Here is a 140,503-nt window from a genome sequence, read left to right as displayed (position 1 = left end):
TGTTTTGGCAAAAGCAGACAGACATCCAACTGAAAGCACAGATTACCCTACATAACCAAATACTCAAATATCAACATGAAACTCTAGAAAACAATTTTACCCTGGTGTTCTTGCAAATTCATATGAAAATCTTTACTGGGAAGAAAAAATTACTATTTTAACCTAGTCAGAATGGGCAGCCTCATTTTCTTACAACTGGGCCCTTATTGTTTCTTCTTCCCTTCTACCAGAACCAGAATTTATTCCACAATATGGTGAAATGAATCAGGAAACAGATTTAGCTAAGAGTTAACCATATGATCTGTCAGGTTTATTTTCAGCTGAATCAGTTCACTGCTCATATACACCAAGCTGTCAGTTCTGCTAGCACAAGAGGAGGGAACATCAAGTAGTACAGCAGATTCATGCTGATCTGTGGAGTTAAGATTTTTAAATTTTGCAAACAGACAAGACACACTGCTGGTCCTGAGTAGCATATTACAAGGAGATTGAGGAATTTCCCCTTTGTCTGTAATGAGCTCATTGCTATTCTACTCCATTAAAAACAAACAAAAAAATTTTGAGAAAGAGTTTAGGAAAAAAATTTGTATTTCCTTCTGTTGATAGAGACAGTGAAAGACCGAAAAGATGAACAAATAATCCAAGCAAATAAAAAAAAGAGAGGATGAGTGCTATTTGGTCTGCAACCTGTGAGAACTATTATTATTATAATGAGAAAGAAAAGGACTGAAGGCTTCAGGTGCTCATAAAGCTTTTAGTGAAAAAGGTCCCACAACACCAGTAAATCTTCAGACTGCCTAAAGATAACCATACTGCCATATACCACTGAACCAGCTCCTCCCATCATTTCATCATTACGACTAAAAAGCTTTTTTTTTAAAAAAATCTGATTTTAAAATCTATTTTCAGATGTATTTCAAAAAATTATTGTAGGGACAGGTGTGGCAAAGGCAGCAGCGACTGCCACACAGCCTTTCCCAGCTGCCAATTAAACTGCCAGACTGTCCTTCAGCCAGGAATCTGAAGTGTTCCTGAACTGCATTAGTTGCAACCAGGAACAATTAACTGATAGTTCTCCATTTACAATAAACAAAGACACACACCTCCAAGAAACAACAGCTGAAAGGACTGGCAAAATTTTTCATTGACCCTAAAACGCTAATCTTCACAAAAACTAGCTTCAATTTAAGACACACTTAGAACATGGGATTTCAGGAGTCATTCATGCTTAACTAATCACTATTGTTGATTTGAGATTAGACCTGTTAAACACTTCCAGTCAGATAAAAGAAAAGCAATTTAATCACAGACATACTCAGCTAATCCAGCCCCTCACAAATGTCTGATCAACTCAAAGGGCAACACTTGGATTTGCTTGGGGAGAAACCTTAAGCAGAAAATTCCTCTGGGCTCCTAAATGGAAAAGCACATCACTCCATCCTACACACTCACTTAACCATCATCAACAGAACAAACCAGGCCTACAGATTCTCTCCCCCAAGCTACTTCAGGTGAATCAGAGCTTCGAAGGTTATTTTAACTTCCAGCAATTCCTAATGCCATTAGGTGTGAGTGCTGGAGTGCAGGGAGAGATCAGTCATGGCTGGACTTCCCAACACCACAGAACTCCATGTACATCCCTAGGAAGGAGAGGTGGAACAGAGGGACATCAGAGGAGAACAAATTGTGCGGCACTACTTGAGGAAACAGTCACATCTTTCTATTCTCAGAAAATCCTCTCACAGTAAGCACAGTCAGCTTTACAGCTTCTGTTACTCACAGAGGCTGACAAGGGACTATAGGACACTTGGATAAGAACAAGTATTTCTGACCAACTATGGTTAATATTGAAATAATGTCCTTTGGAAAGACATCAAACCTTAAACACTGTGTAACTTAAAACATGGCCTTAGAACAAAGACTGCATTTTGAAACAGATTTGCTGCTACCTTTCTTAATTTCCTTGTCTTTCAGCCTATTGTTCTACAGGAATGTTTTTCTACAACTAATAAAAACAAAACAAAACCTTAAAAGACTACTTTGTAAACAAAGGTATAGGAAAGGATTGAGATATATTTTATATAAATAAAAGTGTGTGTGTATACACACCGTCAACATATACCAGTAAATTTGTGCAACATAGCTGCCAGCTAACCTTCTAATATGGTAGAAATTAAGATTTCTATACTATTAATAATCCTGAGCAAAATCATCAATTCCTTGTTCTTTCACAGATCTATCACTGAATGGGGAAAAGGTTTAGAACCTTTGAAAGATGCCTGCATGAGTAACTGGTTTTCTTTTCCTTTAAATAAATACTGGTTTCCATGGGAAGCCATGTCTGTTGGGCAGCAGACGGTAACAACACAATAGACAGCTTATGGACTCCATCATCACCTCTCCAAGGATAACACCTATAACTGGACAAATCAGGCAGAGAATGTCTTGCTCTTCCCCTCCCTAAGTGGGTTTCCACAGACAAAAGCAGCAACAAGTATGACAAGCACAGGCACATTCACATGCCAGCTCCGGGCTCGCCAACATGACTAACAGCACCAGCAGGAGCGTGACAACACAAGCCCTCTGCACAGCCACGAAGTCCACCATTTCACCAGCACAGCTGCACAGCCTGTGGTCTTGAGTGAATCTCTCCTCCTCTCTTATCCTGTAGAGAAAGGCTGAGGAGAAGGAGGTTGTGCTATGGGTAAAGCAGTTAAACCAAAATCAAACCAAGTGAAAAACAACCTGCCACCAAAAAAACCACCCCAGTAATTAATCTGTTGAGCAGCCTCACAGTTACACTAGAATTCAAATGCCAGATCAGAAATGTGTGTCAACACTGTTGCTGACGCCAGCACACACTGCATGTTTTCTCTTAAGTCCCATTGTCTGAATTATGGATAACAATAAAATTAAATAGCACTAATGAGGCTTAGTTTGTAACCTGTAAAAACTCCAAGGTATCTTTTATTGTCTTAAGAATTAATTGATGAAATTCAATGAGCGAAATAATAAAACAGATGAGAAGTTAAGACATTTTATCTGTTCTCAGCATTTATCTGATTCTTACAAAATACTGCATCTGGGTTTAACAGTGAAATCATAGTAATCAGTCCATTCACAGGCATTTATCTACTCTCAGATAATAAAGTACCTCTTAAATTTCTCTACTGTTCAGACCCCCCTCAAAACAAACAAACAAACAAACAAAAACAATTAAGAGGGACTAAGATTGGCAAATCTGGTAGGCTACGGTACTTCTTCAGAGTAATGTCTTAATCAACACATACATTCTTAGTTGAATATCTTCCCATACCCTATCTGCATGTAGTTTTGGGTATTATATATATATATATATACATACACACATTAATTATAAACCATGCATATTAAATTATATAACAATATATATTCACATACATTACATATTTATTTCCATATTTTATCTGCATAAGGAACATTTTACTTCTTTATAACAAAGCCATCACAAGTAGTGATAGATTTTAATTCCTAGAGCTCCTAACCACCTCCCTCTGCCAATTTTAGCTTAAAATCCTATTATAATTAAAGTTATTCACAGAAAAAGTGCCATAGGCATGTGTGTATACATAAAAATTTAAATATTTTGAAGTTGAAGAGGGAACAGGTGCAGATCCATTATTAGTTACAAAGAACCAGCAAAAAATGAACCTGCAGATATTCAAGACAAGGGTGGAACCTGTAAATATCTCAATCTTGAACACACACACACACTCACACACTCTCACTCCTGCTTCTCAGCTACTTTGGCACAGAACTAAACTCTGATGCTACCCTGCAGTTCTATTCAAGACTCAAATATCAGGACAGTAGATACCTGATAATATTTACTGTAACTGTGTGATACATATTGAAGAGAAAATTACTTTAACAACAGAACAATTTGATTTTATCGGATTTTACATTGTCTACAAGCTTTTTTACTCAGTAGGTAGTAAAAACTAGATCTGAGTTTTGTTGTCCTTAAATGGGACCTGACCTCTGTTACACCCTGTATGGGATATCTCCCTTATCTGACAAGACCAAGACTCATTGCCATTTTTAGTGAGAACCTGGAGAACTTCAATATAAAAGAGCAAAAACAGCAAGCAAAAACTCATGTGGCTTTGTTTTCATCAAGTTAGCCATAAGGCGAGCTGCCTGAAAATTCATATGACTATCAAAACTCCAAAATCAGCATTCAAATCCACCCATTCTCAGATTTGTAAGGAAAGAATTACCTTCACTTTCAAACCATCTCTGACCTGTGGCAGATGTGAGCAATGTCAGTTGTACATTATGCTGAAAATGGAAACCACTGAACTCATTTCCTCTATTCTTAGCTTTTCTTTCACTTTGGTAACACAACATAAAGCAGCTTAGGAAACAGCATAAATAAGCACAAAAAAAAGCACTAACACCACATGTCCCAAAGATTAGCTCTTTGACACAGGCAATTAAAAAAACTTACGCCAATTACTTGCTAAGAGTCCTCTGCACTGATGAAAGGAAACAAAAAGAAATTTCTCACGACAGTTTCTCTGTAACTGAATATCCTACATATCCTACACTTCAAATGGATTCCCACTTACCTTCCTTTCTATGTACCTATACCTTTTAACCACCTTGTATCTTTTAAAAAAATCCTCAAACCACTGCATACAGCTGCCTATTCTTCAGTCTGTTCACATCTCTAAGGAGCATGGCACATCAAAAAAGTCAGAGGAATTAAGGGGGGAGGGAAGCCACCACAAATTATGTACCTCTTTCCTATGATTTGAAAGAAACATGAGTGGCTGAACCTTCCCTAGCTAGAAGGATGGACATCCTGAAGTGGAGACAGAAATTAGTTCAAGAAATCAACAGGTTTTGATAACCCAAAGTGTTCAAACTCTGTTCTGCATTTATTAGAGTTCAGCAAACTAACCTTTCACCAAAAATTTAATCTCCTCTGTTGAACAGTGCAGGACAAGTGACTACTCAATGAATAACTAATCCACCTCAATGAACTAACCTGAATTAGAACATAGAGGACTACTGCAATTTCTCACTGCTAAACACTTGTAACCTCTCCATTTTAAGAACTGCTTTGAAAAACCCAATCTGCAGAGAGATTACAAAAGCCACTAATAGGAATATGGAAAAATAACCATTTATGGGCTGCAGCCTACTTTTAGCACTGTGCCTTTCTTTTCAGCACACAGCCTGCTTATCAGTACACAAACAATTTTTTTTATTTTTGCCACACCCATTTAAAGGAATAACTACGTCAGAATTCTGCCAGCAACAAACTATATCATTATGGCATTTGAACCATTTTCCCAACATTTAAAGGGTCAACATCTACAGCTAAGTGGCAACTGCTATGTAAATTTGACAGCCCTTCTCACTCTATCGTAGAAGTCATTTTAGCATTTCTTCTGTGCAAGTTAGAATTTGATACACAGATTTTTCTCCTGTAAATAAGATTAAACTTATACTATAAGCCAGCTAGAACAAAAATAACAACAAAATGCAGGTTCTTAACTTGCCAGTTCATAAACTAAAAAGCAGTAACAAGACCTCAAGTATACCACACATAATCTTTGCTAACTCTACCTCCACTGAAGAAGTCACTACTTATTTTCAGGCTAAACAAAATTAAAGCAATGCAGAAACACACTAGTTTTACACACAGTGTTGGGTGTGTTAAAGAGTTGGCCACAAGTTTATTTACCACAGGTAAGTTTCCAGGCATAATGACTGCCTGCAATGAAGCCCCAGTGGGACCCCAGTTAGAGGACACCACACCATTCCTTCAGTTTTGGGAGGGACCATTTGGACAAAGGAAGGTAAACACACCACTCTATTAGAATCCTAGATTTCTGTCCCTTCCCCAAGGCCAGAGGACCACAAGCTTGAAAGCTGAACTCTCCTCTTGAACATTGGCACTTGATCATATCAATGATACTGGACCTGAAGCTACAAAAAGCACACAATGCAAACCCAGAAATACAACTCCAAAATGAGCTGCAAAGAAAGCAAGAAACCTCCACTGCCAGAACCAACCTGTCCATTTTAGGAAACTCCTTTTCCAATTACTTTGCAGCTCATTCATAGCAGGGCAAATCATCTCATTACGTAAAAGGCGAGGGGAAGGGGGAAGGGAGGAAAAGAAACACCCTGGAAAAAAAAAAGAATCGGATTCTTCTTGCCAACTAGGCTAGAATAAAGCTGTGCAGGAATGTAAAAACGTTCTTGCTAAGACCAGCTGCCAGATGACACCTTCCTAGGTGAGAGATCAACTGCAAGAACATCTTGCTCCTCTCATAACTCTCTGTATGTCTTTAATGGATTTACATCAGTAGAAATGCAATCTATTTCATTCAATGTTTTACATTTAGGCTCATTACAACACTCATGGTCACTTCAAGCTGTACAGTGTTTTTATTATTCTGCATTCAGCTCCCAACACAGAAGCCTCCATTGAAACACAACTTGCCATCTAGCAAAGCATAGGCACCCTCTGATCCTCCCCCAGTCAACATTATTCAAATATTCAGAACATATAACAGTACCCAGTTGAGAGGAAAGTCTGCAAAAGATTGGGGAGCAGGGGGAAACAGAAAAAACCCCCCATTCTTCAGGACTGAACACATGGTTCTTGACTTCTGGTTCATGAAAACAGTGAAGCCACTCTGGGCTCTCAGACTCCCCCTTCCACAGCTCAAGTGTAAAACCTGCAGATTTCTGAACATTTCTCATTCCTCATTCTCCTTCATCAATGCACACAAAATTCACGCAGAATCCCAGCAGATCCTTTCACAAAGCTTTTCAAGAAACACTGCCTCAATCAATACCATTCAAATCCAGATTTTAGCATCACAAACTTGGCTACTTCCAAGAATCAACCATGCAGTTCTTCAAAGTTTTCCTCATAAAGAAGGAATTTAGTTGAAGTCATGCTCTTTCCCAAGCTATGGACCCAGTCAATATAGCCCATCTCTAAAAAAGCACATGCATAAGATATGAAGGAAAATGAGGTCTGCAAGCTACTGCTACCTTGTCAGTTCCCCTATTAATAGTTTCTCTGATTGAGTTTCTTTTGCCAAATTTATTTGGCTAGCAATAGTCTGGCAGAAGAGATGTCAGTGAATATCACTAGGTGGGCATCCTTCCCATGAGATTTGAGCCTCTCCTTCAGAGCTAAGGAGTGTGCTCAATGACCCTCATCTATCAGCAGAACAGACTTGTTCCAGAAGAACTGCTGGAAGTGTAAATTTAAAGAACAAATGACAGTTCTTTAAATAGAGTAAAAACTGATGAGGCAGTATTAGAAAGGAATTTGATTTTCAATTATTGTAAGAAAGAAACAGCAGGATTTGGAACAGTGACTCCTGACATGATAAGATACCTCACCAACTCTTTATTTTAAAAAGACAATATACATGCACAGCCACTAACCACAATGTGACAAAAAACTACTTCCTGCAGAGGCATTTCAAAACCAGCTTTGTAGTGTTCATCTTCACCTCATCCCCTCAAAATCCATTCCTGAACTCTTCTGTCAATTACTAAATTCAATCCCTAAAAATAAACAAGATAAAACAATAGTCTCTTATCACTTTTAAGAGTTCAAGACTCTTTCTAAATCTGAAGGCAATCACTAAAGAGCAAACAAGTGGTACTTTTACTACCGGGTTTAAAATTCATCCTTTCACTTTTAGAGCTGAAACCCGAGGCTAATACTCTTGTCTACTCTCACTGTGATGTTTCATAGTCCCATAGGACAAGTACTGTTCCAGAGGCACATTCGGTCTTCCTGCTGTTTCTATACCTTTGAAGTTTCTATACACAAGGAAACATTCCTCCCCTCAAAATAAACACCAAAATAAAAATTTTGTTTCATTTTTAACAAAAAAAATGCTATATATTACTGAGCTATTACTTGCTATACATTCTCCTTTTGGAGGAAAAGGAGAACAGCAAAACAAAACTTTCATCAGGACTTGTAAAGCTGAGACACTGGAGTTCAAAAACAGCCCGTGCACATCTTTTTCAATGTTAAAATCAACAGGAAAAAAAAGCACTATAGAATAAAATAACAATTATATCCTTTTAAAAGTCAGAAATCTGGTTTCAGATGTAATGTTTTTACTCTTGGGGGGATATTATTCTCTGCTCAAAACTGGTAGTGTATGATCGTACAGAATGGTAGAAGTTGAAGTGAGAAGAACTGAGTTTGGTTTATGTGCTTTCTCGAGCTTCAGTTGATTTGCCTCTGCATTTCAGGCCAAAGCACTTAATGTGTCTATAGAATTGTAAAATCTGCACAAAAAATACTAGTACAAGACTGCTGTGGACTTTTCCTTCTAAGCCTGATAAAAGCACCTGCTGAATTCTCAGTGATTATGTCTACACAGCTCCCCTGTATCAAACACTTTTCAGATCTCTGTCTATTCTCCTCCTTTGATAACACTAAGGCAGTACAAGGATGGTTGAGCCCTACTTTTCTTTGTCACCAGAGTAACTTATCGTGATGCACAAGATGGAAGAACCAAGTTCAGCTAATAAAGTCTGAGCTGAGTTACCAATCTACTGTTAGATATGATACAGCTTGTATATCCAGCACAACCAGGAACAACTGCAGTGTTGAATTCCACAAATATTTTAATGCATATCTGCTTCAAGCAGCAAACAGGCATGTTCTCTACAAGTCTTAAAGCACTGTCTTCCTGTAGTCTGACTGCACTGTGGCTTGAAGTACCAATCAGGGAACTGAAATTGGACAAAATACCATAGTCCACATCAGTTTAATCATAAGAAATCTGCTTTCTAGGCACTGTGGAAGTCTCCTGGTGTGGTGCAAGTGTTAGACTTTCCAGTTTCCCTTAAGTAAGACATGTCTCTAAATACTAAAAGTTTAAAGCCTTTTCAAATCTAGTGTAGAAGCATACAGCTCAGTTCCTAGGAGAGGAATAAATCAACAGAACTTTGAATGGATCTTTCTCCAAAGGTTTAAGTTCCTCTAACGCCCACTCTCTAAACATTTAAGTATTTGACAGCAACAGACTGGTTGGTCTCAACAGAAGTCCTATTCTTGTAACTACAATGTATAAGGTTTACTGGAAATCTGGCACACTTCCAGACTTGCTTTAGATACCACACACAAACGGTCTATTTCTACATATGAACTAATTTAAGAGAATTTTTTTTTTCTAGGTCTGTGAAAAAGACCACTTACAAAGTTAAATGCTACCTCTCCTTTAATCTTTCTATACCCATCCAACTCTGCATTAACTAATCTGCCCCTGAGCATCCTGCAGGGAGGGACTCTCCAGCTGCCAGGCTCAGGCTGCTCAGTGAGCAGTGCCCTACAGCCACTCTGTTAACTGGCAGCACAGAGAGCAAAGCTCACCTTGACATCCAAGTTTGTATTTAATCAAGCAATCCCTCAATTGTGAATCAGAGTGCACTGGCTGACAGGTCACATGCTTCTGGCTGCTCCACTTTTAGAGGAAGTTAGGTTCTTTATTGCAAGATAGTCTGAATGCCAACAAAAACAGATGGAGATCAGGTCTAAACAACCTTTCTGGCTGTGCTCAAGACTACTGCCATACAGGATCAGGAGATATCAACAAAGCCATGAGAAAGGAAACAGCAAGTGTTTAGATGAGTAGGATAGCAGAGGTAATGAAAAAAAAGCCCCAAATCAGGTTCCAAAAACACACATAAGAACAAGAAACACCAATGAGAACAATCAACAGTTCCATCAGTTAAGAAATTAGCATTTCAAAGACTTAAGATTTTGCACAATAAATTAGCATAGGAAAAGGGAAAGTTTATACATTAAAAACTCTACCACCTAAAAAAGGCACTTATTACTTGAGCGATGCTCCATCAAGTTTCCAGAGCAGTTTAGAAAATTTAAATGCTGATGCATTGAAAAGTATCCTCACTGTCCACCTCAGAAAGGTTAATTGCTACTCACTTGTAAGTGAACAGTTTCCTGCCTCTTTTATTTGTAAAGTAGTTTTGGAGTACTGTGTGAGATGTTGCCAAGAACATAAGTTCATCAGAAACACATCAATCTGAAAAGACTGACATACTTTAAATGTTCTGATCACTTGAAACAAACAACCCTGTGAACTGTGCATCCTGCCTGCTGGGTAAGAGAAAAGCACTTGTGTAGGACTCCTAAAAAGGGATCCAACACCTCCACTCAGCTGTTTTCAGCACTTGGGCTGGCAAAACACACAGGTGGGCTGTAACATCTCTCTCGCAAGCCATATCCAGAAATGTTCTGTATGAGTTCAGCTGGATTCTTTGAACATAGTGCTGGTGAACAAGTTTCTCACTGTGAGATCTCAAAGCATTCCAGACTAAGAACTAGTTTGAATATTTTTATCCCAAGGAACAAAGTTACTGAGTAAAAGCTCCAATCTGACAAAGCTCACTGCAAACTGTGCTCACGCAGCTCTATCATCCCTTCCATTTTCCCTCTCTCTTGGATTCTGTGTAAAATGCCACAATTTGGGGTATCATTCCCAGCTTCAGAGCACTCATTTTATATGTACACTGAGCACTTTGATCTTCCTGAACGGGCTTAGAAGTTTGGCAGCTGGGTATGTTAACACTGTACAACTGATCAAGTGGAGCCTTTCCAAAGGAACAAGGAAAATGAATGTGTTTAGGAAGTTGTTTGCACAGGCAAGAATTGTTAGGTATAAAATTTGGTTTTGTTAGGGACACAGGACAGGTTAAACAGAATGTAACCACTACATAAACAAATTGTTCTGTAACTACTCATAAGGGTAGCAGATAATACTACCTCTGGGTCTGCCATTGCTGCCAGGGTTAGCAGGCAAAGTCAGGCTCCAAGTCTACCAAAATAACTCTATGTGACTTTCTGTAATTTTCCACGTTCAAGTTTTTTTTAAAGGGAATCTGACTCTTCATAAGATGAAAAAATCTTTTAAACAGTCAAAAAAGCTTATGTTACACTTTGGTGATAAACTGTCTTAAGTCTTGTTTTTGGAGTATGGGAATTATATAACACGTTTATTTCCAGATTTTTCTTTATACTTTTTTTTGTATAACAAAATGCAAGAAAAAGCATAAGATTACAATAAAACTGAGAACTTCAAACCTGTGATACATTCTCTCACAAAATCAGTTTCCAACTGTTATATTCAATAAAATGAATATAACAGACTACAAAACAAGGGGTTTGACACTAAAGGCACTTTCCCACAGTGACAGTTTTAACATCACTATTAGATCTTCCATCACAGAAGAACCTATGTATTTATTTTTCAATCAATCACCACACATTTACTTTAACGTTGAGAAGACATTGGATGATCCTCATTGAATAGTTCAGATAGGAAAAAACAAAACAAAACAAAGGAAGCAACTCTTCTCCCTTGGACTACCACACTCTTTCAGAACAGTTCCTGTGATGGTTTTAGGTTTTTTTTAATTAAAACACTCTGTATTATGACTTTTCTAAAAGAAGAGTGAGTAGAATAATTTTGCACCAAATTCTGTTTCTCTGTATTCTAAGACTTTTGGGACTTGTGTAATTGTCTTCATAAAAAAAAAAAAGTCACCAAGGAAAAAAAATGTATTTTAATTTTATGCATCTGTACATATCTAAAGAGTTTAAAAATGTTTTTAACATACAGATATATGTTAAGGGGTCTGGATTACACTAATAACAATACTAGTGGATCTAAGTATACTATTAGATAAAGTTTATTGGTATAACAATGGAAAACAGTTAAATAATTTGAAGGTCCTTTTGTGCTGACAGGACAGCTATGGAAAACAGGACAGCAACACATTAAGTAGATATAAAAATAAGAAACTGACAAAAGTAGAATGTTGTATTTCTCAAATACAAACACACTAACAAGGCCATGGGATGTAAATAAAGAAGCTTAGGCTAAAGCCTCTAAATCTTTTATCACAAAATTTCTTTAGGATGTACCAATACAAGTTACTGTGACACATGGAACAAGGGGACTGAGAAGATGTGGTCTGTGTCCTCATACAGAAACAGAAAGCCAGTGGATGACCAAAATTTAACCAATTTCAGAAAGCCTAGAAATTATTAGAAACGGGAAAGATAAACTTAAGGTTTGGTATTTTAACTGGCCTAAATTAATATGTAAATACTGTTTATACATTAATTCTATAATTTCTAAAAGTCATAAAGATACCACACCAAGTGAAATTTTAACTTTCTGTTCTGAAACCTCCTGAACTCTTTACTGTACCTGTCTCACACACACAGAGATGTATCATAAAGGTTTATATGTTATTTGGACTGAAAAAAACTCCAACTGTTACACAGGCATGACTATCCCAGAAGTTAAGACATAGGTCAAGACTGGGCTGCCAGCATCTGACAAGCAAAAATCAACACTGAAATGAGTTTGGTTCTCAGCTCCTTTACATTTCATAAAGATCTCTCACCAAACTAGTATTAGATTGTCCAGTGGAGTAAGAACGAAGACTCAGAGATATTCCACCTTTCCTATGAGAGTCAGTAACATACAAACGTGTTTGTTTCCTAGGTAGGTAAAACAACCATACAGAAATGGCACCAGGCCTTACTCCCAGGTGAGGAGAAGTGCAGGTTTCTGACAGATTATGCTCCCTTGCACTCCGTTCCCACTAGACCCAGCAGTTACCACCTTTCCATGAATCCCAAGGTCCTCTGGGAAGCTGCGCTACAGGCCCAGCGCCAGGTCGGTGGGGAAGTCCTGCAGCAGGTCCGCCTGCCAGCGCGCCTGGTATGTCATTTACAGCGCACCCACACACCCTGCGATTAACTTCATCTCGCCTTTAATCAGTTTTAGAGGCTCTTACGTGCTCCTGGATGCGGCGCGGCCACCCCTGAACAAAGAGGGCAGGGAGGGAGGGGAAATCCCTTGGCCCCCGCGGCGCTGCAGGTACGCGGCCCCCGGGGCCTCCCGTTACCTCGGAGCACCCCTCGCCTCCCTCGCTCCCTCCCTCCCTCCCCGAGCTGGCCCCGCTCCTCCCCGGGCCGAGCGCGGCCTCCCGCCCCGCTCTCGAGCCCAACCCGCGGGGCCCCCGCGCCCCGGGCGGGCGGCTCCGCCGGTTGGCGGGCCGCGAAGCGCCGCTTCCGGAGGCCGGGCCCGCCGCCTCCATTTTTGGGCCCGGCCGGAGCTCAAAACCTGCCATGCGGCGGCACTTGCACCGCCCACGGGGCGAGTGGGCCATTGGCGGGCGCTGCGGCGGCCGGGCGGGGCGCCGCCCGCTGCTCCCCCGATCTCGCTTCCTTGCTTCTGCGGGCGGCGGGCGCGGCGGCGGGGGCCTGGAGGACAAAGCGGCGGGAGGGCGGGCGGCTTCAGCGCGGGCCGCGCTCTTCCGCTCCTTCCCTCCCGCCCTTGCCCGCCGGGCCCCCCGCCCGCCCGCCGGCTTCCTCACCTCGCGCGCGGGGCTTTGCCGGCTGCGCGAAGGGCGGGCGGGGGGTCGCTAGTGCCGCTGTCCCCCTGCCCGCCGGGCTCCCCGCGGCGGCCCTGCCCCATTGCCCCGCTGCCACGGTCCGGCGGCGGGGGCGCTGCTCGGGGCCCCCCGGAGTGGCGGCTCTCGGCAGCGAGCCGGGGCTGGCTTCAAGCGCCTGTCGGCTCCCGGCCTGCAGGCCGGCGGCTCTGTGCGGCGGCTTGCTTCCGTCTCAGCTCGGCCTCGCGGGGCGGAAGCCGCGGCCGCGCACGGGCCCCGCGTCCCACAGCGCCCCCGCCCCCTCGGGGCGGGCACGCCGGGGCACGGCGCGGCCGAGGAGAGAGGGAGGGAGGGGGAGAGAGGGAGGACGGGCGGTGGAGACCCCTCGGCGTCAGCCCACCCAGGGCCGCGGACTGCGGTGGCCCGCGCAGCCAGTCAGAGTCACAGAGTTTATTATGTTGGAAAAGACCTCTGAGATCATCGACTCCGACCATTGGCCCGACACCACCGTGCCAACTAAACCATGGCACTGAGTGCCACATCCAGCGTTTTCTTAAACATCTCCAGGGACGGTGACTCCGCCACCTCCCCGGGCAGCCCGTGCTTGTGTCTAATCACCCTTTTTGTGAAGAAATTCCTCCTAATGCCCAACCTAAACCTCCCCTGGCACAGGTTAAGAGTGTGTCCCCTTGTCCTATCGCTGGTTGCCTGGGAGAAGAGCCCGACCCCCAGCTGGCTACAGCCTCCTGTCAGGGAGTTGCAGAGAGCCATAAGGTCACCCCTGAGCCTCCTCCAGGCTAAACACCCCCAGCTCCCCCAGCTACTCCTCATAACACTTACTCTCCAGACCCTTCACCAGCTCCATTGCCCTTCTCTGGACCTGCTCCAGCACCTCAATGCCCTTCCTGAATTGAGAGGACCAGAACTGGACACCGGACTCGAGGTGTGGCCTCACCAGTGTCCGGTGCTGGACCCCTCAGGTGCTGTTGTGGGGTCCCACCTACACGGGCACAGTGCTACTCCTTGGCCCCTGTGTCCTCTACACCCCATCACCACCACGACTGTGCCCCTGGCTCCTGCACTCCAGACACACAAAGTGCAAATATCTGAGTGGGTATTTCAGGGGATTTACTTGCTTTTTGTGACGAAAGAGTGATGTCTTCTCGTCTCAGGGATGCTCCAGGTGGCCAGCCATGGCAAAGGTGGCAAGGGCAAGTCCAGTTCCTCTGTGGAGGTTCAGCTCCCAGTTCGGCGTGGTTGGCTCTTTTTTGCCTCCCCAGGAAGGTTTCTGCCCTTGGCGGTCTCTCCCCAGCCTGCCCCGGCCGCTGCAGGGCTCTCCCAACACACACCTCTGTCCCTCACCACCATCTGCTTCTCTGGTGAGGTGGGCTGCCCCCCACACTCTACCAGGGCCTGGGGAGGGGAAAATAACAGTGTTTTTAGGTGACATTCACAAATGAGTCACCTATTCATGTCTGTGATTCATGTTCCTCTACATGAAAGTTTTGCCAGTCATTTAAGCAAAGCTAAAAATGACATCTTTTATGACGCTGGTCTTCCCTGCACCCCTTTGAGCAAGAATATAGAAATCACATTGGTCCATCACAAATATACTCATGAATATACGAAGACTTCCCTCAAACTCACAGGTTTCTAGGTCTAAAAGCCAAGAAAAAGTAAGGTAATCTGGAGATGTTACATTGCTACCAGCACTACCCCGTTCAGAGGGTGGGTCCCTTCAGAAAGGATGTGACAGCAGGCAGTCTCCCTCCCTTAGGACTCAGAGGAATGTTGCACTGTGGCAAGGAACACAAAACACCTCTGTTTAAGGTAAGGTTGTGTTAAAACAGGCTAAAGCCAAGAATGTCAAAGTTAGGCAGTCTTTCCATACTTAACTCACTGCGGTTTGAACCAAAAAACAAATTCACAGTCATGTTTGTTAAGGACAGGCTCATGGCTTATGGTGGAATATTTTTTTTTCCAACTTGCCGGTTTGTTAAGCCAACTACTAAAATATTTACTTTCTTCTGCACCCTTTTTTTAAAAAAAAAACCATGCCTTTGAAAGGCTTCTGTGTGATAGTTATACATCTAAGTTACCTAGGAGCCTAAAAGACCTTCATTTTAATGGAGTGGAATGTTTAAGGTAAGTATTTTCTGAAAGTTTATACCATATACTTAAATTCAAAAATGTTTTTGATTAATAAACCTCTGGGAAGAAAGGGGGATTTCTACTGACAAAAAGCTTTCTTAATTATGTACAGTGGTTCAGTAAATAAATGAATGAATATCCACTCATCACACTTCTGAACCCTGCCTGGTTCATTCTGCTCAAACATATTTAAATCACTTCTTTTACTTTTTAATCTTTAGAACATGATTTCTGGCAAATGAAATAGGATGATTTTTGTTTCACAGTGCTGATGTATTACTGACTCCCTGGTCCTCTTCTGGTTCTGAGGCTCTGCTTTGCTTCTTCTATCCATCCATTACCTTGATTTTTCTCCCCAGATTCCCACTAACTGCTTATCTCAGCCTTGTCTTGATTTTATACTCTCCCTTACAGATTTCCTCTTGAAGGCACCAATTTACTTTGTATCAGAAAGTATTAACTGCCAATCCATTCTTCCTGTTTTGGGGCCATACACTGAGACTTTTGGCCTTGTATGTGTTTCTGACTTGCATGTAGCTTAATATAACATGAAAGGGACTGTAGCAGATTTATTGAAGACAGTTCTCCTTCTGCTCCTGCAGGACAATTGCTATGTGATAAGGTACTCTCCACAGCAATTATATCTGTAGCTATCTCCCACCCATGGTAGGTTGGCCAAGAGAACTGCAGTGACAAAGACACAAAGCAATATGTTCTGTGAAAGACCAATGCTTCCTTGTGCCATACTCACTCAGAAAGTCCCAGGATGATATGGTGAGGGGAGGAAGATCTGCCAGGGAATCTTAAGTAATCAGCTGGTCGTGTAATGACTGAATCATCAAGCCAGGCTGTGAAGGTAGGTAGACTGGCACCATAACATCTAAGAAAAGGGCTGTAATATTGTGTGCCACTCTGTAATTAGCAAATTCTAGTTTGTGCATCAAGAAAGTCAGATGGTCAGTTGCTGATATTGCTGTATGAAAGACCTTCCCTGCTCCCTCCCCGCCTGCCCTGTAAATACCTGTTGCTGCTGTTTTCCAAGGCTTAAAATGTGTCTATAATTCCCTTAGGACAGCTTGCAGGGCCTCACAGTAGTGATGTGACCCAAGTCAGACCTTCTACTGTTTCATATGTTTAACTACTATTTTTGTGTCGCTGGTGTGAAAATACAATTCTTTTTTACATCAGAAGACTGCAGGGAGCTAGTGGTAGAAATGTCTTTCAAACATGAGTGAATAAAATGAAATTACTTACAGTGATAAACAGCAAAATGCTACATCTTACAGCTGTGGATTCCAGGGACTCCTCACAGTGATTTGCCAAGGGAAGGAGGGAGCAGGTGTCTGAACTGGTTCCAGCAGAGCTGCTGCAAACTCACCATTAGGAAAGACCCCTGCAGGCTCCCATATCTGTGTAGGAAATATAATGCCCAGTTTCTACATATCAGGGTGGATCTGAGTATTCTGAACCCTTCAGTGCCTTCACAAAGGTGAGTGGCTGGTGTGGTGCTAACCTGGGCTCTTGGTGACAATCCCATGTCATGCATTTAGAGGCAACTCCACAATTCTCCTGTGTGGCACCTTTCTCTCAATACAAGCAGTACGGATAAAGGGTCATCCCATAAGAGTGGAATACGGTATCCCAAACTGATAATATTCAATGTCTTTCATATTTTTATGTTTGAAACACCTTGCCAAAGATGTTGTGGAAGTCTAAAGTTGACTGGGATTGAGGAAAAAAGAGCTGCATATTTATGTTTTTAATGAGAAGATCAGATATGTAAAAGGAAGAATTCAAATGTTTTTGTAAGAATATAATTTCTCAATTCTTCAACATAAATCAGTCTCTAATTTTGGGCCTTAGGGAAATCACTTTTTCTTAGAGGCAGCTTATTTAGGACCTGCAGAATTTCTAGCGCTGCTGCTAGAAGCTGCTGATACTAACATGGGAGATAGATGTACCTCTCGTCAATCCCTTATTATGACTTTGATATTTCTGTATCTGGTTAATAATTTAAAATTATAAAGCTTTGCAGTTGGACTTGAAACAGTGCCATAGTAAATCCACTTCTGCCAACTACCTTCATTCCCATGGCCTGAATCCCTCTTGTCTTGCCTCATTCTCCAGCTTCTGTAGTATCCAACCTTCCCTGTGGTCTCTGCACACTGGAATGGCTATTTCCAGCCTCCTGCAGCCTGGGTGGACACAGGTGAGTGCCAGGACATAAGGCAGAGGTTCCCCTTGTTGCCAGCATGGTGACAGAAGCCCCATGCCACAGGAGAATTCGCTGGCAAATGCCTTCTTCAGCTCTGGGTTCCCCCAGAAGAGGCAGCTTAGTCATTCTGCCAGACTTTAGGAGCAAGGAGCATCTTCAGTACAAATGGATTATTTAGAGAATTCAACTGCCAGAGTCTGCCAGTGTCAACTAAGTGTTAAAAAAATGGAGATTTTCATGTAATGCAGCAAAGCTGTGCATTTTCTCCAGCAGACAACAATGGCACATCCTTGAAACAAGGATGATGCCTTTACCACATTCCATATCCTCCCTCAAAAGCAAGAGAGCAAAATGATATTTCTTAGCAGGGCAAAATGATACATCTTCCTGCATTCTTCCTCTTAGAAATGGTTGAACTATTTTTTAATTGACACTTCCTGTACTTTTAAGGAAAATAATAAGGCTGAGGTAAATGCCTAGGATGGAAGAGGTAGGTGAGGGATGCTGGTTCACCATCTCCTTCGATGTAAAGACTAAGGATCATTTAATCAAACAAGCAGGTGCCAAGTTCAAAACAAACAAAAACAGACAGTTCTTCACACAGGGTATAGTTAAGCTGGTGAACTATTTGCTACAGGCCAAAAGTGACTGGACAGTTTAATGGAAGGAAAAAAACCCCAACATTGGGAAACACTGTTTATAAAACCAGCACCTCTGGTTGAGGAAGTAGGTGAGCTGCAAATCCCCACAGGCAAGTGCAAGCACTGCCCCTGCTCACTCCATTCTCACTGCTTCCCTGAGCCCCTGCCACTGGCTCCAGCCAGAGGTGAGCTACTGTGGCAGACAGGCTTTGTCCTCATATGATCAGCGTGTTCCCATGTGGAAGTTGCAACCTGAAGGATCAACCTTTGGCCAAAGTACCCAGCTGAGATGAGAGGAACTGCCATGCAGTGATAGGCAGAGCTACTTGCTAACAGGACAAATAGACACTGTGCCCACTGTACTAGATGAGTCTGTAGCACAGTTTCATTTCTTTCCTGGGGGTTCTTCATTGACTTAAACTTTAATTTTCTATAACAGGGAAAAAAAATCAGTAAGTTGTCTTTATGCAGATAAAAAGATAACAGTGCATGTGTATTGTACCAGTGTGGTGAATGGTGAGTCACTATGTTACTGAGGATTATGATAAATTGAATGAACTGTTCACAAGTTCAAGGACAAACCTTTCCACCTTTGTCACAGAAAGATCCTTGTACCAGTGAGCTTTTTACTTCAGTACAGTGTTTGGCTTAAAGAAGATGGTCTCCCATAGGATAGTCCTGTGCTTCCAAGATTGCAACATAAGTGAGATGCAGTTAGCGTTGTGTTTCTGACCTCCTTATTACAAATATACTCTACTTACACTTCCATCTCTAAAATAAAACATACACACACACAGATGCACATATATATGTATATATATATATACTTCTAGGTAATTCTATCCAATTCAGTAGTTTAATATCACAGAACACTGATCTTCTCAAATGATTGTTCTCATACATTCTTCTCCCTGTCTGCAAATGTATTTTGTACTTTTAAATAACTCTTCCCTGCTCTAATTTCCCCCCTTAGCAGGAAACCAGAATTTCAGCAAAGCTTGCGCTCTTGGAATACCAAAAATAGTTTGGTCACAACAGTGGAAGGGGTGAAGGAAGTGAGTGAGAGGCCCTGACAGTGGGCAAACAAAACTCCAGCCCCAACAGCACAGTGTCTTTACATAGCCAGTCCAAGCTTTTTTTTTCCCTATTTTTTTTTAGCAAAATACATACAGTATTTATAGAATTAAAAACATTTCTATATAAGGGAACAGCAACAAGAAGCTGGTTCTGGTGGAATTCCTACACTAGCAAAGCAGCTCCTCCAAAGCAGATTGAGGCTGATAGCTCTGGGCAGGGTACCTGTGGGGGCAGACTGCTCTGCCAGCACCAAGGAAAGGGTGGAGAGAAAGACAGACAAGATGGGTTAAAGGAGAGAGAGGAAAGATAAAAGAAAGAGATCATTTTTAAAACATACCAACAGGAAAACTAGGAAGGAAAGTAGAGGAAAAGGGAAAGGAGAAGGGAAAAAATAAATTCAGAAAGAAGTGATATCTCTTCTTGGTAATTCTCACCTGGATTTACTGTACTAAAGGAAGGGATCTCCTTACCTTTTCTATCACATCTTCAATATTTTTTGGTGCCTGGCTTCTCTTGCTCTCAAGGAGAAGATGGTCTCATCAGCTCAGCCTCCAGCCATGCTGGTCCAGGTCTGCAGCAAGGCAGCAATGATATGATGGAGCCAACTGGGAGGGGAAAAAAGAGAAAAATGAAGTACTGGGAGCATCAGCTGTGACCAGGAGGTTGCTTTTCCCCATCCTTGCCAGGCTTTCAGCACCAAAATAGCCAAGCAAACACATGTATGTGCACACACACACATCCTTGTGCATAGACACATGCACACAGATGCACATCCATCATCAGTCAGTGTTCCCAGAGCCTCAGCCATCCTTCCTGGGAGGCCACAGCCATCAGCTTGCTTTGTGCTGCTCTGCCACTTGCCTCTCAACCCCGTTCCCCTCTGCCCTGGCTGCAGCCTCAACGCCTGCCTGTTGGGCCCTGACAGCACTTGGCTCCTGGGAAGAAGTATTCACACACGATGGCAGCTCGGAAGAAAAGTTGTAAAGAAATCAAAGCCATCTCTGTTGAAATAAACATCTGCTCTGCATTCAGTATCGTGGCAACAGGGCTCACAAAATGTGTGGGCAGCCCTCCAAGGGCTCCTGGCACATCACAGCTATCAGTACCTGCTGAAAACAGGCTGGCAGAGTGGTCACAGCACGGTGGGGAGCACGACAGGGACACTCAGAAGAGAAAACTTTGGTCAAAGCTAGAAATAACTTCCTAGTTTCCTTGGAGGAATACAGCTCAGAAATCCACTGCCCCTGCAGCGACGCTGGCAGCTAGGAAGAAACGGTGGCACCACAGTTTCTTCCATGCAGCTGAGGCATGTGCTCATCACCCCAGCCCACAAAGTTTCTTTCCAGATTGCCCCAATGCAGGCAGAGGAAGAAAGCAGTGGGATGTGGCTGTGCCAAAGCACTTGTCACTGGAACCCGTGTAAGGAGAGGTGTGTGTTTGATGCCTCTTAGTTTACATTCAACCACCTGAAGAGTGGTCAGGATAGGCAGAGACCCGTTGTCTTTCCCTCTACCTATTGCTTCTGCCAGGACAAACTGGGACATTAAATGCAAACCTCTCCCTTTAGCTCTTCATTCCTGTATCCCTGCAGAGACAGAACTGTGACACACTGTTGAGCTGAGTTCGAACGAGGCAGTGGCAGTCACAGCCAGTGGATCCAAGTGCTGCATTTGTCATATATACCCTTTGCTATTAGTCATGGTGCCTTAGCACAGGAAAGACCACAGCTTGGGTCATGGACACCCACCTGAATGTCCAGTTGGAATTTAGTCATGATGGCAATGGGTCTTTTTGATGAGTGAATTGGGTGTGGTTGAGCCAGGAATGAATGTGAAGGGATAGTCTGATAATACCACTGTTACTGAGCTCCTTCTCAAAGCAGAAATGCACACAAACTGCAGGAATATGATACCTTCCTGGGAAAGAGAACAGAGATGTTTTCATCTCCAGTCCAATTTACCCAAATTCCACCCAGAGTGACAAACATGGCCTTCACTAGGAGCTTCAAAAGGAAATTGCTGTTTGCATAAAAGACATACTCAGTTGAGTTGCTTGTTAAAAGGGAACTTGAACAAGAGGAGAGAATGGAACAAATCTCTTGGAAAAATGTCCAAAAGCCACTGGATAGTGGGAAATGAGATTCAACATCTGTATTCCAGTTGGGCTGTCACTCAAGAAGAACAGCAAGCACCCAGCTTTGTGTGCACTGCTGGATGCCACAGATGGTGGCTCTTGTGTGGAGAAAATCAGGAGATGCTCAAGACTTCAGTAAGGACTGCGAGAGGGAAATGGAGGGAAATCTGGGGCTGAGGTGAGGACGGTTTAGAGCTTTGCTAGTTTTACAGCAAGACAGGGTAAAAGGATAACAGAGATAAAAAGGAAACATAGGGCTACCAGAAAATCCTGCAAGGTTTTCATCTCCATTTCAATATGTAAGTAGAGTGATCTGAAAAGTTTCCTGCCTTCACAATTCTTGTCTTCAGGAAATGAATCCTCAAGCAATGCTGCAAACCAACCCAGCTGGCAGCAGAGCTGTGACTAGCCAGGGGGCAAATGGGGTGACAATAAGGTGACAGTTCTTAGTCACGGATCTGCAATCAGACTGGTATAGGCAGAGCCTGGTAGGTAAAATAAAACTCCATGCAAGGGCCAGGGTTTCTCTGGGTGAATGGGTGAGACCAAGACATCAGTGTGGTGAGCTGTGTGGGTCTAAGTGGGTTCAGTGACAGAGGCTGCAGCAAAGAAGGGAAATTTCCACTACAACCCTATGTGAACAGTATCACTTTTCTGCCAACTAGGAGCAACTAAAGAGCATATGACTCGTAAGTACGCATCTCCTGGCTGCTTTGGAAGCTTTTCTCTGTCTGATCCAACTGCTGTATACACTTAACCCATGTGCTGATGAGAAAGTCAGACATAAATATATGAATCAAGGCCAGTAAGGCTACTGGTGAGACTGTAAATGCTATGATGGTGACAGTGTGACCTGTGTGCTAGAAGGTTGCATCTGTAAAACACACAGTGGGTGGTACATCCTTCATGTGTGCTAGTGCTTGACTACCTTTACACCCAGAAAAGTGGGTGTATTTTTCAATGAAACATAAATAGTAGTAAGACCTAGTTAAATACCACCCTCTACTACCCGATGCTGAACAGCAGACTCAGTCCAGGAAACTGTTACTACAAAGGTTAGAGTACAGGGAGGATATGAGTGAGAAAGGGATGAAGAGAAGAGGAAGCATCACAGACCCTCTTACCATTCCCTGCTAACGAGCTACTGAATACATGGGCCATTGGTTCCCCCTTCTTCAGTGTGTGAATGAGGAAGGACAGCAAAATAACCTACAGGAGAGTGTGAAAGGATCCCCAGGAGATGTGTCAAGATTGCACTCCACAGCCTGATCTCCCTGCTATGTTTGAAGAGGCTGCCATGGGGCAAAATGTTTACTAGACTGACTGAGATACTAATGGGAGTCAGGCGATAAATGGGAGAAGAGGGAAACAAAGAAGTCAGCGCAGCAGAGGAGAGCTGAACTTTCATAAGAGGGAAGTGAGGAAAGCTTGTTTATGAGCTGCTTTGCCAGGAAGTCCTGTGACTAATATTATTTCACACACCAATTATATGGACCAAAACTTTATTTGTGGCAGGCAGGACAAAATGCATAACCAAGCTGTGAAAAGGTGGGCTCACCCTTCCTTTGGAAGGTTACAGCACCCTCTGAAAGCTCTCCTGCCATGAGAGCATCCCACCAGAGCAAGGCTTTGCCTTTGCAGCAGAGACTGTTGCCTGGGGGCTTGGGAGCAGATTTTGTAACCCTGGGGAGGAAACAAACCCAGCAAAGCTGTGTGTTCTTGCAAAAAGAACTGTTGTTTTTGCAATTTAAAGAGGCAAAATTTGACATGCTGTAGTTTTTCACTGTGCTGGTCTGACTGCTCCTGTGCAGCATAACAGAGCATCTCTTCTCTTTCCACTCCCCCTCTCCTGCCCCTGCTTTGCACTCAAAGGAAAGCAAGACTATACATTTCTACAGTTTCAATGGCAACTTATGGATCACATGGGAAATGTGTAGGATTGCACAGGAGCCTTCTCTAGCAGAACTTTCCGCTTTCTGCTCATACAACAATGTGGACAGAAGACCAGAGATTATCTGGGAGTTTGTGAAAGCCAAACAGGACTGACATGAAGCACAGCATCACCGTGAAAAGCCTGTGCTCACGGCAGGGAAAGTTAAGGAAGATGCTGACAGACTGAAAAAATCTGGGGAGGAGAAGGAAGGCCCAAGGGCAACAGTGCAAGGCAGAAAGATTGTAACAAATAATGCTTGACTTGGTTAAACATCAACTCCCAGATAACAGGGAAAAGCCAGCCTCCTGAAAGGGTTTGCACAAGCCAAAAGGATTAACTGTTTGGCCTAAGCCATCTAGGCACGTGTAACTGAAACAAATAAACAAGTGAAGTGATTTTTCTGGAGCAGTCTAAATAAGAGAAAAAAATTTGCAGGGGCAGGAGGTAGTAACCTGGGCCGTGGGGTCCTGTGAGTGGAACAAGCTGTGTGTGGCACCTCGGCTGTGTGTCACTGCTGTGTGCACCTGTGCCACTGACATAGGGATGCGGGGCTGGTGTGGGTGCTGCTGGACAGGGTGAGGTGGCATCCTCAAATGTCCTTCCTCCCCCACATCCAGCTACCAAGGAGGGAAAACCTTGCAAAATGCTCTTCCTCCTCTATCAGCTCCTAGGGAAAAACAGGTTTCCAGGAACTTGTCACATCCAGGTTAAGATGGAGCTCCTGCAGCCTTGTTTGTATGGTTGTGTTCACCTCCTGGCTAATTATAGCTGGCGTAGACTGAAGCCTGTCCTGGTGTTTCCCCATCTGGCACAGCAAGTTTTGGTGAGCAGGTAAGGCCCTGGCAGCGTATCCTGCTTCCCACCCGCCTCCCTGTCCCCACCATGGCTCTGCACAGCCCTAATCCTTCTGTGCTGCCACGATGCAGCAGGGGCTGTGCTGAACTTCACCTGCAGCTGCAGCACTTCCCCTGGATTTCCCCAGCGCTCTGCATGGGGGTTTCTGTACGTTCTTTCTGTAGGTGCTTTGCTGTGCTCCAGAGGTGCCTGTAGGAGTGAATCCCATTTAACCCACATGCTTCTGCTATCAGCTCTAGCACCTCAGCTCCCTCCACCTGCCTGTGGTGGTACTCCTGTGGCATGCAAGTGCCTGAATTTTGGAGCAATTCATGTCAGCTGGATATCAGTGCTGTGGTACTATGTCAAAATGAAACAGTAAAGCTCTCACATACGCAAATATTTGCATGCAAGGCCTGCAGCCCCTGCTTTCCATTGCCCCAATTAACACTCTGATGTATCCTGCAGCACGGCTTCCTCAGCCTTTTAGTTTTGTCTCAGTTCCTCCCCTAGCCAGGAATTTTTCCCTGGGAGGGACCTGAAGAGCAGGCCATGGCAGAGAAAGACCATGTGGTTCCCTGGAGTGCAACATAGGTAACTCTTTGCCCTGAACTGGCTTTTGAGACCTGCCTCCATGGGTGGCTGGTGCAGATCTGGGTGAACCTCTCTCTGCTGGGGACAGCGGTGATGCCCAGCTGGCCCTTGGCTCAGTGCATGTCCCTGGCACATGCCAATGGAGAGGGCTACAGCTTCCTTCCCTGCAGGGATCTCTGAAACTCCCTGGGCGTTAAAGACAGGGGGGCCTTGTGAGGAGCTCTGTGCAATCTGCTCCTATTTGCTCACACCAGTAGGATGGTAGGGATGGGAAAGTAACTTGCCCCAGTTGCTGCCAAAGCCAGAGCTCGGCATCTCCCACCTGCCTCCACAGCTTCTACTGTGTCTCCAGCCTGGTGAAGGAAAACACAGTCTGGCAGCATGCCCATCTAGCACTCTGCAGGGTGGAGCAGGATGAGGGTCAGAGTCAGACCTATTGGGTCAGGTAAGGTGAGGATGGGAGTCTCCCCCTCTGGGCCAGCCCCAAACAGGACACTATTCCCATGGACAGCTGCCCTTCTCATTACAAAAGCCATCCTGAGGAATGATGCCATGTCCCTGCAAAGGTCCCATTCCCTGAAAAGCCACTCCACACTGGCCCTTTCCACCCTGAAGTCCCCATTTTCTTCTGCTTTAAGAAACAAGGGAAAAGAGGGAAAGCAAGCAATACCTGATGTCCTTCTGTAGCAGTAAATCTCACCTCAGTTAGTGGGGAGAGGCAGGAAAACTGTGACCAGATCACTCAAAGATGCAGGGAACACCTGGTGAAGCAAAGCCTCTCCCCAGTTATTTGGTAGATATGTATCACATAACACCTGCACCAGCACCACCTTTGAAGCTGATTTGTTTAGGAAACAAAAATGAGAGAAAATAACCAAATCACCTGAGGTGTCTGAGCACAAATAGGAAGATCAAGTCAATTAGCTTCCCTCTGATGCCTGAAGTGGATGGGGATTCGGGGGTGGAGGAGCAGCAATAAAACAGATTAGCTGACTTTCATGCATTTGCCAGTCCAGCTGGTTCTGCAGGATTTCTAGTTGCTGACATCAGAGTGCTCCTCCAGGGATGGCAAGGCAAAGGCAGTGTACTGTAGTTTTCAGGACATGCCAAAGAGATGGCCATTAGTGGCTTACCAATAGAATGTTGGCCTTCCCAATCATCTCAGGCTTTCAAACAGGGCCTGGGCACTCCGCTCTGCCCTCTGCCCTGAGGGACTCCCCAAGTACTTTACTACTTCAGGCTGACCTGGCAGAGCAGCCATGAGTCCTTTCCTATTTATTTGTCCCATTGTACATGTATTTGTCCCTCTTGATCTAGCAGGACCATAAAGCATGCTTGTATCGTGTTGACAAATGTTCCTCCAGGCACCAGCACTGGATGTCTACAATCCCATGGGAAGTCACTGCTGCAGAGTAACCTGCCAACAGTGGAGACACGCATAGCAGCAGAGGTGCTACACAACCACAGCACCCATCTTCTGCTGCTGGGGGCCCTAATGCAGGCTGTAGCACATTGCCAAACATCCAAGAGTGGCTGGTCACAGGCCACAGGCTGCTCAGTCCTGCTTGTTAGAAAACACAGAGTCAGTTAAAGCTAAGAAATCAGATTTTGTTGGAGTATCAGAGACTGGTTGTTCCCAGGCAGTAGCGGTCAAAGGTGACTGCAGAGCCCTCAGTAGGGGTCAAAAGTGACTGTGAGAGCCCTCTTTGTAAAAGGGAACGTGAGACTTGCTGCTGACACGGGGTAACTATTGGGCAATGCAGCCACGGGTGGCTCTCTCCCATTGCACTTGCTTTAAGAAAAAATTGAATTTCAGGATATGGACGTGTAGGCAGCTTCTGGCAGGTTCACACAACGAGGGCCCCAACTGCTCCCTTCTCACCCTTGGACTACATTTCATACCTCAACCAAAGCCCCTTCTGGTCTCTCCAGGTGTTGCTTAGTTCCTGGGTCAAGGGCTGTGGGTGAATGAAGAAGTGGGAAGAGCAGGAGGACTCTCACACAAGAGCAGGAGGTTGGTGGGAGGCTGTAGTTCAGGGCCAGTCCCAGATGGAAGGTTCCTGTGCTCTGAGAAGTTCTTGGAGCTGTTAATCCCTCACGGTCAGGCATCCCCCAGTTTATTCAAACAGCGGGGGGGGATGAGCTCCCTCTGCTCACCCGCCAAGCCAGGCACCCGGCATTGGTCCCTGTGACCTTGGAATATACATGTACGCCCCGGAGCACACCTCCATCCCCTCGGGCAGTCCTGCACGCCCCTGAGCACACCTGCACACCCGGCCCCGGGAACGCGGCTGGGGGGGAGGCTGCCGGGTGCCTGGGCATGCATGGGGAGGGGGGCTAGGTGTGCACGGGGGGGGCAGAGGGGCACGAGGGGGTCCTGGGCAGGCCCAGGGCGGGGGGCACAGCGCAGCCTGTGCCGGAGGTGACGGGCTGGGAAGGGACGCGGTACCGAGGAGCCGTTTGCGGGAGCCTCCTGCCACCCAGTGTCGGCTCCAGGCAGCGCCGCGCTCCGGGGCTCCCCCACGCCCGGGGCTGGCGGGGCTGTGCAGCCAAAATGCTTTCAGAACACCGCTTTAATAAAAGAAAAAACCAAACCCAATACTTCCACCCCATCAAACGAGATCCCAAGACAACCCCTCCTTCCGAAAACTCCCATATAACCAAACAAACCCCCAGCCATGGAAGCATCCCGAAGGAGTGCAGGACAGGACCAAGGTCCCCGTGGATAACACCGGCTCTGTCCCCACGTGCTGGCCGTGCCGTCGGGTCTCAGGGCTGATGCCAGTGGCACCCCCAGGCCTGTCCGGTGGCACTCAGGTCTTTAGTCACCTTTGCACTCAAATGTGACATTTCCCATTGTGGAAACTTGGTTTGATGGCGGTGCAGAGAAGGGGCTGAGCGCTTCCCCTCCACTCCAGAGAAACCTCTGGATCTTCTGTCCACTTTCGGCTGACTTTGTCACAAAGTTCCCAGCAGCGGCCCCATCCGGTACCGCTGCTCCAGGGTCTCCTTCGCCTTCTCGGGGCCCGAGCCGGCCCCCAGCGGCCCCTGGCCGGGCTTCCCCATCCAGACGGCGCTGGGGCCGGGGAACCCGCAGGGAAGGCGCCGGGAGTGGCCGGGTCCGGAGCAGGAGGAGCCGCAGCGGCCGGTCCAGCGCTGGCACAGCCCGTACGGACAGAGCCGGGCGGGGGCGAGACCGCCCAGGGGCGGGGAGGGGGCGGCTCCTCCGGGAAAGGGCCCGGGCCGGCAGGTGGCGAGAGAGACCGGGAACGGGAGAGGGACACCGGGAGAGGGACACTGGGAGAGGGTGTGGAGGAGGACGAGCAAGAGCGGCTCGCTATATATATATAATGATACATAATATTCACAGTTTAGGTGTCTGTGCAACATGATTTTATTCCATGGCGTGCTAAAGTTTTATGTTTTGTCATCCATTACTTCCTCTGTATTTCTTAGTATTCTGAACTTTTCTGATCATTACTCCATGTTAAGCTCATGTTTTTTTGGGGAACTATGCTGAATTATCCACTGACCTGGCACTTGGACCAGGGATTCTTAATTTTTTTTACAGTATTCATGTTTTCTGTGGTCAGTGCAAGGCATCCCTATCCTGTTTCCACAGTAGCAGTATATGCCCTGGAAATTCTTTCCTCATGACCTAATTTCTGAGCTATAAATCAACATTCTTTTTTAATTTGCAAATACTCCGAGATATTCTGAATGTTTGTGATGCTTTTCTAGTGTCCTTTACACATTGGTGAGAAATTCTCCATGCTCACTTCAGTGTCATAACATTTCAAGGTGGGATCACTGGTATTGTTTACAGGAAGTGAATGCAGTTGAAGTAATTTTGGTTTATTTTCAAAGTGTCAAACCTAGAATGATTGCTTGATGACACAGATTAAGGACATGCTAGAGAGTGTTTCATTCCAGTGCCTGTGATATACCTGTTTAAAATGTAAGTAATATATATGTTAAAAAAGGAAGTGGGCAACAAAACCTGTGCTAGAAAGATACTTTTAAGAAGGGATTCCCATCCTGGCTTTGGTGACATGGAGAGAGTAGAACTTGAAATAGATACACGACAGTGTATCCCAAGCAGCCAGTACCTTCTGAGACATCCAACTCTTTGCAGACACTGCGGGTGCCAAAAGCAGCTGAGCAGTGCCTAAGCTGAAGCTCTGAAAGTGTGTAGTGGAGAAGGAGCCTGGATTCTTCTGGTTAAGGCCTGGCTTCTAGTTACTGACTTAGGTTGTCTTTAAAATCACCTTCCAGTTTTTAATCAGATAGACCAGATAACAATGATCGATCGATCTATCTATCTATCTAGGAAACTAGTCTCTGAATTCAATTTTATTGAATAAAAAATAAAAAGCGTTCAAAGCATTCTTAATCAATGTGATTGCTGAATCAGTCTGGACTACATAAATGTACGTTAAATTAGTGGCAGAAATAGTTGTAGTCTGTCTTAGTTTGGTGCAGCTTTGTCACCCTCTAGTGCTCAAGTCCAAGAAGTTGGTGAACCTGCTATTACTCTCTGTAAATTTTTGGTTGTATGGACTGGTTCAAAGTTTTCTAAGGAAGAAGAATTTTTAGAAAAGTTGTCATTTGCCAGCAGTAGCACAAGAAATTTTTAACTGATATGGAACCTATGCCAGGAACTCCTGATTCCTAAGATACAGTTTTAATCACTAAACCAATTGATTTAACTTCTTGAATTGAATTTCTGAAACATGATACGCTACATACTGAAGAAACAGCAAGATCTGTTGTGGTACATCTCTTTGTGGAAAATCCAAGAAAGATGAGATTTCTTTTTCCTTTGATTGTATGCTTTATAGTAGTTTTGATAGTAGTTTTCCTTTGTTTGATTGCATTTAAGATATTCAGTTAATTTATTAGTTATGTCTTTATTAGGATATTAGCTGCAATGAGCTTCAGGTTCCTGCAGAGAGGAAAATTGCAGTCACTGAGAGAATTAATCATAAGAAGGAATAATGTCCATATGTTGCCAGATGGTAAGCTACTAGTCTTCATTTATTTGATGTAGGAAATTATGTAAACTGTTAAGAAAATAACTAATCCTTTTCTGTTGTTGTTTCCCCTCAGTCAGGACGGTGTTTCCCAGCTGTTGGTCAGTTAAACACTGGGATGCAGGTGCAGCAATGATTCTCTAAAACCGACTGTCAGAGAGGGGTCAGTATTGAGACATTTTTTTCCTGCAACCTACTGGTGGTGACACGACTTCAGTTTTATCAGCCTTTGCCCGGTTGTATCTTTGCTTCCAAAAGTAACTGGGAGAGGTGAATGACTTGGACAGTGTATATATATTGCTAGAAAATTATTTGCAGGACAGCCAGTTTTAATGGCAAGTAAGTAAATTAAAACCTGGGCAGGAGATAAAAATAAGCCTTGCAAATTATACAGCAGCATAAGCAGGGCAAAAGTAATGCCACCCCATTCAGGTCACTGTGCTAGCAATAAACCCCAAATTAGCAAATTTCTTGACAACATGCAAGGAAAGAGCTTCACAGATACACCATATGAAATGTTGGAAAAGGAATTGTTTCTGAGAGCTAATTCTTAGAGTAATTTTTTTAAAAAATGTATTTCCCAGCATATGGACACTCATGGAGAAGGGAAAACACCAAGGATGAGAAGGTAACTGTTGAACAAAGACACACTACAAACACAATGTACTTTTTCATGCTTGAGTTGAAGCTGGACATATCTCCCTGGCCCTACAGGTGACAACTGACACCCAGCCCAGGAGCAATTCTGGTGATTTCTGTGACTAATCCCCGGCTGAGCCAGACCAGTGGAAGTAAATGCAGTGATTTGTTAGGATGGGAGCCCTACAAAACCATTGCAAATCCCTTGAGCATTATTGCAGCTTCACTTCTTCTATAGAGAGTGTGCAGTGAATGGTTCAGACCCAAAATGGTTACCAAAGGATATCTCCTTCCCTTCCCGATGCATCTGAAGGAGACAGTAATTACCTTGCCGCTCATTTGTTGTCCAGAGTGAGGAGAAATGTGAGTGCTACTGCCTGAAAAGCCAGTGCATTTATTTGGCTCTGTCCAGGGGGAAAACCAGGCTGCTCCAAAATGCAGGTGGTGATTGCTGACACTGCAGTGATTCCCTTGCTGCTCTCAGAGGTGTTCAGTGCCACCTGCAATTGCTACAAAGGGGGTTCAAGCCTGTGCTGTGTGCTCTGCATCCCCTATATTCTCACTCCTAACTGTTTTGCCTTCACAACTTCTGCAGTCTTGCAGCAGGAATGTTTCTACTGAGCAGTGTTGCTGCAGTCTCAACATTTGGCCTTAGTATACACTGCTGTCAGCAATCAGTACATGTGCCTCAGTTCCTGGGCATGAAAGTACAAGTACCAGGGAGAGTGTTTCATTCTAATGAGGCAGCAAAACAACAACAACAACAAAAAAGTTAGAGCTTTGCTCAGGTTTCTTTTTTGTTATTGACTCTTGCTTGGACAGGTATGTTGCCTGGTCCAAGTCCTGCAGCATGAAGCACATCAAAAGACCCCTAGGCAGTGTCTGTCTTCCTGCAGTTCCTCGCACAAAGTGCCCCAGGCTCCAGCCTGTTTATGTCTGTGGGACAGCCACCATCACTGTTATTACCCACTGAGGTGTGTCCCCGTGTTCTACCCCCTTGGTTTATTTCTGCAAAGTGGAAGGTACTGTAGAATTATGCCTCCTAGCAACTGGTTATTATTTTCTGTTAATACCCAGCCGCATTCAATGTCTGAGTCATCCCAGTCTTTATTTTCAGGAATAACCACACTCCATGCACAGTTTAGGACTCTCTTATTTATACCCCCAGGACACAGCCACTAAATATGCCATCACATTCACCACTTTGGTGGGTTTTTTAAAGCTTACTGAACATACATGACCTCCTAACTGAGTGGATTTTCATCAGTGTGGAAAATAAAAACCACCTCTCACAGAGGCCCATCTACCCACAGGATTTACACCTTCTACACCAAGCCAGTTTAATATTAGCAACACTTGAAAGAAAGAAGTAAGAATTACTTTAATGGTGAACACATATCTCCCTTTCCATCTCTTGAGTCTTAAAAATTAACTCAAAAAGTTATTTTCAAAGGAAAATATTTCAAACTTTTTTTTTTACGTGTTATTGAGCAGAGACAAGACCTAAAGATTTGAACTTGTAAAAGGGAAAGCCATGAATGAAAAAAACCCCAGGCATTTTACACTGAAGAACATGGGCAATCTGCCCCATGGCTGTCACAGTACTGGGAATCAGTGTCCTTGGCATGGGGTACCCACTTTCTAGTGAAAAGTGTGTCTCTGAACCACAGGTCCCTGACAAGACACCAACAGTCTCTCCTTTGACTTCACTGGACCTGGAAAATGCTCGGAGTGGAGGACGAATAGTGGTGAATTTTAACGTGTCTCCTCTAAATGATAACAGTAACATGAGATGACATGGAATTTGCTTTGATGGAAATAGTTTAAAACTCTTTAAGAATGCATTTTGTAAAAATGTATTTTTTTTGTGAAACCCATAGGAACTGATTCAGTTCAGAAGCTTACAAAACCAGCAGGAAGATCACTATTCCATATGCATGTGTGTCTGTGCTCACCTGTGCATACAAATGCTGTGCACAGGCATATAAAAGACGGTGCCTGTAAAATTTTTATGTAGATTGTTCTTTGAGGTGATCAAGGATCATAAAATTCAGCAGATTTCTACATAACATTTGAGAATTGTCCTTATTCCCCCACCTCTTGATCGGATGCCTGGTGATTTGAAGGACTCACTCCATCAAATGTGGCAGCTACTTTTCTCTTGCAGCCAGGCATAGTATTCCTGAATTATCTGCAATTTTATTTTTGTTGTCCAAACCCTCATCTAAAACAGTTTGGTCCTACAAAAATAAACTCTTATTTTAGCATCCTTCAAAACTTGATTTATGATTTCAGTGTTGCGAATGGATTACAAGGTTAACTTAATATAATATGAGTATTTATATAAAGATTGATGCAAGAATCACATTAATTTATTCCAGAAAAGTAAAATAATTTTCATAATATTAAATAATTTATCTTTCCAATGTCTTGCTAATATTCTTATTCTGCGTAGAACTGACAAACACATTATTTGATTTGAAATAATATAGAAGAGAAAAGCCTTCTACAATTCTGATTTCTCATAAAGGCAGGAACACTCACATCAGGAAACCTGTCAGTCTGTTGTCACAGCTCACACTGTTGTGAATTAACTGTGAAATAGAAAAAGCATTTTGATACAGGTACACAAGTGACTCAAGCACCTGGAAGCCAACCTCACAGCAGACTGGAATAGCTTTGAGTGCCCACATTCTAGCACTTGACAAGTGAAAACTGAACCATAATTTGTGTGTGTGTGTGTGTATACACATATATATATATTTATATATTTATATTTATATTTTATTTATTTTTAGCTTGACAGATCCTTACTTACTGCATACATTGAAGAGGGCACCTGCTGTTGCTCTTTTACATAATGGCATGGTACATACATAGCCACTGTCTGTCTTGCATTTAACATTTTCCCCTAAGCCTGTTGATGATTTTGATGTGTGCTGGTGCTGAGCGAGAGGCACAGTGCTTTAAAACCTAATTACTCCACATGATAAACTTGTGCAGTCATAATGAAGTAAAGAGTTTCTGAGTCTCTATACTGATGAAATGTGCACATGTACTCAGAGGGGTGTATAGATTAGGTGTAAAGCCGTGTGTGGCAGAGGGCAGCAAGAGTGTCCTCAAACCCTGGGCCATATGGAGCCTCAGTGGTGCCAACCACAGAGCAGTCAGATGCATGTACTGATCTTACACCGTCGATTCCTACATCACAGCAATTTATACTGACTTGGGGCCACTAGAAATGGAATGTTCTGAGGCAGTGGTGACAACAACAGTGGTGACCTGAGGCTCAGCCTCAGGGTGAAACACCTGCTGGTGCCAGTGTGAGCTGCTTACACTGGAATACAAGTGAACATGATCTGAGCTGCTCTGGCTCTAAAATAATAGGGCACCAGGGCATGCCTGTGGGAAGCAGCTCCCAGGCAGCACTTTGGGGTGCTTTACTCCCTGTGGCTGGAGGTGCTGGTTGGGAGGATACACAAAAATGCAATGAGGTTCACAGGATCTGTGGGACCAGTAGTTATTTTCTTTGAAACGATGCCCTCTCACTGCAGAAATGTAGGTGTGTAAATGTTCCTCTCTTGACAAACACTGAATAGTGGCAAACTGTTTCTTTTTGACTGTATGTGGTCTTGATGTGTTTAATGGCCCTTTGTTTTTTCCTCCTGCTTCTGTCCCTCCAGGTTGTTTTTTCCCTGTCTTGTTCCCTTCAACCACCATCTGTGCTTGCCCATCTCTCTTGCCTGTTTGCCAGACCACTCTCCTGCAGGCTACCAAGTCTTGCAACACAGCTCTTCTGCACCCTGGAGAGGGCACCTCCTCTGCAGCAAGAGACTGAGCTCAGCTGCCTTTTCTGGGTGTTTCATCAGGGCAATGGGAGGGACTGAATGGGCAGCCCTGACTAGAAAATTGTGCCCCTGTCAGTCTGGTCCTGTTAGAGAGCCTCTGCTCAGCAGTGCACTCAGGCATCTCTCAGCCAAAGTAAATAACTGACAGAGCCATCAGCCTCCAAGGGGAACCCTGTGTACACCAGCTGGGGACCAAGGCTTGCTTTCTGACTATTTGTCTGTGCCTCCAAAGTGCAGTTGTATGAATGAATATTATTTCCTTTACACCCTTGGCAATTTACAGACCTGTGCTATGTTCTCACTTGCTCACCTCTGGACTAGAAGAGCCTTGGTGTATCTCCTTGTCCACTGCCTGGAAGCTGATCCAGCCCTCCCACTACATTTGTATCTTCTGTGGCTCTGCTATGTCTTCCTGAGACAGCAGGGCTGAAGCAGACACGATATTTGAGATGGGTTTATAGGGAGGCTCTGCTTTGTTTTCTGTTCCTCTCCTAACAATTCCTAACATTCCAGTTGCTTTTTAACCGAGAATAGACACTCAGAGTAGTAAATGGAAAGGCACATTTCTATTGGTTTCATGCAACAAGCTGGTCTTACAAGCCCACATTTTAGTGAGAGAGAGCTCCTAGGAAGGCTGGCTGCGAGGGGATGTACCCAAGGGTCTGCTTTCCCAGCCAAGATGACGTTCAGTATTTCCTAAGCTGCTCAGGGGATGTCTGGTTTGATGCTAAAAGCCACCTTTAATGAGCTTAACAGATGGAGGAGAAGGCCAGTATTTCCTCTAAATTTCCTAATTTGTCGGTTCTGGCTGATTTTAGTGTCAAATAATCAGTAGGAGAAGTGCATCAGGTTGCTGCACAGAATTTTGGGGGCATGCATATAGCCAGACTAGCACAGGGTGGTGTCCCAAAGTGGTGCCCCAGGAGCAGTATGTATGGAGGAGCCTCAAGAATAAAAGGTGTTGTTTGGGGCAGACTCTTTGGTCAACTCCATCCAGGTACCAAAGCAGAAGCCAAGGCGTCACGCATGGGGGCTGGTACTCTCTCCTGCTGTGCACAGGGGTCCTGGGGCTGGCACTTGTCAGACTGGCTGCAAAACAGACTCAAGCAGGGCAGGAACTCGCTGCCCAGACTTGGAGGTGCAGGGGGAAGTGTCAGTGGAGCCCTCAGGCAGCAGCAAGAGTTGCTGGTTTTTAGGGGTCCTTGGAGGCGTTCAGACAGCCAGAAACCACAGGCAAGTATTTGAACGAAACCTGAGATCCAAACAGCGTTTCAGACTGCAGTTCCCTCCAGAACTGGGATAGACTGAGAGGAGAGATATACAAGGAGAGCCTTTTCCAGGTAGCAAGCCAGTAGAAAAGAGCCACAACAAGCTGAGAAGAGATCAGCAAATCCCCACACTGAAATGCAAAGGGTGGCCCAAACTGGACCCCAGACAGCAATGAGTCTTGCTTCTCCATTTGCAAGATGGTACCCTTCTCCAAACCCACACATGGAAAATTCCCAGTCCTAATATCCTGTTCTCAAATGCACCTTAGCTGCATAAGTTGCCTTACCTATGAGATATGAGGAAGTCTACTGCTGTACATGGATGGACCTAATCTGAATTTTTCATAGCCTTGTGCAACTCCCCCCTCTGCCCATGGATGCTCTGGCAGAGCACCAAGAGCTTCAGTCACCAAGTGTTGCTCCCACTGCCATGTGAGGACCTCACATCCCTGCAGCTTGACACCACAGAGCACAGCTCTGCTGGGGAGCACAACCACATAATGCCACCAGTCGAGACAGCAATATTGAATACCAGCCCCTTCTGTACCACTCTGAGTCAGCCTTGCCAAGGAGTATCTGCAGGAGCTCATGGATTTCACAACTCCTCTGGGCCTGCAGAGAGCATGAATCCTAAATTCAGATTTTCCCCCTTCCCTAGACCTGGCACAATGATTCAACTGTGCATTTGCTTAAAGGATTTCACTGTCGACCAATCCAAGGTTTCTTCGTTGACCACAGTTAATTTTGGTATGCAGAAAATGCCTGGGTAAGGACAGGGATCTGAGCTGCAGTTTCAGTGTCTGTGAGTTGCCTGCTGTATATTAACAACAGACTAAACAGCTCTCACCAGCTGAGTCTCAGTTTCCATCACTACAGTTCTGTAGTTATAACACTTTGTGATATAGAAAATAACTTGTGAAAAACCTCACCTGAGGAAGGACTGAGCTGAAACATCCTTAGAAATCTGGATCTTCTTTGATAACTATGGGTATTTGGGAACCCCTGTGTTTCTTAGCCTGCATGGATTCAAGCTAGGGAAGAAAATACAGTCTGACACGTGACCAGTCTTGGCTGTTGGATACGTGGCATTGCTGAGGGTTTCCTCCCTGTAGGAAAGATTGAGGTCAAATATCTTTATTTGCATATTAGTGGTGATGGAAGTTGCTTGTGTGCAATGAAAAGAGAACACAGTCCAAACAGCTAGAAACTAGAACAAGACTGATTTACTATTTTTTTGCATAAGCCTATAAATTGTCCAGAACTTGCTCTTTTTTATTCTGAGAAGCTGCTGTCATCTGCAAAAAATGTGACTAATTCCACCTCAACACAAGAAAGATGCAAGGGAGGCAGATTCCTCAGGGATCTCAGTTCTTGGAGAAAAAAACACCCCTTTAAGAGTCCACCAGCTCTACAAGAGGGGGAAAAAATATACTTTTATTTCCCTTGATGATAGTGATGAAAAGGGAAACAACCATCAGGAGAGTGCCCTGCTTGGACCTCAGCATCAAAGAGCTGAGGAGAGTTGGGGAAGGTGGAGAGACTGCAAGAGGAAGGGAAAAGGAGACAAAACCCTGTGGGAGCTGCGGAGAATTTTTTTTTTGCTTAAGGCACAAAGCTCGCCTCTGTTGTGTATCTCTGCTCCCCAGTCACCTCCTCCAAGGCTAGGAAGGAAGGAAGCTGGTGAGACAGAGGCATTTTGCATCCCACCACAGCCATGAAACGCTGGAGGGTGCGTCTGAGTGTGAGAAACACCAAAGACACCCTTGTTCCCAGGGTCTCCTCAGGCAGGGGGTCCCCAGCACTGCCCTTGATGCAGCTCATGGCTACAATCCCTGATAAGCAACCCCAGCAGCAAATAAAGGGTTTTGGGTTATGTTTCTGCAGCAATGCAGAAACACACCAAAGGCCCTGGTACAGCTACACCTGGGCTGATTCTGTAGTTGCCCTGGATTTTACAATGGATCTAACATTGTATTTAGAAGCATTTTGATTCATCCTGTTAAATGTGCCTGGTCATGAATCTATGATGCAAATGAACACCACAGCAGTTCTGAAGGGAAAAAGGACTTCTGTGTACTGCATACAAGATGTTCTGGTATTTAGATCAGCTCCAGCAGTCTTCATTAAAATAGACACTAATTGCAGCAGGTTTAAAACAGGGCGATAACAGAATGCAGCCACAAACAGAAAAAAAATGTAGCAATTTCCGCTCATCACCTAGCTTTAATGCAAGGTTTTATCTTCTAATTAGAGCCCCCAGTCACATCTTTCTATATATGGTTGTCTTTGCTTGAAAATAGGCAAGGTGGTACAGTATTTAGAGAAGTACATTTTTATATCCATTTCAAATTACAAGCTAGTTCCCCGCTGAGGTGCTCTCTTATTAGGTCCAGCCAGGAAAAAATACTCCAGATGTCATGAACTGAGGGCTAACTGGTGTACTGGTGCAGTAGGCAGAATTTTGCTAGGCAGCCACGCAGAGCCTAGGTAGGGCCAGGACAGAGTTTTTCCTCTCTGTCCTGCTACAGTCTGTGTTAGAAATGAGCTCTGCACAGACTGTGGTGTGCACACAGTCCACAGTGCAAGTGGCTGCTGGCCACACTTCACCTCCTTTCATGAGCTCCCCACCTTCTCCTTTGCTTCTTATCCATCCTTATGTGTGCTGTGATGACCTTCACCTCTTCAGCTTCTGTGCATCAGCTCCTCTCTCGTGGGCAGAGTGCAGTCCCTGCTCCAGCACAGGATTTGTAGTGCCCTGGCAAAGGCAGAATCAAGTTCAGAGCACAAAGGCCCACAACTTCTGCCCACCCTGGACTTGTCAGGCCCATGTTCCACCAACCTGACCTCTGCCACAGAGGGGAACTGTAGCTGCCAGAGCCCAACTCTATCCTGGATTCATGTGCAGAAAACCCTTACATAAGTCTCCAGGTCAGCACTTGCTCCATCTAACCAGATATCATTTTCTCCTGGTTGCTGATTTATAGCTGGGTAATTTCCTCCTCATCTGGGCTACTGAGGACTTTGGCTACCTTGGGGTCAGGGGCAGATCCTCTGTCATCTCAGCTGTTGGCATCCTGCTCTGCTCAGCCACACACATGCAACTTCCAATTAGCATGGAAAGCTGGAGGGAGACAGAGCTGAGAAAGAGCCTGGAGCTGCTAAAAATCAATTCACAGTCATTCATTATTCCCAAAGAGGTTTCCATCAGAGACAGCTGGCTGGGTGATGGAAGGGTTTTAGGAGGTTATTTTATCCCAGATCTACACCATTCAATAACTTGCAATAAAATGCCAAAAAACCCGGTGGTTTTCCTTGAATGTCTTCAATTTGGTCTCTGGAAAGCAGCTATTATTTACATATAAAATCCTTACAGGTGACAGCTTGAACCGGGACAGGGAATTCTGGATTTCATTCCAATATTAAAGCTGGTCATTTTAGTGGCAAACATTTTCAGCTGTTCAGGTGAACCTTCCCCTTGCTCTTGAGAAGAACCAGTGTTTTCATAAAAATGATGCATTTCATCAAGAAGCTCTCACTGCTGGGAATAAAGGAGGTAAACATTTCTATAGGGGTTATTTATTACATACCGGTGTTCTGACAAGATAGGGGATATTCAGTCTTTTTTCAGATTCTATTGTATACATTAAATCAAGTCCCAGAACCATTTAACAATTTATAGGCTCTTTTCCACATCGTATCAGTCTCTGCAGGTGCCATTATAACAGGTCTCCCTTCCAACAGCTGCTATTGTCTGCACCCATCTGTCCTCTCCTTCCCAATAGCCACTGGGAACTGTAAGCTGTAACTCTGGACATAGTGAAAGAAAATCTTTAAAGGGTTTTCAAAGAATATTCAACAAATTACAGGAGTTAGTGTGACCTGCATGTCAGGGTCACATACAGGGCTGAGAGATGCCCTGCTTGGAGGTGCTGCATCATTTTGCAGCAGCAATGAATTTCATCCTGCCCAAACTTGGATGAACATTTTGAGCAGCACAAAAATGACCAGTGATTCTGCCCACAGTCATGTAAGCCATGTCTTTTCCACAATTCACATCCAAACATGCCCTGCAGAGTGGTGGCTGGCCCTTGGGCCAAGCTGCTGTATTGCCACGCTGCAGTGAGGGGCTCGCCCGGAGCAGGGGAAGGATGGGGGTCACCCCTGAGGGTGGGCTCCAGGGACAAGGAGTGTAACTCATTTGTCATCCCCCACTTCTGTGGATCTGGGTGACACATCACATTTACAGCACTGCAGCCACCTGTCCCTGTGCCTGCTGCTCCTCAGGGTCACTGGGTACCTGATGCTGATGGATGAGGAGCACGTTCAGCTCCTGTCTCTTGGCAGGTTAAGTGACACCTGAGGGGAGGCCCATCCTTCATCCTGCTTGTAGCAGATCTGTGAAGGACTATGTAGCTATGCAGATGAGCAGGTAAAAGGGCACATGCAGAACATATTCTGGCCCAGGCACTTTAATTTTAAACTGTTTTTTGCTCTGCATTCCTTTAGTGCCTGTGAAAGCTGTGATGACTCTCTGCTTTTCTACTAGCAATTGTGGGGTTTTTTAAAGACATTAAAATAGATCTGACCATAAGCCCAGATATACAGACAACAGGAACTTTCCATGTATCAGGGTTTCAGGAATAGATCTAATTTTTGTGTAATTTCAAGCCATATTTAAACAAAAAAGGCTTCTGAATATCAACTGGGCAATGAATTCTCTTTGGTTCAGTCTTGCTGTGTCAGATTAATCATGTTTACTAAGCTATAGAAATGCCTGATAAGTTTTTCTCCCTCTCCTTTTTTTTTTTAACTCAGCATTCCCAGAAATTGCTAGTTGCTTTTTAAAACAACTGACGAAGCAAAAGCCACACAATACAAGAGCACTAAAAGATAGTTCTGTGTGTTATTTTGCTCAATTTGTGTAAATCCTATTAGCACTGTCAATAAATTTCTACTCCCTACCCTAAAAAGTTTCAACATCTCAGCCCTTTGTTTTGTTCACTTGAGGTTTTTTTGCAAGAGGGACTCCACCTCGAAGCAGATTGTGCCCAGTGCTGCCCTTCACTGGACTTTATGCCGCCTTTGCACTGAATGGTTTAACAAGTGTGTGTTAAATGTTATCATAAGAGCTGAATTGTAAAGTGGTGATATCATCTGAAAGTGCTACAGGCCTTAGAGGCACAGCACAGCTCATGTTCATTAGAGCAAACTCAGTCACAAATATCCTCTTGATATTTGCCAAGAAAATCTGCTGTTTTCCAGAAAACATAAAAAGCTGAAAGCAAAGGGTATTTTTCAGCATTAGCTCCTGTCCTTTTTGTTGCATATTCTCTTTCTGCAGTTCTACTTTTATGCAGAGTTCCAAAACTCTACATAAGAATTAAAGAAAATGGGATGAAAAGGGTTTTCAGACTTTTTAAAAAATAAATACCCACTAAGGGCAAAGACCCTCTCAGTTTCTGCAGAGGTCCAGGGCCATGGAGACAGCAGGAGGGGTCTGCTGGGTGCTGCAGGGCTTGAGTGACCAGTTTCTCTCCCAGACTTCCCCTACCACTTTTTTCCCAGAGCCATAGTCTGCAGGCAGCTTTGCTGCTCAGTCTCATCTTCCTCAGAAATGCAATTCACTGTGTGGGAAGGGCAAGTAAAGCCCTGTGTGCGCAGTCAAATAGTTTCTAATTTCTTTTCAAATAATTTTCTATCTTCTGCTGTCACTGTGTGCTGTATTGGCGAATGCAATGCATTCATTCATGTTCTCCTGATAAACATGTCAGCAGATTTGAGAAAGCAAATTTGTTTCTGCTCTGCCAAAGCCAACCAATGCATGCCTGTGTTTTCCTTTCAACACAGAAGTGTGGTTTGCTGGGATTTACCAACAGTTACTGAGCAGGATTTCAGTCCCCATTCAAATTCTGTTTATTTTTGGATCTAGAATTTAACATTGGGTCAGCTTTGAATGTCTATCTGATTTTAGCTAAGACATTTTTTATGCTATCAATTAGAAGCAGACCATTTCTCATGATTACCCCCAAACCAATGTGTGTTTTACAATAGTCATATTGTACACTTTACTGTGTATCAAAGTCTTAAGTTCTACAATGTGTCTCTAACAGTCTACACAAAGCTGCCTTTATATCTGTATCTTGTCTGCTGCAGCTAATCCAGTATAAAACCCGCAGCTCTCTGTATTGCAGTGCTTACAGACTGAGAACCCTTCTCCTGCTCCCCACCCCTGCCAGCACAAACTGCCTCCTGGAGCCAGAATTGTCATCAGTGCCATGAAAGCAAGAGATGGTCTCTCCCCAGACATGTCCTGGAAATGATCATCTGACAGTCCTACTCTTCCTGCCTTGCACCAGCTCAAATCAGATCAGAATTGCACAGTCCCAATATAATACCCAGACAAAGAAATCTTCTGCTTTATTCTGTAGTAAGACGGACCCAAGGGATTAATTATGCATCGTTTTGACACTAATTGCTTGGCAGCCCTGTTTGCCTTCAGATACCTTCTTACAGCAGTTGCTTGCATGTATTTGTTTTGTCTAATCCATGGAAAGCAGTTGGGCAGCAGCCAGGTCTGCCAGGAGGTGTTTCACTGCCCCTGTAGCACCCGGGGCAGAAAATAATGGACAAGCTGCAGGGCTCTGTATTGCCCTGACTCTGATACAAAGCATCACTCCTGACTTACCGAAGGCATTTGGAAGCTACAGCTTATGGCATGGGAACTGCTAGGCAGGGCTTGGTTCCTTGCACAGAAAGGTGACATCTAATTGCTCAGGTGGAGGTGCCCAGGGTCACCCTCAGAGCCCACAGTCTGCAGTCACAGAACAGATAGACATGGAAGAAGGTAACGTGGCATGAACAGTAAAGAAACTCTGCATGAGTGGAGATGTACAGTATTAACTGCATCATTAGTGTCACTGTTTAAAGCCAGTAAGTCTTCCCCTAAACAGGAAGACTGGAAAGGTTGCAATGAGAAGCTCTAACCCTCCTAACTCTGCTGTTAACTCCGTGCAAACTGCACCATGCGAAGTTTTGGTTTCTCAACACACGTGGGTCATTGTGTTTGAGGTTTCTGGGGGCAGAGCCATTTGGGCTTGCTGCTCTGCCTCATGAATAACACAGAGTAAAGCAGGCTCAGAGTAGTGCTCCAGACAGCATGTTCTTGCTTGAGTCCATGACCCAAACAAGCTTAGTAGGGATGGCTTCCCATTAAACCCAAGCACCTAATCACTTGGGATCAGACAGTGGCTTCTGGGCAAGACCAAATAAATTCCACTGCTTTAATTCCAGACCAGTATCTCCTCCAGGAACGCAGTTCCATCTATGTACAGCCGCTTGAAGATTTTGACCGTGTCATGTGTATCTCTATTAAATGTATTGGTTTAGATCCACTTATCATTTTTCTGCTGCTGCAAACTACAGAATAAATTTTAGCTGGCATGTGCTACAGAAGCCAAATAGGAAAGGATGAATTTCCTGTGGCAATTAGTCCTAATCAGAGAATTACGCCAGCATCCTCAAGAATTCTCTGATATAATAGCTTGAGGGACTTTAATGATCAGAGCTGGGTTTCTCAGAATATTTTCCTCAGTGAAATCAGTGTGTCTCACAGCAACAGACCTACCACCAAGAAGTCCCAAGCTTACTGACCTCCTATTTCTCCAAGACCTGCATCTAACATCCAGCAACACTCACAGTTACCTGGTGGAGAAAGGTGCACCAGGTCAGGCCTTGGAAGCAAATTGCTGGAACTGAGTGAGTTTAAGGTTATCAAAAGAATAAATAACCCCCCCCAGAGGGTATATGTTAAACAGAATCAGGGCCATAAACTGAAGCTGGTTTATAATAAACATTATCCATTTCAAAATAAATAATGATTCTTAGTGGATTTGTCCCATTTCTTGGCTAAACAGTGAACACTTGGATCTAGTCCAAATATTGATCCAGAAAATTACTTGGTTCTATTGGATAAACTAAAACATGTTTTGTTGGGAGACCATGACTGAATTATACTGTTACTTTTCTTACAAAACCCTTTTCCCCAGTCTTAGCTGGCATTTGCTCTCAAAAAGGAAGCTAAAGTAATTATTCTAAACAATAGACTTGCTAAACATCATCTTAGCATAGGAGTTTGAGATTCAGATTTTGTTGCTGAACTTTCTTGCCAAGCCAGGCTTATTATTGACAAAACTGTCACTTCCAAGTTTTGTTTGCTTTTTTCTCACTTGTGAATATGAAATTCTTCCATTTGTCTGCACAGGAAAATACAAACTTTCCCTTAGTTGGTAAAAATGTCTTTTCCATGGATAATGGTAATATTCAATTCTGCCACCAGGAAAGATAGAATCACGGAATGGTTTGGGTTGGAAGAGACCATAAAGATCTCCTTGTTCCAAACACCCTGCCATGGGCAGGGACACCTTACCTTAGACCAGTTTGGTCCAAGCTGCATCTAACCTGGCCTAGAACACTCTAGGGACGGGGCAGCCATAGCTTTCTGGGCAACCTGTGCCAGGGCCTCACCACTCTCACAGGGAAGAATTTCTTCCTACTATCTAATCTAAACCTACTCTCAGTTTAAAGCCATTCTCCCTTGTGCTGTCACTCCATGCCCTTGTAAACCCTCCCTCTCCAGCTCTCTTGGAGCTTCTTATGCACTGGAAGGGGCTCTAAAATCTCCCTGAGGGTGCACTGAGTCCCAGCATCCATGTCACGGACAAAGATATTAAACAGTGCTGGAACCAGCACCCAAGACCATCATGAGCTGTAAAGTATTGCTCAGTCCAAGCTTTTGCTGAACAGAGGAGCTCTGATGTGAGATGACGCTTCCCTCTGCGGGTAAGCTGTGTCTCTGAGGCCACCCAGATGGAGCAGCAGGACCTGTGATGTCTGAACTGCCTTTCACAGTGATTCCCAGCCCTCTGTTTGCAGCTCTGAAGGAGTCACCAATCAGCACTGGCATTTCTCCTCGCTTTGCTGCTGACAAACCTGACCCTGTTGTCCTGGATAACAGTGCTACACGTTGCTGTAAGATTGTGTCACCAAATACATGAAAATGCTTCAGTTGGGGATTAAAGCCCTGATTTCCGTGGGGGAAGCCTTGTGCATGTTAGGTCAGGCTTCCTCTCATGGGTGGGAATGCGGTGGCAGGTAGACCATGTTGCATGGGCAGGAGTGGGGTAAGAGCAGAGCTGCAAAGACAAGTGCTCAGCTGGCATCTGGGCTCTCAGAGCAGTTTAACTAGTTAAGATTATACAAACACAGCTTTTCTCTGAAACTAGTTTTAGGTGTTTCAAAGGCCAAGTCAGGTCTCCAGCAGATATTCCTCATGTTTTATTTGTTTAATACATATGAGACTTCTTAGAGAACAGAATAGTCTCATGAAAGAGTTGTTAATGAAACCTTTCAGCCATAACATCCCAAAACTGCAGGAAATGCTGGAATGGTAAACAATACATATTTTCATAAAAGCAGGCTATATTTGGGCTCTCCCTCTGTCATTGTCTGCATCTGGCACACCTCACCTGCAAGGTTTCTTAATAGCCTCTGTGATACTTTGCTGTTTGACAAGTACAGTCAAAGAGTTGCAAAGATAAAAGCTGAGGAGCATGTGCTCAGGCTATCCCAGCCCCAACAGCACAGCCTCACAGGGGCTGGGTGCCTGTGATTGCTTGGATGACACCACTTTCTACAAGAGCATAACAAATAAAATCAAGGAAGGGGATAACCTGATAACAAAGCTATCCACAGACACTGGAAACACACATCTGCTTCTTAGACTGACCAGACCACACAGAGCTGTGCTAGAGCATGTTTCCTGATCCTTTTCAACAAGTTGGGATTTTTTTAGCCCAGATTCAGAATGGATCCCAAGCCATCTCTATGCACATATGGCTTTCCTGCTGCACACAGAGAGAGAACTGCAGCTCTGCTCCACGGCACGCTGCTGCTCTGCCCCACGGCACGCTGCTGCTCTGCCCCAAGGGAGCTACACAAGCACACCTACAGCCACACCACTGACCTGGGAAGGAGCAGAGAACTGGGGGAGGAACTAGAAAAAGAAAGTCATTTGTAACCTGTTCTGCTCTATAATGAGGTGCTGGGGATGCAAACGAGGAGCAAGTTTTATAACTGAGGGCCACAGGTACTATTTTAGTTAACAACCAGCTCTTTGTAGCTGCTCCTGCTTTGTGCCACAGTTGCTTTCAATGAGAAACCAAGTGGGAAGCTCAGCTAAGGACTGTTGTTGAGCTCTGGAGTTTTTCTCCCATTTGGATTCAAAGCTCACTGGGAAGCTGGGAAGGCTGAGAAACTGCTGATGAACAGAGCTGGTGGAAAAACTCTGTCCTACACCTCACATGGAGAGCATGGTGGGTGGGTCAGAAATGCTCCTGCAGATCTCTGTGTTGCCTTGGCTCCGATGCAAAGCACCTTGCCTGGCTTGCAAATGGCATCTGGGAGAGGTTCATCTCTATATAGAAGATAAAAGAACTGCTTTCAAAGAGGAAATGTGCAAATTAGAGCTGTAACTGGATTAGGCTGTGAGTATAACTTGTCTTTGGATTATTTATGTCCCATGTGCTTAGTCTTGATCATACTCATTACAGCAAGTACAGCCCAGGATTGTTTAAACTTGGAGCCAGGACAGCTGAACAACAGCCTCTGAACAGCAGGGTCATATGACTGCTGTGAGCAGGTTGGAGGGAGGTGGCAGTGACCGTGGTTTTGGGCTTGTTTCTGAACCACACATGCTATTTCAGGATGATCACAGAACAAAAAGACACAAAGAAGTCACACTTCTTTGTATTTTTTTTTTGTTATTTTTAACTCATTCTTGCCTGATGTGTTGTCCTGCATCTTAATGTCTCTAACTTTCTCTGAGTGGAAGATCCCCAGAGACCCTCTAAGCATTGCTGCTTTTGCCTGACACTGTCACCCAGAAAAGAGATGGATAATGCTCTCTCTGCTCTGCAGGTGCACAACATGCCCAGCCCAGCCACAGACAGATACTTGCCCCTTCTTCCTCCAGAGCAGCTGCTGGGTGCCCTCATGGGCTTCTCTGCTGACAGGGATGATAGAAGAGCAGCTGATCTGGTTTGAAATGTGTCCTTAGGGCTGCTCTAAGCACCAAGGGGAAATAACCTGTGTGTTTGACCCTTCCTGACTGAGGTGGACTCCTGTTAGGGGAGTCAAAATGCCTGTGAGCACATGTCCTTTATTTATCCAAATCCTAACACCTGGACATGTCTGGAAGCTTCTGGAGGTACTGAAGATCTATCTGTATGTTACAGCAAGTAAATGTGTGTGCTCTCAGCCCTCAGCAAACGCAAGTTAAAACTCATGATGGTGCTTTGTCTGGCTGCTGGTCCTTGCACATACATAGATTGCCACTGCATTCTTTTGTAGCTGCGTTGCCACAATCAGCACTTTGGCTTCTCTTTGTTTAGGAGCCTGTTGTGAGGTCAGTGAGTGCTGCTGTGTGCTCACCACCTCACAGGGTAAACTCCTTACCCACTGCTTTAAATAAAGTGGCATTTAGATAGGAAAGCTCATTTCATTTTGTGGGGAAGCAGTTTGCACAGTAAACAAAGAGGAGAGAGAATAGGTTCAGACTTCATTTATATGAAGACATGGAAACTATAGATTACTGTTCTGCTGTCTCGCTGCTTGAAAAGAGAGACTTTGGGGTTTTTTTTCACACAGCACATTTGAATATTGGCTCCTGAGACTGTATTTGGATATTTGCTCAAGTTCTAAGAGTACTGAATACCCAGAATGTCCCAATGATGTAAGACAGGATGTTTCTGGGGTGAAAAGAGGACCAAGATACTCAGTCTTCTTTTATAAGCAGAATAACTATAGAAGAGACTTCTAACTTTTGGCTTGCTGATTTTTGTAGCTAGAATCTGGAAGCAGCTTCCTTTTCCGAGCTGACCTTGGAAAATGTGCTAGGAGTATTTTCTGCTTTCCATATCAGGAAATGTTATTTGCATCTTAGACTCCTTTTTTACTTTTTAAAAAGAGCAAAAAAGAGCCTTTCCATGTGGCAACAAACTGCAAACTAAGAACTTTATTTCATATTTTAAAACCAAAATATAAGTTATTATATCTTTTTCACAGTGGAGACACTGTGTCCAGTGCCCAGCTAGTTCTGTGTTAACTGTTATGATTTGGTTAGTTTAAGTCTGTGTAATGCAGAACAGTAATACTCTTGTTTGTACCTTTGCCTTTGCGCATATCAAGACTGTAAGTGTTAAAATAATTCTCATTTTTTCAGGAATAGTCCGTCAGTGCTCTGGAAAGGTATCTCAGGGATCAATCCGAGCAGTGGAAACAAACTGGCTTGCAGAGAGGCCAGTGCCATTGGACTGGTGCTTGGAGCCTGAACTGCCACATCAGCATCACCTGCAATGGCAAGTCCTAGAGGAACAGCTGATGCTGTGGAGAAAGAGCAGTGACAGGAGGGTTTTGCTGAGCCTGAGGCTCAGGATGACGGAAATCATATTAGCAAGATCTAAGATAGTCACCAATTGTCCATCTCAGCCAATTAATTCCTGGCCTGTGCTTTGTCTTTGTCAAGACAGAGCAGATCCAGCACAGGATGTCACCACAAACTAGTACGTTTTAGCAGAGATACTTTTCAGAGACTGTGGGTTGGAAAAGCAGAGCTGTATAGCAAAAACACAGTGCAACATTGCTAGAGATGCTGCATCATTTTGCAAAGAGACCTGAATGTTTTTTCTCCTGCTTACACAATTTCAACCCAGAATTGCCATGTCACTGTCACACAGGTTTTGGTCTCCAGGTCCTAGGAACTGTGATTATGAAGAAAAATTCAGCTGACAACCATCTTGGAAACATTGATGGAATAAACACTCTCTCTAGTTTTGTGTATCTTGTTCCAACTGCAGCTTGGGTCCAGAATCACTCCAAAAGTTCTGGAATATTCTGATGAATACAATTTGGTTTTGCTACTTTCAAACTTGGCATGTTTTACCTAGGTACAGTTATTACCTGCACAGACTCACACTACCAGTGTGATGACCTGGCTCCTAAGAAGTCCTTGTTCACAGTATTTAGAGAAAAATCTGTCATCAGTGCTGTGGAATTCAGATCAGCACAGGAGTCCTCCCTTGCTCTTTGAGGCATGTGAAGAAAAGTCTCATTAATGTTAATAGTAATAAATTATGCAAGTCTTACTGCTATTTAAAGCCAAATAGATGGCATCACTCACATCTGGGAATGCTACACATGGATATATTACAAGCAAAAGGAAAGGGTACAGGATGACATCCCTTGGAAGACAGACGTGGGCTGTGTACTATCATTGAGCAGTTCCTGCATCCAGCCTGTCATGGCTGATTATGCTGCAGAATATTTTGTAAAAGGCCAAGAGCCACTCTTTCTGCTGCTATTAATGTGATGAAAAAAAATTACCTTCTTCCTGGATTGTCTTAATGATTACCTAGCTCCATTAATTTCAATTTTGCTATTTTAGGTCAATTTTAAAACTACTTGTTCTTGAAAATACATCCTCAAGTAGTCAGACTCTGTTGGAGCTACCCTCCTTCCTCCTCCTGGATAAATAGTCTACTCAGCTCCATGCTCTCATGCTGAAGATATGTTTCTGGATTGCAAGTAATTTTTGTGGCTCTCCCTTGAACCTCTTCCAAGCATTGAGCATCCTGGAGTATACTGACATCAGAATGGGAGGTGCTGGATTCTGTTTGCCTGTTTCTCCCCTTTCCACTCCCTCAGCTTGTAGAGTCAACTTCTGCTTCATATGCACAAGCACCAGCCCTGTGTGGATCTCAGGTTCAAGTTATCATGAATTATTTCTGTGAGAAAAGCTGCCTGTCAGTTGTATGCCTTGCAGGAAACCATTTTGTTTTCTAAGGAGTTTCCACTGAAAAAGGGGAAAAGCATTTTAAAGCAGGACCTGAGGCTGACAGTGAGGTTTCAAGATGTGCCAGCACAAGGTCTGGGTTTGCAGCAGTCTAGACAGTGGCCACCACATCTTGCGAGGGTGGCTGGGAAGTACCAGTGCCCTCAAACCAGAGCAGTCAACAAGTTGGCTGTTTCATTTTTGTTTGTGGGGCTTTTTTTTGGTCCCATTACCCAAGGAAATATTTTGGAACAGTGACATTTACCCAGGTCTAACAAATCACCTGCCTTGAGCACCGTTTGTCAGCTCCTCTGTCATTTTCCTGCTTTCCTAATAACCTGTTCTCAATTATGCCTGTGATGGAGCTGGTCAGGCAGCCATAAACCACCAGAGATGGGGTGAGCTCAGCTGCTCCAGCCTCAGCCCACCTGATGGCCATGGGCAGGGAGCTGAATGGGGCTGATGACTCAATGTCCTCTGCTATTTCATTCCCAAATTTCAGGAATTAGAAATGCTGACTGAGTAGTTTGTTAGTTTTTTGTACTGCTGCCTGGGAGAGGCAGATGGAGAGGGTAAACTGGAGACAGTTCTGGTTGTTTCCAATAGCCCATGTTTTTGAGGGAAAGTGAAGCTAGTCAAGAGTTTGACAGGTTTTCAGGAAAAGGGCTCCACTGAGATAATAAAAAAATAAATCTTAGCTACTTGACAGCATATTTTAAAGCTTTTCATCTTATTAGAGAGAAGATGACTTCAATGGCATCTACAGGATTAGTTAATACTGATCTTCCATTACTTTTAAATCTCATTTAATTTTACATTTTAGCAAAAATCCATGGAAATTACTTGCAGTGATAGTATGGTACCCTCCCCATAGTCTTTTCACAGTAATCTCCATTTTTGAGGATATCCCATTTTGGTTTCAGGATGAATTCCAGTACAATAACATTTCTTACTTTGCATTCTAGAGGTCATGAAGATGAAACTTCAGGAATTCAGCAGTCCAATTTCTACCCTTGCCAGACTTTTTCATGGAGTGGATGAGGAGATTTTTCTTCAAAGTCTTTTTGGAGGCAGGAAACTGTGAGTGTGCAGTGATGGGCAGAACTGTGAGTGACTGCAAATTCAAAGCTTACACCTACCTTGCTGCAGAACAGAGTTGTACAACAATGAATTTTTTTCCCCTACTTGCAGAAATCAATTGTGAGTTTGAGTGAGTTTGTGAATAAACTTGAATTTGTGAATAAAACTTAATGTCTGCCTGAATTTACATCAGCAGAACAGAATTAGGAAGGTAGGAAAGTCTGGAGTGCAGGCAATGATGAACAATTCCTTGTAGCTTCTTTTCTCTCTGCCCTAAACTTTTTTCCTATGTAAGGAGAAAAGTGCAAAGACTTCTGCAAGGTAACAAACACTGTGATTACAAAAATCTGGTAAGAATAGGAAAAAACTGGACCACTTTCATCATATTAAGCTAAGCCAAGACAGAAAGTTTGAATTGCAAAGAGCACTTCTCATAATGCATCTTCTTTTTTTTTTTTTTTTTCCCAACAGCATGACACAGTTTTTTCTCAGACTATCAGTCACAGAAACATCCTTGATGGTTTCAGCTTGTTTCCAGCGATACAGGTGGACTTAGAAGCCACTGCAGGCTGTATTGTCTTTATCTCCTGAAGCACAGCAATCTCCTTAGTGGGAAATGCTCTTTACAGCAGACCATATTCCAGCAACCAAGTCTTAAGACATATCTGTAAAAGAAGTAGCTGGATGGTGCTGTGATATATACTGGAAATGTTTCCCTGGTGTAAACTGGTGCTGCTTCACTGCTTCACAAAAAGGTTTTATCTTTTACAATAGATGAATACTGAACCACTTGTACTTCTATAATACAAAGAGCTGCCAGACCCGATGACATGGTTAAATTTTTCACTGCAGCACTGAAACTCACCTTAAAAATAAAAGATATCATAGTAGATGGGTGAGCTGCTAGAAAAATGTGACACTTGGAGAAAATCCAGCTGATTTGGTAACAGGTAAGGACTGACTAAACTTGTGGAAGGTCTTAATTCTGCCTGCACAGAACAACTATGAATATTGCACAATGAATCTGGGATTTTCATTCAACACAAATCTCTTCTATAGCACAAATTGTTGATGGATGAGCAATTGGCCTGACCTAGTGATGCAAAATGTTCACTTGAGATGATATGTTTGACTATGTGTCACCTTTTCTTGTCCCACTTGTGCAAACATTCGTGCATGCAGGGCTTTGCCAGCGTTCGTGTTCACAGTGGCTGCTGCTCTGATGAATCAGGGCACTTGTGAGACAGAAGGGACATTGGTTACTAAATGTCTTCCACTCTAAATGGGGTCAGACTGCTCCATGCCTGGCTGCTCCCTTCTCTTCTTGCCCAGAGACAGGTCAGTCAAAAAGCAACTCAAAAACAACTCACCATCTCAAGTATGCACAGGCTTTGTACTGAAAAGTTACCCAAGAGCAAATACTGTAAAAAAGTACCTGTTCATTTGGGGATAATTCACAGACAGAGAAAAGCTGGACTTATGTGGCCTGGTAAATTGTTTGCAATTAATCATTCAACCAGTCAAAGTGCATTTGCTAGTAAAATGGAACGGGAAAGGAGATGTGCTAGCGGCAGCAATGTGTTGTCAAGCCAAGACGAAAATGAAAGCAAGAAGTAGGGCACTTTGCTGCCTTCCCTCTCTCCCTTGCATTAATACCCAAGGAAGTTCAGACCCTTTGAAAGCCTAAGAGCTTTGCACTCTGGCAGGAAACTCCAGAAATAAAAGAGAGGGCACTGTGTCATACCATTCCTTCCTTGGGATTCTGGAGTGTGCACAAACACATCATTTCTGTTATTGCACATTCCCACTGAGATGGTGCCCAAAGGCTCCAGTGGGGCTGGCTGATGCCACGTGAGGGGCTGAACAACATCTCCCCCTGAAGCCAGGGAGGTGAAGGGTGACCAGTGAACACGACAGCTGCCTGCACCAGCAACTGGTGAGACCTGTCCTCTCTGCAGCTGTCAAGCAGCAGGGCTATGCAAACACTAGCTGATTTCAAACATGCCGCAGAGAAATTTAGGAGCAGCTGGTGATTAAGAGGATGGAATTATCACAACAGGTTTCTTACTGCTCTGTGTGACATTATCAGCTGGATGCAGCACACTGCCCACCAGCTGAACCGGCCAAGGCTGTCATTAGCATCAGGGATGCTGCACATTTTTGACCCAATGCTGGTCAAGGTGTTACTTCCATCTGCAAATGAAATATTAGCAAAACTGACTGGCCATCTGCAGGACAGCATGCCTGGCCTGTGAAGAAAGCAGCGTAGAGAGCTGACAGTTTTACAGAAAAGCTTCCAGGTATTTCTTTTCCCTCTTTTCAACTTTCACTTGAGCTGTAATATTTAGGATAATCAGATAATTCAGGGGACATTTTGGGTAAGTCAGAAGGGACATTTCTGTGCGCATGGTACTTCTCAGTCTCAAAAGTTGCAAGGAATAACCTTCGAGTTTTCAACGTGCTACACTGTCACCTCCTCATCACAGCGAGCTTCCTCTGACATGGCTCACAGCGTTGAGGGTGGTGGCAGCCGGGCTGTGGGGAGTGTTAGGAATATGTAACTGAGGAACCCCGCCATGTCATCACACTTTGGACCATATGCATTGAGAAGGAAGATTTTGCTACCCACACCTCTGCAATGGGGAGTATGTGAGGGCAGACCTTGGTGTGGGACAGGAGCCCTCTGTAGCTGATTGTTGGGTGGTTTTCCCTAGCTGAGCCTCAGTATTCTTATCTGTTCTTTGGGCACAAAGGGTATTAACCTCATTGGTAAAGTGTTTGAGATCCACTGGGGAAATCCCCTTGATAAGATGAGAGGTTGTTATTAAAACATTTTAAATTCCTGCATGACTTCTTTCAGTGCCTGCTTTGCAAAATAGTGGAAAAAACCGCTTATTAATACCTTTTTCTTCTCTTGGCTGCTCTGCTGCATCACCGTGTCCTTGCTTTAATTATCTCTCCCTCAAGCTCCAGTCTCCTTCTGTAGCCCACCAACACAGTTCACTGTTACCTGTATACTCCATGGGTCATCTAAACACTTGGATGTCTTACTTTTTCCTAGATGACCCTTGCTCCTGGGGCCACTAGAACAAAATATTGCTTGGGAAAAGACTTCTTCTCCTGCAGTTCTCATCCTGATACCTGGTAACGGCTGGGGCAATTCTGTTCACTTTCCTCAGGGCAGGAACTCCTTTGCTGTGTTCTTACTGGCCCACTCCTCAATGCTGCAGCCCCTCTCTCAGCTGATGGTGCATCTCATCTGGGTGGTAATATTGACTGCTGACTGATTCAGACAGAGGATGCATGTATGTCTGTCCAATATTGAGTGTGCACAACAGGGTGCATTAATTCTTTATTTTATGAGAGCTGGTAGTGTTTGCTGACTTCCTCTTCCGCGGAGATGAGAGTGGAAGCACTGTGCCTCTTGACCAGAGCCAGCCTCTGACCACCACTGCTGTTTGTTATTCACACACCAGAGACCAAAATGAACACTGACTATTACATACATTATTCAAGGGAAGGAGACAGCAATTGCATTAAGCAGTGCGTGGTGAAGCAGTTCAACAAAGGGCAGCTTTCCTCAAAAACATCTTAAACATCTTAGTGCGATGCCGGGATGTCCAAAATGCTTTTGAATTTACCGTATGTTTTTTGTTCTTACGGGAGACAGTGCTTTTCCTAGCAGGGCACAGAGATTGAAAGCACTTGAGAGCAAAAAAAGGAGGCCAATTCACTTGGTGACTGAACAGAGGTTGCGGCTTCGAGATTCGGAAATAACAAACCACTTTTGAAACAGAATCTCAGTCAGAGGCAAGGAAAGGGACATCAACCCTGCATGCTACACAAGGCTGGCAATTTAACTGCCTCCAGAAGACAGGCAACAGGACGTGGTTCATGTCCTGCAAGAGTTAATGTCTCACCAGTCCCATTTTGGGCTATCCCTGACCTTGCCACACAGGGCATGGTACTCAGCCCAGAGGACTCGGTTGCTCATCTCCCTCCACCCATGGCATCCCATTTCCCCAGATGCCTTTTTGCTCTGCTGGTGCTCCTTGCAGACAGATGGGGGTCAAGGTGATCTGTGAGAGTGAGATTTCCAATGTTGTTATGGTGCACTTGCTCTCAGTCAGGATTTATGTCCCTGGCATGTTCCTTGCTTGGCCTCTGCTTTCTCTGGAACCATTAAAATTAAGGGACCTGCAAGGGTGATGACAAAGAAGAGACCATTCAGCATCTAAAGCTAAGGAAGAAAGTTATGGCAGGACAGCTAGTCCTGCAAAATATTGTGTCCCTATTTGCCTTTGAAACAGCCCAAGGAAGGAGACTCTTCCAAGAGCATGAAAACTTTTTGCCCCAAACTGACATTTCAGGAGAAGCTGCTGGCCTGAGCCACTTGCCTAACCTAAGCCTGCAGACGAGGCTGCTATGAAGAGGCTGGTTGGCAGCAGGAATCAGCAGACACAGTGCAGGATCCTGACATCCAGCTCTTCCCCCCACCTGCATGTCCGTGGGGGAGCAGGATGGCACCAGCTCACTCTGGTGTGGGAGTTGCTGTCCCATGGGTGAGCCTGGCACAGCCACGTGCCAGCACTGCCTGCAAGACAAGTACACGCTGTTCCCCTGCTCCCAACACCACCTCTGCTCTGCTATTTCCTTCAATTGACCCCACGGCAATTTTCCAGCTGGAAGCAGCTCCCTCACACCCAGTCCTGACAAGGTTAGCACTAAGTTCAGGACCATTAGCACCTGATTTTTTTCTCTGAACTGTCACAGCTTTGTAGCTGATCAAATCTGAAAAGGGTGCATTTTGCAGAGATGCCCTCCTTCTCCCCACAACCCCAGGAGCTGCCCCAGGGGCCTGCCCCGGGCTGCAGAGAGACAGAGCACTTTGGGGGAGTTGCATGGCACTGCAGGGCTTAGGAGCCCGGGTGGAAAAAATGTTGAGCTGTGGGAAGCAATGATCTTTCAATAAGCACTGTAAAGTGTATAGTCAGACATTTAAGAACAACCCTGGCAGAAAAACAGAGAAACTCTGGGTGAGCTAATCCAAAAACAACAAAAGAAGTTTTCCTTTGCCCCTCCTGCGTTAGAGCTCTGCCTTTCCATAACTTCAGCCTATATTGCTGCCTCTCACACCCACCCATCTACTGCTGCCTGAAAAGTGTTTTGAAAGGAAAACAGCTCTGCTGGACAAACAGTGATTTGCAAGTTTCTCTGTAAATACAAGAAGAGAAAGAGAATGAAAAGAAAGTCATGAGATGGCACACAGTAGGGGTAGGTCAGGAGGAACAGCAGCAGAGCTGTGCTGGTGGCATGTCCCCAGAAGCTCCCTGTGCTGCCTGTGCTCCCTGCACTGCTGGGACTCCCTGTCTCCTTTCCCTCACCTTGAACACCTCTGGCAGCACGAAGGGAAATGACTGTTCAGGGAATGGGGGAAGGAAAGGCACGTGGAGAACTGTTACTCAGTCGAGCCTAGTTTAGTTATTCAGTTGAGCTTAGTTTAGTAACTTGTAATCATAACACACCATGAATGACACAGGGCAGCGCCTCATGAACAGCTTGGCTTGTGATCCCACCCCAGACTGGACAGGGTTTGGTCTCCAAAATATACATATTTGGCAAGAAAGGAAAGCTCAACTCTTGCCATCCTTTCACAGAGGCCAGAAAATGATGATTTACTTATAAGGTATAAAAGGTTTTCAGAGCGAGTCCCAGGAGGGCTGTGATGACTCCATCACTAACCATGGCTCCACAACTGGACCCTGAGCCTGCATTCTTGGGCCAGGCATTGTCACCACGTGCTTCCTATCGCACCCAACGGGCATTTCCAGGCAAACTCTGCCTGACTTGGAAAGTTCCTTCCTGTGTGGAGGTTATTACTTGCAACAGTGCTGGCTGCTGCAGAGCACTGGATGTGGAAGGCAATGTCCCAGGGAGCATCTTTCCAGCAGTCCAGACAGCTACTTTCTGCTCTGATCTACACCCAGACATCGCCACATCTTCACACATTGAGGGAACAACCTACAAGATCCCTGACCATACCTGCATGGAAATGCCCTGTTCCTCCTGCATTTAGGTGTCCTAGGAATCCAGCAGGCAGAGCTGCTCTTAGGCTTACAATGCTCATATAGTGACAGCATCCATGGGGCAGTTCTGACTCCCCCACACGTATGCCTGCATCACTCTGCTTCCACTTTAACAGGTCATCTGCACCTTGCTGCCTGGAGCAGGCAAGATACAGGGACACGATCACCCTCTCAGCTCATCCCTCACTTGTGCAACAAAGAACTAGAAGAATAAAAGTTTTGCTGTTTGAACAGTCAAAATTCACTAGAAATGCAGGATTAGGGAAATTCTGGATTTTTATCAAAATGTTTTGATGTCTGGCCAAATGAACATGGTTGTCTTGGAGCAACTCTGAAGATCTAGAGAAAGGAGACCGTCATTTTTAACATCCTTTGCAATTACATTTCTGATTTTTGAAAATTGCTGACTATTTTAATCGAATTTAAAACAAAGGCAAATAATAATTATGTATGAAAAGATAAGTTTCCTGGAATATTTCAAATCAGAGTGGAAGATAAGTTTCTAGTTTCAAGAGCTTTGGAAGAGACAATTTCCTCTGCTCTTCACTGCAGCAGATGTGACTCATGGCTGGGGAGCTGCAGCCAGAGCAGGATTTGTCCCTCAGGGCAGTCAGTAGCACAACTGAACTCTACAGCCTGGGCTGCAAAGAGCTGCATGGCTTGAGAGCAGATCCACAACCAGCTAATAATTATTTCTGAATTAGTCTATGACGGTTGTTATAATATTTTATTCATACATTTCCACCCTTTTATAGCCAGCAACACTGATACATAAACGCAAACTTCTGTTGTAGAGAGATGGTGGTGTCCAGTGTCTCTGCGTGTTTATCTGCTCCTGCCCCTTCCCCAGCTTCTTTTGTGGTCGTTAGTTCTGCATGTTATCTCCTCGTGCCATTTGTCAGCAGGGAAGGACTGGGTTTCCCTGCTGGGTGGGTCCATGTGGGTGCTCCTGCAAACCCCTTCCCCGAATGCATTGGCTTCTCACGGCAGTTCTCGGGACATGTCTATAACAGAATAGTGCAAAAACAGTCAGCACACAACTCAAATAACACACTGCGCTTTCTTCAGAAGTACTCAAGCCCTGGACTAGTTTAGGAGGAAAAGATCCTCCTGTGAGCCACCTCTCTTCCCAAAAACTGCTCCTTTGAATGATTTCCCGAAAGATCCACACAGCTCCAGGAAATGCTCCAGAATTTGGAACAAGAGAGGCTTCGCTTTGCAGTCAAGACTTCAAACTTTTTCATTTAGCAGCCTTCTGAAATACAGCATTTCAGTGTCTTTTGCTCTTTGCACAATAGCAGTAATGTGAGGAAATCTCACAAGCACAGCTGGTCTAAATAGCAACACGTAGGAAATAAAACAGGCTTCTTGGGCCTGGTACATACATCCTGCTGCTCTGGATGATTTCTAAACACAGATCATAGTGAGCATCAATTGACAACTCATAAACTATTGAAAAGGAATGCTGAGCTATTTCTGTATCCTGAAAGTGTGCACTTTCTGGAGAGAATGGGAAGGAATAGTTTTAGTTTTGAGCTTAGCTGTAGTGAAAGGATTTAGACTGTTAAGTGCATTTAAAAATATCTTGGCAGCTGTATTTTCTTTTCTTTTTCTAGAATACCTGTTAAATAGCAACTTAACCATGTGTTAATGCAAGCATACAGACAGTCCAAGCCCAGAAATGCTCAGTGAATTCTTTTTTAAGAGGTAGAAAAAGGAGACAACCTGTTGCTCTGAATTTGGAGGACGGTTCTTTCTCTGTTCTCTTTTCACCTTCCATGGAACCCCTTCCCTGTGCAATGTCTGTAGATGGTTATAGAGGCAGCAGACCACTGTGTGCCTCAGGTTGTGTGTGCTCCAGGCCTTGGACTTCTGCATGACCCACATGCATAACCCCAAGAAATTAGAGCATTATGCCCAGGGGATCAGCCCTGAGCCATTTCTGACAGGAGCTGATATATGTCACAAGATCTGCTAAAGGACAGAGGGTAACAGACTCATTTGTCAGCCTGTCCAAAGCAGTTGTCTTCTGGATATATTTCAGCATCTCAAATATTTTGCAAGCTGTTATCTCATGCAACTGTACTGAATTTTTGCAGACACCACTGTGGTGGGTTCCCTCAGGGTAAAGAGGCCACATTTTGCTGTCACACTGTAAGCCTGGCACTGCTGCACATGCTGAAATCCTGGGGAGGGACTCTGTACTTTGTCTTGATGATACTGTTGACATCTAAGCCAAAAACTCTATTCAATATGAATAAAAATAATTATCTTGGCTTATATTAAATGCACAAAAGTTCTAAGGATTTTGTCCACATAAGTAAGAGCAACACTAAATATTCATGGACCTACTGAAATCACCAGATCTACTGATACATTGGACTCTCTAGCTGGGAAATTAGCTGTCTTTTTTAGGAATGCAGAATCTATCAAGAAATAAAAGAGGCTGTGGAAGTGTCTGGTAAGGCAGAAATCCTTGTTGTGGTGGTAAAGTCCTGGTAAGAAAATCATCTGCTTCGAGATACCAGGACCAGCAAAAACAAGGAGAAAATTGAAACAGCATTTAATGATACTTTTCTATGTAAGGATTCAAAAAGACAGCACAGAGCAAAAATATGCATTTCCTTGTGATGTGCCAAAAAAGCGCTGTGAATATTCCTGATGTGACTGTGCACTGTGCCAAGCATGTGGTGCAGGTACCTGCCTCCAGAACAGGGAGTCGTGAGGCACAAGCCATGGCACCTTCTGTGATCAAATTGTCAGGAGAAGATTTCTTCATTCAAAGTGAGAGTTCAGTGACTTTTTTTGCAGCTTTTTGCCTCTCACCAGAATATTCCTGGCAGCAAAGTTGTTTATTTGGATATTTGTGGAAGGTGAATCATAACAAAGGAATCACAGACGCAGCTGAAACAGGCTGCTGCTTGGTCCTCATTCTGACAGCTCGTTTTGGAGGAATGCCACTGATCTGCTACCATTGACATCCAAAATCCTACACAGAAATCAGACCTTTGCTTCTCAGATACACGTGTTTGATTTTTCTGGCCATGCTGAGTAACAGTGACATTATTATTTAAATGGAAACAATAAGTACAGTTACAAAAGAAAGATGACGGGAGAAAGCATCATGACTGCTGTGAGATTTTCAGCATCAGCAGCCTGAAAGTCATGTGGTCTTCCTTCAGAGCATCAGGCCAAGCAGTGCTTCTGGACCTCCAGCTTTCTCTGTTGTGCTGTGGGACACCTTTGCAGGGTTAGAGAGGAGAAGGCAGCACTCACCAGCTCTCTCTCTCAGCCCAGAGTGGCCCCTGTTGTGCTGCAGGAACGATGATGGCTGCTGGTGATGCTCTGAGCAGGGACTGTGCAGGTTCTTGGTGCTGTGGCCCAGGTCCAAACAGCATCACAGCATCAGGCTACAATTTCCTTGAACGTGGTGTCTTCACCTACTGTCTGGCGGCATCAGGCGTGCAAAGACTGCAAGGAGCTCATCTGTTTTGGTGCTGGGTGCTGTGCAGGGCACTGCTCACCCGTGTTTCTGGTCCAAAAGCCAACCTATGTTATCAGGAAGCCCACCTTAAACAGCACAGAATGCATCCTTATTTAGCTGCACATGCATGTTGTTTCGGGGATCAGACACCTTATTTACAATAGAAGCCATAGTCACCATATAGTGCCTTCTGTAGAGGGAAGGAGGGACACGGCAGGAAAAGCTTCTCAGACTGCACAGGCGGAAACTGGGTGGCAGTGTTTGGGTTGTGTCCCAGGTTTGTGCGTGTATTGGATTCTGAGGGCCAGTTGTCCAGCAGCACTACAGGAGTGTGGGAGCTCCCCACCACGTGGGAGCCAGCCCATGAGTTGTGCTCCCAGGATCACTGTGTCAGACGGGAGGAAGAGACAGGCACTGCTGCAGGCGATTTCTCCTCTCTGTCACCTCAGTACAACGTGCGGGAATTTGCCCTCCCACTGAATGGTGTTGTTGAAACTCAAAGATAATGGTTCAAAGAACCTCTGGCACTCAGCATACAACAAACTTAAAATCTTATCGGGATCGAAAGGTGTCTGATATAAAAAGCCATTACAAAGGTTTTTTAAGGTTTGACTTTCTTTGCCCTGCAGTGGACACAGTCCAAGGTAAAGTCCAGATTGAGTCTGTCACACTAGCTGAGAGACACTCTTTTTCTGATGCTGACACTGCTTTTCTAAAGCATCTGAAGCTTTCCTGCCAAGGTGGATGCTAACTCCAAAAAATGAGCCACTGTCACTGCTGCCCCTGCAGGGTTGGACATCTTTACAGAGTGCTCCCCACCAGGCACCAGGGTCCTGGGGATACATGGCTGACAGGGGCAATGCCTCTGGGAAGAGAAGCAGAAAATGCCTGTTGTACCAGGATCTGCTGTGCTGGAGCCCTGTACACAGTCGTGCTTGTTCTTCTCATTCATACTCTGGGTAGTCAAGTCATGAATCTAAAACTGCTCTCCAAAGCTCTTAGGAACTGAAGATCCCCCTTAAATTGTTGTTTGCTTCATGCTTTAGCAGTTGGAAAAGTTTTTTTCAGAACAGGGGGCAAGGTACTGTACACTGAGGTCCAAATACAGGGAACCTGCAAAAACACACTACAAAGTCCATAGGCTGGGAGGTGCCCTGGCAGGGAGAAGGGAAGGAAAGGTCATGGATGTCAGTATGTCTCATCCTTGCCCCTCATTTTGCCACTGCCCCGGGCTGAGGTGTCCCTGACTTTGCAAATGATGAGGGGCGAGTCCCAATTGAACACTCAAATGGTGATTTGGCCTCAAAAGGTATGTCTAGCACCATCCTGCCCTAAAAAACATAGAAGCCAAAACCCTCAGGCTCCCCTGCTGGGCACAGCCTTGAGTCCCTCTGGCACCAATAGCCTCTGAGGTGTTTTCTCAGGCTCTGTTTTCTCATCACTGCATCCAGTGCTGGATAGTCCAAAAAGCAAGACAGAGGGGGCTTATCAGGTATGGAGTCTTGCCAGATGCAGGGGTTAATGAACTCTGGCACCCACTGCTATTTGCAGTCGGACGATTATATGTTCATAACAAATATGCAATCAGTTCAGTGCAGTCAGGAACCTGTTTCACCACGTGCACACCAGGGCACAGGTACAGGCTTGAGTTGTCTCATTCTTCTTAAACTCTTTAATGATTTTCTCTTCTGTTGGATAGACCCTGAGCTGCTGCTCATGAGTAGTTCTCACATCTCACCTTCACAAAATGAGTGCACAAAGGCATCTGGGGAGAGCTGAAATTACTCAAGATTTTGACAACAGATACAGCTGAAAAATATGTTTGTTTCAACATCATCTTTTTTGCCTTCGTTACACCTGAGGACCTTTGTAACTATTTGAATTTCTAATGGAAGATTTTTAAATGCATTTTTTCCATTACAAGTAACTGTAAGTATAAGGGGAGTTAAATACAGGGTTAGGAAACACTGCAGTGTTCAGGTTAATGAAATGCTTCTGATTGCTCAAGATTAAATATTTTTTTTCCTCCCTGTCTTGCTAACCCAGACCTCTTTTTGGTTTGTTTTGACTCTGACTCCTGAGCTGATAAACTCTCCTGCCTCTGTGCTTGCTCGAGGGTACAGTAGGTGCACCTTTTGTACATTTCATGTTTTTCCCCCCAACATTCTCATTTGCCTTGAGCTCTTTGAATATGAAACCTTTATCTCTGCTTTCCAGCACATTTTCTCCCCTGCCAGCTGAGGAAAAGCATGTTCAGCACTGTGACCGTAGAGGCAGCCACACTGAGCCCCGAGGGCAAGGGCTGTGGCAGAGCAGGCTCATGGAGCTGCAGAAACCCAAGGTGCCCCTGAGTGCCAGTATCAAGGTTTCACTGAGAAAGGAGGGATGCTTATACTTTCCCTTCATGGATTTTTTTTTGTTTGTGAAAGAACCAATCTGACCTTATCAGGTCCTCTTGCACATCTCACCTTGGGCAGAGCCAAGGCCATGGACCTGCGATACCCTTCATACCTTTCTTGGAAGTACTCTGGTGGCAGATGGGGTCACAATCCCCTTATATCATGAGTTCTATGTCACCTATTCATCTTCTCAGTCAGAGAACATCTGCTATCAGCCTGGCCCCCAGCCCCAACCTCCCACATGGGGGGGCAGCATGGGAGCAGCTCCAGCTCTCACCCCCAGCTGAGGGGGTGGCTGTCCCTTGCCACGCTGCAGATCAGCTGTCACTTCTGAGAGCATCCTTACTTTGCAAGAGGAATTCTGAGGAGTCAGAAGATTGTGAGCTTGGCAAAGCATTTTGGAGATGCATCGTGGCACAGTAAGATTCCTTGCTTTGTGGTTCCTTTGCTTTCTGCACTTTGATGGATTCCTGACACTGCTCAGTTTAGGATGGGTTTTTATCACACACTTAAAGCCTGCCTCCAACTCACTAGGGACAGCCAAAAGTGGCAGTATAAAGATACAGACCAGCAGGCTGATGTGTGGAAGCTTCAAATCTGCATTGATGGCTTGACTAATTCTCCTTTGCAATCCCTCAGCACAGAATATTGCCATCCCTGATCCTTCTGCCAATGCCTGCTTAGGGTAAAGAAATGCCACAGAAGAGAGTCCTCATTGACAAAACCATAAACACAGGCAGCTTTACAGGAAAGCTGGTGTATTATACTTACAGCAGATAACTGCCCTGCCAGGAGAGCGATAGCACAGGCAATGAAATTTAAACAATGAATGTTTGCCTGGCAGCTTGTGGGCTCACAGAAGGCTGCTGGAGCAAGCAGGGAGCAGCCTGGATCAACTAATTCATGGTCGAGGCCAGAGAAGCAGTAAAGGAGAACTTGGGGAGGATCTGCTGACAGCTGGGATCCTGTTGGGTAGGTCTGCATTTATGGTCCCTTAGGCACAACTGCAGCCTTGGGTCTCAACCATCCTGCTAAAACAGGCCATGGACCAACCACACGTGACTTCTCCCACTGCCTGTTTTCTTCCACACTGAGCTCTGTATGAGGAAAAGGGAGGAGAAAGCAGATGCGGTGCAAGCAGGAGTATGAACTGTCCCCAGCTGAATCATGATTTTCATACAGCAAGTGAGGATATACTACACTCTAGCATGAATAAATTATGCTTTTAGTAATAGTAATGAGGCTGAAAATCAGTTTTGCACACATGCGGGTGTGCAAGAGTGCTGAGAGAAAGAGCCCCCCCTGCAACAGGTGATTCCATAAGCCACCCTGACTGCCCACATCACAGGCAGCTGCTGTATCCAGGGCTCAACCTACCCAGCCTGTTGTCTCAACAGTTGTGTCTTCCTAATCCCCCCAGCCATGTGTTAGTGCTCCCTTGGCATGCCCAGCACTGCTGGCAATGGCTGCAGCTCTGCTTGGCCAGAACAGTGGGTGGGGAACGGTGGCCTCCAAGAAGTCTTTATTTTCATGCCGTTAAAGATCAAAGCTTTTCTCTCCAGGGTTTCGTGGCAGTTCCCACCGGGGATGAGGTCTCGCTTGGGAACTGTCCCGGGGTGAGGCGGCGGCTGCACCGATAAGACAGAGCTGCACGTGGCACCAAGGGCAAATCACAAAGGGCACTTTGGGACAGAGGGACTGAGCCCCTGCTGCATCTGTGTCCAGAAGGAAAAGCTGTCATTGAAGGTCATCTGGATCACAGCATATTTGTCACCCAGGGGCTTGCCTGCAGGAAACATGGGTTTACATGGCCATGGCCTTTCACAGCACATCACTCTCCTGTATCCCTTGGTGATGTCACTACTGTGTCTGAGAAATCCCGTGTGTGGACCAGCACCCACTCTGCTAGATGGCACATGGGCATTGGACATCGTTATCCCAAAGCATCTAAATGCTCCGAATAAAGAGGGAAAGGTGGCAGATAGACACACAGCGGTGGATTCGAGGAGGCGGCACTGTTCAAGGAGGGTTCAAAGTTTTAAAAAATAATGCAAAATGTTGCAAGCCTTAACAAAAAAAGTTGGGCCGTGCTGAGAGGAATATCCTGCAGCTGCATGGCATTAGTTAGGGTGGGACTTGATAGCGAAAGCATTAAGAATTCTGTTTTTCTCACTTGGAGATTATTATCATGACAAGGAGAAGATGCCACAGTCTCAAGCTGAGATTTAAACCTGAGGAGCTGTGCATGCACCAGAAATTTGGATGTATGCGGAAAAACCTTCCTCCCAGCTGGAGATGTAAAATCATTACAGGCTTATTTGAATTGCAGGGCAAAGGGTCTATTTACTGTGTTACACACAGCACATCTTCCAGCTCCCAGGTCTGTGAGGCTGGTCCCCAGGGGGGAATTTAGATTCTTTTTCCCAGTTAGCAGAGTGGGAAAATAAGGTTTTGGCTGGGGAAACAGAACAGGAAAAGAACAAAATATAATTGGAGAAAAAATAAATAACTCATTTTGCATTGAGTTGAAATTTTCAATACTTGCAGCCTCATTTAAGTGTTTAACCTCACATTCAAAAAGAAGGGTCAAGCAATCATGCTTTAAAATATTACATTTGAATCTGTAGTTAGAATTTGTATTCCTCAGAATTTGGGATGATTTACTGAGTTTGACCTGACTCCACACTTTGTCATTCACCAGAGCCGACCTTTTGGGAGAAGTTTACTATTCATCATACAGCTTACACCCAGCTTTTATGAGAAGGGCTTGTCTACTGCTATCTGTTGCTGTTTAGAGTCCAGAGGAAAGAGCAGGGCAATGCAAAAGGGTGAGCCAGGACCCGTGGGGCAGCGAAACAGAACCACAATTCTACAGCTGTACTGGGTTTGCATGGCAAGGTTTTTGTAGCAGAGGGACTTACACACTTCTGCAAGAAGCTGCTGGAAGCTTCCTTCATGTCCAAGAGGGCCAATGCCACCTGGCTCCAAGGTGGACTCACTGCTGGCCGAGGCCAAGCCCAACAGCAACAGTGGCAGCACCTCTGGGTTAATGTATTTAAGAAGGAGAAAAGAATGCTGTGGAACAATAGCAGTGAAGAGAGAGAAATGAGAATATGTGAGACAAACAACTCCACAGACACCAAGGTCAGCTCATAAGGAGGGGCAGGAGGTGCTCCAGATGCCGGAGCAGAGATTCCCCTGCAGCCTGTGGTGCAGCCCATGGTAAAGCAGCTGTGCCCCTGCAGCACATGGAGGTCCACACTGGAGCAGAGATCCACTCGCAGCCCATGGAGGACCCCACACTGGAGCGGGTGGATGTCTGAAGGAGGCTGTGACCCCATGGGAGCCCTCTGCTGAAGCGGGCTCCTGGCAGGACCCGTGGCCCTGTGGAACATGTTTGCTGGCAGGACTTGTGACCTGATGAGGGACTCATGCTAGAGCAACGTGTTCCTGAAAGACTGCACTCTGTGGGAGGGACTCATGCTGAGCAGTTTGTGAAGAACTGCAGCCCATAGGCAGGACTCACATTGGACCAGTACGTGGAGAACTGTGTCCTGGGGAAGGGATCCCACACTAAACTGATTTCCAAAGCTGAGTCTGTTTTGCCTGTGACAGTAATTGCTGAGTGGTCTCTCCCTGTCCTTATCTCAACCTGTGAGCCTTTCTTTACACTTCCTGTCCCCTGTCCAGTTGAAGAGGGGAGTGACAGAATAGCTTTGGTGGGCACCTGGCATCCAGCCAGGGTCAATCCCCCACAACATCCCAGCTCAGCTGAGTCAGCATCGCTTTTTAGAGCGAGTTAGTGAGTATGAGCAGGATCTCTGGGCTCGCAGCATCACCCTCAGTGTGGGGGCTGTGTGGTAAAAAAAGGAATCAGGAAGGTGTCCCAGCTGGCAGAATAAGTCCAGATCAGCAGGACAGTGGGAAGCCAGCCTCACCAGGGAGCTCATCAGGACTTCTCACAATGTGTGATTTCCAACTCTTTGTAAGGCAGCTCTTTCAATTAAATCTTTTAAGTAATTGCATTAATAAAGAAATTAAATCCATGCTGAACACAGGTCTTAACAGTCATCTGTAAATAAGGTCAGGTTTTCCAAGCTGCCTTCATGGCTAGCTGGCCTGAAATCTGTCAGATAGTACTGAAGTCATCACCACCACAAACAGTGTTTTTCAAAAGATAAAGCAAGTATATTAGCAGCTATGTGACAGAGAAAGCTACCTCAGATTTTCTTCCAGTACCAATATGATGCACCATAATCATATAATGATTGGAAAAAACCTCTTTTCACAGATCAGGAGGGAATATTTAGTGGATGAAAAATGTTTTTATGTGTTAATGTCTTTGGCAGTGCTTCATTCTCAGATTTCTTATGAGATACATGTGTGAACACAAAAACTAAGTCAATTGTAAAAATATTTGGGGCAAAATCAAAACTAAAACCAAATGTTGCTTGTCCTACTTCTAGAAGAAGTGCCTTTTATTCATGGCTGTCACAGTAGTAGAAGTTGGTCTGGATGGAACATAAAAAATGGGAAAAGTGAGTACAGATAATGCTAAAACAACAACAAAAAAAAGTAGGAAGAGATCAAAACTCTTCACACTGCCAAGTTTAAAAGGAGATGAGATCTCCATGTGTTACTTTGTCCATCAGAGGAGCTCCCTAGTCCATCTGGGGCACTGTGTGCTGATAGCTCTCAACACTCTTTTGCCTCCGTCTGGAGCACCGGCGATGCTGAGGCTGGCAGAGCTGGAACTGCAGACACCGCCCCACGAGGCAGCTCCGGTGTCACACGGCCATCTCTCCTGCAAGTGGGGCCCTTGGAAATGTCTTGGACCATCCACGCCTCGTTAAAAAGCTGGGTCTCTAAAGAAATGCAGATTTGGGCTCTTCTGCTGGAGTGGCTGCTGGGGCAGGGATCCAAAAGAGGTGCAGAGACCCAGTCCTTAAACCTCTCGTGATAAAATACCTGGGGCAGACGGTCTGTAGAATGTCCTTGGCTTAGCATGGCTGAGAGCAGGGGCCCACAGGACTCTTCTGAGAACCAGTTTGCCCTTTCTGTACAGATCAGTGTGGCCAAGGCCTGGTTATCTCAGGTATCCTCCACACATGGGAGTTCAGGGTCTCTCACTGCTCTCATCTGCCACCCTTAAAAGACCTTCAGTGCCTGCTGCAGAAGCAGGAGGATGTAGAATGCCCTTGCTAGAGGACAACACAACCTGTTTTCTAATTCTGCCTGTGCCCAGCCCACTAGAGAATTTTTTTTTTCTATTTCCACAAGAGTATTATTTTCTTCTGTATTTAAGCCATGTTGCAGCTATGAATTCCCTTCTATCTCGCACGTCCCTATCAGCTCTAAAAAAGAGAGTGGGCTTCTGGGAGGAATTCCTGTCTGGAGCTGATGCTGAGAAACATTTTATGAGGGGTTTACTGTCCTTTTCCAGTAAATGACTTTTTTTTATAGACAATGTTGGTCAAAACCTGTGGACTGTTGTGAGGCTGGAATGTGAAATGTCAGGACAGCGTCCAGCTAAAAGTCCTGTGATGAAGTTATGTAAGTGCAGAAGAGATGAGGATTCTGCTCACCCATCTCCGTTGGCACAAATGCTCTCCAATGTCATAAAGGTGAATATCCATGCAAAACACATGTGGTTATGAATTCAGAAAGAATTATCTATCCAAATGAACTTTTAACATTATGCAGCTTCTTCATTACTGAGCTCTCTTCCCTCAGCCAGGATGAGGTACAATCCTGCTCCAGCCAAAAAGGTTTATTTGGGACACAGAAGCTTTCTGCGAATTCCTTTCACAGACTGTCCCAAGGCTGAACGCTCCTTGGAGGCGTTGAAGCACTGTCTGCAGGACTGGGCTTGCTTTCAGAGCTGGTGACTGCTTCTAGAGAAAGGGTTTATATTTTCTACAGTCCTTGTCATCATAGTAGAGCTGTTGGTTTGTCCTCTTCTCCTCCTGCTTAGGAGACATTAAACATGAGCTACAGACTACTGGCTGAAGAGAAGGCATATGGAAAAAACTTTCTGCACTACTGGAAAAAAGTGTGGTGATGATTCCAGAATGCAAACCAGAGGGAGAATGAGCTGAACTCTTGCCACATGACAGCCAATCATTTTACGACATGGAAATCCATTTTTTTGTTCTCTTTGAATAAAATACTCCTTGTTTTCAAAATGAAGCTTGCAGGACTTTTGGTGCTGATTACTCATCAAAATACTACTGGGTATTTAGTGAGTTACCAACCCACAGCCCAATGCAAATGATTTCAGCAGCTGACAGCCACATACTGCAGCGACCCAGCTACCTAATAACCTTGCCTAGAGTCAGGCACCAAGAGAAAAATTAATTTTAACACGTCTAGATCAGCAAAAACTAGAACAGCAAGAGCTAAGCACGGGGAGTACAGTAGTGGGGTCAGGAAGGAGAAAACATTTCTGCCAGCTGGATCCAACACTCCGCATGCTGCTGCCTGGAGGACTAATCCATGCTCCTGTGCCAGGGGGATGGAGCTAAGCACCACTTATGGGGCTGGAAATGAGGTTAACCTCATTGTACCCACATCCTGCAGCTGCTCCCTGCACTGTAGTTGCACCCTGCGTGCTGCTTGGGCTTTTGCACAGATGGGAAAGAAGAGAAATCCCAGCATGACCAGCACTAAGAGGTGTTTTCCTGCAACAAACAGGAACAGCAATAGTAGCAGATAAGGCTACTAAGCCTTTAGTCTACAAGAAAGAGCCTTGGAGAGAATTACTAGTTTGTCTTGTGTCCCACAGCAGGATGACAGGAACCTGAACTACCCTAGATTGATTTTTGTTTACCCTGTCTCTGCAGTTCCTCATGTTCTTCTTGTCCATCACAAAGGAGTTCCTCTGCTCTCTGCCCTGTCCCACACACGATTACCACAAAAGCCACATTATTTTCAGGCAGTTCTGTCTTTCCTGCTGTGTCTGTAGCAATAAAGCTTAGGGAATGCAAAGCACTGATAGGTAAATGTGGGCTGATGCACTCACATGTGCTGGGGAGGCTGGCACACACCAGTGGTTTTGATCAGCAGGATCAGCCCCGCCCCAGCAGTGTGCAGCTACCCGGACACGCAATTCAGGGCAAAGCGGCTTCCTTGGATCTGCTAAGATCAAGGCACCTGGCCTGATCTCTGCTCTGCAGAGCGCAGGAAGAGGCAATAAAGCCTTGCAGTTGCTAGACCTGTTAGAGAAACTGCTCCACTGAGTTCGTCCCAGCCACTGCACTGGGGTTCCCATCTCCTGGAGCTACACGGGGTGTTTGGTTTGGCAGGCGTGGTGCAACCTGGCCTCAGAGCTGGGAGCAGCCACCCCCAGCCACAGCCTGGGCTGCGAGACTGCAAAGCAACTTCTGTACCAGGCAGGGTGCAAGGGAGAGAGTGAGTGTCACAGCTACACCTCCACACATGGTCCTGCTGCCTTTTACACACCGTGCAGCGCCCGCGCAAACACACACAGGGCTGGAGAGAGAGCGCTGCTTCTAAGGATCACCTTTATTTCCCTCTTGGTAAATATCCTTATCCAAAATCAGTTTAAGGGAATTCTGTGGGTCTTATCTTGTTCTGCAATTTTCCCGCTTTACACAGTCACTAACAGTTCCCTATTTATTAGCACTCCACACATCCACGTCATCTCCCAAGCCCTGGGCTTGCAGGAATGTAGACAGCCCTGCTTGGCTTCCACTCACCATGGATTTTGGAGGCTCTGGGATGACGGGGTTTTGTACAAGCTGGAGGAAATTTGTGCCAGCATGAATAAAAGAGAGGAGGAGGCAAAAGGTAGAGGGGCAAAAAAATAACAAAAACAAGGAGAAAGTTCAGAGAAAAGAAGAACAAAATATTCACAAATATATTACAGACTAGAAGGACTAAAAATTTCAAATTAGTTAGAATCATAGAATAATTTAGGTTGGAAAAGGCCTTTAAGATCATCGATCCAACCTTTACCCCAGCACTTCCAGCCTCACCACTAAACCCTGTCTCTCAGTGCCACATCTACAAGTCTTTTAAATCTCTCAGACAACCCTTTTGGTGAAGATACCAGCAAATGGGGAAGTATTAGGAACATTAGAAACAGTGTCCTTGAGCAGTAAGAACACTTCCTCAGTTATCTAGCACAGCCTCTGGCTCTCAGCCTGTTGCAGATGAATGTAACATTAGCTGCCATGCAGTCTCTGTGTACCTCACTTTAACTTGAGTTGAGCCAAAGGAAGGCAGAGTGGAAAGGAAAATGAAAGCAAGGCCATTGCTGGTGAGCCCGACTGGCATGAAGGTCAGCACTGGGCAATGTGGATTCAGTAGCTTCTCAGGGTCTGGTCTTGAGGGGTTGATAAATTAGGAGAAGACACAAAACCACCTTCCCATTGCAGCTTTTTTTTTCCTTTGGTCCACAGTGATGAAGGAGGGAAGTTCACCCTGTTGATATGAACTGCAAATAAAATCACCCACTGTCTTTCATGTTTCAAAGGTCAATGAGTCCTCTGTAAGCTTGACCCATAAAAACCCCTGTAGTTAAGGGTTGTACAAAGACATTACGTGAGTAACTCTGACTTGTCACTCCTGGTTTGGAACTGAAGAGCTCTCCTTATGCTGCACGGATGATCCCTGAAAACCTCCCCTTGGCAGGAAAGAACACAATTTTAAAATAAAATGCATACTGCAGGATAGAGACAGCATGAAACTCTGGGCAACCCCTTCAACAAAGCATGAGGAGATTAAACTGGAGGCACTGGTGGTTTCACAACATGGTCCAGAGCCCCACAAGGTGAGCTGGCAGCCAGGACAGTGAGAGGGAAGGCAGCTGGCAGGCAACCTGCCCACAGCCTGGCAGGCTGATAGCTGCAGTGGGTAATCTGCATGCACATGGGGAGTCTCACAGACCTCTTCAGACTTTGAATACAGATTGCTTGCACTGGACAAACTTGCTGGATAAATTTACTGATATTTCTTTCCCAAAAGTTGTTTTTAAGTAAAGAAGTGCCCAGAATTATTTGAGGAAATGTTTCTAGCAGGAGGTAAATTCAATTTGCTGTAGGTCAAAATACTATGCAGATTCCCATCTGCTTTTGTGCAATGGAAAAAAATAGTTCCAGATTATTAATCTATTCACAGTGCCACTCAGTTGTTCTTTTTGATTGATGACAAGTGTTTTTGACATTAATATCCTGGTTCTTAGATTCTGTTAATGTTGTGGGTAAGTATTTGCAGAAAACAAAACAAAAGTCTAGTTGAGAACAGATGCCCTAATTCTAATGGAAGAATTTCACACCAACTCCTTAAGGCCGTCTTCTGAACCCATATGAACTCTTCCAGTATGTTTTGCAGTTTCTCTGTCTCTTTGGCATACTGTGCATCAGAGACGTAAGTTTTTAATTGCCCTGTTAGGCTTTCTCTCCTTTTTCCCAATTGTCACCACTCCTCACTTACAGTCTGTGATGATCTTGGTCTTAGAGCAGCTATCTTGCCCGCAGAATATCAGCATATATTGTTCAATAACTCAGCCAAGAGCAATTGTGGAACATGGAAAAGCAGTGCAGATGTATCGCTAAGCTGCCAGATAAGAAGCTTATATTTAAACAGACAATAAAATTTCATTTTACTTCTCTAGGCACAGAGTCACACTAACATTAACCTGACAGTGGCAAAGTCTGTTAAGGGCCTGTCCAGCTTCCACTGGAGTCAATGGCAAAGTCATACTGGATGCAGGGCCAGCTCTTCCTCTGCCTGGTGATGTCTGCTATAATAGACTGCATTTATGGGAATCCATTTCCTTACAGTTAAAAATATTCAACACAAAAATCCAGCAAGCAGTCCTTCCATTGTGGATCTATAACCAGGGCATTTTCTAACACCTGCTAAATTCACCATATTCTGCTGAGGAAGAGACTTAATGAAGAACTGTTTAAACTAATCTTCAAAAAGTATGGCCTATTACCTTCCTCCTAAGTTCCTATGTGCTAGTAGTTTGTGAAGTCAGCATCTTCTATTTGCATATTTTCTATATGAATATTTCACTATAACTTAATTTAAAAATCATATTAAATTAAACTGGTCATGTCATAAGTCAGGTTGGAAATACCTGTTGCCTTTCTGACACTAGCCTCTCTGTTCAAGCATGGCACTATGTGGAAAGTCCCTCTGTGCAAACAGTGCTCTTTGTCATTTTCTAAATAGCACTCTTTTTGAAAGGGCTTTAAAAATTTCCCAAACGTGATTTCAGGCATTGGCCAATACTGATATTTCAGATCCACCCTGTGCTTCAGTCTCTGTTTAAAATCTCCATGGGATTTCTATAAAGGCACTGGTCTTCCCCTGCAATCTTTGCCAAAATTTCGCCTTTTCTTTTCCATTATATCACCTGTGGATGCAGTGAAATAAGAATCCAAGTGCCTCCTGTCCTGAAAGAATCTGTCTACTCCTTCCCAAAGCAGTAATTGCTGAGCCTTGTGTTTATTATTACTGAAAAAGGGAAACTAATGTCTGTGTTAGAGTGTTTTTAACCATAAATAATCACCTAAGAACACACAGTTGTGTGTTTTTTCAAAGAAGATGTTTGCTACTTATATGTAAATAAATTTCCACATTTTGACATCTCACTCAGAATACAGTAATTACATTGAGTACATAATAAAAATCTTAAACTGAGCTTGATGATTTTATCAGAGTGCTAAGTGCTGATTGTAGTTGGACAAATGGATGTGTCTACTATAGCTCAACTTTCTTTGTGCATGAAGACATGGGGAAATCCTAATAAAGAGGCAACTGGTAAATGTTCAATATGTTTAATACGTTGCTGCCTCATTTGGAGAACAAAGAGTTGCCTGTTTCATACTACTGGTTTGGACAAAGGCTGGGCATGGAAACGTGTAATCTGCATTTTCTGAATAGTCAAGATGCACAAAGATGATTTCATCTCTCTAACTCTTTTATGTTGGCATCTTAGTAAAATGGGAAAAAAGTAATTTAAAGTTTTGGGGTTTTTTTGCTAAAATCCAGAATCAGAATCAGAAATATTCACAGTTCTGTTGTGTTTGTAATGCAACGTGAAGCATTGGTCTAATCTAGACACAGGACTACCACTCTAGAGTGTAAAATTGAATTAATCTTTTAAATAAGTTTAAAATTACTACTCCTACCTCTGAGAGCTAGTCTAATAAACTGATGAATATGTAAGAGTTTCTGACACCCAATGAGAAATCCAACAGTATAAAAAGAATGAAAGGATCAAGGGAAGAGAGCCTAATTCTTCTCAGGAAGCTGCTCCTGCTAATGTGATGAGGAAACTCCTGCTGTGAACTGTGTCACTTCCATCATGTGGGACCACTTTGTGAGACCTTGTCATTTTGTAGCTTTGGAAAATAACTGAAAAATGAATTTTCCTGGCAGTTTTGACAACAAAATATGTTTTACTTTATGTTATAGTGATCGGTCTGACAGTCTTTCTGTAAATAATTCATATAAAAACTCATAACATATGACTATGCAATTCAGGTCCAGAAATGTGCACCTGTGACAGTGGCAACATAGAGAACTAAGTACTCATTGCAATGGACTTCTCTGGGCAGTTCTAGTTAAATATGCCCTACATTTACTTAATTTTTAAAGAAGAGAAAGAATGATCTAATGTTGGTGTGCACCTTATCTATTAATAGTCTGTTAGGTAACAGACTATTGCCTTTTGCCAAGTTTAATTTTTCTGACAGTGGTGAAAAATAGTTAAACATCCAAAAATGGGACATGTGCTATTATGTTATACAAGAGCTAGCACCTTCCATTAGTGTTCCTGTTTTTTCTCTGAATGTATTACTTTGTGGTGTTCTCACCTCCAGGCGTGGGAATGTCTCATCTTTCTGACCTGAAAAGGGTCCTGTGTGCTTGAATGCATATTTGCTTTTCTCCTTAAACCAGGAGATATTAATACCTGGTCCTGGTGGAGGTGCTAGTGTTGAGCCAAGAGTGTGAGGTTTCTCATCTGGGGAAATGGCTTCCCCCTTTTCTGGCCCAGCTCTGCAGTGCAACTCTGGTCCCTCTCTCCTCCTCGTTTACCTCCTTCTTCCCACAGCAGGTGTTTGCTTTTTCTTTCTCAGTTCGAGGCCTCTTTTGAATTAACTTCTGTTCTCCACCACTTTTACACAAAAGTGTCCCTAAGGCCCTTGATTCTCTGAACCCTCCTAGAGATTTTCAGCGTGAATGTCTGTGTGGCAAATGTAGAAATTAGGGCACTTATGAGGCCACATATCCCAAATCGGACAGCTAGAGGCCGGATGGGGAAAGGCCACTGCAACGCTCCCTGCCCAGGAGCACAGAGTACAGGGTGCAAGGGCCAGGTACCCGCACCCCACATGCTCCTTGTGGGAGCCAGGCTCCGAGCCAGCCCCTGTCTCTGCTGTGTGAGGAGCTCCTTGCCCGATGCCCGCCAGCATCAGCTTCACCTGGGCATCCTCAATCCCACCCCGCGGGAAGACCAGGGGAGTTTGCAAGGGGAGCCCGGAGTTTTTCTGTCTATGTGGCAAGGCTGGGGGAGCCAGAGCTGCTTGTGCATGGGAGACGGGCCAGTCTTGAGCAGGAGGAGGGATGCAAGCACAGGAGGAGGAAGGGATGCCTGTAGGGAGAAGGGATGCTTGCTTGAAGGAAAGTTGTACACAGGGGAAGAATAAGGGATGGTTGCGGGGCAGGAGGGATGCGTGCACCGGAGGTGGGATGCACGTAGGGCAGGAGGAGGGATGCACGCAGGACACGAGGGACGCAGGCAGAGGCAGGCAGGGGAAGGCAGGGCAGAGCAGCCCGGCGGCGGCGGGGACGGGGGCACGCCCTGGCTGGGTCCGCAGCTCCTCCCTCGCCCTGAATGACTCCGCGATTCGCCAGTTTCGCAAGCGCTGGGGACAATCGTTGATATGCAGGCGGGCGGCCCAATCGGCCGGGCGGCGGGGACTTTGGGGCGCGCCGAGCAGCGGGGCAGCAGGCTGGACTGGACGGCGGTGACGGCTCGCGAACGGGCACGGAGCGAGCGGTGAGTCGCTCTCGGGGCTCTTCGCGCGGCACACCTTGAGGGAAAGTTTGCCACCGGCTCTCCGCGCCGCCTGGACGTGGCCGCCCGCCGGCGCGGCAGCATCCCCGGCGGCGGCGGGAGCGGGAGGGAGGAGGCGCCGACGGCCGGGGCTCCGCGGGGCCCGGACCCGCCCTGCTGCCGCCACGCCCCGGTCCCGACCCAGCCGTTGTCCCGCGGGGTCCCAGGCGGCGGGGGCGGAGCGCGGAGCCCGGGATAGTGTGGTGCCCGCCGGGAGCGCGGAGGACGCGTCCGCCGGGCGCGCTCCTGCCGCCGCTTCCAGCCTCCCCGCGGCGATGAAAAGGCACTTGTCTGATTCATCCCCCTGGAAAAGTTCACCCCGGGGCTGAGCCGGGGCGGGCCCAGCGCGGGGGATGCTCTGCCCGGGGCCGGGCCGTGGCTCCGCGCTGGGATGGAGCCCTGGCTCCTGCAAACTTGGGGCTTTGTGCGAGTTGGGGGAAGCAGAGCCCGGCCGAGGGGCGGGGAGGTGCCGCTTCCCGCTGCGGGTTCCCGCAGGGCTGCCCTGAAAAGGGGTTCGGTTTGCGCTTAACTTTTATCTTTTGTTCAGGGTAGTATTCCCGAAGCAGAAAAAGTGAGGAAATGGGGGCGACTTCTCGTCTAATAGAAGAGGGGTGTAATAAATTGGCCTCGTGGGACAGCTGTATGAGTTTATTTTTATGCATCTCTAATTTGGACTGGGAGAGGAAGTGTCACCCTGCTCCCCCTAACAATGGCTTCTTGTTGGGAGCCTGAGGAGGGGAAGAGAAAGGGAAGAGCAGGGAATTTTTCAGGAGGTGAAGCTTCAGACTTTGTTTTCTTAGGAAAGGCTGGGGCACCCTGACGCTGGCTATAAGTATTCTGATGGATAGTATCAAATCCCAGTGCTCACAGAGGTAACAGACTCTGCAGTTATGACTGTGCTACAGTTTTAAGTTTTTATCTAAGTAGGTCTGAGACATGTGCGTGGGAACCGACTTCCTTGGGACAGCCTGCATGTGTCTGCTCTGTAAGAGCATCTGTACCTTCAAGCAGGGCATCCCTTGTACTCATAGATTTCTTTTCAGGAGAGCTGCTGGTATAGCTCCGAGCAAATGCCATCAAATCAGCCTCTGAGGTTGTTATTGCTGTTACACAATTCCAGTGGAATGTGAGAGCTGGGCTTCCTGTTTTCGGTCAATCTGTAGAAGAGACTATAAAAGATAATAGATATGTCAGATAAATTGCTTTTACATGAAAACTGGTGGAGCCGTTGTTCCACCAGTAACACTTGTGACTTCTCCAGTGAGCCTGGTAACCTGAGAAACTCCTTAATGCTGGGAGACTTGCTCAGAGTGACTTTAAAGACAACAGCTGGAACCTGGATATAAAGAGGGAATAGTTATGAAGATCAACATGTGTTGGTGCTGTGCATAATGATGTATAGAAATTCAATCTGTTTTGAAAAGAAGTCTTGTGCAAAGAGGAGCTGCTGGTAGTTTGTAAGTGGAGAACAGTGATTCAGGGGGATTAGTGGACACAGGGCAAGTCCCCTGGGTGCAATATTCTGCAGCTGATTTTTGCCCTGGGGGTGTTTGATCGTCTTATGTGTGGGGTGTGTGCACGTAGAGACTTTAAATTCCAAATCTGCTGTTTTGCATCTCAACAACTTAAAAAAAAAAGCCATAAAATAATTTACTAAGAGAAATATTTTCGAAACACTACTGTTATCACAGCCTGTTAATCTTGCCAAAGGTTTAACAATTTGAGGATGTAGCTTGGTTGTAACCAAGCTCCTTTGAAGGAATTTTCTGCTTGTGAAAGATGAATTACTCATTCTTTGTCTGAGTTAAGAGATTGTAATGTGATTATTAAACTCAGTTACTCAGTGCTAGATATAAAGAATTATGTTCCACTGGGGTCTTTGTTCGCTTATCAAAGTTAATCTGATTAAGTTTCCCCTCCTATAAAATAGGCAAACATCTCCCCAGATTAAAGAATGCCCAAAACTCCAGAAACCTATTTACTAGTTTTTGCTAGATTAGCTTCACAGTGGACAGGGCTCTGGGGACTGATGACTTCATTAGGTATTTGGCTGATGGATGCTTGGAATTGCGATAAATGCAGAGGAACCCCTTCCCCTGGGGCTCCCTTACTGACTTCTCTGTTCCGGGTTTCAATTGTTGTGAGATTAAGGTGGTGAGTGAAGGAGTTGCAGCCTTGTTAAATGGGTTTGCTGCTGAATCCACTCATGCGGGATCTTCTAGTAACTCTTTCCTGTGTTTACTTGGCTTTCTAGTGCAGCAACTTAACTGGCTTAGGAGAAGCAGAAAGACAACAGTTTTGACTTGAAGGAAGCAAAGGAAAATGCTGCTCAGTGATCGATCGGAAAGGATGTTAGGCACCCTGATTCAGTAGTTGTGCTTAAGCAGCTGCTGGTGATTTAAGTGATCTGTGTGCCTTGTGAATAGCTTTATAGGTAAACTGCGTGCCTTTCGTGCAGTAAAACTGCAAATGCTCCACTTGGAGCATCAGTACAGTTTTTGACAGTGTCTATAGTGTAATGCATCAGGAGCCGAGAAATGCTTTTCTTTTAAGTGATTGGCAGTGAGTTTAGGGAGGGTGTGCCCACCACAGATATTGTAATCGATTTCCTTATCCAAGTAGGTGGTGTGATCAGTAGCTCATTCAGCACCTGAGGTTGTCTTGATGGTGATACTTAAGGTGGTGTTAATTTGTTTGGTGACGTGTCCCAACACACAGATAGTGTTCTTGGTAATCTATTTTACATAGTATTAAATAATAGGTGGTGAAACACAAAGGGACTGTGTTTTCAACAGAGTCAAAGGCCAAGTAAGTTCTGCTTTATATAAGAAATTTCAGTGTGGTATTTTTCTTCTTTGTATTTGGGTTTGTTTGTTTGTTTGTTTTTAAGTTACAATGTTTTGCATCTTTTCATGTCATTAAGTGCTGAGAGGCGTGGACTAGAATTCTCTGGGGACGCTTGTCCCTCTTTAGATACAGGCCTGTTAGCTTCATTTTTCTTGCACGTGAACTGCCTGTGGCAGAGGAGATGATGGAAAAGCAGCATCAACCCTGCTTGCATTATTCCAGCACAGGTTTTGTACAGATCCATCGGTGCCCTACAAAGCACAGTCCCAGCTCTCTAATGGTGTTCACAAGGGCAGCTCTTGACCTGCCACGCTGGGAGGCAGGTTAACCCTGTGCAGGGACGCTGGGATGCTTCTGATTGTGAAGAGAGTGGAAAGCAAATGTGAGGACGGAAGGAGGGAGATGCCACTGCTACAGTGTTGCTTTGCAGTTTGACAAGGGTTGGACAGGTGAAATTCTGTGCGGCTACAACTTGGTTTTTATCTGTGCCATGTAGTAGCAATTTGCAGCAAAAGAAACATGATATAAAGGGTGGGTTTGTTCAGGCTTTGACTATTACCTTTGCTCCATGTATATTAAAGCAGTAATTCAGCATAAAAAAGCAAATTCTCGTCTCTTGGGGCCAGCTGTTTAAACATGACTGACAAGCTATCGAGCTGCATGGTGCAATAGCAGATATTAATTTTTAACTTATTAGTTACTACTGAGAAGTTCTTTGGGAATAGCCACAATACGATGTGTTAATATTTATTAACTAGTTGCTGACCTTTGCATACTCAGTACTTTTTGAAATAAGTACTAGTGTGCCTTAATTAATCTGTGTATCTTTTTGGATGTGTAGCTCATGGAGTAATTAAAATTGCTAATTACATCAAAAAAGCCACACATGAATTCAGAAACTCCTACCAACAGATGTGTGAAAAGTAGAATTAAATACTGAATTAAAAAAGTTTACCAAACAACCTTAATGACTATGCAGAGCATAACATTTTTGAATATCTTTTTTCTTTTCAAACACATTGCAAAACCGAGACCAGCTCTTTCAATGAGGGTGACGCAAGGTTGAATTAAATCAGTGTTTGTTGGGTTACTGCAATGAATATCACAACATCACCTATCCCTGGTCCCCAGACCCCTTGATAGGCATCTGTTGACATCTTTGCACGTACATTCCTGTTGGCATTTTGGGAATTGGTTTATTGCACAAGCAGCAGTGGTTGTGTTTGTGGCAGAGCTCTGCCTGGAGCACTGCTGGTAGGGGAGGGCATAAAAAGGACCGTTTCCCCTCTGATCGTCCCAGGGAGTTGCTCAGGCTCTAATGCAGAATCATCTATTCCTGCTTGCACCATTAAAGGCCTTTCCAGCTTGGAGGTACCTGCTACTCTTGTTGCTGGTAGATGAGTAGGTGGGAAGCGTGAGAGGTGAAGGCCATTGGGTGGTGGTCCAGCATCTGGGCTCTGGGTGCTGTGGCTGGGAGAAATGATGCTAACTGTCCATCGTGGAGGTCCTGTGAGCTGCAGCAGCTGACAGTGACTGGGCAGCTGTAATCACTTTCAGCCACGTGACTGCTGGTCATGAATGAACTACTGTTGTGTCCCCTGCTCCATACACAGGGGTTTGGGTGTACTGTCTCTCTTGGATTTACTGAATGGCAGGAAACTAAAAATAGGTATCTCCAACGTGGTCTGTGCTGAGAGTGGGTATGGAGTGAGTGGTGCTTAGACACAGCAGCATTTAGTACAGCTTCAGTCCTAGCAGCTGCCTGCTTTGTGCTCTTCAGTGCTGAAGCTGTAGGTGCTAGGTTGGTCTTGCCTGTCCATCCTTGCTAGTGTCTCCTGCCCTGGATGTTCTTCTGCCTCTAGGTCAGGTTTCTCTGAAGTGGAGACTTGGATAACACCTCTCTGTCACATGCTGTAAGATTCAATTGGAGCACTGCAGCACAGTCTGTGAGAAGTCTCCTGGTTTGTGCAGATATTTCTCAAGTGAAGGGATGGGTTAGATGTAGATTTCCTCAGTTTTACCTGGGTGGTTTTGCCCACACTGTGCCATCAGCATGGACAAAGGGAATTCCAGCTGTCAGAAATCCTTCTGCCTTGTCTCTTTGTGCTGCAGTCCCCAGGCCCACCCCATCTCCTTTGGCACATGGCACCAGTACACCTGGGTGGGTGTGCTGCAGCACTGGGGATGTGCTGTATGGGGAAGGTGATGGAGGCCCACCCTTTTCACTGATGATCAAGGAGATGATTTGATTACAGCCAAAAGATGGGACTCGTGTGTTGGTGGCTGAAGAGCCCAACATGGGCAGCAGGTGCTGTGTTTGAGATTTTGGATATTTGGTTCCTGTGTGATTTGCCAGCCATGGCAAGAGCAACCGGTCTCCTCGTACAAGCTGAGCAAGAAAATGGGGTGAATGAATGGAGCTGGAACACAGAAGTCTCCACCCAATAGGGGTGGAGAGTGGGATGGGAAGAGAGGACATGCCCATCTGCACTCTGCTAGTACCACACTGTTTGATTTGGAGGTGGTGCCACTGGAGGTAATAGAGCTCTTCCCTGTGGTGGGCATGTGGGCATGTGTGATGTCAGTGCTGCTGACCAACAGCTGCCCTGACAGCAGGACTGCCTGTTTGCCCTGGTCCACCCTCTCCCAGCAGCTCTGTTCCCATCAGGGGTGTGGACCTACCTGGACAGGGTGCTCAGCTGTGGTGGCCAGCAAGGCAAGACCACTCAGTCACTGTGGCATCTGCTGGTCTCTTGGGAGTCTATAACCTGTTGGCTTTTTTTGGTAATAGATTAAAAATGCCAAGAATGATAAGCAAGTCCTGTCTGGCCTGCTTGGAGGAATTATGTCACGTGTGCTCCTCTAACAGCTAGGGTTTCACATCTGGGTTTTGTGGGTTAACGCCTGGGCTATTCAAAGCTTGTTTTGTCACTGGGTTGTGAATGGCATGATGATGAAGAGGCAGCTTCCCAGTCTGAAGGAGAGTTGCTATCAGCAGAGGTGGAGCTATCGACAGTTATTCTTTCCCTTTTGTTTGTTTTGCTGGTTGATTCCTCTTAGTTTATCTCCACCTTTCAGCATCTGTGAGCCATGTGGCTGACCACTGCCCATGGAAATGGAGCATCCTTGGCAGGTGGGCTTGCCTTAGGTCCCCTTCCTTGTGTCCCCCTGTGCTGGCCAGTCCATACTGACACCCTGTGTTGTGGTGCAATGTGCACATTCCTGGGGGTGAATTGGCTCTTCCTGCAACATCCAGACATCACAGCCCCAAGGGCTGTGGTGGCCTGTGTACTACTAACATTTGGGAGTCAGTATGGAAGAAATAAAATAATTATTGATTTGACATGCTTCTGAGGATGTGGGGAGCTGGACAACTGTCTGAAATGGGAAGCTCTGGTTAGGACTGCTGCCGATTGCTCATGTCAATCCATATGGGCCATATGCTTCTAACCAGTCTCCTTGTCTCATTTCCTTCTCTGAAATGCTTACAGCTGTTTTTCCTGCCTCTTCAGTAGGTTTTTTGTTCCTGTAAAAAGAGTGACGGCTCACAGATGCTGCTGGAAGTCCCCACTGCATAGCTGGGAAGAGAGACTATTACTGTGATCTTCAAGGGAAGATAAAGTGTAGTGTCTCTGCAGGAGGCCCAATTACTGCTGTTTTGAAGTAAGCTTTTTTGTTTTTTCTTTTTAAAGCTGAAAATAGATTTCACTGTCTCATTCACTGTTTCCTCATCACACACTGCCCTTAGTGATGGAAGTGAGAGAACAGGGAGTTGATGAGGTCACTTATAGGTAGAACAAGGAAAGATGAAGTGATATTGGCAGTGATCATGTGTGTTGAGGTGTTCGATAGTCAGTCTTGCTGCTATGCATCTAAAACCTGGGTCAAACTTTGGTGTTGCTTAGATGTTGACTTTTTCTCTAAAGAAGTCTGTGGCTGAAATGCTAGCGGTGCTTGAGGTTCATCGTTGCTGGTCTTCCAGTTATGTACCATCTCTTGTGTTCTCCCCTTTTTGCATTCTGCCAAGAGAAGTAATTGCAGACCTCTGTAGTTGGGTTAATGATCCAGCCCTGGTCAGGTGAAGAAGGAGCTCTGTAGATGCTGATGCCTATGCAAGTGTTTCACGGTTTATGGATGGATGGGAAAGGGCCATCTGAAGACAATGAGAGAAGCTCTCTGTACTCACTTTTAGACAAATGACCTGTGTACTGCAAGGAAGGTAGGGTTAATGTGGCAAAGTAAATGGCTGTGTTGACTTGAATGAATGCAAGCAAATGAAACCTAGTTGTGTGTTTAGGTCTGAAGTCTATGTGATCTTGGGTTTGTTTAGATGCTGAGAGTACAAAAAAATCTCTGCTTTTAATGAGTTGGTTTCCTGCTGGCCATAAACCTAAATAAACAAAACTTCTCTTATTTTCCAGTCCTCTGATTTGACTTTTTTGCAGTCCCAACTGCACAAAACAACAAGGTGTCCCAACAGTTGTTTTATTGGTATTGGAGATAGGAAACCTGGTATAGGATCCCTGTGGTATGTCCATGGCTGGTGACTGTTTTCTTGCCTCATCCTCCCAAGGCTCTCATTGTTGTGCAAGGAGCCATGGATTGGCTTTTCCTTCTGCACAAAATATACCGGGGTTGTACTCTCCTCAACCTATGTTGTAAATTATACTTTATAATCTACTGTAGGAAATGGAAAAGAAAGTAAATCTGATTTGTGTTCTTTTAGAGCCCTGTTCTTTAGACCAAAATACACAGGATAAGTCTGGCCCTTCCCTCTATTCACTTTTCATAGCCTCCTTTGTTTTTAATTTATATATCTTCTTATTCTAAATTCCTCCCATCCCCAAAATAGAACAGACATCAGCCTGCAAGCAAAGATTGCCAGGCATTGGTCTTGTGGATTATAGTGGCTTTTTGGCCTGGTTGGAGACTGAGCCCCACCCTACGTAGGCTTGGATTAAAAATAGTCTTCCTTTCATCAAGTTGAAAACTCTGCACAACACATCTATGTCTTGGTTTCTGGGGTATTGGCAGCCATGGAAACCCTTCAGCTATAAAATACCTCGGAAAATCTGTTTGCTGCTAATTCTTCCAAAAGTGCAAAGGTGACTGGTGTTGGGAAGGTGTAGAGCCAGATGTCTGACTGCCAGGCACATTGTTATCGTAGATGTTACTGTAGTTTTAGCCATGCTTCTTGACGGACCTGAAAGAGTTGAAAACTGTAGACCACAGCCTATACATTAGGCTGCCACTTTAGGAATGTCTCTAATTAAGCACTGGGGGGAAGTCCAATGGCCAGGAGACTGCTCCTGCCCCACAGCCTCTAGCTCAGTCCTGTCTGTTCAGACCTGAGCTGCACACTCCTTCCTCCTCTTATAAAACAGAAAAAACCATCAAGGGCAAGAGGTTGGCTGGTATCTGGTGTGGTGATCTCATTCCCCCACTGCCTATTGGAAAAGCTAAGCCTCAAACCCAAACTTCTCAGGCAAGTCTGAGTGGTTGGCTGTGGGATAGCAGAGGTAAGATCCAAGTGTCTCCTTGCCCTGGGCATCTGTTCTCTACCTCATGAACCTCAACTGTTGACTTCTTGTGTGGTTTAATTTGTTTTCCACTGTCTTTGGCCACGCTTGGTGAGGCAGTGAGTTGTTTTACAGGGTGGTAGCAAATGCCAGCCTCTTGCAGGCTCCTGCCTGCTCCGTGGGGGAAGGCAGGATGCGGCTGATCTGGGATGTGGAAGCAGGCGGTGCTGCCTAGCAATTCCTCCAGCTTAACCATAAGCCTTATGGTTGTTTAGGGCAGGGGTGGGAGTAAATGAGCAGGGGAGGAGTGTGATGGGAGGAGGGCAGGGAGACTCTGCCCATTGCCTGTTCATGGCTGTTTATGACTAGTGTGCTCTGTGGGCCTGGTTTACGTGACCTTGTCGATCAAAGGTCTCTCTGTAATGAGAGAAAATGCCTTTTTCTTTTCAGTTTTTGTAGACTCTGCCTTTGCCTGTTCTGTTTCTTGTTCTTTTATTCTAGACTAGATAGACTGTGAAAAAACCTTAAAAATGTGAAATATTGTGTCTCATAAAACCTTTGTAAACAGTCACGAAACTGGCTGTAGAAGGACACTAGAAGGACTTTATTTCTCCCAAAGCCTAGGGACGAGCTTTCAGCCTTTGTCTAACTTGATTGCATGTTTTTACTGTAATTGAGAGTCAAGGGGCTATTTGTTCATATCTCAGATTCTTAAAGTACAAAATCTGACTCCTGCAGTTATGTCTTTACTACAGACTTTTTTTTTTCTAGAGGAAACTGAATTTTGTTTGAAAAAATTGTATCAATACAGAAACTTATACAAGGCAAAGTGAGCTGCTGCCCACTGCAGGGTCAGGTCAAGACAATGAAAAACACCAACTTGGGGAAAAAACATAAAGAAGAAAAAACTCATGATCTGGTAGATGAGACAGGCTGAGTAACATCAGAAATACTGCTGACTTGTATCAGTGTTTCCTATGTCAGCTGCTGAATGGGACTGTGGTTTGGGGAGATGCTGTGTGTTTTGGGGGGTGTCAGTGACTGCTGGAGTGGTCTCACCTCTGGCAATAGGTAATCCTGCCCCTGACCTGTGTCCTGTTAGTGCAGCTTCTGCCAGAGTTTTGTGTGCTAGAACTGCTTCTGCTGCCTCGGTTCCAGATGAAATGGAGACTGTCTTGTTAGGGGGGGAAAAAAAAAAGAATTGATTGCAGCATTCTAGAGACATCCCCTTGGATTGCTACTGAAATTGTTGTGTTTCTTGTGGTGGAGGAAAAGGAAGCTTAAGAAGAATCACCTCTGTTCTCCCATGCCTTTTTTTTTTCTTTCTTTCCTGAAGATCAACGTATGAAAAATATTTTGTCACATTGAGTGCATGTGATTCTGCACTCAATTTATATCTGTGTGGCTTATTTTTTGCCAATATGTTAGGGATTAAATTAGGGCTCTCCAGAGCTGAATGCACAAGAAGTTTGAAATGCAAGTTGAAGACCTTGGATAACAGACACTTGTACCCTGTCTGGATTGGATGGAAGGTGATGTGCAGTGGGTTGTTACTGAAACAAGTTTGCACAGTCACCTGTGTGCCATTTCCATGTTCTTCCCTGTCTGTTGTGTTATCTGAAAGTCATAGCTGAAGTCCTTCTTTTCTATATGCTCATTCCCTCAAAGAATCTTTGCAACTTGGCATCCCAGGAGCTGACTGGGTGAGTGAGATGGGATCCTGTTCTGCATGCTGGGAGTACCACATAACACTCTGCATTGTCAGTGCCAGAAATAGTGGTTGTGAGTGATGCAGTTCGTGTGAAGATGGAGTGGAGAGATGAGTAGTTCTGCTTTATGGGAGCATCCCACCTATGGTGGACCCATTAGCTTCCAACAGAAACTGGAGACTGGAGCACTTTGGGTTACCATGTTCATAGCAATGCATGTGTCTCTTCCTAAATTTGATCAGATTTGAGTTTTTTTTAATGTTTGTATTGGTCTTTGCCTCAGTGATGTTGCTGGTGCATGTGGTACTGTCCCTGGTGGCAGAAGTCTATGAACCAGGACTTCTGCTCCATGGACTGTGCTCAAAATAACAGGGAAGGGGATTGCTGATCTGCCTCTTCTGCTGTCTCTCCAGAGCTACAAGGTAGAAAAGTGTCTTGCTCTCCTTTCACAAACAGTAGGACTGAACTTGCTGCCTTTGACTCTGCCCTGCTGGGAGGGATGGAAATGGTGAATGAGGTCCCATGTGTTTTCACAGTCTCTGTCCCTGTTTTCACGGCAGAGCTCGGCACAGCCCCTCTCAGCAGAGGAACTGCTGGGCAAGCACCAAAGTTTTCAGAGTGCCCAGGACAGTGCTAACCAAGTGGAAACTTGAGTTCAAGCTACCAATCCCATTCATATTTTGTGAGGCAGTGCTTCAGCTGGGTCACCTACTAAATGGTGTCTGAAAGATCATAAATTCTGGGTCCTTGTTTATGCTGCCATTGCAATCTCGTGCTTCTTCCTGCTAATCAGCCAGGAAGGGTCTGTGGAGCGTTGTTTGGGTTTGGAGCAGGGCTGTGGTTTTGAGATTCCAGGATGCTGAGTCTTGTCCCAGGGACAGGCTTGGATGCTCTCCTGCCTTGGAGCCTGTGCAGCAGGACATTAATGAGCCGGCTGATACTCCAGCCCATCCCTGTTTTCCTTGGGTTAAAACAATATTTACCTTCTGCTCTAACTGTCAAGCAGCTGCAGTGCTGCGGTGGTGTATATACACACATATATATTCTCCTATAAATCCTTTAGTTAAACATTTCCTTGACCCAGCATAGAATAAGGTGCTTGTCTCCAGCTGGTCACAGAAACAAAGGAAGTGAGTTCCAAAACAATATTGCAATTAAGCTGTTTCTTCCTGAATTTCGCACAAAATGTTTGGCCTCTGAGAACGCATTGTGAGGGCTTTATTTTAGGGAATACATAGGGTGTTGTAGGTGCATATAAAAGTTTATGATTGCTATTCTGCAGGCATTCAGGGAGAAGGTTAGCCCCTGCTTTTAAGGACTGTTTCTGAGATAGCAACATTCTGAAGGTCAGTAGAGAACAAATGGAAATACATTTACAAAAGCATTCATTTTTCTCAGTGCTCCTGGAAGTAATAAGCAAGTTTCTGAATCCTCACTTAGGTAGAATTCACCCTTCTATTAGGAGAGAAGGGAAACTGGGCCTTCTGAAAACTGAAAACATTTTGAATAAGCAGCCTTAATATCTCACCTAAACTTTAGCCTGTTCCTTTCTGCACTGTTTGGCCAAGGTTGAGACTAAGCTTTCCTTGGGGTTATGGATGGGAGGTTCCAGTGCAGTCATACCCCTGCCCTTCTGTTGCCCACTCCTCTGTAATGTTCTCATTGATCTAATTTCCAGCTGGGCTCTTGCCACTGTTTTATATAAAACAAATGCTCAAGCAAAAGCAGCATAGTCAGACTTCTTGTTGAAAAGCTGAAAAACTTACACTGCTTCTGCCCAGCTAAGAAGCTCCTGGAAGTTACTGAAGCTGCACTGGATGGATGGTTGTGGCAGTGCCCATCCTACTTTAGTTATATCCATCACTAATGACAACAACTTTTGTGTTTCCCTCGCTTCCTCCCCATTCTATAAGTAGTATGTACCCTTTTTCTGCATTACATAGGGTTATTTTTGTTGGTCCCTTTGCTCCCTGTGTTCTGAAGGCCTATATAAAAAAAGATTTGGGAAGCCATGAAATGGAGTAAGATTCTGCCCTGTATGAATGGCCTTGGAACCCCATGTTGTGCAAGAGCCTTTACAACCAGTACCAGTCAATGATTCACTTTAGCAATTAAGGCTTTGTGCGTTGGGTTGATATCAACTTGGCACATAGCTAGGCATTGCACTTTGTTTTAGTGCATTGCCCTTTCACATGTAACTCTCACAGCTCATATTCTTGCTCAGCATTTGGACCTCTTTGGTGTAATAACATGGCCTTGCTTGGTCTTGGCTTTATGTAGGATTTGTAAATTTGTTTGTTTGCTTTTTTAAATTGTTAGGATGAGGGTTCTTAATTCATAAAGCATTAAACTCAACAGCAATAACATACTAGAGAATATAAGAAATCTGCCATCAAAGCAAAGACTGGCTTCACAGCATAGAGATCAGTCTGCTACTAGTAGCTGTTTTTTATGGGCTGGAAAATGTGAGACAGCTTACTAATTAACAGTGTAATGAGTTGTGTTTGGTGAAGATTGCACTCTAGGGACCTGAAGGCTATAGGTGACAACTTACAGTGTATATGTGAGTGGCTCTACCTCACCTTTCTACATGTTTGAAGAGTGCAGTAGTTGTGAGAGTCCCTGAAGTTGGCCTGTCCAGCAGGTCCATCCTAAAGGAGATTTTTGGTTGGGCTCTGAGACAAAAAGAGCAGTTGGAGGGAAGCCAACAAATGCATGAGCTAAATACCAGAGAAAGCTTCAAGGTCCCTTGAGATGAGATTCTGGACTAATTCAACACAGCTGAACTCGTAGGTCCCCTTGCACAACATGAAGGGCCACGTGCCTCTGGCAGGATGTCCAGACAAGATACCAGTCCCTCCTTGGAGATCCTCCCAGGCTGGGCTGGGAGCGTGGGCTGATGCCCAGGCTGGTCAGTGACTGCACCAGCAATGAAACCTTTCTGGTGGTGGGAGGTCACCTGCAGGTGGGTTGTGTGGGACTGAAGAGCCACCCAGTGGCAGTGTCCCACAGCCTCCCACTAGCCAGGAGTGGGTGCAGCAGATTGGTCTGGACAGTGGCCAGCAGTTGGCCAAATGTCTATTTGGTGGTCAGAGCAGGCTGTGACTGCAGTGGTATAACCTCTTATTGTGTATTGGTGGAGGATATTAAGTGGTTCCTGACCTCTGGTTCTGCATAATTGCCAGTCTTGCTACAGCCCATGGATTTATTTTTCAAGCCACATCCTTTTTACTGTTGTAATCTTATTTTGAACATTACACCAATTTTATTAGTAATTTAATAGGGTGCTTCTGTAGGCTAGTCATTGGTGATGTTTGGCATTAGAGAGAGCTCTTGAAGTTGAGTTTTTGAGTCAATGTGAGGTGCAGTGCTTGGCATTGGCAACAGTATTTAAGTTTTAATATTTAGAAAGTGAGTCTTCTCAGGGGAAAAGTCTGGCTTAAGTAGCTGCAAACTTTGCAAAGCTGTTGCTGCTGCTCAGGCTATAGAGAATTTATCACTGGCAGAAAATTAAAAGGCTTGTGACAGACTTGCATGAAAATACAAATCTCTTCTGAACAAATCTGTACTCTGTCATTTACATTGTGCTACAATTTGCAGTTAAGATTGTACTAAGGTCTTTTGACATGCAGGAAAAAAAAGGTTTTAAGAAACATCAAAAACCAAAGAACTATTCTCTATTCCGAGCTCCTCCAGTGTCTTATCCTTTGGCTCAGAGGAGATGTAGCAGAAAGGATGGGAAAGTGCCTCAGAACTGGTGGTGGCCTGCTCAAGCCTGAGACCTGCCTGCAGGACTGGCCAGAGCAAATCCCAAAGGCACTGCACACCCCTGCAATGTGCTGGCTTCTGCCCAGGGAAGTGTAGCACATCTGGCAACTGCTTTTCCAGTCAAAGAGCAGAAAGGGTTCCCACGTCATCTTTAGTTTCTCTCTCCCTTTACTAAAAAACCCCACCCAACACTAGACTCTCCAGGGCCCATGGTCTCAAGGGAATAACTTGTTCATTTTTTTTTTCCACGTATCCCTTCTCCACACCCACCTTTTTTGTCTTTTGAATTTAATAAAGTGGGTGACTCAGTACTAAATATAAAGCCTGCTTCCGGCATCATCTGCCTGTGGCTCATTTCCTGGAGCTGACATCAGTTGAAGACTCCGATTTCCTTATGAAATAGCAAGACATGAAATGTCCTTTGCACAGTGTTCTGGGCATATTTGTGGACTTCTTTGGTGACTGCATGGCTCCCTAATCTAAGCTGTGAATAACTAGCTGGTTAATTGCTAAGCTGAACACTGGTGGAGCACAGGGTATAAATTGGGTAAGCCCTCAGATCTGTTTTGCACTGGAAAATCATATTGTAGTTTGCAGGCGTTTTTTAAATAAAGACTAACTTTCAGTCCCTCCTGCATATGCAAGGTTTTTATTAAATAAGCATGAGCCTGACTAATGTCTTGCTTTCTTCCAGATGACAGGCTTGCTGACAGAGCAGCTCAGGAAGCTTTTAGGGGGGAAATCTAGCAAAGATGGATCTGTTTTTTCTTTAAAAAGACTGATAAACCGAGGAGTTAAGGTCAAATGCTTGCTCCTCAGTTGTCACATCTTTGCACAGCTGTTTACATTGATGGAATGTATGCTGCCATTGGTTGCAACTGAGGGTGAAAGCAAGAAGTGCATAAACCCTCAATTTGTATCGAAAAGCACAGGGGAGAGTGCTTCTATCTGTCTGTGCATAATGTCATTAAAATCCTTATCTTTTAAAGAGAATGTGGACAGAACTGGAGGAGGGGAGCATCTGGTGCATAGTAAATGTCATTGATCCCAGTCCAAAATGGGATGGTGGCTGGGCACTCAGATTTGCTTTCTAAAGCCCTGACTCATAAAGCATGGTGGGCTTTTTCTAGTGAAGTAGGCTATTTAGGTTAGCTGATTTCTATTTCAGCTCTTCATTCTTTAGTGCTTCTCCCCACTCTCTTTTTTTTTTTTTTTTTTTTTTTAAGGAGAGGGAATGCTCCTGAAAACGTTCAATGTGCAGCACCAGAGCAGGCAGAGGCAGGAAGCTGAGCCACCTTTGCTGCTCTTGGAGGCCCACTGAGGTCTGCTGATACTCTGTTAGCTCTGGGATCTCCTGAGGCTGCTGTGGCCCAGCCCCCTGGCCATAGAGATTGCTCTACCATTGAGATGCTGGAGGGGACCAACATGTCTTACACCCCCTTAGCTGGTTGACAGTAGAGCTGGCTGTACCCCAGCAAACAGGTATTTTAGGTAGAAGCTAGAAGTGCCCACAGGTAAAACCCATCCAAAAAATCACTAGGACTGATGTAGCATGCTCATCACCATGGGTTCATCAGCTATCTTGAACAGCTTCCAATATTAGCATGACATCTCTTGGCATTGCTAACTAGGTGTGGAAACTACTACTTCTGGAGTGGGCAGGAAAACCTGGTGTCCAGAAGCAGGTGGTTGTCCTCACCTGGGCAGTGGGACTCAGTGCAGGGAGCAGTGGGCCTGCACAGCATAATGTAGCCAAAGGCCAGCACATTGGATGAGCTCCCTTCCTCCCCCAGAACTTTGCCAGAGGGTCAGTTCTTGAGGGCTAGTTGTAAAAGGAGAGGGACAAGGTGATTGCTGGATTTACCCTCTCTTCTCTCTTGTCACCTGGAAGGCAGCAGCTGCTGCTCCCACAGCCATCATTGAGTAACTTCTGGAGGGCAAATATGTGTTAGTGGCCTCCCAGTGAAACTTGGCAGCTGGAACTGGGGAGGAGATGTGTCCACTTGCGCAATGATGTGCTGAAGGAATCCTGTCAGTGCTGGAAGTTCTCCTTGTGCATAAACCTACATGGCAACGTTCCTTCCATGCAGGGGAGCAGACATGTCACCTGAGCACCTCAGGCACCTTCTTCTTCCCTAAAAGGCTTCCTTGAAGAGGAAGGAAGAGGAAAATACAGTGGTATACTGGCTCTACCGAAAAAATTCCTATTTTGGAATACTGTGGGGAGTGGTGTGTGTGACCAGGCGTGTTTGAGGAAGTGGGCTGGGAGTGCCCGGGGAACTGTGCGTTCGCTGCCTGCCATCGCCACACCCCGGCGTGGTGAGTCTCGGGGCATGACGCACAGATGAGTGGTGCTGGCACTGCCGAGGTGCTATTTTGGGTTTGAGTGTAATTGCAGGTTGGACCAACAGGACTGGATTTGGAGTATTCAGAGAGCTCTTAAAGCTCTGGAAAAACTGGCTATCGCTGATCCTTTGCAAATGTGGAAGATGGGTATTTAACGTGCACTGTGCATGTGCATCGAACTTCTGGCAGTGGAGCCACTGAGGACCTGTGCTACCTGATGACAGTGGGTAGGAATGTCCTTTCCCTCTGAGAGGGAACAGTTATACCTGTTAGCCCTGTAGGCTGCTCTTTACGCTTATCTGAGAAAAGAAAAGTGAGTAAGTGGAGTTCTGAAGACCCATGGGCTGGTGGCTTTCAGGCGTCTACCTCTGCAGCGCGAATCCGTCACCTGAACATCTGCAGGTGCTGCTTTTCTATCCCAGCAACACAGATGCTAGAAGCAAGGAGGAGGAGGCTTTTCTTTTCCCTCCCAAAAGCAGACATTGCTTGTGCAATGGCTCTGCCACTGATAAGAAGTCACAACCTAGTTTGGGAGCTGGGCTTTGGCATGCTCTCCCCAGGACCTGTCAAGCCCCAAAGCCTCAGCACTTTCTAACCCTTACAGGATGAATTTACACTGTGCAATATGCTCACATGTAGAGTGGAAAGTGGAGGCACTAAACTTCATGAAATAAGGTTTTTTTGCATGTTTGCCCGGAGATTTCACAGGCTGGATTCAGTCACTGGTTTGGATCAGAGCAGCTGGTTGGGCTCCTTGCATCCAGGAGCTGATGTGATGCTGAAGCTGGTTGCTGATGCAAGTCAGAGCAGAGTCAAAGTCATTCTTCCCTAAACCCCATCTGATGTGCAGTCAGCCTGGCCTTCGTGGACTGCAGTAGTGTTTTTCAAGCCAACTTCTTTCCTTTTAAGTTGCAGCTGCAGTTCTGGGCATAAAAACTTCTATTTTGGTTTCCATGATGTTTGCCATCCTGAGGAAGCTGTCAGGCTGTGGGTTTGGGGTTAGGTTTTCTGGTTTGAGTTATTTTGGGGTGTGTTTTATACCTCTCTTGAAACTTTACAACTGGAAGCTAAATTTTCAGGTGATACCCAAGAAGTGGGACTGGGCGGTGACTCACTTTCCTGGCTGAGGTAATTTTTAAAAAGAAACAACAAAAAAACCCACAGTGACACTATTGGCCAAGTATTTTTACCTTTTAGAACAGTCACGAGTTCTTCACATTCTTCACTAATTCAAATATTTTGTTTATTAGCAAATGACATCCTTTCCTTTTAGCCATGGGAAGGCTGAAACATTATGGACTTTAACAGGATCAGAAATTTCTGAAATATGTGATTACAGTTTGGAAAACTCACTTAACCTTTTTGATGACTGATTCTGTTCCTGTGCATTGCATTAGCAATGACACAGTACACAATGTTTCTGTTGCTTGTATCTTTCTTGTTGGCAGCAGATGTCTGTCCATTTTCCGTCTAGAGCAGACAGGGATTTATTGATGAGGTAATGCAATATATTGTAGTATGGGCCAGCTCCAAACTCTGTGTTTAACCACTTATTCAAACCAGTGTTGGGTTTTGTTTTATTTGTTTGTTTTTGGTTTGGTTTGTTTGGTTTTTTTTTAAGAAACTGTGGGGTGAAATAGCAGGCAGCATCCTCCTTTAGTACAGACTGAGGCCAAATAGGTCTGGATTCTCTCAGTGTTCTGTGAGCTTCTGTTTTTTCAAAGACATCCATAAAATAAGTACATAAAGCAAAAAAATACAGGTTCTGCATTGCTCTTGGGCTGGACATGCTGAGAAATAGCAGAGCAAAATGCACTTATTTTAAATAGTAAAGAGCAAAGAGAGGCTTTTTTTTTCCTTTTTAATTAAAAAAAAATAGTTTGCTTACCTAAAAGCTTTGTCTCTTACTGCCTTCTGTTCCCAAGTGCCGAGCAATAGAAGAACGAGCTGGTTTTTGGGGGAGAATCCCCGCTCCGTGCCCCGTGCTCATGGGATAATCGGGCCGTTCTAGCGCATCTCTGCGCGACATGACCGCATCCCTCCGCGGCTCTCGGGAAGCGACCTCCCATCGCTGGGCGGGGATGGTGGGAGGAATGTTGGCTGCCCAGCTCCGGGCTGGGGGCGTGGGAGACGCTTCAGCGCTCGGGCCGGGCGAGGCAGCGATTCGCCTTCCCTGATAGAGGAGGAGAGGTAAGGAATGGATGGGTGTCCCGGGCCGGGCTGGCGTTCAGGTGCTGCCTGGCTGTGCCGATGCTGTCCTGCAACGACTTGATTTGCTTTTCTCAGCAAAACGTCTAGTGATTTCTACTGCTGTAATAGATAGAGGAAAATAGCTGTGGGCAGAACGAACTTCAGGTTTTAATGTGCTTAAATCTGGAATTTATCTGTGCACCTGACTGAGCAGGGTGTGCAAACAGCAGCAGCGAGGGTTTAATGTTCCAATCGAGGGCTGAGGGTGTGCCTTCCCAGAAATCTGTCTGGGACACAGTCCTACTCCCTCTCAGTCTGTAGCAGGCTTTTACAAAGCAGAACTGCTTAAACTTGTATTTTAGAAGTGTTAAATATTTAAACATTTGCTTTGCAGAAAGTGTGAGGAGCTCTGAGTACTTTTGGGAAATGGCTATAGGCTGCTGGCTGTGACAGCTACTGAACTTTTTGGGGATATTTCATCTGGAGAAGCTGGGCTTTGCTATTCCAGTTGGAATGGCAGGAGGCATTACAGTCTGGCAGGATTTAGTTTCCAAACTGAGGAGTTTACCTTGCTTGCTGTGTTTTCTGGTCACAGCCAGCTATACTTGTTGCTGGAAGCCAGTGTAGACCCTCTCCAAATGCTTTATAGCAGTTGCTACTGGCTTAAAACACTTACATACCAGTACTTTTAAGTATTGAACTGAAATACTGAATTTTTTTGTGCTGAAAAACTTAAGCTTAACATGTCTGCAAACCTGTAAAACACATCTAGTAAACCTTCTTCATGTCCTGATTTTGTTTATACTGAATGTGTTTCTCTGAGGTTTTGCTTAGTTATGTTTTATTAAACTGATACTACACTTGATCTTAGCCAAAAGGCCGAGAAGTGATATTTCACTCTTACTCTCATTTATTCTGCAAAGCATCTGTCTCTAAAGAATGATTTCCACAGCTGGAGGACTCTCACACCCTCCTGAAATTCAAAGTAGTGATGAGATTGCATGCTGTTTACAGTGCATAGTCTCTTTAACCACAATATCTGTCCTAGGGGTATGGGGCACTGGCTGAGCTGTGAAACTGAGGGAATAGGAGGAGGTGAAGCAGCTTGAAGGGTCCTAAGGAGAAGTTAGTGCTCGGCTCCAGGAGTGCTGGATGCATCTTAGAAATCCTGCATAACCTTGAAACCTGCTAATTAGAGTGCGTTTTGCAGAGGTTATTAATGCTTGTTCAAAATCCAAGAGTCACAAAGTAGAGCTTGCCTGATCCTGGACTAATGACTGCTCCCTATCGCTCCTCCCCATATTAAGTTAAATTATAGTGGAGTGTGGGGAACACCCTGCAGTAAGAGTAAATGTGATTTCCCTGTCATGGCAGCTTCCTGGGAGGCAAGGACAGCAGTTTTCCTTCTCTTCTAGCCATTGCACATTAATTTTTGAGATTAATGTTTTTGCTTTTATTAAGAGTAGATAGGATCTGTACTGTCTTGTCTGGAGTAAATAAGTGGTGAATTTATAGGGTTTTTTCTTACTTCTTAAAGCTGCTAGGAGAGCTATGCAGTGACACTAATTTATTGCAATCTGGTGTTGCTTTCTTCTTCTGAAACAAGTTATTTTGACTTCTTTCCCTTTTCCCCAAGTGCTTTCTAAACAAGATTACAGACAGCAGGGGAAGGATGGAAAAGAGTGTGTTTTTTTTTTTTTTATCAGCAGCTCTTTCTAGTAAGAGATAAGTTATTGAAATTCCTGGGGTTTAAGACACTTTTAAAACATAATTACAATGCTTAGGGTACGGTTTGTAGTTTCTAATGTTTTGTTTCTTTTTAAGAAAACATTTATTGACACATTTCTAAATGTTTATCATCTGGGCCGTAGTCGCTGCTGGGATTTCAGCCCTGACTGTGCCATTGGCAGCTCTGTTTACCTTCAAACTGATAAAACAGTCTGCAAAACTGCTTGACCACAGCTGTACCTTCTGAAAGGTTGCACCAAACCCACCCTCCCAAAATTAATTGCTGAAACTCCCTATTGTCTCGCTTGCCAGGGATCAGCGCTATCATGCCGGGTGTTTGGCTTGCAGGAGCTTGTTTGCTGGTGTTGAATAAGCAGTGACTGTACTGTGATTTAATTTAGGGATCTGGTTGATCCCCTACCTGGGCAGGAGGGAGGTTTGAGGCTGAGTAATGCTTCTTGCTTTATCATGGCACACTGAATATCAGTTGCTTTACCTGTCAAGCAAAGGTGCCACCTGAGAGCAGAGCCTGGAGGTACTGGGTGGATGGAGGTGGGTCTGGGCTGTGTGGGCTTTGAGGGGCTTTATCCACCTGCTGCAGACCAGGGCAAAGGCTGAGATCTGCAGCTCAGCCTTGTAAGGAACTGGACTCCTGTGGGGCTCAGTATTGGGAAATCAAGAGACACATGCTTAAAGCACATTGAGGGTAACCTGCAGGTCTCAGCAGGCAGGCCCAGTCACTTCTGGAGTAGAAAATTCACACTGATTCAGCCTTGTGATCCTCATCCCTCCTCACTTATGCTGGCAGAGAACCCACTGTCTTCCCCCCAATGGGTGGTGAGAGATGGGTCCTTTCTTGAAGATGTGTATGGTTAAGATACACAGAAGGAAGTGTTTAATGGGAACTATGCAAGAATAAGAATTGCTATCAGCATAGGAGTTTCCTGAGGTGCTAGCATGACTTTTCTGTGCCTGAGCCAGGAATTTAAATGAAGTCTTCTGAGTTTCAGTCCATTAGCTGACACCTGACCCTGGCCCCTCTCTCTTTTACCTTCTTGCACTTAAGTTTAAACTATCCCTGAATGTTATTTGCTTTTGCAAGTTCCAGGCATATGAGTGTACAGCTCTTCCTTTCTTGAGAAGTCTTGAAAGAATCGCCTGTTCCACATTGTACTAGCTAGGTAATGAGAATATTGCTATTCTCTTTCTACTGATATGAACAAACTATTGAAATTCAAAAATTAGTTAAACCAATCTGATGTGTTATGATCTCAAATATTCTCTAATCCTGGAATAGTTGCTTTGCTAAAACCACGAGTGTGCCAAAATGTAACATTTAGGAGGAGTATTTGTCAAAGAGGCTTTTAAGGACTGATTCATTGGTGCCTTGAGCAGTATTTTATCTGTGTTTCCACTGTGCCTTGCAGATTACAAGTACTCTCTAGATATATGTAATAGATTTGGAGCAACAAGGCAGTCTGTATGCTGTAGCTGCAAGTCTGCAGCATGATGGGGGTGTGTGAGTGTAGTTGGTCTCCTCTGTAAAAGTCAGCTCTGCCCCTGCTTTGACCCTCCACCCAATCCACTTGGCCTTGGGCTTTCATGTCAGAATCCTTCAAAGACTGTAAGGTCTTCAGAAATCTTTCAATGCTTCTCCCTTACGTTTGAGTCCCAAACCAGTTTTATGTTTCTCTTGGTTCAGTCTCCTTCTAGTAGATGCTAGGACGTGAGAGTGACCAAACATCTGTCCAGTCTACTCCAGGATAGCATCTCACTCCTCAGTGTGCATCAGAGACAGCTCTGGCTCATAGGGTGGGGATGTGTTGGAGGAGATTTCATTGAGGACTGGAGAAGCTTTTGTTCCTTCCATGGGCAACTGGAGTGCAAGCATTTGTGTTCCTCTGACTTGTGCTTCCCTTCTGGCCTTTGGGCAGTTTGGTATCCCCAGCTTTCAATATTCTGGATGCTGTTCTGGTCTTTTATCAAGAGGCTGATTCCTTTTTGATGCTGTGAGTGGATTTGATGCTGATTTTGGGTTTTCTTTGGGTACTGGCTACAACTTGGTTCTGCATCAGGGTGCTGAACGTGCTGACCATTATCCAGGCCTGGTTGCACCCCAAAAAGCTTCTTTGACTGGGAAGTCAAAGCCATGTAAATTGGCTGATGGATCAGCAGGTTTTTTTACTGAGGATTTAAGATGGTTGAAGCTGGGGAATCTGGTTCTGTCTTGAAGGAAGAGAAAACACTTCGACCATCATGCAAAAGGGGAAGGATCAGGTTGTCCAGGCTGTCAATGGATGTTGAGGCAGCAATTAAAATCTAAGCAGAAACCATAGGAATACTGGTTGGCTGCAGTTGTTGCCATACTGTTGGAGTAGCCCTGCCTCTGTACAGCCCAGATCCCTGCTGGGCATCTACTCAAGTGATGCTTAGAAAAATATCTGGCATCGTTCTACACAGGTCTAGTGAGGAGACATTGACCTTCTAATCTGCACCTTTGAAGGAAGGTACCTGTTCAGAGATGGATACAATGGAGATGCCTCCAAATCCTGAGAGAACCTCTGTCAAGCTAAGTGCATGTGTCTCTGCTTCTGATGGATTTGGCAGATTTGTTCCCTGCAGCAGCAGTGAGTTGTGCAACAACTGGGGCAAAGCCTCACAGTCCACTCCCAGGCGAATGTAAACCTATCAGGGAGCCTGCCTCTCCCAGCACGACAGTTTGGGGAGTTTGAGAGAACACAGAGCAAAACCCTGCTTAATGGGATTTCTGTTGATTTAGAGGTGCCTCAAAACCAGCAGCTGGAGGTAATCTCTGTATGGGATTGGGCTGAAATGAGCTGTAAGGTGCCTGTGCAGTGGCAATCCCTATCTGCAGTCATGTGTCCTTTCCCTGTGATGCAGCTGGTGGGCTACACAGCCAGCATGGGTCAGTCAAAGGGTGTATTGTGTGTAAAGTCAGAAGCTTGAGGGAGCTAGAGAACTAGGAGGTGCAAGGTAGTAAATTCAAATAGCCAGGAGAGGTTAAAGACATTCAGGGTTAGAATAGAATTTGTGGATAGTTCGTCTTGGCCTGCTGAGGTCAGTTTTTTGGTGCTTTGCATGGCTGAGAAAAGCTGGATTAAGAACGAAATAAAGCTGGGTTTTTTTTCAAGTGTTAGAGTGCAGTGGTGTTCAATAGTTAAAGCATTGCAGACCTTGAGAGCAGAGCTGTAGATTCATTACTGTTGAGCCTGATGTGCTTGAGGCTGGGAAAACTTGAAGGGAAAAACAACAGGAGATGCAACAACTCAGCCAAATCTGGCACCACAAAGAAATACTTGCTCAAAGCTTTATGTGCCCCTTTCTTCCCGAGGCAGGGGAAACAGCTGAGTCCATAAGAACACCGCAGTGTTTGTGTGCAGAGTACCACGTTCATACCAAGAGTGACACCAAAGTGATTTCTGGGGGACAGTATGGTGCAGTCTCTGTGGATGGGGTAACATCTTCTAAATCAGTGCTCTTGTCAAGTTGACGCCTATCACCATGTGGAAACACAAAGTGTGGTGAAGGTCTGGTTTCAGTTATTGCCTCTGACCAGTGGCAATAATGAAACATAATTGCCAATTAGAAGTTTATGTGCTTCCAGCAGCCTGGTGTTTTCTAATAACCACACATAGGGTGTGGGTGCTGTCATGTAGGAATTTGATGAGCCAAACATTGGGATGAGCATTTGATGAGCTCACAAACTGATTATGAGCAGGAGAGGATGGATTACATGATAGGTTTTCATTTACAGGCCATCAATCCCTAAACTTCCCTGTCTCCTCCCAAAGCATTGGAAACTGTTTATCTCAGAGGATTCATCAGACCAAGTCTGTGCACCACAAGCTTTCATGTCCTCCTGTTGCTGTCAGGTTTTGAGATATTGTCTATAAAACCCCAAAGGCTTTGCTTGGACTGGACCAGAAAAAGGAGCTGGCAGAGCTGATGGGGCGAGGGTGTGTGTCTGTGCCCTCTCCTGCCTGTAAACATTTCCAAAGGCAGCATGAGCCTGTGCCTGTGCCTGTGGAGGAGGGTTCCTGCAGTGTCAGGAGATCACCGCAGCATCCTCTGCAGCTTTCCAGTCACCTGGCAAGAGATGCAAAGAAAACTTAGGCTTGCAGCCCTTGCCAGTGACTGGCTTCCCTCACTGTTTGCCCTGAGGGTGGCTGCTCTGGACTGGCCCAGCAGCTCTGGAGCTTGCAAAGCCATGCTGGGATGGTCCCAATGCTGTGACCTTGTGGAGGGAGTCTCTGTGGCATTGGGGGAGAGGCCCTTGCAGCAGGGAGGGCTAGGAAGGACTTTGTGGTGATTTACACCTTTCAAAATGGGCTGGGGAGGGTGAAGAGGAGAGTGCAGATGGCCACCCCATTCTCTGATGCGGCTCTTGGTGGGGACCAGCCCTACCTGCAAAACAGGGAGGAAAAGGAGGATGGGGTGAGCCACAGGAAGCCTGGGGGCTGGATCTTGTATCACCTGAATCACCAGGATTCCCTCCCAATTGGCTGGGCAGCTGCATCAGTGCTCAAGCCCAGGGGCTCTGGCCCTTGCCATGGGTTGTGGGGGGAACCTGAGTGCCTGACTGTCCTATTTGTTATTCCTAAAGCAAGACTGATATGTGCTGGGTTAGTGGTCGCAGATATGTGGGGTTCGGGTATTTTTAATTAGCTAATGCTGACTGACATGCCTTCTGACGTCGGAGCCTTTGTCATGAAAAGGCAAGGAAACCACAGGTTCCTGAAATGGGGAATACATGTGGGGTGAGTCACTGCCCCAGACTTGGTCTAGCTCACTCAGGGTTTTTTTTTTAATCAGATGGAAAAAGGACATATTAATACCTTTTTGTTGACACTTTAATGTGTCTCTGCATTTGCCTGTTTGAGTAAACAAGTTGATGTTGTTAATCAGTCATTTGTAGAGATGTTAATGCAGGGCAGGCCTGGGAGGGATGGAGCACTCAGTTTTCAGACTAACGCAGAGCTGCTAAGAGAGCAAATTCTTCTGTTTGGATCAGCAGCAAATTCCAGCTCTGTTTCTGTTGGACGTGTTCAAGTGCCTGTCAGGAAATATTTGGTTGTCATGTGCTTTCTAATTTGAACTAATCCTCCAACTTTCAAAATGTACAAATATCCGAATGTCCCCCTTCCATCAGTTATCACTGGTCCTCTGTGTAGGATGCAGCTCCCAGGCAAAAGTCTTGGGGACTTTTTTTTCCTGTGCTTGAGTGTTTTTAAGTTGCTGTCTGAGCAGTTAATCCACCCAAATATCCTGGTTAGCTTCTGGCACTAGTGCTGGAAGTGCTGAGGCCGCAGTGGAGGCATCCCTCCAGCGACAGCCCCTGCGATGCCGTGTCCCCAGGTGGTTTACAGCTGTCAAAACATGGGCTGGGACAGCTTTCCTTGACCTGCCCGTGTTGCAGCTCTGTCTGGAGAGCAAATAAACTAACCCCAATTTGGTGACTGCAGTGTGTTTAGAAGCTGTAAAATTTGTTTACACAGAAACTTTATACAGCCCCTCTCGGAAGGGAGTTGATATTCCAAAACCTGAGACGTACTTTAAACAGCTCTGATCTGTATCACACGTGAAGTCTGCACTGTCTGCCAGCCACGCTCCTCTGGGTAGGTGCTTTTGTGCATTTGTGTGTTACAGAGCTGCCCTTGCTTTTCTTCTGTGGTGAGGGATGAAGGCAGAAGCAAAAGGGATCTGGATCAAGACTGTTCGTGTGTATTGACCCATGGACCACCAGCCACCAGACTAAAACGAGTGTGAGATCACTAGCTCACTTGTGTCTCCTCTTTTCCCCTTGTTCTCTTGTCCTCCCTCTGAAAGTCTCTGGCTGTCATTGCAAGCCCTGGCAGAGGCTTTGCTCCCGGCAGGAGTGTGACGTGGTGAGGCATGAGCAGTGTGGTGTGTCCCACAGGGCTTCGAGTGAGGCAGCTGATGTGTGATCCCTATGCCACTGAGATAAAAGGGCTTTTTATGTTCCAGAAGACAAAGCCTCTTGTTTAAAAATGCAACTGAATGAAAAACATGATTCTGAATGCCCCAGGCTCAGCTATTAAAAACAAACATAACCCCCCACACAACCAAAAAAAAAAAAAAGCTCCCCTGACCCCCAGTCCATTGTGCCAATGATGGTGTAATGACTCCATTGCAGAAAAGCTCTGTACAATTGCTTTGGTAGCTTGTAACTTTGTGACCCACTAACTTTTTCATAGACTATTTTGTTATAACATTCTTTCCCCTTTCCAGGCAGCACTAACAAGGCCAGGTATCTGCTTTTTCTCTGTTGGTTCAAATTCTCCCTCCATCTTCTCAGAGAAACAGAAGGAAGAGGAATATGAAAACTGAGAGAACCTCTTTTATGGATTGACTGAGCTCAACAACCTAGAGACTGGAAAGGAAAAGAATTTTAAATGAAGACACACACAAACAACTGCAGGGCATATCCAGAGTGTGATATTTCCCTGATAAAGTCAAACAGAGCAGCTTTTTTAAAAGCTCTCAACTTATGGTGGTGTTTGCTGCTTCTTTTGGTGTTAAAGATGTTAGAGATAGTCAGCAGCGAATTAAATTCCAATTAAGTGGTTAAATAATGATGCTTCGGGAAATCCCTTTTTAAGCGAAATGCTCATGGTTTGAAAATTAATTGGTGCATATTAGGATTAGGAATAAGGCAGAATTTGTGGAGGAGAGTTGGCTGAATTTTCAGTCTGTAGCTCAGCCTCTCCTGCCTGGCAGCTCATGTAGCCAAAACCGGCTCCATTCTTGGTAGTGTTACCCAAGTGTTTCTGCCAGTTGTGAAATCCACCTTCGGTATCGTGCAACAAGCCTACTCAGAGCTGATTTTCTTGCTGAGCAACTCCTTTATCCCCTGGAAATAGCAACCAGGTTCTAGTGGCACTGAGGCTCAGGCTGCTGGGGCACTTGTAGGAGTGCTGCAGGGAAGGGGCTGCTCCAGGAATGGGAATAGGTCCCAGACTGGACATTGATGCAAGGACCTGCATGGTAGCTTTACCTTGGTCAAGTAGCCTAACTTGTACTCTGTGAAACAGTATAAAAACTTACTGTGGTGCTTTTTTTCTTAACTCTGTCATTCTGATGCAGCTTTGCTGTGGTTCCTCCCCTGCCCTATTCTTTCATCTTGAGCCCAGTGATGAAGTTGGTTGTCTTGCTGTTGGTGCCTTTTACTGACTGTTCAACATCTTGTTTTATTTGCTGGCATCTCTGCAGATGCTAGGAGGCAGGATCTGCTGTGCTTTCCTTCATGTCTCTGTCCAGTGATGCAACTTCTTGTTGACTTTCTCTGCTGCTAGCACCTGTCTGAGCTGCTTTCCCAGGCTGCCACACCTGCCCATTGCTCTCATCTCTAACAACTTCATTCTTTCCAGACTGAGTGAAGTGTTACAGAAAATGAATATTTACAGCTACAGGCAAACTTGTGTTCTTAAGCTAACCAGTGCTTGTGAAGGCAGCTGGGAGCCTCAGACAAAAAAGGGTTGCTAATCAGAGTATAGGCATTTGTGAAACTGAGCCTCTTGGTGCTTGAGCCTCGAGTCAGAGCCAGCCTGTTCAGGATCCTGCCTTCTGACAGTCTGTAAAATGTAATCCACCCCTCATCCTTTTGCTTACAAAGGAGGAGGCAGCTGTGTCTGTTCCCATAGTTGGAGGAGGAACCTTTTATTTCACAACCTCAGGGATTGTAGCTAACAAGTAGGAGTTGGAAATCTCGGGATGCAAATCTCATTTGAAGTTGCATCTGAGCCTACCGAAATCCCCATTTGTACAGACCCCGAGCTAGAACTAGCAGAGGTGCTAGAAAGTGCTTATCAGTGCCTGTCTTTTTGCTCACACACAGGGATTGCCCCTGTGTGCATTGATGCATCTATCACTGCTCTCTCACAGTTATATCAGCCAGAGCACCAACAGGGCATCTTATGTTCTGTCATGAATGTCGTGGGAAGGGGACATGGGCAGGTGACTGGTTTTCTCCCATCCCTATGGTGATACCTCCTGTCCAGGCTGGCTGGGTGGCACCTATTCAGTGCTTGGAAAGAAGGATGATAGCAGATGGGTGGAGGAACTCTATGCTTCATCCTCTCTGTTTCTTAAACACCAAGCAGATCTGATCAAAGCGGAGTTTCTGCGTACTTGGGGTTTCAGCGTGACTGGTGCCTGCTGTTCTGTGCTTGCTCACAGTGCTCCTTGCTCAGGAGGTTGAGGGGATCAGTGGCTGTGCAAAACAACTTGTTCTTTACGTGGTTTTTTTGGAGACTGACTCTGGGGAAACAGGCAGGTGTTTATTCAAACAGCTTTCTTGTAGAAAAGCAAACTCTTTCATTTTTGCAAACAGTATCAGGTATACTGCTTTGTGCCAAAAGACCCTTTGCAGGTGCTGCTCAGAATCTTTTTTATTTGGGTTTGGTAGCTGTATGCTCTCAGGGGACAGACAGGCAAGCAGGGCATTCAGTATCTCTTGCATTAATATTTTAACTCTGGATTCTGATTTTGTGCAAAGTTGTGGAAAATCCCTGGAGATATGAGCTTTTCTGACCTACAGAATACACTGGCAGCAGGTACCTTAATGTGTGCAGAACAGCATAGCTGTAAAATAATACACAGAGCTAAATATTAACAAGGCTAATGGGATTTTTGACTTGTTAAGGAGTGTATTTCCCACCTCTGAGTTTCACACATCTGTTTTCTTAGCGGAAAGATAAATGTGGTTTCAAGAACTATAGTGACATTGGTACAGATTGTTGCTGTGCTGCTGTTTGAAACTGCATGTTACTGAATGCAGGCTGTTTTCACACACTGTTCTTTTTCTCTTTAGGTACTCCCTAAATTAATGAGATGGCCAACACCATGCAAATCTCCAAAGATGAGCTGGAGGAACTCAAGGAGGCTTTTGCCAAAGTCGGTAAGTCGCAGTGAGGAGGGCACCTTGCTCCTGACTGCTGTACATTTGGAGTGGATTTTTCCCACCCCTGTGAGCAGCAGTGGCAGCAGGATGTGGGCATTCTGCTGCTCTCGTGATCGTCTCAGTGCCAAGGAATCCCTTGGCAGCCTTGTTGCTTCTGACTTGTCACTTCTAGCCAAGGAGCACAAAAGCTGGGCCACGGGCAGTCTGACTGTCAGTGAGCACTGGCAGACAGCCTTGTGCTGTTGCTCTGGGGTGGGCTTTGTTGCTTCCTGATGGCAGAAAAATATCCAAACAGGCATTGCATTGCTTTGGCCCAGACAGTATTTCAGGGCTTGCACAGTACTTGGTTCTGGTGATGCTGGTTTCAGCAGATTGGCTGAGCTTTCCAGATGGTAAATGTAGGTGCTGCATTTCGAGTTGGTGCAGGTGCATTTGAGGCGTTTGTAAGCAAAAGCCAGTTCGTGTCTGTTTACCTGGCCAGCATGGAGCAACTTGTGGTGATCATAAATGCTTTGTGGCTGAGCACACCTGCATTGCCCTCTGGTGGCTCCATCTCTGCTCTGGTGCTCACCTCCTTCACCCCTCTGCACTCCAGGGGCTGCATAGCCCCAGCTGCTCCACCTGCCTCAGAGCTTTCCCCCTGCACTGGCATCGCAGAAGCCTCTGACAGGCTGCTTCAGGAAGTTGAAACAGGCAAAAAACCTGACATCATGGAAAAAAATCGTTTTCTGTTGGTTTATTTTCCTGATATGGCTTACTGGAAGATCAGAGAGCTGGTAGGGAGGGGTGGGATGGGAGCTGGAGCACAGCCATGGGGACTGAGGTCAGCGTGTGCAGCTGGGGAACCACACCCGGGACTGGCACTGGCCGGAGTTGATCAAGTGGTCAGAGCCAGTGTTTTGTTTTCCTGACTGGACATGGGCATCTCTTGAGCACTGGTTCTAAATACAAAATCTTAGTTGCCTCTTATCTGTATCAGGTGTTAACCACCCTCTAGAGCATGGTGGCTGTGAAAACTCTCACTTGCTCAAAATTTGCAATCTGCAGAGAGAAACGTGAATTTCAAAGGCAACCGATTCTCATGGAGCAGTATTCCCTGTTGGAACTTGAAACAAGTTGAATGTCAGGGAGTTCCCTCTCTGTCTTGCTCTTCCCGAGATTTTCCCAGCAGGTGGAATTGAGCTGCCACAGAGCAAAACAAGTGACCATAGTGTTTCTCTCTGCCTAATGTGTCTCTGAGTGCAGACCTCAATAAGGCTGGGTTGTAGGCAGCATGTTCTGTTGTTGGATACATTTAAAATTATTAACCTCTCTGGAATGTGGTGGCTTTTTTCATTAGTGTGGGGGAAATTATCGAGATTAGGTTGGCTGGCTGCCTTTGCACTGGAAACATGGAGAAACCCAATTCAAATGCTGGTTTGTTTTAGCAAACCAGCTCACCCTGCTCAGGTGGTGCATCCCTGTTTAGTTTTAAATTATAAAGGCAGTGTCAAAATTTAGATATTAATGAGAAATGTGATAATTAACCTGGGCATACCCACAAGTGAGATGAGATCTACTAGTTCTTTTCATCTACCTTCTATTTTGTGTGCTTTAGGCATGGTACAGCCCACAAACATGTGGGACATACCTGTCAGGAGTGTCTTTAATGCTCTCACTCCCTTTATTCTTGCCTAAAGGAGCCATATTTGCCCTGGAATATAGAACTGGTTGCTTATGACTTTCACTGTGAACTTCTAATGCCATCTCTAGTGAATGCGAAAAAAAGTTTGACTAAGACTGCTGTGTAAAACAAAGTCTGTTTTACATCTCCCAGCTCCCTGGAAGACTTGGAATGCAACTGAGAAGCATGGTTATAGCAAAACTCAGCTGGTTGGCTTCTAGGGTGTTGTAAAGGATATGTGGGGAGGAGGGAACGTTCCACAGGGTGATTTCTCCTCACCAAGATGTGCCCTGCTCTGATACAGGGTTTCCTGGGGACCTGCTTAAACTCTAGCATGGGGCAAATTGCTGCTCTGGATGTGTAGGTTGATGGGACTCGAAAGGTGTGCGTTTGACCAGATTTTCTGTGTGCAGCTGAACTGGATCGGGGCATCTGGTGGTGCTGGAAAGCAGTGAGGTGTGTTACTGTGTACTCTGTCACAGCTTGCCTTCCATGCCACTTGAAGGTATTCCCTCTCTCTCATGCAGCTGGTGTGCTGTTCTCTGACAGCCAGCAACAAGTATGAGTCCCATACCAGTAACCACCTAGTGGTTACTAGAACAGTCCACAGGCAAGGAAACACTGTTCAAGGTTATCACTAAAGTCAGCTACAGTGCAGACAAGCAGCTTCCAGCATCCTACAGCCTGGGATTTGTACTGGAAGTGATCCAAGGGGTAAACAGCAATGAGGAAAAAAAGCATTGTAGTGTCTGAGAACAGTAATTAAGTGGGTCATTGGAACTGTCTAGGCTTTGAGTGACCCACAGCTTAGTGGGAGAAGCACAGGTTGCTCCAGATCTCAGCAGAGCTCTGAATTTGTTCTGCAGAACAGGGGGGTGTGTGTGCATGTATGTGTGTGTACTTGGTCAAACAGTGGCATTTCAGAGGGGAGGCAGGGCAGAACAAAATCTGCAAACTTGTTCTATTTATTTGTCTTCCTTCTCCCTGCTTGTAAGATAAGCAGAGATAAGCATCTTTTCTGGAAACATGAAGTACTCAAAAATCATAACCCGGCCGAACACTTTGTTCAGTGCTGCAAGGTGGTAAAACAATGCTCCGAAATGTTCGCTCGAGGCAAATAGGGATCTGTGATCCTGCTAGTGTGTCCTGCTGAGCATTTATCCTTAAAAGGAAACTGTGTGGGTTACTTTCCCCTCTTGCATCCTGTTATTTAAGCTATTTTAAGTACTTGTCCTCGGGAGGAAGCTGAGCCAGAGCTTGAAGCAGCTTTTGGGATTCATTGCGGCTTTGCTGCGCCACCTGTGTCTGGGCAGAGCTGGTGTCGTGCGCCGCTGCCGTGACCTTTCCCAGGTTTAGCACGCTGGCCGTGCATGCATCTTTCAGTAGAAATAGGAAACTTCAGATGTGCTGTAGTTTCCTTTCCATTGGGCAGACTATAATGAATCCAGGCTGTAGCTTGTCTGTTAAAACAATTTCGCTTTCTTCCATTAGTAATTCTGGGCCAGCCGCCGGAGGATTTCATTTGGGATAGCTTCTATTTTGACAGCCTCTTCAGCTGTTGAATAGCACCTTGGATTTTGTTAGAGAGGGATTTTAGACCACCTTCTGTCTGAAGTCTGGGCCTGGTGCAGGACATCCAGCAAGGCACCATATGGTGGGCCTGCAGTGATGTTGGAAATAATTTTGGAACTTGCTGGTATTGCTGAGGTGAATTTTTTTTTTCCTGTTTAAATTCTGCTTCTTTGTACATTTGATTGTGATTGCAGAAGGGAGACAGCAGGAATGGAAACAGCTGCCCTGTGGGATAGGGGTTTCAGGCCCATTTGTCACATCAGGCTTTTTGACATGTTAAAAACGGATCCATTTTCCACCACATAATCCATCACTAGTAAGATTACTTGACTCTGCTACCAAGCCAAAACCACAGGCTAGCACATCTACCAGGCTTTAACTCTCAAATCTACCCTTCTGTGGCCAAGAAGCTAAAACTTGAAATGAGAGCATCTTTACCGCAAAACTAGTACCTTGGTGTGGGGTCTTACAGTTCAACCAACAGACCTGACTTGCTTGTAAATCCCACTCCCAAGTATCCAGGACATAAGTGCCCTTTTAATCTATAAAGTAAATCAGTGATTTATTTTTTTCCAAGGATACAATGGAAGAGTAACTCTTACAGGTGGGTGTTTTGGATATTGTTAAGATGGAAGAACTTAAGTCCTGAGTCCTGAGAACCAAAGGTTTTGAGTGACTCAGGTGTCCTTCACACTTACATGCTGTTTGTCTGAGCCCAATGCAGGTGTTGAGAGCCACTGCTGTGCAGTTCCTTCTGATGGGCACCATCTTTCCTGGTGCCATGCTCCTGACTTGTGGGAGCTCACATGTGAGTATGCGTTTCAGGTGGCTCTTCATGTGGCAGAGCTGCTATTTTTTTTAATTTTTTTTTTTTTTTTCAGTGAGCAGAGGTGAATCTTCTTTGAACTAGGCACACCTAGAGGACTGGGAAGATGTTGGTTGCAAGGGTGAATGAAACCCTCAAAATGGGCAGATGTTGATCCAGACTGGAGTAAATTCCTGATATCTGCCCTGCAGCCAGGTTTGATGCTTTCAGGCTGAAATTGAGGTCTGCTGAGCAAGTGTGGATGGACCAGATAGCCTGGGCTAACCCCTCAGTTGCATTTCAGTCAGTGTTTTTAAGTTATGATTTCCTTTCTTCAAGCAAACCAGTACAAATGCCAGGCTGGGGATTAGCTCCTATAACTACATTGTACTTTTAAAATGGAGATTAGGAAATCCCTTCTTGACTGATTTTCCTCACTGGCTGTGAGGTAGGGAAAAGATGCATATTGCAGAGTTAGATTCAGTAATAAAAGTACTGTAATAGAAGAAGCTGTGATTTATCTAGAGGGGAAATAGTTTGCTCATGACATCGGAGGCTGGACTGTTAATAAAGCTTGCCTTTGTAAGCTTATATTATTTTGGAATAAAATTCTGAAATTGAGGGCCAGACAGCAGCCTGTTGGTATCATTAATCATTGCCCCAAACGACTTTATTTCACCAGCATTATTGTAAACACTGACATTTCATAAAGTAGTTTAATGTATTTATTAATCCACTGGGATTGATGCTCTTCTTTAGTTTGAGATGTAGGAGGGGAGTACAGGTTTGCTCTAGTTGCTTTGGATGTGTGCCACTAAGCATCTGAATTTCACTTTCTTGCTAACTGATAAAAACAATTTTAAAATCTCATATTCCCCTATGGATCTGGAAGATGTGGAAGGTTGAAGTGCTGGTGTAGACATACTGCTTGGTGGAACATTGCTGTGAAACAAAACCTAAAACCCACACTGACACCTCACTAGAAATAAATTGACCTTTACAATTTGGTATAAACAAAAACAAACCACAAAACTGGACTTTAGAGCTATCCTGATTGTTTTCTTTTACTCTTGAAAGTATCTCCCTTTAAGCATAAATACTGACCTTAGTGGCTGTGGTGTGAGATTTCTTCTTGAACAAAGCCAAATGCTGAGGCTGGTGCAGCTCTTAACATTCTGCAGCCTGCAGGGTGGGAGGATGTTTGGGCAACAGAAGCTGTTGCTTGAGTGGAATTTAATTCTGTGACCTTAAGAAGAGCCTGCTGATGGATCCCTCTGGGTCTATGGGGCTGATGGGATTCATCCCATGGTGCTCAAAGAGCTGTCTAATGTAATCATGAGACCTCTCTCAATGGTCTTGGGAATCTGGAGAGGTCTCAGTTGACTGGAAGCTGGCAAGTATTGTCCCAGTTTTCAAGAAGGATGACCCTGGTAACTATAGGCTTGTCAGACTCACTTCACTGCCTCATAAAATTATGGAGAAGACTCTTCTGGGATCTATTGAAAAAAACCTGAACAACATTGCAGTCACTGCTCACAGCCAGCATGCTTCCACGAGCAGCTGAGGTCACTTGATTTGTTCAGCCTAGGGAAGAGGATACCGAGGGGTGATCAGGTACTGGAACAGGTTTCCCAGGGAAGTGATCATGGCATCAAGACTGCTGTAGTTCAAGTGTTTGAACAACCCTCTCAGGCACATGGTGGGATTCTTGGGGTTGTCCTGTGCAGAGCCAGAGTTGGACTCAATGATCCTTATGGGTCCTCCAACTGAGGATATTCTATGATTCTGTGAAATAGCATGAAAACTCTCTTGTGTGGGGTATGGGCAGAACTGTGGCTGGGGGCAGCCAAGCAGGGCAGGATGCCTTGCAGCACAGTGGTTTTGGCAGTTGGTGGTGATGAGCTGCACTCAGCAGTTCACCATCACAGCCCCAGGAGCTCTGGAGGTGGGGGTGAGAAGGTAACACAGCTGCTTAAATGGAGAAAAAGCTCTCATTTAGCCTTAAAGGGCTTAGCTGGTGTCTTCAATACAGGCACCGTGTTGACTTTGTTTGCAGAGCCTGTGGTTCAGTGATGGTCATAGGAGACTGCCAGTCTTCACGTCCTCAGCCCATCCAGGTATTCCCCAGCAGCAATAATCCAGTAATCCAGGGTTAATATCTCCCCACAGCCCCAGGCCTGGGGAGGAGATAGCAGCTGGGGCACTAAATCAGCTTCCCTGGGCTATCTGTAGCACCTGCCTACAGCCACGTTTTTAACATTGCTAGTCAGCCAGTAACAGCTCAACTTGTCCTGAATTCCTGTCTCTCCAAAGATGGGGCCGGAGGGTCATGCTTATGCCTTGAGATGTGAACCTGGGCTGTCCAACAGCTTCAAATGCTGTATCTGATTGTGGACCTGACTCCTGAAGCCTCAGTACCAGCTGTACTGTGAGCCACACTGTCTGCTCATCCTGTTTAGCCTGAGGAAGGAGGCACCCAACCGCTGCCTGTCCATAGTGGCAGGAAAATCTCACTTGCCTGAAGAAAGGCTGGGGCTGCTGTGTGTTGTTGGTAGATGTGATGTCCCCAAAGGGGTTGGGATCTGTTAATGTGAAAAGCTCCAGTTTCACAATAGATTTTTGTTTTCTTCCTCAACCTAGTAGGTGACAATGTCTCACGAAGCATGGGATGCTGTGGCTTGGTGATTGACTGTCAAAGCAAATGTCTTTGCAGACCATTCTTGGGCAGCAATAAAATATCTGGTTGCAATTTGCTGTCAGTGTTAAATGGAGAACATCATCATCAACATGATAAAAATGCAAATGTAGAGCTGACTTAGTGTTTTCTGTTCAGAAAATAAGTGCTGTGTTTCATTACTGTCTATTTTTAACATGCAAAGCCAGGGGCAGTTAGATGCAGAAAGAGATGTTCTGGAGATTGCTTATGAAAATGCAGATGTTCTGTGATGAAACTTTTACACCAGACTTGGTCACACGTGCTAGGAGTCATTCTGGTCAGCCCTGCTTTGAAGCTGCTGTTCCCCAGAGCCAGGGAGATCTCATGGCTTGCGCTGGGACCCCCTGATGATGAGCCATGTGGATTTACTGTGTGCCTTTGGTTCCTGGTGTATTTGTGGTGGTGTCCACTGAACAGTGTACTCCTTGGTATTTGTGGTGTGGATATCATGCTACGTGTCTATGCCCTGCATGGATCTTGCTTTCCCAATGTGCAGGTTGCTCTCCATTAAGCCCTTGGACATGGGGGCTTTGTTTCTGCCCCACCTTCTGGGGTTGGTCCCATCAGGTCACTGGCACATTTCTAAAACCTTCTCCTGCCTCTTCTCTTCCTCAGACCTCAACAGCAACGGGTTCATCTGTGACTATGAGTTGCATGAACTCTTCAAGGAGGCCAACCTACCTTTGCCTGGGTACAAAGTGAGAGAGATCATCCAGAAGCTCATGATTGACGGCGACAAGAATAAAGACGGCAAGATTAGTTTTGAAGAATTTGTCTATGTAAGTGGTATTCTTGAATTTCCAGCAGCCTGGGGGACCTGTTTTAGACAAAGCTAAAGAAGACAGTATAAGAGGCTGAACTGGACTTCTCAGACACTTATCCTAATCCTAGTTTTCTTTTGACAAACTAATCAATTTTGAGGGTTATCCATGTTAAAATCAGTTCTTTGTGCAGATCTCTGCACATGACCAGTTTTTTGTACTATCGCTTCCAGCCTTCAGATGTGGACAGAGGGGAAATATGTTGTCTTTTAAAGAAAAACAAACAAACAAACAAAATCCACATGGTTTTCCTATATGAAAGCTTCATTGGAGGCTAAAAGACTGTTTCCACATGAGGTGACAACTGGAAAAAAGACTTCCAATTCTCCAAGCTTATAGTATTGACTGGAAACTTCAGTTTTTCCAGGCACACAGATGAATGCTGTTTTTCCCAGTGTATCAGTATAATTTCCTTTATTTGATGGTACTACAAGTATTTGCTAAAGACTCGAGAGGGCATTTCAAGACACTTTTGGGGATTAGTCCTAGATGCTGATCCAGGAGAATTCAAATTTGTTGATTCAAAAAAGAAGAATGGGAGTAAGGAGACAGAAAAAGCTGGAGGATGGGTATATCCTTCAATCTTTTATTGCAGAAATAGATCAGAATTTTCTAGTTTATTTTTAAAAAAACACAACACTTCTGAGACACTGGTTCAATGTACATCTTTCAACCTTTTCATACTCTGATGGCTGAAAGCTGAAAAAAAATAAAAGTATGTGCAGTACATTGAGGGAGCTATTTTCATGTCAATTAGTTTTCTTGATATCTCTTAATTTATCTTCACCTTCTGTTCCTTAATTGTTTTCAGACCCTCTGAACTTTTGAGTTCGGAGTCAACTAGTAAGTTGGAGTTTGTTTGCAGTTTGTGAACACTTGCATGTTGGGTGCATGTTTCAGCTGTTGGTTTGAGCTGGTCCATAATTCTAACTTTGCACTGGGAAGGAGGAAATAAATCTCTTCTGTCACATTTGAATGGTACCAATGATCGAGTAAACACAAAATGTCTTACGGGCAACTTAAGGTGTACATTAGCAGCAATGTTAGTTGTGGGATTTTTACAAAATGAACTGTTGCTGTTTTCTAACTCTGAGCATTTTTGCTGGAGTTTATGTTGTAAAGGATGATGTGAAATGACTCGAGGTTGGGGCCAAGTGACTTAGTGGTACCTCAGCATTAAAGGACCTGTTCTCAAGAAGATATGAAATGCCAGTAATTAACCCAGGAAATTTTAAAATAACCACGAGAATTTTAACTCAGACTTATTTAAAGCCAACAAACAGAAATCCCCCAGATTTTGGGCTCTTGAATCTTTGATCAGCTTTACCTGATCAACTTGTGTGCCATCAGCAGATGGTGTAACTGCACTATATCATCATCTTGACTTGCCACCTTCCCTATGTTTAAGGGTCAGGGAAGGTAAGGAATGACAACCATGAGACTGGCCCTGTGGTAGCACCTACAGCCTGGTGTCCCCTCCTCTCTTTTTAATAGAAACACTTTGTTGTTCTGCTTTACAGTGCTGTTTCACTGCCTTTTCCTGGGCAGTGTTAAGAGAACCTTTATACATTTCATTTGTGTTTTCCATATGGTTGAAACTAATTGAGTTCAGTTTTGAGGGTGTTACAGTAGGCTTTCCAACCATTGAATGTGTTTTTTACTAATAATTGCTCAGTTCTGTAGGACCTTGGGGCTTCTAATAGTATCACACAACCTGCACAAATGGCATGTGTAATTTTTCTGTCCTAAAGCATCTGAGGATGTTTTGTCAGTTAGCCCAAACCTGTTGTTGAGGAAGAAGGGGGAATCCTTACTTGGAGCACTCATTGTTACACATCCTTGCAGTTGACTATTACATGCTTAAAGAGAATTGTTTCTTGGGTTGTAGAGAAAGTATTTTGTGTGAACTAAAGTCACAGTCCCACGAGCATCTGGCTTTTGCAGAAAGGTTAAAATTGCACCACAGCTTTCTCAAGTTTGGTCCTGTGGGAACTGCTGCATGCGTACCTTCTGTCAGACTGCAAAGGTTTCACGTTTTATTTTTACAGTCTCTTGAAATCTACTTGTAAAGGTAAATATATGCAAAGTACTTCATGCCTAATGCTTCTGTTTCGATAGGCACTGGCAATGTGTGTTTGGGAGAGTGGGATGACTTTCTGTCCACTATCCATGTTAAATTTAATACCACTACACCCTTGGGGGGCCCTTCACATTTGCTGATTTTACTGTGAAGTTTGCTTTAAAGATGAGGCGAAATAGCTTCTTCTGTGGTCTTTTTGTTTTATGAAGAGGAGCTTTTCTTGTCTAACAGAGGGCTTTAAATTGTAGATTTTCCAAGAGGTGAAAAGCAGCGATATTGCTAAAACGTTCAGAAAAGCAATTAACAGGAAGGAAGGAATCTGTGCCATCGGGGGCACCTCGGAGCTCTCCAGCGAGGGGACACAACACTCCTACTCAGGTACTGCTCTGCCTTCCCGCTCTTCTCTTGGGTGAGTGGAGGCCCCATGCCAAAACCAGGCCATTTCTACTGCTGTGCCCCGTGCTCTGCTCTTATTCTCTGAGAGCTGAATGATCTTGCATCAAGGTGAGAGCAGGATAGAATTTATATACTGCAAATTTAGAAGTATATAAATAAAATATGTGCTTATTTGTTTTGTTAACTGTGCTGGCCGATGAAGTCCTTGTGTCACACTTGAGTAAAATAGAGTTGTTGAGTAACATGTAAGTAACAGGAATATTCTGGTAATTGGAAGTGAGAGTCATCTTTCTTTAAACTTTTTGCGTGACTAATAAAATAGTGTGGTAATGGTAGTGGGGCAGTTATTTCCCTGGGCTATTGTATGCTGATTCTTTTTGGAAAATCTTTGCTGTGTTATGAAAAGGCTTGTATTAAATTTACGATTGGTTATCTTAGAGGAAGAGAAATACGCCTTTGTAAACTGGATAAACAAAGCCTTGGAAAGTGATCCTGACTGTAGGCACGTTATTCCAATGAACCCAAATACAGATGACCTGTTCAAAGCTGTGGGAGATGGGATTGTGCTATGGTAAGTCATGATGGCTCCTGAATTAAAAAAAAAAAAATAAAAAAAATTGAAAATCACCAAAACAACTTCCCAGAACCGTAGCTGGGGAATTTTCATCCTGTTCCAGGCTGATTTTGTGACTAGTGTGTGTGCATAACACTTTTGCACATATAAAAAGAGGCTCAGTCTCTTTCATTGCTATTGTGTGATGCTCCAGCTTTGGTGCCAGCTTCACAAGCTGGTATTTTCTTCTAGTGTTTTTGTTTGGACTTGAGTCTGAGTTTGCTGAAGGGGAAGAAGGGGCTTTGTGGGAGCAGAAGTCATCCTGTTACAAACTCAGCTTGGTGCTGTGTAGCTTGGGGGAGGGCATATGTGATAAATAGCCCATTCCCTTGGATGTTTAGACAGACAGTATCCTCTGTGGGAATGTTAGTGACCTTATGAATTAACCCAAAAATGGATTTCCTGGGAATCCTTGTGCTGGTTTTAAGGTGACTTATTTTGTTGCATGCTGAAAACAGAAGGCATCCAGGGCTGCTAAATACCAGCACCTTCTATGTATAGTGTTTTTGCTGATTATGTTGGTTACATTCATTTTTTTTTTATTGTAAGTGTATTAATATATTGGAGAGGTGGATCAGCCTGGAATTTCAGTAACTCTGTATCAATACACAAAATAATGTTAAGTGAGCTACTCATTGCCTTTAATTTCTTTTTTCCTTTAGCTTGTGATATATATTTTTCTTTTATTTATTTCCCAAGTTTCAAGTTGTTCAGGTCTTCAGGCAAAGGCTGAACTGAGTAAGAAATAGTTCATAATATAAAGTAAAAACTTTCCATATTTTCTGTTGATTAAAAATTCCTTGCGCTCACATGCTCCCCACTGAGCATCCCAAGTGTTTGTGGTTTTTTGGAGCAGGTTTTCCTGCCAGCACTAGTACACCTTTACAATGGGAGGAAGCATGTTGTCTTACTAGAATGTGCAGTGAATGTCAGCAGAGCAATGAGTCTTCACTAGTTCAGTGACTGCACTGTGAATAATTCATGTGCTCTTTTTGCTCCAGCAGCTGAGATCAGTAGTGGCTGGGAATATGTTTAAGGTTTCAGGCTTAGCTATTAGTTACAAATACATTCTCGATAATGTCAATATTAACTTGTGATTTACACAACCTTGATTTTATGAAAAAAAAAATACACAAAACCGAACAGGCAAAAGGAAATGTGCTGTTGTGAGTCTTGTCACAGTGCATTGAGTTTTCTTCAGGTTAAATATTAAAAGTTGTTTAAGTGTAATTGTTTTTCCTCCTAACAGCAAAATGATCAATCTTTCTGTTCCGGATACGATTGATGAAAGAGCAATTAACAAGAAGAAACTCACACCATTCATAATTCAGGTATGATGCATTTCTATATTTTTTTGCTGAAGTTCATATCCAGGTAGACTTAATGAATGTAGCATGGTGGCTCAAGGCATTGCTGTGGAACGCTGGAAGGCAGCAAGTTTTATAGCTTATATTTAATTACTAAATGCAGTTTTGTACTGTGCATAATCCACAGTTCTGTGGGCACATGCAAAAGACAAAATACTTAGTGACAAAATGGGTAATGTGGCTGAAATGCTGTGCACACCTTACATTGCTGTGGTGATTATATACAGCACTGTCTTTTTGCAGCAATATAGTTATTGGTGTTGGGTGTCTGTGAATCATTTCATAGTAGGACAGGTTCTTTCTGGGAAGATGCCTGTGTGTGTGCAGGCATATAAATTAGCACTTCTCTAGCCTTATTCTTGTTGATGCCATTAGATGCAACTAACTCAGATACTGAAACTAGATACCAGAGGCTGAAATTAAACCCTGGTGCCTAGTTCAGTTCTTATTGATTCAGCCTGCTGCCACCACAGCTCCCTTTAAACTTCAGCCGGAGAGTGGCTGGGAGCGTTTCCTCTGAGCTGCTGATTTTGGAGCAAGAACAGGGGGGAAATCTCCACTCTGCTGGTGCTGGATGAAAGGGAAATCAGCATCTCCTTGGACTGTGTCTCACTGGGCTGTACTGTTTGCAGGAGAACCTGAACTTGGCCTTGAATTCTGCATCTGCCATCGGCTGTCATGTTGTCAATATTGGTGCAGAGGACTTGAGGGAAGGGAAACCCCACCTGGTCCTTGGGCTTCTCTGGCAGATCATTAAGATTGGCTTGTTCGCTGACATCGAGCTCAGCAGAAATGAAGGTAAATTAAACTTTAAGTGATTTCTTCCAAAGCATGAACACCATGTTGCTAGGGCTGTCAACTCCAGCCCCGTGGTTGCCTCTCCCCCCCCTCTTCTCTGCTGGAAGGGGGTTCATCGGGGCATGTGCCAAGCTGACTGCTCTCCAGGCTGTTGTGGCTGTGAGCAGGTTCATGCAAGTGGGTTGTGCCATCCTGGTAATGTGTGTCAGCCTTGGAGAACTGGCTGGACACCAGTCTGTAAGTCAAGATGCAGCTTGGCTTGAGCCTTGTGGTGAATGAGCACATTGCTTGGTGATGCCCCAGGCTGCTCCAGCCATGGGTATCTAATGGAGTTGGGAGGCAGCAAAAGCTGATGCATCCTTTTAGCATTATAGACAACGGTACATCTTCCTCTTAAAAAAAAAAAGAGAGGGCTTCAGCTCTTCAGTAATGATTTGGTTCTCCTAAAATTCTCCATGCTACCATCAGTGGTGCAGCTGAGCTGTTACTTCGTTCTTGTCAGTGGGAAAGTGGTGCTTTTTCCCTGTGCTCGCTTGGTCCTGCTGACAGACCTCAAAATTTAAAGTTTTCAAATCATTCAAGAGCTTTGATATTCTTGCATGTGCTATCAGTGCACCCAGATGGAGGGAGGTGCTTCAGTGTCTTTTATTTAAACTTCCCCATCGTGAACTGGTGCCATTGTTTGGCTTAGATTGAAAATTCATGATGAGGGAAGCACCGGGTGCTTATCTTGGCTTTTCTGGCTTTTTTTTAACAGTGCTTATGAAACTACTTGGAAGCATTTTTCATTGAGATAGAAGTACATTTACATTTAGCTTACTGTCATCAGCTTAAAAGACTGCACATAAAATCCAGAGAATTTTGTCATACAAGAAAACGGAAAATACTTTTTACACACAGTTTTCTAGATCATTCATACTCCTCTCTGTGTAACAACCATCTCAGGAAAACTCCACTAATACCCAGAACATTTGGATGTAATCAGTAGTTGGTATTGTATCCCTCTGAAATACTGCTGCAGCTCTAATTCTGGCACGCAGGTTTGACTCTTGCCCTCACAAGCATTTTTCTTCCAGCACTGGCTGCCTTACTTCGTGATGGTGAAAATCTGGAGGATCTTATGAAACTCTCCCCAGAAGAGCTCCTCCTAAGATGGGCCAACTACCACCTGGAAAACGCAGGCTGGCACAAAATCAATAACTTCAGCTCAGACATCAAGGTACCAAGAGCTCTCCTGACCTGCACATACCTGGGAAAAGACTGGGAGCCAGACAGGGCTGTTTTTTGCATGTGTAAATGAGGCCCTTCATCCTCAGACAGGACCTTTCTTAACCCTAGTACACTGGGTGGTCTTAACAGGGGGGTTATGGATGGTATATTTAAGGTATCTCAGTGCTGTTCTCTCTTGCCATGAGGATGAGCCCAGTGTTGAACTGTCTGTTTCGCCCAGTGCTGGTGGGGTTCTGCTACAAAGCTCTTGCATATTTTTAATCGAATACAAGACTGGTATTACTCATATTTTTTCTTATAGTTATTTCTCAGATGTGAGGGGGTGGCTCTCAGCACTAGTGAGAAATGGAGGGTGATGACTCCTGGTCAGTGTGGGATTTTTGGACACTGGTTTCAGCAGGTTTCGGGTGCTTCTTCATGTGGCTAGCAGTTTTGAGGAGGAGAAAGGGGACTGGGGAAAAAAAAAAGATAATTGATGTGCATGGGGAACATGTGCACACATATGGTCATTTATTTCCAGCTTCAAAATTACTTCCAGTTTTGCTGATAGCTGTTGGCATCTCTGGCTGCCAGGATATGCTGAGGTCCTCCTTATTGCTGTGGACTAAAAGGAAATGTAGTTGATAAATAAGTACTGTAGCTATTTGCTCCTCCTGATTTCTGACCATCCCTGCCCTCTCTCCCTTGAGCTATCATAGCTAATGGGCAGGAGAAAAACATTCAGACATTTTTTATAATCAGCTTTTTGCCTGGAATTTGTTTTCGCTGAGCTATTTTCATTGTTGCTGCAGTAGTAGGAATGGGTGCCTTGTTTAGGGGCTAGAGCTGCCTTGGTGCATGTGGGGGCCATGACTGTGAGCAGCATAGGGTCATTGTCTCCTCCAGCTGTTGGAGAGGTGGCTGTGGCACCAGAGTTTGCACAAAGGCAGTTTTCAAACAGTCAAAACCTGTAATTTTCGTCTTATGTATTTCTAACTTTTTCTCTTTCTGTTTCTTTTTCTGCTGCCTGGATTTCTACCATTGTGCTCTCTTTTAAGCTTACAGATTTTGGCAATTCAGTAAAGGTATATAAGCCAATTATGCACAGTGACTTGCTAAAGATGAGCCTGAAATGAATTGTTATGGTGTATTCAGTGCTGTGCAGAAGACCTGAATTTTCTTTTTCATCCATTTCAGGATTCTAGAGCTTATTTCCACCTCCTCAATCAAATTGCACCTAAAGGGCAGAAAGAAGGAGAGCCCCAGATCGATATTAACATGTCAGGTTTCAATGTGAGTATTCAGGCTGTCCTGGCCTCATGCTGTAGAATCGTGAACTCCCTGTACCCTATCATTGCCCCATGACATCTAGGTAACCTGGTATCTTAATTTCTAGAGCGTGTACAGTGTCAGTGGCCATGTGCACACCTCGGGTGTGTTTTTGATGAGTGGTTGTTGCCGGCCTGATCAGTACCTGCCAATTAACAGAGATGACTGGGAAATCATTTGTGGGTTTGCTCCATTTGGACGCGTGCTGACTTCTGCTTTTGAACCACCAAGTTCTAAAAGCATAAAAATTGGAAAGCATTTAAGCTTGAAAGCACCATGCTAGGAAAGAAACCCAAGGCAAACCAGGATGATGACATGCAGAGCAGCGGGGGTTACCATGCGTGCTTCATCTCTTCGTTCGATTAGCGACTGATGCCTAACGAAGGCACGTGGAGTTGTGACACTGCTCCGGGTAGTGGTCAGGAGCTTCCCATCTGCTTTGTAGCCTGATCTCTTCCGTGACAACTCTTGTCCATTGCATCCCTGGCAGGAAAAGGATGACTTGCGGAGGGCAGAGTACATGCTTCAGCAGGCGGATCGGCTCGGCTGCCGGCAGTTCGTCACACCGGCTGATGTGGTCAGTGGCAACCCCAAACTGAACCTGGCCTTCGTTGCCAACCTGTTCAACAAGTACCCAGCACTTACCAAGCCTGAAAACCAGGACATCGACTGGACCCTACTGGAAGGTGATGGCCGTATCAGTCACAAAATTAGCAGGAGGGAAATATCTAAAGTAAACAGTTGTGTGTGTCACAGAAGGCTGTGCCCCGCAGAGGTATCTCCTTTGGAGTAACACCTATGATTTGAGGTTATTGGTGCTGCAGCGGTTGTTTACTCGTTTGGGGCAGATGAGAAGGGTACTTGACAGCCTGTTCAGCTACTCTGAACCTGTAGGCACAATGCCAACAGTCCATCACTCTCTGTGCCAGGGAAGTCAGTTTTGGCATTTCCTGTGATGGGCAAGAGCACCTCAATAATGCAGTGAGGCGTTTATGGGAGCACTATTTGTTGGCACAACCAGGATTAGGGCTTTGGCTGCTTGGCTCCCAGACAGCAGTTAGCTAACACCCATGTGAAAGACATTCCTGATACTTTTTCTTGGAGAAAGTGCAAAAGACATGCTCTTCTGAGGCCCGGAGAAATCAAACTGCTGTCAAAGGCTAGATATCAGTGCCACCCTCTTCCTTAGAAAAAAATTGTAGTAGAAAATGTACTCTTTTTCTGCTTAAAAACCCATTGATGAGCTATGCTGCTCAAAGCTCCCTGCCTTGCAAGGTGTAAATCCCTTGCACAAGGTTGAGCTTGCAGAATTTGCATGAACCTGTTTTCTCTCATCTAGGAGAGACGCGTGAGGAACGGACCTTCCGCAACTGGATGAACTCCCTTGGTGTGAACCCCCATGTAAATCACCTCTATGGGTAAGCATTAGACTATTGAGAGAGACCAAGTAGGTCAGACTAAAGATGTGCCCACACCAGCATCCTATTGCCACAGTGCTGAGCAAAGACCTTAAGAAGGAAGGGAGTGGGAGATGCTCACTGCACTGTCCCTGCAATGTGCAGCTGGGGGATTTCTTAGCTGGCACTTGGCTTTAAGGGCTGAAGACAGCGTGTTTATTTTCCCTTACCTTGTAAAATCGTTACCCCGAGATCCCAATACATTTGGATCTGCTTAAGCAACTGTACTAGAGCAACTGAAACTAGATGCCCTGTCACCTAATTTTAGGTCATAACCAAGACATCATAGTTAGGAGACAAGATATTCTGGGTCTCTCTAGTCAGTCGAAAGAGGTGGCTACCTTTGGATTTTATGTAACAAAATTCTTCCCTGGATGTGTTGCTGGTTACCATGCTAAAACCTGCTCTAGCTCAGCAGCCAGCTGATATTAAGCATGGAGTATTTCTCCTGCCCTGAAAACTGCAAAATGTTTCAATTGTTTGTTTTTTTTTTTCCTTTTTATGGTTGTTGAAATTGCAACAACCTGTGAAGAGTAGTAGTTGTTCATGATGTGACAAAGTCAGAGTACACTTGAATCTTGGAACGTTAGACTTAATCAGTGTTTTCCACTTTAGTGATCTCCAAGATGCACTGGTAATACTACAATTATATGAAAAAATCAAAGTTCCTGTTGACTGGAATAAGGTTAACAAGCCTCCATACCCTAAACTTGGAGCAAATATGAAAAAGGTAAGCGTGTCAAAAGACCTCAAAAGAAACCATGGACACTAAAAATTCCTGTTTGAGGTTTCCAGTCAAGTGAGTGTTTTTAAATGTTTTTCTACATCAATTTTTGTTCTCTGTAGCTAGAAAACTGCAACTATGCTGTAGACTTGGGAAAGCATCCAGCTAAGTTCTCCCTGGTTGGCATTGGAGGACAGGATCTGAATGATGGAAACCCAACACTGACACTTGCCTTGGTCTGGCAGTTAATGAGAAGGTAGGACCCCTCTCAAATATGTCAACTTGTGAATGGAGTACAGAATTTGGGAGGTTTTTTGCTGTGAGAGCACTGCAGCACTGAAATAGGTCACCCAGAACGATTGTAAAACCTCTGTCCTTTGAGGGAGTTTGAGACACAGCTGGACAGAATTGTGGCTGAGCTGATCCTGCTGCACATGAGAGGCTGGAGCAGAGACCTCTGGGCAGCCCACTGGTGGACTTGTGATCATCCTGCCAACCAGGATCACCTCTCTCTCTTGCCTGCTCAGGTCTGGTCCACATGCAGAAACCTTGAGCAGGAACATTACACAACTTTTATGTTCTAATTTTTAATTGGAAATTGAGAGGAAATCATTCTAGGGCTGCTTTATAACCCTCTTTTGCATTGGATTAGGAGAGGAGGGAGAGACTCAGTAACAGATAAAGTTGATCTTCCTTTTTCTTACCTATTTCTGAAGAATTCCAAGATGATGCAAATATATATCTGCAAAAAAGCTTCATAATAGCTCCTTATTTGACATCAGAGGTCAGAATGCCAACTCGCTAGTTAATCACACCTTTTAGGTAATGTGTTACCCCTGGAGCAAATGGTCAGTGGAGAAACAGTTTAACAAGAGTTCTGAGCCCAGGCAATTTTGTGAGCTTGTATTAAAGATCATGAAAGGCTAGGAAGACCAAGTGCTTTAACAAAATTCACACTGCAGGTAAGATAGGTGGTTCTTCCTTTTTGCTAAAGGAGTTTGGGGGGAAAAAAAAGTGCAAACAAAAAGCCCAGAGCTGAGACTTCCCAAGCTACCATGGTGCATCCTGACTGCACGATCAAGTGGGGCTTTGCTCTGGCTCTGTACCTAATCTTGTTCTCTCTGCTGGATCTCAGGTACACACTGAATGTCCTCGAGGACCTGGGTGATGGCCAGAAAGCCAACGATGACATTATAGTCAGCTGGGTAAACCAGACCCTGAAAGAAGCTGGCAAGTCCACCTCCATCCAGAACTTCAAGGTGCAGGTTCCCCTCTTGCATCCAAAAGGAGAGAAGTGCCCAAAAAGCATTTCCTTGTCTAGAAGGAGCAGCAGGGGCATCTTAGGAAGGAGTTTTAACAGGACAGGATTCAGTCTGTGCTGGGAATAGAGTGACTTCAAGCTACCAGATGGGAGACTATTCCCCACAGTGGGGAACAGTGGCAGAGGAGGGTGGTTGGGGTCTGGGGCAGAAGATGGGTGCTGAGACACTGGCAAACAGGGATTGGAGCTGGTGAGCGCTCAGAGGTGAGCACTGTCCCTTGGACTGTGGTCAGCAGGGCAGACCTGCTGCCTCCACATCAGTCACTACTTTGTAGTTTCAGAGCACTTGCAGTAAATTCGAGTAATAATCTTATATTATTGCTAAAGGAGAAGCAGCAGTTTGGTTTTCCCTGTGGTCCAAATGGGAATAATCACTAACATTGCTGCTTTGAAAAGGCTCGTTTAAAGCCTGTTTTGTTGCACATTCCAGAGCAGCTGAATTGAGGTGAGAAATATGCTTTAAGGATTAGACATTCATCTTTACTTCTCTGTCCCCGTGTTCTCTAGGACAAGACTATCAGCACAAGCTTGGCTGTTGTGGATTTAATTGATGCTATTCAGCCTGGTTGTATCAACTATGACCTTGTAAAGACTGGTCATCTATCGGAAGATGACAAACAAAATAATGCTAAGTAAGTCTGATATCTCAAAAGCTGTTTTTCGTTGAAAGATTGCCCCTTCTATGTGCTGGCCTCAAGCTGTAGGTATTCTTACCGCAGTTTATTGCTGTGGTTTTCAGTCTGTTTTTACACTGTACTCTTCAGACAGGCAGCATTTATTGAAACCCACTTGCTGTCCTTGCCTGTGACGCTGGAGGGAGCAGTTGGCTGAATTCTGGCTTGTTGGGAGAAAGGCAGAACAGCTCAGGCAGTTCTTAGCAATGATACTCTGTTTCTTACGTGCTTTTTCAGCCGTATGAAGAGCTGGTGCCTCGTTGGTTTGAAACTGAACCATTGTATGTCTCATGTCTTGTTGAATCATTGTGGGTTGTCAAGTTTAAAGTATGCCTATTAAAATATGCCTTTGAAATGTGTGTTCTGTGGCTGTTCCGCAGTGGCAGAACGGCAGTAAAGTTTCTGGCAGGTAATAGTCTCACTTAGTTATTCATAAGGAGCAAACAGAAGGGGAAATGTAAATGTTACACAATTAATCCTTCATTGTATATGCTATTATTCCTAATAGGTATTAATTAGGATTAATTTTTTTAACTGTTGGTAAAGGGGACTTGACATTCAAAGGTCAATTTGCACATTAAAAACACTTGACTACGGAAAAGGAAAACAGCAAAAGATCAGAAAAATTGTAAAACAAAAGGATGTGGTGTGATTGAACTGTTCCACGTCTTGAATCTTAATAAATAATAGGTGAAATTGTGTTGGATACGGCAGGAGCTGACTTGTCGTTTATTGCTAGCAGTCTTGATGCTGACCCACTCATCTTTTCATGGTGAATAGGTATGCTGTGTCCATGGCAAGAAGAATTGGTGCCAGAGTTTATGCTCTTCCAGAAGATCTTGTGGAGGTGAAACCGAAGATGGTCATGACCGTGTTTGCCTGCTTGATGGGCAGAGGAATGAAGCGAGTATAAAAGAGCTGAAAAGAAAAAAAACCAAAATGCAACAAAAACCCAACCTGCCACCCTGGGTGCATGAGTAGCAGATCGGCTGTGACCACGTTGAAACGCTGTTGGCCTGGAACTGTTGAGGTTCAAAGGACTTTGTTTTGCTTTGCAAGACAAACTCTTTATCAAAATTCTCAGGGAGAGGAGTTTTAACCAACAGACATGCTCTTTTCCCAAAGGAAAGTTTAACTTATCAAGAGCTCACAGAAATGCATTCATAGCAGACCTGCATCTTGCAATACTGCTCTGGAGCTGCTTTCACTCCATTATTTCTCAGTTACTTGATGCGTGGTTTTTTTACTCTGGAGGGCTATAAGGTGGTTGGTATGAGTTGTAATGGAAACAAATCTAATTTCTATCTGCAGTCCACTTTAATTTCTGTCGTACGGTCCAAGCATATTCTAGGTTTGACCACATCCTTAACTTTGCACATAAAACTACAGTACAATTTGGGACCTGCAGGTCAGCTCACAATGCTAAATGAGAAACGTGTAATTAGGAAGATGATCTTCCTCTGGTATTCTTTGTACATGGTGCTTTTTTGTACATCTAACTATTTTGATTACTTTACAAATAAAGCATGGCAGTTTTTTCTCTTGCTGCTTATGAAAAGATTAAGATTTTTTTGTTTTGATTTGTTTTTTTCTTTTGTTTAAGGTTATACTATATATGATAATACCACCATCCTTGGACCTCTCACGGTAACATATGATATCATGTTGCTGATGGCACGGTTACACCTGAGAATGGAAGTGAATGCATTTTTGTATGCATCTTGGTTCAGTCCTGTGCACCTAGAAAATAATTTTTACAGAAATCTGCATGAAATCTATAACTTTTTTATTTAAAATGCTGTTGGATATAAAACCATACTACATTGTGGGGAGGTTTTGTGCAGGGAAGAGGCAAATGGTATAGACAGCAGGGTTCAATAAAGTGAGCAGCAAATGTGCTGGAACATAAAACTATTTTTACAGATAAATGGAAGCGTTTTCGCCAAAGAAGGAAGATGCTGTATCCATAGGATTTAATATTATCTTGCTTTGGCAAGCTGTTTGCTATATTTTGAGATCATATTGCTATTCCAAGCTATTCAAAGTGATGTAATATGGTGGCAAACCATTAGTTGAAATAAAAACATTTAAATACACTCCTCTCTCCTTATTTACACTGACCTAGCATGGCAACCTGTCTTCACTTGCAGCTGGTGCTTCTGGGCTTCCATGTCACACACCAACTTTCCTCACTTTTAATGATGAGATGCAAATCTGCTATTAGGTGCTGGTTCTTCAAAGCATGTTGAGAGGTTGGTGCTGCCATTAAAAGTGAAGGAAGAACAGGTTTGTTCTTCTCTATCATAATGCTTTGTGGACTTCAGAGATGAAAGTTTATAAGGCAGCTAATTGAGTGAAAGGGATTTAACTTTTCTATGTGTAGGAGATGAAAAAAGGGCAGGTGAGAGGAAAGAATTTGGCAGGGAGCTGGGAATGTCAGCAAACTGCCACAGTGATTTACTGCATGAAGCCTCATGCACAGCCATTTGGGAACTTTCCACTGGTACAATTTTTTCATAAGAAAATATGTTAACAACGCTTCCACAGGAAATTGCATGTTTTCGCTGAAGATGGAGTGATATACAGTAAGTAGAGTCACATCCCACCTGCTGAAACAGTAGGTGATTTATAGCACTGTGTGGGGGTATGGTGTAATCAAGGGCAAAATTCTTAGAGTTCAGAAGTGGCCACATGCACCTCTCCAGTCTCGCCTCTTTGGCTCCTGGTACCAGGTTACAGGGGGAGAAATGGAAACTCTGACAATTAGAGAATGGCAGAGCATCTCCTCCTTGTGCTGGATGTATTTAAGAAATAGGTTCACTCAAAGAGAAGTATTGGGTCAGAGTGAAGGTCCACTGCAGAGCAGGCAGGACAAACCCCAGTGTTTTTGCACCAGTAAAGCCTCTAACAAACAAGATTTCAAATAGTTTGTGTTGTCAATCACACCTAAAATTTCCAACAGAAACCAGAGATACAGGTTTTTTTCTTCCTGAAAGTATTTTTGCTTTTTCATATTAAATTATTTGTTTATATTTATTGAATTACTCGTTCTGTTTATTCAAGTCTGGTTTTGTTTCCAAGTTTTTTTAGCAGCGTCAGCTTTGTTCATAAAATTTTTTTTTAAGCAGTCAAGCTTGCTGCCGCCTTTGTGGATATATGTTGTCCTTAATCTCAAGGTTCTCCTTCAAATGTCTTTCCAAGCCAAAACTGCATTTTTAGGGCCTGTGTTTTGTGGTGTAAGTTTTTTTTCTATTCCTTGCAAGTTTCATTTTTTGTTGATTAAAAGTATAGCTGTGTGTTCTTCCCAAGCATACTGTGTACAACTTGTTAAATATTTCTATTGCTGTTTCATTATAGCACAGAAGAAGCAATTTAGCTGTGCTTCTGTTGAGTGTTTAATGAAGTGGTGGTGTAAAAGTGTAAGGAATATTTTTTGTAAGCATTCAGAGGAGACAAGACTCTCCTTATAATTTTTCACCAATTTATATTATTCAGTGGAAAAAATCTAATCTTTTAGGGACTTAAATTGCTGAGGTGGACTTCGCTTGCTTGTTTTTTGCTTCTGCCTTTTTCTATTGCAGCTTGATGGCAGAGGGGAATGCCAAAGCAAGAAACAAACTGGACTTTTTCCTTCACTGCTTTCCAAAGTATGTGAAGCTGAGGAAAGTGAGGATGATGAAACAGCACCAAAAAAAAGTAAGCAAAAATTTATTGACCATTGAATACTTTGCAGAAACCTAATCACAGTCTGATAATGAGGAGGATGCAGCATGTGTGGTTTTGTTGTACAGCCCCAGTTTGTCCCTTCACTAGAGCAACAGCAAAGGTTGGCTTTAGTCTACACTCCATGGCAGGTTTCCCATGTCAAAATGTGCTGGGGTTTGTGTTTTCAGCCCTAAACAAAGGTTTATTTCTCTTACCTCTTACGAGCTTAGAATAATTCCTCTAAGGGCAGGGGCAAATGTGGTGAGTCTGCCACACATTCTGTTGCTTCCTTCTGTGAGCACTCAGTAAACACTGGGCATGTTTTATGGCAAATGCTTATACAGTGATAGTTGCTGAAAATATTATCTAGGTGTTATTGTTTTTAAAAGTCAGGTGAGAAATAATAATAGGCAAGAAACTTCTCTGAAAAAGCATCTCAGAGAAAAAGGCAAAAAGCTGTAAAGAGCAAAGTTCCTCAGACCTGGCTGTGCTGCCACCAGCCCTCATGGCTGATGGCAAGGTCAGAGCAAGGGACACAACTGTGGGTGATGGGGGCTCTGCTCACTGCAGCTTTAGGAATTACTCAATTCCTGAAGTCTCCCAACAGTGGAAACCAGAGACAGTGTGAGGCATAAATGCTGTCTGTGCAGGTCGTGTCCTCTGTGTGCTGGCAACCAAAGCCTAGGGAAGACCATGCTAGTTCTGCAGGACAGGTCTCCATGGACAGACTTAGTCTCCTTGTGATGCAATTTAAACTCTGCAGGAAATCCAGCTCTGCTGTTGACTGTGCCTGGTGCCTGAAGGATGGGATTTGCCATCAGTATTACTATGAGCACCAGACTCCTTGGACGAGCACTGACAAATGGTGCTGCTGGTTCTGGAGGTCATGGGGCTGCTTCTGTGACTTGGCAATGGGAATTGCTTCCTGCAGGGTGGAGGGGTTTCGCAGTCAGGGGTTTAGCCCAACGAGATGTTCTGTCTGGCCAGGAACACACTGCAAGTCACAATCTTGCAAAGGAAAAAGCATCCAAAAATACGTAATATTTCTGGATGTGACTGCATCAGTGGACAAGTGTCCCATGTCACCAGCACAAGCCCCTGCCCTGAACTTGCCAGTGTGAGCCTTTACATTGAATTCTGATGTTGGCATTTCAGATTTGAGCATTGCCCATGAGTGAAAGCATTTACTCCTATGTAATAAAATCCCTTTATTTCTGTATAAAATCCACCTGTAATAAAAACCATCCTTCACAAACAAATAGTAAGAAAATAAATAAGTAGCCTCTTTATAATTTAAACATCATTAAAATGTGGCTACCAAGATGTCCTACCCCCTTGCACTGTACCACATGTGCCAGGCAAGTGTCAGCAGGATGACCTTGCTGGGGAGAGTGGGGGGCTCTGGAGCCACACTGGTACCAGCCTCCCAGCACCTGTCCTCACTTGCCAGCTCGAGGGGCACCGTGCAGTCCATCAGGTCCCCTGGGCGGGGGTCATTGAGCACCGTTGTGTTGTGAGGGCCCAGGAAGGCGCAGTCCAGCCCTTCGATCACAGCCCTGCGCGTCACCATCCACTGCCAGAACCAGAGCATCCTGCAGTCACAGTTCCAGGGGTTGTGGGATAAAAACACGTACTTCAGCTTTGTCAGTCCAGAGAACAAGCGGATGGGGAGGGAACTGAGGTTGTTTTTGCTTAGGTGAACAAAGTGCAGCTTATGTAAGTATGAAAAAGCAGAGTCTGAGATCGAGGAGATCTGGTTGTTGTTCAAGTACAAGTTTCTCAAATTGAGCAGATGCCTGAAGGTGCAGTCCACAGCAGTGATTTTGTTGGCTTCGAGGTGCATGGTCTTGAGCTGGATCAACCCTTCAAAAAGCTGATTAGGCAAATCAGTGATGAAGTTGTGTCCTAAATTTAACACGCCCAATCTGAGGAGCTTTGTGAAAGCGCCATTTTGAATGATCCATATCCGATTCTTCCTGAGGTTCAGATCGTACAGCATTTCCAGGTCCTTCAGGGAATCTCTGCCGATGGCTTCTATGTGATTGCCCTCCAGGGACAGCCTCGTGAGGCTGGAGAGGTTGCTAAAGGCTTGTGGGACATACCGCATGTTATTGGAGGCTAAATCGAGGCTTTCCAAAGAAGGCAAGTGTGAAAATAGAAGCGGGTGGATTTCGAAGATATTGCAGTGGGACAAATCCAGGCTGATGAGGTTTAATAGTCCTCTGAAAGTGTTTGCATGCAGGTAGGTGAGGCGTGAGTTCCTGCTGAGGTGCAGCTCTCGCAGCTTGTTGAGAGCGTGGAAGGTTCCTGGGGTCAGGAAAGTTAGATTGTTCCCATCTAGCCACAGGCTGTGAAGGAAAGTCAGGTTTCTGAAGGTGTTGGTGTTGAGAGTCCGTAAATAATTATTGGAGAGGTTTAGAGAGATGGTGGATGCTGCTATTTCTCCAGGGAGGGCTTTCAGTCCGGCTCTGATACAGAGGACAGTGTCTTCAGTTGTACACTTGCACATGCTTGGGCATGAATCAGAGATATTCTGACTCAGACCAGCCTTTGCTGCACAGGTAAATACAAATATAACAAGAAAGGACATGACCAGCCACACATCAGCCACTGCATCTAGTACCTGATGGATAGAAGAGAAGGAGGCAAGAAAAAGAGCGTGTACCTTTTGGGCAGGTGAACCGCAGGCACTGCAGGGTCGGTTGGGCTGTGCACAGTGAAAATAAATTAGCTGGTTCTTCCTGCTGCAGACTGGAGGTGGGAAGTGTATATGTGGGGGGTCAGTGGTGGTGGTGGGGGAGTGGATTAAGTGTTTAGGCACCTAAAAGCCGATTAAGTGCCGCCCTGCTGAGAAGCAGGGAGATTTTTCAGCCCAGCATTGTGCTCTGACAGTGGTTTTTCCCACCTCCTGCCCGCTGCAAACAGCCGCAGGTAACAGACTTCCCTTGGGATCTGTCTGGGAGAGGCTCCTGCTCATGGGTTATCACCGTTCTCAGTCTGCTTGACAGTTTGTGCAAAAAAACTCTGTTTTGGGGGCAGTTTTTGTACTTTTCTCCAGTTAGAGCTTCAGCAAAGGCAGCTGAAGGTGGCTCTGCCATCTGGGTGTGAGGTGAGGGCTCTCACCCTAGTGTGGCTGCACACACTGGCAGATGCCTTGGGCTCATACCTAGGGAAGTGGAGTTGTCACTGAGCCCTGAGCACAGCCCTGGTGATGGCTATGATTCCTCTACAGTAAAATGGGAGACTGTCAGGAGCTCTGCAAGCCTCCCTGCCAGCTGAGAATGTGCAGGGGAGTGCTGTGTACTGGCAGAGCCTTTTCTTGAGATAAACCCTGAGCCCTCTATAAGTGGTAAAAAATGATGCCCATGGTCAAAACACAAAGCACCCCAAGGGCACTCTGACCTTCCCAGGGCACTGCCTGTCTCCAGCAGGTCTGAAGATGCCACTGAGCAGCTGGAACTGGGCTTGGGTCCCTTAAAACCTGTGTCCTTGACCCTGCTGGATCAAGGATATTTTTATTGGATATTTTTTATCCAATATCCACAGGCAAAGGAAAATGCAGTTGAGGGGCTGATTGATGCCCCCAGAAGCCAGGAATCAGCAATCTGCAGACTGATCATTTTGTTTACTGTGCCAAGAGGACTAGACCCAGGGCTTGCAGCTGATGTGTCAGCAGGGCAGGCAGTTGCTGCTCATGTTTTTTATCACTCTTTTAATTTTTGTTTTCCACCTCACTTCCCTCTGCTAGAGTTCTCTTGTTTTTGATGTGTTTCAAGCACCTTCTGTCAGCCCCCTGCCTTCCACTCCATTTCCCTCCTCCTACTTTCTTGGTCCATCTCTTTTCTTTTTTCATCTTTCACAAATTCGGGTTTCCTTTCCCTATCCTGCTCTGCCAGCTCTGTCCAGACAGTGGCTAGAACCCCAAATATATTGTATGCCCAACAGTAAGTGTGAACTGGACAAATTTGCAGCTCTGTTGTTTTGTCAGCAGAGGCAGATTAGGTTTCCTGTGCTAGTTAAATTACTGTATTAGCTTCAGCTAGTTCTGTTTTCTTCTTCATTTTTTCAAGCAACAGTTCCCTGAAGACCAACTTCTCCCTGGAAGGCTGGCTAGGATGGTCATGTTGTGTAATGGAGACCATCTTCCAGCTGTAAACAACATCATTCATTTAGTTAGACAGGCTTTGATGCAGTCTTATCAGGGGCCAAAAGCTGGTTTTTGCTGAGAGCAGCAGTGATGGCACCATGCCAAGGGGCTTGTCCTGGGAGCCCCAGAGGAAGGTGGAAATGTGTGCTGCTCACCCCATCCAGCTGCTCACATCTGGAGCCATGCCAAAGGTTTTGGTGGGTGAATCTGTTTTCTGTGTTCCTGGCTCAGCTGGGACTGCTCCTTGGAGAACATCACTTAGGAGGGGTGTCCCACTGCTGGGATCTCCACGGCCTCTCTTACCTCCTGCTGCAGCACAGCTGTGAATATCCATTGCTCCATGACTTTGCCAGTGCAACCCTGTGAAGGAGACAGGTTTCTGCTGGTCTCTGTGCAGGACAAGTGAGCTGCTCTCTGCTAGGCTAGCTGAAGTTTGGTAGCTCAGGCTGAAGAAGATGGATCTCTTGCTCTGGTGTCATTTTTATTCTACACAGACTTTTATTTCTGGTTGTAATTCCAGCCCTTTTTTTATCCTACAGCTCTCTCTAACTCTCCTTGATTTCATAATGGAAATTTTCAGAGACTAAAAGCATGCAGCTCTTGGAGCTCATTATTGCCAGATGTTGCTTAACTGTACTAAAACATTGTGGTGGAACAGGACCACACAGCTCCAGAATGTTTCCTTGCTTCGGAGCCTGTAGGGCCAAGGAAGCCCGTAAATATTACAGTGACCAGATTTTTACACCTTGTCACAGCTTTGGCACTTCCAGTTGCTCCCTATAAAGATTCTGCAATTCACAGGATGGTGGCAGCTGCCTTGCCAGGGTTTTGGCTGTGGCTGCCACCTGGACCACACTTACTGATGGCAGCTCTGGTTGCAGCTGCCCTTGGGGTGGAAGTCAGGCAGTGATGTGCCATCGCTCAACACTGTGGAGAGCTAAACCTTTGCTGGGGGCTGAGCTGATCCAAGACAGTGGCCACAGGAATGTCCTGTGTGTGCTGTAGTGTCCAGTACTCTTTTGCAAGAAGCCTCAGCATTGCCTGGCCAGCTGCAGCTCCTGAGCATCTCCACTGCAATCATTGCCACGTTAAGATGCTGCAGAGATAAGGTAAGGACATGGTCCTTGAGAACAGGCATGTGATTTTTTTTCACTAACTACCTTTTAACAAACACTTTCCACTATGGTCCATTCAGTCATGAGCATCCTGCTCTTGGGTTGTTTTGTCCAGGCTCAACTCTCTGTGCTCCACGTGCAGGGATTTTGGTTGTCTCAGTCCATCTGCTTGGAGGGTTTTCTGGAGTGCATCATGTGTTTTGGCTGAGGTGGCTCATTATTCTGGCTTTAATGGAAAAGCTGAACCACTGAAGGTTTCTGTTAAAATGTATTCCACCCACTGCATGACCATGGCTGTGTTTTTTGTCTTTCTTTCAGTTACTGATTTATCTGACATCTGGGATTTATAGCCCAGCACACCCACTTCAGAAATTGTTTGTAGCTGATGTCAAGAGCCCTGCCTAATACTGTAGATTTTAAGGATCTGTATTCTCCTTAGGAGACTGAGGTTTGATACAAGTGTTCCAAACATCTACTTTGAGATGGTCTTGCTGGTCTAATGAGTTAAAGGAGCAAGGTTTGCTTTCTTTAAACTTTCTTTTGGGCAAAGATTGAGTGAGCAGAATCACTTAATAGCTTTTTTGGTTAACAGATTGATTAAATAAGGTGGAATACCCAAGTGGTAGGAATATTCTGACTCTGCCAAAGCTTTATCTATCTGGTGAACTCTCACATGTATCTCAGCATTCTTGGAACATAGGAGAAATTTCCAACAAAAACACTTAAAAAGTGGGAAAGTTGTTTGCAGTGAGTATAGTTCAAAGTAGCAAAGGAAGGAAGATTTTTATTTGTAAAATGTCTCTGGAAAGAGACCCCCGAGTACTCTGTAACTCTATAAAACTGGCCATGGAGCCTTAACTCTTCTTAAATATCACTTTGAGACACTAAAAAGAAATGTGAAGCAGGCTCCCACATCCTTTAAATGCCAGGCTATGTACAGTTATATTAATACTAATAAAGCAGAAGTCAGACAGGAGGGAGCTCTCTCCCACAAGCTGTGGGCATCAGTGTCTTGACTTCTGCTGCTCATCACAGCAGCTGATCTGGGAGAAGTGAGCAGGGGAAAATGACCTGTGATGAAAAATTGTTCTTTATGAAAGCTGACTGTGAGTTCCTCTTGCAACCCAGCTGAGCAGATCTCAGTTGCTGGAGTGCTGTGTTTGGGACATAGCAGCATCAGTGGCATTTAGGCTCTGTGCCTGTTGTGGGCAAGTGCTGGTGTCTGGTGGTTTATCTGTGTCTGGGGCCATGTCTAGGTGCTGTGCAGCACTCAGGAATGGAGTTTTGACCCAGTCCTGCTGCCTTCAGCAGATCCAGGCATGATGCAGTGCTCCCCTGAGAGTGGGCAGTGGTGCCAGGGTACGTGTGCACTCGCTGCCTTTAATAGCAACGGGTGCGGCTTGTTTTCAAAGTTACTTATGTGCTTGTTTTCTTTACTACTTTTAGTAACTTGTAAAATGCTTACAGCCAATTATTTGAACAAACAATGTCATGGAGGATAATCTGAGTCTTGGCAGCACTATTGCCTGGACACAAACATCCCATAAAATAAATGCTCTGGAAAAGTTTTCTGCATGCTGGAGGTAGAAGGGGTATCCCTCTTTCCTCCCAACTCCCTCTGTCACAGTATAGATGTTGAACTGCCTCAGAAATGACCTCTTTCAGCACAGAAGGTTCATTCAATGGGACCAGGGCTCTCTGACCCCATACTCTGATGTGTCCTGCCAGGGTGACCCTTGTCTTCACTGCTGTGCTGCTGTGAAGTGAAAAAGCAAGGCTTTCCCCAGGCCTGCTCAGTGATTGCACATGAAATCATGGAGCTAAAATGGAACACTGACCAAGGTTTTCCCTTTGAAAATGCTAGTAGTTCTCCCTCTTGGCCAAAACACTGGGTTTGCAGACACCCACTGCCAGAACTGATTATGCTTCAGAGGCACATGAAACAATGTTAAGACCCAGCATACTGAGGCAAGAACCACGGATGCTGGATGGGAACAGGACTAACTACGTCGGCCTTCGATCTTCGACTGGTTTCTGATCACAGTTTCTCTTTTCCCTGAGTCCCCAAAGAGGACAGGAGCTTTCTCTGCAGGAGTGCTCAGGGGCTGTGGAAGGACCAGGTATTTGCAGGACTGAGCAATTAATCTCTAAGGAAACCCTTAAACAAACAAATGTGGGAAGGAGGAACGCATATAAAAGTTTATGGGGTGCTGGGGAAACCCAACTGGAATGGTTTTGGTGAGTGTGTCCAAAAGGCCTGTCATTCAGCATGAAGCAAACACACCACCCGGAGGGATGGAAATCATCACTGCCCCAGCAGTGTGTGGGTGCTGGATCCCCAACTTCTGCCCTCAGCCCTGGGACCAGGGAGTCAGAACATCCTGCTGTAAATCAGCACTAAAGGGGACAGAGCCACTGTGACCTATGTTGGGTTATGCATCCTGGGTAGCAGGATTATTTCCAAAAGGAAATAATCAAGCCCATGGATACAGTATGCATCTGGACACCACACTGTCTTGAGGATTTGGCAGGCTGGCAGGGTCTAACCTTAAGAGGTGGCTGTGACAGACTGCTGGCAGTGTCAGATATGCTGCCTATTTGGAATATTCCATCCCTGACAGCAGCACTTCCCTGCAAAATCCAAGACCTAGGACTTGGAGTGCATGGATTTTTTTTTTTTTTTAACTTATTTGCACAGTTGAACAGAAATTACTTTTTGTGTGGCAGTGGCTTGTGAAGATGGTGGGTTTAGTTTGGGGTTTTTTGGTTTGGTTTGGGTTTTTTTTAAACACTTCTAGTGACCTCTTTAGCTGCACAGACTTGAGGATAAAAAGACAAACTTGAGTGCTGAATGTGACCATATTGCAAGTTTCTTGTTCCTCTTGAACTATGAGGTTTTTTTCTTGGTATAAAAGACAAACTTAAAATCTTTCCCCAAATCCACCCCCCAGAAAGACCCACCTTCTCCCCATTTAAACAGGCCTTGTGGTGATATCTCCCAGCTTTTGTAACTTTGCAGCCAGATGAGCAGTAAACAGGCTCTGCCCTGTGCTGAGCTGTGTCCTGGGCTCTGCTGCAGCAGATCCATGTGCTGGGTTTACCAGCCTGGCTGTGGAAACAATGCATGGACAAACATATCCCACAGGCTCAGGGGGCATTAGCTCAGCTGCAGCCCTACATGGCATGGGGTTGGCTTGTGCATGGAAAGCTTTGTGTTCCAGTGATGCTCAGAAAAAGTGAGAGGGAGAAAGAAATGGTGGGGGAAATAGAAAAGAGAGGGCTTTGTACATTGGTGAAATGGAGTCATGGAGTGAGAACTTGGGATCAGATAAGGAGTCAGATGCACTGGCAAGGGGAAGAATGGGAGCAGGATTTGTCAAAGGACAGCCCGAGGTATGGCCCCCATTGCATGGGGTGCCTTGGGGCCATTTCTTGTGTACTAAAAGGAATGAACCCAACACAAAATCTCCGACAGTTTTGTAGGCAGAACAGGACAGACACAGAAAGTATCTGGGAGGATCAAAAGTGCATCTGGAAAGGAAAACTTCATATTTAAATCTAAACAGTTTGTGTTTGTTATTTTGACAAAATAAACATTTTAGTGCATTTGACATTTTCCCCCCACTTGCAAAGCACACTGGGTGTTTGGTGAGGGACAGAGCAAGATCTTTGTGTGCAAAGCAGCTAACAGCAAGGATTCCTGGTGGAGGGTGTCCACTTTCTCTCTCTGTGTGTTCATATTATGGTCAGCTCTGCCAGGACTAACAGCCTGTTTCACTCTCAAATGTGTTAGCAACTGCTGGGAGTCCATGGGCTGCATGGGAATCCCCCTGCCTTCAGAGATGCATGAATTCTTGCGTGGAGGCTCCCATGTGTTGCGTGTGCACGTGGAGGGCAAAAAGGGGTTGCATGTGGGTGTATCCCCCTGGCCCAAGAGCTGCTGTAGAAGACTGCAGGGATATTTACATGAATTCCCTTTTTTTTTCTTGCTCAATTTCTTCCCTTTTTTTTTTTTTCTGGCTGTCTTGTTCCTCTCTCCTGATTTACCGCAAGCGCTCACGTGGCCTTGGAAAGGGGGGTTCTCAAACTGCTTTGCTTCCAAAAGGAAAAGAAGCTGGCTGGCATTCATATTTCACTTCTTGAGTTATGTAGGTTAAAGTCTCCCAGTGGGAAAACGGAAGATATGAGAGAGCAGATTGCTGGTGGCGACACTTGCTGGGAGGAAAACGGAAAAAAGGAGCACAGAACTCTAGAGCTACGTCTGGACGAATGTGAGGTCTGAGAGGTATGTGTTCTGTCTGCTGTTGGAACATAATTTCTGTTGATTTGATTCAGTTTGTGATAGAATGTCTCATTGTGTGTGAAGTAATAGTAGGAAGGCGCAGCTTGGAGGAGCTGATTCTAAGGCACCAGTTGTTCATGTGCAGAGGGGGGAGCGTGTTTGTCAATGAAACCTTGTTCTCAGTAGTGTAGCTACAACTGATTATGGTGTGATCCCTCTGCTAGGAGTAAGTGAGATATGTAATGCTCTGTGACGAGTTCTGAGATTTCAGCTTCTGTAGCTTAAAGTGAGGGGTTCAGGACAAAAGGGTGAAATGGGACTCCAGACCCTCTCCTGAATATTTGTGTTCCCAAACGAAAAGCTTTCATTTGGTTTAAGATCTGCTGATTACACAACATGGGCTTGTGAATCACTTTGTGATTTTAAATACTGGCACTGTGCAGAAATTCCCCTACTGAATTTTCATTGTTGAGACAACATATTTAAAATTAAATTTTTGTCAGTATATCCAAAGTAGCATATTTCATATTTTGCATTGTGCAAATGATAAGCTACGGTACACTAAATTGTTAATACAGAAAAATGTGTTTCAACTGATCTGTTGCCTTCTGTTAAATGAGAGATCATTACCCAATTCTGCTGTCTTGGTCAAAATTTCTGTTGTTTTTAGGGCTCCTTGTGAATTCTTTAACACCTGACTGATTGCACAAGGACTTAATTAAAAATGAATTGTCCCTGTTGTGCAAAATAAAATATTTGGGTATGATATCTTCTTTATTTGCATATAAAGTTATTTGCTTATGAAGTCTTGAACTTTGAAAAGTGCTCTGCTCAGAGTGCAGACACAAGCTGTTGAACTGGAATAAAGGCAGACCTGTCAATCAACTCTCCTATTTTAGCTGTTTTGTAGTTATATTTTTCCCTTCTGAAACCCAGTCCTGATCTTTCTAAATGGACGGTACATACTACTGTTAAATCCGATGCCTGCAAGAACTGAGTTTATTGCTTGTGTCTATACTTCTTTTACTGTTCTGATTAAAGCTGTCATGAGGGCAGGAGATATAGATTTGCTTTGAGAAGATTTTGACAAATGATATTTTGCAAAGACTTTTCAGTGTCTTTGTATCCAGCCCTGTGAACTAAAAAAAAAAAAGTCATAGCTTGCTTTCCTAATAGCCTTGTTAAAAGGCTGCTTTCATGCCTGTGAAGTCCCAGGAGACCCTCAGGTGTGAAGCGCCTGATCTCCACTGGTGACTGCTGCCTTTTAACATTATTTTAACTCCTCAAGAGTGCTGGAAATAGCATGAGAAATCTGAGAAAAGGATCACGAGGAGCTTCAGTGTGCCCTTTGGGTCACAGAAGTTCCCTAAGTGTCTCCAGCTCCTGAGTCCATAATCCTTCTGCTCTGCTGGCCCCAGAAAGCACCATCTGTAATCACAGATAAAACCCAGCTGCTTGCTTCTTTGCCAGGCTAATTAAGAAGTGCTGTGACCTCCCTAGGGCTAATTGTGTCCTGTCAGTGGGATGAAGGTAAGGAGTTCAGCAGGGTTGCCTGCTATTTCAGCACACAGCTTCCTGACATAACTTCAAATGGTTTTTATTTTATTGTGACTGCATGATTTCAGAGCTAAGACAGCTGCAGAGTGCATGTCTAACACACAGTTTCTGATCTGCAGGTGAGAGATGTGATAGAAAATTTCTACTAGCACATGAATTTCCTGCAGAAAGTCCCTTTCCACCAGCACCAGCATGCAGAACAACTACTCCGTGGCTGTCACCACCAGAGAAACTCTTCAAGCCCTCTCTACAGCACTGACAAACTCGTCGACTGTGTTACTCTCGCCCCCTCCCTGCCCTCTTACCTCTTCAGATTATCAGTTTTCACTGATTCCAGCACTCTTCTCTGTGGTTTTTGTTGTGGGATTGATTGGCAACAGTGTGGTGGTTGGGGTGCTTTGTCGTCACACTAGTCCCAAAACAGTTGCTAATATTTACATTTTCAACCTGGCCATGGCAGATCTGCTGTGCCTTGCCACCCTTCCCTTCTGGGCCACCTACTATGCCCAGGGATACAACTGGCTCTTTGGGTCTCTCATGTGCAAGATCTCCAGTTCTGTCCTGTGCTTGAACATGTTTGCGAGTATTTTTTTCATTACGTGCATGAGTGTGGACCGGTACCACGCCATTGTCCATCCTATTCACTCCCAGAGAAGGACTCTACAACAAGCTTATTTTGTAGCATCGGTTGTGTGGGGCCTTGCCTGTTTGTCCTCCCTCCCAACTTTTTATTTCCGAGACACTTACTACATCGAAAGCTTGGGGGTCAAGGCTTGCATTATGGCCTTTCCTTATGAGAATTATGCAAAATGGTCTGTGGCAACAGCCTTCCTGAAAAACGCCCTCGGCTTCTTCATCCCCTTGACAGTGATCACCACCTGCTACATCTGGATCAGGAGGCACTTGCTTAAAGCACGGGAGTTTCGGAAAAGAAAGCAGAAGAGGGACAAAGTGCTAAAGCTGGTTGCTGCTGTTGTTGTGGCCTTCTTAATTTCCTGGCTTCCATTCCACATTTTAACCTTTTTGAATGCCTTGGCTCATATGAACATCATTAACAGCTGTGACGTGATAGGGATCATTGACACGGCACTGCCCTTTGGCATCTGCATGGCATTTGCCAACAGCTGCATCAACCCTTTGCTGTACTGCTTCATTGGGAACCAGTTCCAGCAGAAGCTCCATCGCTTGTTTAAGAGACGAGTTTATCAGTTCAACAGCCATCGAGAAAGCTCCTCTTC

The 140,503-nt window shown here is 44.8% G+C and overlaps 3 protein-coding genes and 1 pseudogene across 7 annotated transcripts in view; 2 read left to right on the top strand and 2 right to left on the bottom strand.

Moving 5' to 3' along the window:
* The first annotated feature begins 75,754 nt into the window (after nt 1-75,754).
* Nucleotides 75,755-126,555, top strand: PLS3 (plastin 3). 3 transcript variants are annotated; one of them, XM_029959104.1, is made up of 17 exons: nt 75,755-75,809; nt 82,226-82,376; nt 104,825-104,911; nt 112,286-112,449; nt 114,820-114,949; nt 115,406-115,538; nt 116,830-116,911; nt 117,580-117,745; nt 118,822-118,964; nt 120,152-120,247; nt 120,774-120,969; nt 121,623-121,701; nt 122,356-122,470; nt 122,587-122,720; nt 123,600-123,723; nt 124,293-124,417; nt 125,240-126,555. In XM_029959104.1, exons 3-17 carry the CDS (start codon nt 104,845-104,847, stop codon nt 125,370-125,372), a joined length of 1,887 nt encoding a protein of 628 aa, XP_029814964.1. In that variant the 5' UTR covers nt 75,755-75,809; nt 82,226-82,376; nt 104,825-104,844; the 3' UTR covers nt 125,373-126,555. The 3 variants fall into 3 exon arrangements, with proteins under 3 accessions (XP_029814964.1, XP_029814965.1, XP_017926265.1); XM_029959105.1 differs by having other exon boundaries at nt 75,788-75,809; nt 82,229-82,376; XM_018070776.3 differs by lacking the exons at nt 75,755-75,809; nt 82,226-82,376 and adding an exon at nt 94,134-94,245.
* Nucleotides 94,973-95,136, bottom strand: LOC112841022 (annotated as a pseudogene).
* Nucleotides 126,556-129,491: 2,936 nt separating the features above from the next.
* LOC103763933 (nyctalopin-like) lies at nt 129,492-130,754 on the bottom strand. The gene has a single exon (XM_025894946.2). The coding sequence runs from the start codon at nt 130,752-130,754 to the stop codon at nt 129,492-129,494; it is 1,263 nt and encodes a 420-aa protein (XP_025750731.2).
* A 6,384-nt stretch (nt 130,755-137,138) lies between these two features.
* The window catches only part of AGTR2 (angiotensin II receptor type 2), a 3,849-nt gene continuing 484 nt past the window's right edge, over nt 137,139-140,503 (top strand). Inside the window, exons 1-3 of one of the 3 annotated variants that reach the window (XM_018070857.1) lie at nt 137,139-137,155; nt 137,579-137,711; nt 139,385-140,503. The exon at nt 139,385-140,503 is cut by the window's right edge and continues 484 nt beyond it. In XM_018070857.1, coding sequence (XP_017926346.1) covers nt 139,458-140,503 — 1,046 coding nt within the window. In that variant the 5' untranslated portion in view covers nt 137,139-137,155; nt 137,579-137,711; nt 139,385-139,457. Of the gene's footprint in view, nt 137,156-137,438; nt 137,712-138,970; nt 139,239-139,384 lie in introns of those variants that run through there. The other 2 variants (XM_008930695.3, XM_018070859.2) reach the window with 2 other exon arrangements.

This window comes from Manacus vitellinus, unplaced genomic scaffold, assembly GCF_001715985.3.
Source record: "Manacus vitellinus isolate BGI_N305 unplaced genomic scaffold, ASM171598v3 scaffold_19_pilon, whole genome shotgun sequence".
Lineage (NCBI taxonomy): Eukaryota > Metazoa > Chordata > Aves > Passeriformes > Pipridae > Manacus > Manacus vitellinus.
The sequence above is the reverse complement of the archived record's forward strand: the minus strand, read 5'-3'. Positions and strand labels throughout refer to the sequence as shown.

Bases quoted from the DNA above. Each gene is read 5' to 3' on its own strand.
- PLS3 (XM_029959104.1), top strand. From the start codon at position 104,845: ATGGCCAACACCATGCAAATCTCCAAAGATGAGCTGGAGGAACTCAAG. The intron at 114,950-115,405 runs GTACTGCTCTGC...TGGTTATCTTAG, and splicing joins GACACAACACTCCTACTCAG to AGGAAGAGAAATACGCCTTT. The intron at 124,418-125,239 runs GTAAGTCTGATA...CATGGTGAATAG, and splicing joins GACAAACAAAATAATGCTAA to GTATGCTGTGTCCATGGCAA.
- LOC103763933 (XM_025894946.2), bottom strand. From the start codon at position 130,754: ATGTCCTTTCTTGTTATATTTGTATTTACCTGTGCAGCAAAGGCTGGT.